This window comes from Moschus berezovskii, chromosome 10 (genome assembly GCF_049115385.1).
Source record: "Moschus berezovskii isolate FMDL1 chromosome 10, NW_MosBer_1.0, whole genome shotgun sequence".
Taxonomy (NCBI): Eukaryota; Metazoa; Chordata; class Mammalia; order Artiodactyla; family Moschidae; genus Moschus; species Moschus berezovskii.
In genome coordinates, this window is record NC_142469.1 from 76,790,734 (window position 1) to 76,928,966 (window position 138,233).

The window sequence follows — 138,233 nt, forward strand, 5'->3', positions numbered from 1 at the left end:
GTACGTCGTGAGAAATGCCAGGCTAGTTGAAGCACAAGCTGGACTCAAGATAGCTGGGAGAAATATCTATAACCTTAGATATGCAGATGACACCACCCTCATGGCAGAAAGTGAAGAAGAACTAAAGAGGCTCTTGATGAAAGTGAAAGATGAGAGTGAAAAAAACTGGCTTAAAACTTAACATTCAGAAAACTAAGAGCTTGGTATCTGGTCCCATCACCTCATGGCAAATAAATGGGGAAACAATGGAAACAATGAGAGATTTTTTTTTTTCTTAGGCTCCAAAATGACTGCAGATGGTGACTGCAGCCATGAAATTAAAAGATGCTTACTCCTTGGAAGAAAAGCTATGACCAACCTAGATAGCATATTAAAAAGCAGAGACATTACTTTACCGACAAAGATCCATCTAGTCAAACCTATGTTTTTTCCGGTAATCATATATGGATGTGAGAGTTGGACCATAAGGAAATCTGAGCACCGAAGAATTGATGCTTTCGAACTGTGGTGTTGGAGAATACTCCTGAGAGTCCTCTGGACTGCAAGGAGATTAAATCAGTCAATCCTAAAGGAAATCAGTCCTGAATATTGATTGGAAAGAGTGATGCTGAAGCTGAAGCTCCAATACTTTGGCCACCTGATTGGAAGAACTGATTCATTAGAAAAGACCCTAATGCTGGGAAAGACTGAAGGCAGAAGGAGAAGGGGATGACAGAGGATGAGATGATTGGATGGCATCACTAACTCAATGGACATGAGTTTGAATAAGCTCCATGAGTTGGTGATAGACAGGGAACCTGGTGTGTTGCAGTCCGTGGGGCCACAAAGAGTTGGACACAACTGAGCTACTGAACTGAAGGCACCCTCCTGCGCGAGGCAAGGTTGGCTGCAGGCCACCACTTCCCAGGTGAAGCGGCAATTGCTTCCTACTTGGTGCTAATGCTTTTGTACCTCGGGAATTAAAAAAAAACAAAACAAAAAAACTTGAGGCCTAGGGGCTGCAGCCTGCAGGAAATGCCCCTCCTGCAACCTGGGTCAACTTGATGTCTGCGAGCTGCTGACTTTCTGGGGCTCCATCAGCTGCCTGGAGCCAAGAGTTGAAACTGCACTTTTCTTGAGGACAGGGACCACGTCTTCTCTACTATGGTAACCTCACTGCCTTGCACAGTGCCAGAACACAGCAGGCTGTCAATGAAGGTTTTTTAAATGAATGAATGCATCATAATTGATTTTTAATTGTTTTAATTAAAACAATTGAATAAAATCTACTATTTTCATTTACGATAATCTAAAAACAATAATATTTGTCAATTACTGAATATCTCGAGCCTTTGGTGAGGATCGGGGTGAAAAAGGGTGGCAAAGAGGAGGATTGGTCCACTGGCCTGGTCGGATCAGTCTGACATATTCGTGGAAACTTGGTCTTCTTCTTCAAGCTGATTTCGGGGTCTCTTGTTTAGCCTCATACAACACTTTTGTGCAGAAGTACTAGAGAATTTCATTTATGGAGTATTTATCCATTGTTCCTTTAGTACTAGGTATTTAATGAACTGTATTGAAGAGTATATTTTGCAGAATGTCCAAGCTAAAAGGGTGAGAGAGCCAGAATTATTAAAATCCAAGTACCCTAGGAATCTGTTTTTTCGTTGTAGGCTAAACAGATTGTTTTATTGTGGATTTTCTTTCATCAGACTCACTTCTAAGACAGCTTTCACTATCTAGCAGATTCCACATTTCTGCTCTATGTTCCAAATCATTGTCTTCCCAGCAAATGCCAGCTATTCTTGATATTGGCCAGGACTTGTACGGTTAAGTAGATAAGATGGTCAGTGGACTTCCCAGGTGGCTATAGTAGTAACAAACCTGCCTGCCAATTCAGGAGACTAAGAGATATGGGTTCCATCTCTGGGTTGGGAAGATCCCCTAGAGGAGGAAATGGCAGCACACTCCAGTAATCTTGCCTGGGAAATCCCATGGACAGAGAAGCCTGGTGGGCTACAGTCCATAGGGTTGCAAAGAGTCAGACACGACTGAAGTGACATAGCATCATCATCAAGATGGTCTGTAAGAATTATTTGTCATAGCCAAATGCCATTAATTTTTATCTTATGCTCACTGATGCTCAGTTCATTAAATAAAAGTTGGCCATCTATTTCTAGACCTTCTTAATGTGTTTTCCCCCAAGGCATTTTTTAAAATTGATGTATAATTAAATGGCAATACACTCCAGTATTTTTGCCTGGAACAAGAAGGTGGGGTCTGGGCTTCAAAGAGAAGTAAGATATTCACAGCAGGATGGAAAGAATTAATGTTTGATGAGCAAATGTTTGCCAGGCCATCTAGAGACAATAGAACATAGATAAGACTTTGATCTAACCGGCTTGGTAAGTTCCTCCTTGTCTACCACCCATAGTTCATATTTCACTATACTATTTATGGTGTGAGCTCCTTCCTCAAACAGGTCTTATGCCTTAAATTCTTTTAGTAAATAAGTGGGGGGAAGTTCAAAGATTCTTCCTGAGTCTTTTCAGCTTTCCAGAGTGACAATCTTGGGGCAGCCTGCCCTGAATCAGTGCTAAACCAACTTTGCTTCCATGGAAAACATGCTGCTCAGTTAGGATATGTTATCCCTTTTTATATATTTCTGAATTCTGTTACTATTTTACTGGGATTGTATTTTTTTCATACGCCACTATCATCACCAACTCCTAATAAGACTTGTCTCTTTTGTTTTTTTTTGGATGATCAGCTTTAACTAGTGAAAAAAACTCCTGGGTGTCATAGGGGTCCAAATGACCTTTAACTTTTTTTGAAGGTTGTGGAATACCTCATTCAGCTGGATCTCATGCTTTACTTGCTAAGATTTGACCTAATAATTCTCCTGTTGTAGGTTTGCTATACAAATATTTGACCTGGAAGATACACAGTTCCCTAACATTTGGTGTGTGTATGCAACACCATATGCCATTGTTGGGGTTCCTCAGTGACTCAGTTGTAAAAAAAATAAATCCACCTGCTATGCAAGAGACAAGAACTCAATCCCTGAGTTGGAAAGATCCCCTGGAGTAGGAAATGGCAACCCACTCCAGATTTCTTGCCTGGGAAATCCCACGGACAGAGGAGGATGATACGCTATAGTCCATGTCGTCGCAGTACAGCTGGACAGTACTTAGTGGCTAAACAAGAGCAATGCCATTTTTACTATGTAAGAACTTCTAACGATTATACAGTGGAAGTGAGAAATAGATTTAAGGGACTAGATCTGATAGAGTGCCTGATGAACTACGGATAGAGGTTAGTGACATTGTACAGGAGACAAGGAGGAAGACCATCCCCATGGAAAAAGAAATGCAAAAAAGCAAAATGGCTGTCTGAAGAGGCCTTACAAACAGCTGTGAAAAGAAGAGAAGCAGAAAGCAAAAGAGAAAAGGAAAGATATACCCATTTGAATGCAAAGTTCCAAAGAATAACACGGAGAGATAAGAAAGCCTTCCTCAGTGATCAGTGCAAAGAAACAGAGGAAAACAATACAATGTGAAAGACTAGAGATTTCTTCAAGAAAATTAGAGATACCAAGGAACATTTCATACAAAGATGGGCTCGATAAAGGACAGAAATGGTATGGACCTAACAGAAGCAGAAGATATTAAGAAGAAGTGGTAAGAATACACAGAAGAACTATACAAAGAAGATCTTCATGACCCAGATAATCACGATGGCGTTGTCACTCACCTAGAGCCAGGCATCCTGGAATGTGAAGTCAAGTGGGCCTTAGAAAGCATCACTATGAACAAAGCTAGTGGAGGTGATGGAATTCCAGTGGAGCTATTTCAAATCCTGAAAGATGATGCTGTGAAAGTGCTGCACTCAATATGCCAGCAAATTTGGAAAACTCAGCAGTGGCCACAGGACTGGAAAAGGTCAGTTTTCATTCCAATCCCAAAGAAAGGCAATGCCAAAGAATGCTCAAACTACCGCACAATTGCACTCATCTCACAAGCTAGTAAAGTCATGCTCAAAATTCTCCAAACCAGGCTTCAGCAATACGTGAACCGTGAACTTCCAGATGTTCAAGCTGGTTTTAGAAAAGGCAGAGGAATCAGAGATCAAATTGCCAACATCCATTGGATCATCAAAAAAGCAAGAGAGTTCCAGAAAAATACCTGCTTTACTGACTACACCAAAGCCTTTCACTGTGTGAGTCACAACAAACTGGAAAATTCTTCAAGAGATGGGAATGCCAGACCACCTGACCTGCCTCCTGAGAAACCTGTACGCAGGTCAGGAAGCAGCAGTTATAAGTGGACATGGAACAGCAGACTGGTTCCAAATAGGGAAAGGTGCCGGGAGCCAGCACGCGAGATCCCACCCATGACAAGGTTATGAGAAGACCTGACAAACAAGGCAGATCAGGACTTCAGGGATTTAAAAAAGCTGCCCCGGCGCTCACCTTAAAGCATCTGTCTTTCTGATGCTTATCTTTCTGACTGCTGTCTTTCTGACTGCTCCTTAATTTCTATGACACAGGCAAAAGGCCTTTGCCGATCTCTTTCCAAATAAAATTAACTTGTTTATGCCTTTGGCACTAATGCACATGACTGCTCACAACACCTTAATCATAAATAGCATAAAGAACCTGATCATACAAAAAGCCCTAATAGGCACAGAGCCCTTCGTGGAGTGAAGAAGCCCTATTAGAGAATATAAAAAAATATTATTCTAGAAGTTGTTACTGAATCCATGTTTTCTAGCTGTGTTTTTGCTCTTGATGTATAAATTATTGTTACTATAGTTAGAATTTAGAATAATAAGAGTTTAGCCCTAGTGTAGAAACAATAAGACAACCGTTAATATTTAACCAGGAATGCTAGGCAGAGGCTGCCTCACCAGAGCCGCAGAGTCTGTGTGTAGTAACTAAAAAGAACTGACCATTGTGTTCAATTTCTAATATGCTGCAACCTGCTGAACCTTTACCCTATGAGATTATAACTTTTCTGTTTTCTGTTTCAGTTCAGTTCAGTCGCTCAGTCAGGAGTCAGGAGTCGTCAGTTTTCCCTTTACAAAACCAGAATGTTTTCCGCATACTTCTTTGTTTATGAGAGTGTTTTCTATGGTAGATATTAATACATTATCTTCTGGCCTTGGGGCCTATTAACATCTCATGACCTTTTCTTACAAGCTAGGTGAATGCAAAGCTATTTTTTGTAAGCTATTCTTATTTTTCCATTTGCCTTGAGCTAACAGTGGAAACAGTGTCAGACTTTATTTTTTGGGGCTCCAAAATCACTGTGGATGCTGATTGCAGCCATGAAATTAAAAGACGCTTACTCCTTGGAAGGAAAGTTATGACCAACCTAGATGGTATATTAAAAAGCAGAGACATTACTTTGCCAACAAAGGTCCATCTAGTCAAGGCTATGGTTTTTCCAGTGGTCATGTATGGATGTGAGAGTTGGATTATAAAGAAAGCTGAGCACTGAAGAATTGATGCTTTTGAACTGAGGTGTTAGAGAAGACTCTTGAGAGTCCCTTGGACTGTAAGGAGATCCAGCCAGTCCATCCTAAAAGAAATCAATCCTGAATATTCATTGGAAGGACTGATGCTGAAGCTGAAACTCCAACACTTTGGCCACCTGATGTGAAGAACTGACTCATTTGAAAAGACCCTGATGCTGGGAAAGATTGAAGGTGGGAGGAGAGGGGGATGACAGAGGATGAGATGGTTGGATGGCATCACTGACCCAATGGACATGAGTTTGAGTAAACTCTGGGAGTTGGTGATGGACAGGGAGGCCTGGCATACTGAAGTCCATGGGGTCACAAAGAGTAGGACATGACTGAGTGACTGAAATGAACTGTACTGAAGAACTTCTAAAAACCTGATATAAAGAATTCAAATTTTCTGCTGGAGACTAACTTCAAGAGTTATCCTGAGTGTATTAGTTTACTGCCATAGCAACAGAAATGGGTGGCTTAAAAAATAAAAAGGTACTTTCTCACAGTTCTGGAGGTTAGAAGTCCGAGATCAAGTTGGTAAAAATTTGAGATCAAAATTTCCTATTTTTCTCAACAAGTCAAAATCCATTAATATCATTATTTATATTTCTAAACATATCAGAAGTATTTACAATTCATAGGTATATCAGTGGGTTGGTTTCTTTGGAGGCCTCTCTCCTTGGCTTGTGAGTGACTGTCTCTTACCTGTGCCTTCACATGGTCCTCCTCCTGTTCATGTCTGTGGTTAACTTCTATTGTGATAAGTACACCAGTCATACTGGGTCAGGGCCCACCATAATGACCTTATTTTAACTTAATTACCTCTTTAAAGACCCCATGTCCAAATAAAATTGTTTTGAAGATGTGTATTTGAGGGGCATGCAATTCAGCTTCAAAACTATTTCCTCTGGGCCACCAAATGCTTGTCCTTGTAGCATGCAAAATACATGCCACCCATCACAATAGCTCACAAATCTTAGCCATTGTAGCATCAATTCTAAGTCCAAAATTTTGTCTAAATATCTAAATCAGGTGTAGGTCAGACTCGAGATGTGAGGCATTCTGAAGCAATATTCCCTTCCAGCTATGAATCTGTGAAATTAAAAAGCCAAAAAATGAAAAGACTCTTGCACCTTGGAAGAAAAGCTATGACAAATCTAGACAGTGTATTAAAAGCAGAGATATCACTTTGCTGACAAAGATCTGTCTAGTCAAAGCTATGGTATATTCAGTAGTCATATAGGGAATGTGAGAGTTGGACTATAAAGAAAGCTGAATGCTGAAGAATTGATGCTTTCAAACTGTAGTGCTAGAGAAAACTCTTGAGAGACCCTTAGATAGCAAGATCAAACCAGTTAATCCTAAAGGAACTCTACCCTGAATATTCATTGGAAGGACTGATGCTGAGATGAAGCTCCAAAACTTTGGTCATCTGATGCAAAGAGCCAACTCAGTGGAAAAGACCCTGATGCTGGAAAAGTTTAAGGCAGGCGGAGAAGAGAGTGACAGAGGTTGAGATGGTTGGATGGCATCCTCAACTCAATGGACATGAGTTTGAGCAAACTCTGTGAGAAGTGAAAGGACAGGGAAGCCTGGCATGCTGCATTCCATGGGGTTGCAAAGAGTTGGGCGTGACTGAGCAGCTAAACAGCAACAACAGTGAACCTGTGAAACCAGGTAATGAGTTATCTGCTTCCAAAGCATAATGGTAGGACAAGCCTAGGATATATATTCCCATGTCCAAAGGGGAAAATTGAAAGAAATCAAGGGGTCACAAGTTCCAAGCAACTCTGAAATGTAGCTGGGCAATTTCCTTTAGATTTTGAGACTTTTGGTGTGATGCTCTGTCCTCCAGGTTGGGGGTGGGAGTCGGCTCAGGAGAGTTTGTAGGCACTTGACTGGAATGACATGGACATCCAAGCATGGGAGGAGATGGTGGTGAGGTTGAGAGGTTGAGAAGAAAAAAGAGGCTTTCTTCTTTTTTTAGCAAAAAGAAAAATTATGTGGAGCCGACCAAAACAGATGGAGCAAAAGGGTGAACATAAAAGTGAACCCATGGTTGTGTGTTAGTGGTCAAACCAACGTGATTAAATTGGTTCAAAGTAGAGGCTTGGCACTGGGAACAGGAAGTGCATCAAAAGTTCAGGAAACAAGCAAAGGCAGAAAAGGAGATTATGGTGACCAGTAGGACTTAGAAAAAGTGTGATCACCTAGGGTGTCTTTGTAAAGAAGGCCAGATCACTGTTAGAGCCAGCCTTCAGACAGATAGTTGAGTCTGCCTGGAGAATGAGTCCAGAGTAGTACGTCTCAGAATTGGAGAGCTCTGAAGGTCCAGATGGGTAGTTTGAGTCACCAGCTATTGAGACCATCATTTTGGGTGTATGAATAAAGGATTGAACCTTGAGGAAGACAGAAAGCTTCCTATCCCCCACCCCCAAAAAACCCCAAAATGCAACAATATAAAACAGAACCATTTGTCTTTTTAGAAATACTGCCTTAGATTTGAAGATTAGGGAGTGTACCTACCTGCCTAAGGAATTCTGTTCTGTTCAGTCGTTCAGTCGTGTCCGACTCTTTGCGACCCCGTGGACTGTAGCCTACCAGGCTTATCCATGGAGTGGGTTACCATTTCCTTCTCCAGGGGATCTTCCCGGCCCAGGGATCGAACCCGGGTCTCCCGCATTGGAGGCAGATGCGTTAACCTCTGAGCCACCAGGGTATAGCAATTCTAATGGAAAGCTGCTGCTGCTGCTGCTGCTAAGTCACTTCAGTCGTGTCCGACTCTGTGCGACCCCCTAGACGGAAGCCCACCAGGCTCCCCCTGGAAACCATATAAGCTGAGGATGGCGATGAAACAGCTTGGAATCTTTGGAGGCTGGGAGTAGATGGGTTTTGCTACGTTGTTTGCTACTGTTGTTGTCCTCTCACCCTAGCTTGCTGATGCTTGTCTTAGTTGAAGTCAGGTGTAGAAACACGGGTCAAAGACCATTCAAGAGGAGGAGCCTTTCTAAAATGAGAGATGTGAATCCATGAATCATTGTCTTTCAGTCTGGCTGTGCATGAATTCGTTACTAACAATGATATCTGTTAAGGTTCTTCCTATTCTGATTGCAAACAATCTTTTATTTGATGCCCGTTCCAGTAAACAAAATCTCTAGGCTGAAATTCGTGATCCTTTTCATCTCCTGGGAGCTTTCTGGAAAAGTCATTACCAATTTTTAAAGTGTTTTCATGAGACCCTGTCAATAATGTAATATACTTCCTTTTGCACCATTGCGGGTGAAAGTTTCTGAAATACTGCTTTTCCCCCATAACCATTTTTTTCAGATGCTCATTGGGTTGAAGGATGTACTGGTGTAGTGGCAGTTGGGCTTCAGTAGACACTATAAACTTGTTTTGTTCTATCTAAATCATCCCCTGGAGAAGGAAATGGTAACCTACTCCAGTATTCTTGCCTTGGAAATCCCTTGGACAGAGGAGCCTGGTGGGCTGCAGGCCATGGGGTCAAAAAAGAACTGGACATGACTTAGTGATTAAAGCAACAACAACAAAAAACCTCTAAACCACTTTTAGATTAGTTTAGTTTAGTCGGGGTCAAAATTCCCTGCTTTTTTGCCATATCTGTTTCCCTTCTATGGGGCAATTTCTTGAGTCCCTAGGAAAGGAATCTTTATTGGATTAGCAGGGCTAGTGGAGAGCAGTGGACATTCTCAAGACTTCACAGGATGAATATTTAAAGCTGCTTTTGGGCTGCAGCATCAGCAAGCTGTTTCTTTTAGTTTCCCCAGTGTCAGGCTTGGAATGCCCTGTTGTTTTGATAATTGCTAAGTGTTTTGGCAACTGTATAACAATTAATAACTGTGCAACCTATTTTTTAATATGGATTGTCCTGAAGAGGTTGAAAACCTTGTTGTTAACACTCCAAAGTTGTTATGTCACTTCAAAAGTATACTGACCTCAATATAAATACTTGTTACATGACCTTGTTACCTTACCAGGGGTTTTCCTGATAGCACAGCAGGTAAAGAATCTGCCTGCAATGCAGGAGACCCCAGTTTGACTCCTTGGTCGGGAAGATTCCCCTGGAGAATGGATAGGCTACCCAATCCAGTATTCTTGGGCTTCCCTGGTGGCTGCTGCTGTTGCTGCTAAGTCACGTCAGTCGTGGCCGACTCTGTGTGACCCCATAGACGGCAACCCACCAGGTTCCCATTTCTGGGATTCTCCAGGCAAGAACACTGGAGTGGGTTGCCATTTCCTTCTCCAATACATGAAAGTGAAAAGTGAAAGTGAAGTCACTCAGTCGTGTCAGACTCTTTGTTACCCCATGGACTGTAGCCTACCAGGCTCCTCCATCCATGGGATTTTCCAGGCAAGAGTACTGGAGTGGGTTGCCATTGTCTTCTCCATGGCTAAGCTGGTAAAAATCTGCCTGCAGTGTGGGAGACCTGGGTTCCATTCCTGAGATGGGACAATCCCCTGAAGAAGGGAATGGCTACCCACTCCAGTATTCTGGACTGTATAGTCCATGGGATTGCAAAGAGTCGGACATGACTGAGTGACTTTCATTTCCCTTCACTTCACCTGACCTTTAGCTAGTTGACAATCTAGAGTGAAGACAATTCATGTGACTTGTTCTGCTGACTTTGTTTCTGGTAAATAAAAGTTTATAATTGCATGCACTGTGGACATTATTGCATTTGCAGCTCTGTAATGACTCTGCTTATCAATTAATAGGACCCATCTGTAAATCTGGTTAGATCAGCCTTATCAATAGGGTTTCTTGTGAATCATTCCTGGGAGCAAGAAGATAATCAATTAACAAAGTACAGTCACAGTTGTTTTCTTGTGATTCTGAGAGCAAAGTTGCAAGAATAATGTCATTACATCCACAAGGTGATACTAAGGGCAGAAAGCAACCATGGGAAGTTTGTTGGCTTACAGAACTGTGCTGAATGGGGTAGAGTTTAGAAGATCTCAAGTGAGTGTGGGATATAAGTAGTTAAAGGAAACCCTGTTCTTATTTCTTTAGTATTCTTTATGAAATAACCCTCATACTTGGTACCAAGTCTAATTTAGTTTTGGAGCATTAAGGCATGTCATCTACAAGCATTTTCATAAAAGCATCAGTTCAGTTCAGTTCAGTCTCTTAGTCTTGTCCAACTCTTTGCAACCTCATGTACCGTAGCACGCCAGGCCTCCCTGTCCATCACTAACTGCCAGAGTTTACTCAAACTCATGTCCACTGGATCCATGATGCCATCTAAGAATCTCATCCTCTATCATCGCCTTCTCCTCCCATCTTCAATCTTTCCCAGCATCAGGGAATTTTTAAATGAGTCAGATTTTCTCATCAGGTGGCCAAAGTATTGGAGTTTCAGCTTCAACATCAGTCCTTCCAATGAATATTCAGGACTGATTTCCTTTAGGATGGACTGGTTGGATCTCCCTGCAGGCCAAGGGACTCTCAAGAGTCTTCTCCAACACCACAGTTCAAAAGCATCAATTCTCTGGTGCTCAGCTTTCTTGATAGTTCAACTCTCACATCCATACATGACAGCTGGAAAAACCATAGCCTTGACTAGACAGACCTTTGTTGGCAAGGTAATGTCTCTGCTTTTTAATACGCTGTCTATAACTTTTCTTCCAAGGAACCAGCGTCTTTTAATTTCATGGCTACAGTCACCATCTGCAGTTATTTTGGAGCCCCCCAAAATAAAGTCTGTCACTGTTTCTTCACTATTTCCCCATCTATCTCCCATAAAGTGATGCAACCAGATGCCATGATCTTAGTTTTCTGAATGTTGTTTTAAGCCAATTTTTTCACTCTCCTCTTTCACTTTCATCAAGAGGCTCTTTAGTTCTTCTTCACTTTCTGACATAATGGTGGTGTCAACTGCATATCTGAGGTTATTGATATTTCTCCTGAAATCTTGATTCCAGCTTGGGCTTCATCCAGCCTGGCATTTCTCATGATGTACTCTGAGTATAAGTCAAATAAGCAAGGTGACAATATACAGCCTTGACATAGTCCTTCCCCATTTGGGATCGCCAAAGAATTGATGCTTTTGGAACTGTGGTGCTGGAGAAGACTCTTGAGAGTCCCTTGGACTGCAAGGAGATCCAACCAGTCCTTTCTAAAGGAGATCATGCCTGGGTGTTCATTGGAAGGACTGATGCTAAAGCTGAAACTCCAATACTTTGGCCACCTCATGCGACGAGTCGACTCACTGGAAAAGAGTCTGAGGCTAGGAGGGATTGGGGGTAGGAGGAGACGGGGATGACAGAGAATGAGATGGCTGGATGGCATCACCGACTTGATGGACATGAGTTTGAGTGAACTCCAGGAGTTGGTGAGGGACAGGGAGGCCTGGCGTGCTGTGATTCATGGGGTCGCAAAGAGTCGGACACGACTGAGCGACTGACCTGAACTGAACTGACCAGTAAACAAAACCTCTAGGTTGAAATTCATGATCCTTTTCATCTCCTGGGAGCTTTCTGGAAAAGTCATTACCAATTTTTAAAGTGTCTTCATGAGACTCTGTCAATAATGTAATATACTTCCTTTTGCACCATTGCAGGTGAAAGTTTCCGAAATACTGCTTTCCGCCCATAACCTTTTTTTTCAGATGCTCATTGGGTTGAAGGATGTACTGGTATAGTGGCAGTTGGGCTTCAGTAGACACTATAAACTTGTTTTGTTCCATCTAAATCATCCCCTGGGGAAGGAAATGGTAACCCACTCCAGTATTCTTGCCTTGGAAATCCCATGGACGGAGGAGCCTGGTGGACTGCAGGCCATGGGGCCACAAAAGAGTTGGACATGACTTAGTGATTAAAACAAAAAAATTAAACAAAAAACCCCCCTCTAAACCACTTTTAGATTAGTTTAGTTTAGTCATGGGGTCAAAATTCCCTGCTTTTGTTGCCATCTCTGTTTCCCTTCTATGGTGGCAATTTCTTGAGTCCCTATGAAAGGAATCTTTTATTGGGTTAGCAGGGCTACTGGAGAGCAGTGGACATTCTCAAGGCTGCACAGGAGGAATATTTAAAGTTGCTGTTGGGCTGCAGCATCAGCAAGCTGTTTCTTTTAATTTCCCCAGTGTCAGGCTTGGAATGCCCTGTTGTTTTGATAATTGCTAAGTGTTTTGGCAATTGTGTAACAATTAATAACTGTGCAGCCTATTTTTTTAAATAGATTGTCCTGAAGAGGTTAAAAACCTCATTGTTTTCTTAGCACTCCAAAGTTATTATGTCACTTCAGAAGTATACTGACCTCAATATAAATACTTGTTACATGACCTTGTTACCTTAGCAGGGATTTCGCTGGTTGCACAGCTGGTAAAGAATCTGCCTGTAATGTGGGAGACCTGGGTTTGATCCCTGGGTTAAGAAGATCCCCTGGAGAAGAGTATGGCTATACATGCAAGTATTCTGGACTGAAGAATTCCATGGACTGTACAGTCCTTGGGGTGGCAAAGAGTCAGACATGACTGACCTTCACTTCACTTCACCTGACCTTTCGTTGACAAGCTAGAGTAAAGACAATTTATGTGACTTGTTCTTCTGACTTTATTTCTGGTAAATAAAAGTTTATAATTACATTCATTGTGGACATTATTGCCTTTGCAACTTTGTAATGACCCTGCTTGTCAATTAAGTAAGACTCATCTGTAGATCTGGTTAGATCAGCCTTACCAATAGGAGTTTCTTGTAAATCATTCCTGGAGCAAGAAGTTAATCAGTTTACAAATTGGAGCCATAGTTGTTTTCTTCTTGTGATGCTGGAAGCAGATTTGTGAGATTAATGTTATTACATCCAACTAAGGCGATATGAAGGGCAGAAAACCACAGTAGTTCATGAGAATTTGTAGGCTTACAGAATTGTGCTGAATGTGGTAGAGTTTAGAAGAGACTCAACTGAGTGTCAGATATAAGCAGTTAAAGGAAAGCCGGTTCCTATTTCTTTAGTATTCTTTCTGAAATAACCCTCACACCTGCTACCAAGTCTAATTTAGTTTTGGAGCATGAAAACAAGTCATCCACAAGCATCAGAGTAAGACAGTAACTGAATATAAATGAAAAAGACTTAAAGAGCATGGTTAAAGACCTGACTACAAAGCAATTATTAAGGAAGTGGGCAATTTCTGTGACATACAATAACTAGTATTAGCACTGACAATATACCAGAACTCTTCAAATTTTAGCAACTTCATATGATTTCTAGAGCCTTTATATTAATAATGTTTACCTATACAACTTAAGAAAATGTATTATTACTCATTTGGCAGTGTTCCCCATGTAATTTTATATACCAGATAAGTTTAATTAGCTTAACGTCTTTCTTTGGGATATACAAGAGCCCTCTGAAGCATCCTGAAGTTAACTGGAGGTCAAAAGGATTTCACGAATTTGATTTTAGAAAGATAGTCAGGAGAACAAAAGGTTTTAAACATCTGGCCAAGTAGGATCGTGTCAGTGTGAAACCACGCTTATTCATACAAACAAAATGACAATAAGATTTCAAAGGCAAGTGAGAAAAGTTACTAGTAAATAGGCTTTGTAAATCTGTTACCAGAAGCAGATGAATATTTCAAGAAAACTTTGTCCTCTCAACAGAGAAGTAAACCAAGTTACAGTTTTACATCATTTCACCTTTAAAATTAAAATTCATTCATTATTTGTGCATTTAAATGTATTTTTAATTGGAGGATAATTACTTTACAACATTATATAAGTTTCTGCCCTATATCAACATGAATCAACCATAGGTAATCATATGTCCCCTTCCTCTTGAACCTCCCTCCTCCCTCCCACCCCATCCCACCTAAATTCAATGTAATCCCTAAACCAAATTTTATGAAAGGACAGTCAGCCAGTTCACTCCAAAGATCCCCCTAGGTCCCTGCCTAGGAAATGTACTGGCAGCCCCTTAAGACTCCAAATCCAAGAAAAACAGCTAGAGTACAATTCAGGAAATTTAAAGCAACGATGTTCAGATATCGGAAGAGCTCACCAAAGCACTTGAAGAATACCAAGAAGAAGGTAGGACTCAAATGGCCCATGCTGGCACCAAACGCTGGTTCAGGGTGGACTCCTGGTGTCCTCTGTGAGTATCTTTGATGTTCTGCCGACTATGCCAAGAAAGTGTTGACAAAAATGCAATTACCTATCAAGTAAAGAAAGTAAAAAGGGGGAATTTTATTTGAGCCAAACTGAGGATTATAAGCCGGACAGCTCTGAGAACTATTCTGCCTATTAGAAACTGAAGACCCAGCCATATACATTTTCAAGACAAAGGATCATACATCAAAATGTGGTGCTAGAGAAGACACTTGAGAGTTCCTTGGACTGCAAGGATATCAAACCAGTCAATCCTAAAGGAAACCAACTCTGAATATTCATTGGAAAGATTGATGCTGAAGAATACTTTGGCCTTCTGATGGGAAGAATCGACTCATTGGAAAAAACCCTGATGCTGGGAAAGTTTGAGGGCAGGAGGAGAAGGGGATGACAGAAGACGATATGGTTCGATGGTATCACTGACTCAATGGACATGATTTTGAACACACTGTGGGAGATGGTGAAGGACAGGAAAGCCTGGCATGCTGCAGTCCATGGGATTGCAATGAGTTGGGTATGACTGAGAGACTGTAAAACATCAGAATGTTCACCAAGGATACACAGTGAACAGGAATTCACAATGACCCCTACAGAGCTGAGAAAGAAGATTTTTCTTTAAGAAGTTACAGTGCTATCATCAGAATAAAGAAAAAAAAAAAAACAATTGACCTTCACATTTCAGCAGGGATCCCCCTCTTTGAGGAGCTCTGTTGATATGTATGCAGATAAACACTGCACATTAGGGAGGGAGGAGGTCCAAAAGAGCAGAGAGAGAATTTTAGGTTTACTTTTTTCTTTTGCTGCCTTAAAACATACATTTTATTTCATCAAAGTATAAAAGTCTTTTTGCCTATGGTAGGCAGAATGTCGATGTCATATCCCCTAGCCCTTGAAGATATGTTAAATTACATAGCAAAGAGAAATGAAATTTGCAGATAGAATTAAGATTGCTAATCTGCAAACCCTCAAATAAGGAGACCATCCTGGATTATCTGGGTAGGACCAGTGTAACCCAAGGGCCCTTCACAGCGGAAGAGGTAAATTGAAGAGAAGAGTCAATAGGAGATATGACTAAGGAAGAATGGTCAGGAAGATGCTAATTTTCTGGACTAGAAAGTGGAGGAAGGGGACCCAAGGAGTGTAGGTGGCTCCTAAAAGCTAAAAAAGGCAATAAAACAGATTGTCCCGTGGAGGCTCCAGGAAAGAATCCAGCCCACCTGACATCTTGACCTTAGCCCACTAAGAACTGGATTGAACTTTAAACCAAGAAGAGGACTGTAAAATAATAAATCTGTATTGTTTTAGGTCACGAAGTTTATGATACTGTGGCCTAAAATTTGCTAGCAAATTATGTGGCCTACTTTGCTACAAAGCCACAGAAAACTTATATTTATCCTAAGTATCAATATTGGCTATCTGACAGAGATTATTTGTGTTATCATATTTATTATATGGGGCTTCCCAGATGGCTCAGTGGTAAAGAATCTGCCTGCCAATGCAGGAGATGCAGATTTAATCCCTGGGTTAATGCAGGTGAAGATCCCCTGGAGAAGGAAATGGCAACCCACTCCAGTATTCTTGCTTGGAAAATTCCATGGACAGAGAAACCCTGTGAGCAGCAATCCATGGGGTCGCAGAGTTGGACACGACTGAGTGACTGAGCATGCACACACTATTTATTATAAAGTAATATTTTAAAAAAATACAGTAGAGGCATTTTTACCGTTCTTTTTAAAAGATATTTTTCTTTACTTTTGATGCTGAAGATTTCAATATGTATTCTATAAACAACTCAACTTTGTGAGGTCTAAAACCTAACTTGTCATCTTTCCAGAGATGTCCTGATAGCCCTCTCTCTGCTCGTGATCCCACTCTTCTTTGGGTGACCTGGGTTTAGAATCAGTCTCCAAGCTCAGCCTGCATATTTCTCAAACCCAACACATATTATTCATTTCCATAGCCTTCCTCTGACTTTATCTCCCTGGTTCTGTGACAGCTATACCGACACGGCCTTTCTGTCTTCATCTCTCTTCACTTTGGTCCATTACGTTCTCTAGAACCAGGAAAATATTCCCTAAGCAAACCTTTCATCCTATTACTCTCTGCCTCCAAATCCAGCCTTGGAATTTCATTTCCAACAGATTCACATTTCAATTTCTCCAATTCAAACCTTTTCATTTCTTCTTTCTTTTGCCACAAAATAATTTTTGACTCCAAGTTTATTATTCTTTTAATCATACCACATAGATTTTGCAGACTGAAGAAATCTGATCCTTATAGCCTATTCTGCCGTGTAAAAACCTCATGTCCTGGATCATTTCATCTGTTTATAAAGATTTTGATTCAAATGGTACTTTAACTCAGACCGAGAGTGTTTATTGCATTGTCCAGAATTTTAAACTTTAGTTTTTTAGTTATTCACTGTGAAATCAATTGATAAGACTAAGAATATAATTGTTCAAGTGATGGGTTTCTATGGTTAAGTATATTAGTGCCAGACTTTGAAACTGCAGAGGACCAGTTAGTGAATATTTTAAGCTTTGTGGTCCAAGATGCACAACCAAATGTACTATGTAGGTATATGCATGAAATCAAAGATGTGTGCATTTGTATAGTAAAAGAGGAAACAAAGTTCACAAATTTTTATTGATAAAATTGAAAATAAAATAGAGCTTTTTTCCCTCTTGGATTGGGGGATGATATTTTATTTAATTGTGATGCAGAATCGTTCTACCTGGTCCCTCGGATGGTAAAGAATCTGCATACCATGCAGGATACCTGGGTTCAATCCCTGGGTCAGGAAGATTCCCTGGAGAAGAGATTGGCTGCCCACTCCAATATTCTTGCCTGGAGAGTTCCATGGACAGAAGAGCCTAGGGGCTACTCTACAAAGAGTTGGACACAACTGAGCGACTATACTTTCACTGTCATCTCCAGTACTCATCTGTGCTGATTCTTCTTGAGATTTTATGTATTTCATCTTGAAAAGCATTTTATCATACATATAGGTATGCAAAATACTATCAGTCCACGAGTATGGATTCTACTTTCTCAGTCATAGTTTGGATATCTAGTAACCCAGTCACTGTATTAATATTTCCGTTTCAAGAACTTGGGTCCTATAGTCATGGTGAGATTTTGCCTTGCCCCTTCCTATATGCTGCTGTCTCTTGGCCCTCGCTTGGCATTGCTGACACCAGTCCCACCTGGACAGCGTGTTCTAGATTCAACTCCAGTTTTAGAACTCCACTCGCCAAGGGCAAGCTAGCATCTGTGCTTCCTAAAGCCATCTGCTTATACGGTTAGCCTTTTCCTGCATTTTTTCATAATAAGCCCTCCTTGAATTTGGCCACCTGCCCATCCAGCCCTGCTATTATTTCATTGGAAGTCTCCCTGTCTTGATGAACTTTTTTCTGTTGTTGGACCTGAGTCTAATATAAACTTCACCTCCACCACACTCAGTGTACCTAGTTTCTCTGAACCTTCCCAGTCCTGCTTGTCCAGCTGCCACCCAAGCTCAGGTGGGAGAACCAGGAAGGGCAGTTGATGTTGGCAGGCCCCTGGGGCTTTCCCAACACATTAACTAGGGGGCTTATGTGATTTTAGAAAATTCCCAGAATTCTGTGCATGCAGGGACCTTGTAAAATTTTTAAATTATTTATTATTGGTGGGGGATGTAATAGTAACTGCCTTCTAGAGCATGAGGATTCTAGCATTAGAATACACAGAGTGAAGTTTCCATAATCCAGAAGGTGGAGATTATTCTAAAATGAAGGGAGAAAGAATAGTGAGACTTCCAGTTCTGTGGACAGAGAAGCCTGGAGGACTACAGTCCATGGGGTGCAGAGTCAGATACGACTAAGCAGGCATGCACGCACGCCTACAAGATTCAAGTAAGTTAGTGCAGGTTCAGAAGACACAGGCAGTCTAGTCCAAAGTCTAAACTGCATGGAAGATATGGATTTGGCTGAGGTCCAGTGCTTAGGAGAACTGTTAGGAAGTTTCCAGGACTTGAGAGACTTGAAAGAGGTTGGAGCTTAGGATTCAGTTAGGGGAAATGTTATAACAGAAAATAGGACTAGAGGTTAGGCAATGCCAGTTCTCTACTGTACACATCTGTACATGCCCCAGGTAGATTATCTGAGGCTTAATTCCCTCAGGCTCTGAAGACCTAAGATATTTCTCCCTTGTAACATCCAACAGTTATTAGCATGGAGATAATCTGAGATCAACTTAGAAAATGAAGAATCCAATGCTGAGTCCTTTACTTTGAAACAGACGTAAGACTTTATCAGAGGTCTCCTGACTTCCTTGTCTGGTCTTTTCTTGTGTTCTCAAGGTTAAAGGGGCTTGGGAAACAAGAGAGGAAGAAGAGAGAATGGCTGTTCTGGCAGTGTGGGAGATTAAACAACTGGTTACCATAGCTTACCCAATCTGACACACAAAGCAAACTGTAACAGAGAGGAAGATAAAGGTGGGAGCACTGAGAACCAGACTTAAAGAGACTAGATAGTCTTAAGTGCAAATGTGCTTAGTCACTCAATCGTGTCCAACTCCTTGCGACACCATGGACTGCAGCCTGCGCGGTTCCTCTGTCCATGGCATTTCCCAGGCAAGAATGCTTACTATGGCTTACTATGCCCTCCCTCAGGGATCTTCCCAACTCAGGGATAGAACTCAGGTCTCCTGCATTGCAGGCAGATTCTTTACCGATTGAGCCACCAGGGAAACCCCAGAAACCCAGAAAGAAAACAAAGGCTTATATTACTAGATGAGTACATGAGTCCTAGGAATAGGACTTATAGTCCTCAGAATATCCTGCTTTTGAGACAAATTGTGATGTCGGTTTAATCTTTCTTTTATATAATCAGTATGTCATAGCACAATAACGACAAAATACCTTGCTGTGGGAATCTGAGGACCTGGCAGAATCTTACTTCCGAGAGATCACTCACCAAGGTGATCTGAGCAGATGACCAAGTCCCTCAGGTCTTTTAGCTTTATCTGATTGCACTCATCTCCCACGCAAGTAAAATCATGCTCAAAATTCTCCAAGCCAGGCTTTAGCAATATGTGAACCGTGAAATTCCAGATGTTCAAGCAGGTTTTAGAAAAGGCAGAGGAACCAGAGATCAAATTGCCAACATCCGCTGGATCATGGAGAAAGCAAGAGAGTTCCAGAAAAACATCTATTTCTGCTTCATTGACTATGCCAAAGCCTTTGACTGTGTGGATCACAATAAACTGTGGAACATTCTGAAAGAGATGGGAATACCAGACCACCTGACCTGCCTCTTGAGAAACCTGTATGCAGGTCAGGAAGCAACAGTTAGAACTGGACATGGAACAACAGACTGGTTCCAAATAGGAAAAGGAGTACGTCAAGGTTGTATATTGTCACCCTGCTTATTTAACTTCTATGCAGAGTACATCATGAGGAACGCTGGGCTGAAAGAAGCACAAACTGGAATCCAGATTGCCAGGAGAAATATCAATAACCTCAGAAATGCAGATGACACCACCCTTATGGCAGAAAGTGAAGAGCAACTAAACAGCCTCTTGATGAAAGTGAAAGAGGAGAGTGAAAAGGTTGGCTTGAAGCTCAACATTCAGAAAACAAAGATCATGGCATCTGGTCCCATCACTTCATGGGAAATAGATGGGGAAACAGTGTAAACAGTGTCAGACTTTTTTTGGGGGGCTCCAAATTCAGTGCGGATGCTGATTGCAGCCATGAAATTAAAAGACGCTTACTCCTTGGAAGGAAAGTTATGACCAACCTAGATAGTATATTAAAAAGCAGAGACATTACTTTGCCAACAAAGGTCCGTCTAGTCAAGGCTATGGTTTTTCCCGTGGTCATGTATGGATGTGAGAGTTGGACTGTGAAGAGGGCTGATCACCAAAGAATTGATGCTTTTGAACTGTGGTGTTGGAGAAGACTCTTGAGAGTCCCTTGGACTGCAAGGAGATCCAACCAGTCCATCCTAAAGGAGATCAGTCCTGGGTGTTCATTGGAAGGACTGATGCTAAAGCTGAAACTCCAATACTTTGGCCACCTCATGTGACGCGTTGACTCACTGGAAAAGAGTCTGATGCTGGGAAGGATTGTGGGCGGGAGGAGAAGGGGACGACCGAGAATGAGATGGCTGGATGGCATCACCAACTCGATGGACATGAGTTTGAGTGAACTCTGGGAGTTGGTGATGGACAGGGAGGCCTGGCGTGCTGTGATTCATGGGGTCGCAAAGAGTCGGACACGACTGAGCGACTAAACTGAACTGTAGTGGCTTCCCACGTGGCATCAGTTGTAAAGAACCTGCCTGCCAATGCAAGAGACATAAAAGAGAAGGGTTCTATATCTGGGTCAGGAAGATCCCCTGGAGAAAGGCATGGCAACCACTCTAGTATTCTTGCCTGGAGAATCACAGGGACAGAGGAGCATGGAGGGCTATGGTCCATAGGGTTGCACAGAATCGGACACAACTGAAGCGACTTAGCATGCACACATGTACAATTGGCAAGTTTGATTAGAATCCAGAGTGAACGTTTTCAGGAGAGAATTCAAAAGTGCATATAGGACTCAAAGCAAAGTGTTTAGACGAATCTTGGCTACATAAAAAAATATCGCTAGGAAGGATATTTAAATATACTGCTTCCTTTGTCAAAACTTCAGAAGGTTTTAATTCTATCAATGTGAAACCTGGGCTTCATGATTTAAAAATTAAAATTTAAAAGCTGCTTTAGGCAATTCTAAGTTTACCCAGTACAGAGAACCATTTGCCAAAGATATTCAAATACGGTTTTGTGCTTTTCTGAATTTCTAAAGAACTGGTGGTTCATTGTGGTCCATGGAAAGAAATCCGTAAGACCCTGAATTAGACTTTTTCAAAGGACAAAAGGAACAGTTGTCTACAGTGTACAGGAAATGAACTTTCATCTCATGACACTATTGTCATTACAGCTTTTTTTCCTGTCTTAACCATCCAATCATTAAAGAGCTGTGCTCTTTCCAAATACTTAAAAGTCAGTCACTGTGATGTAATTCATGCAGTTTCTCTTTGTCAGACTAGAAAAAGGAAATCAGTGTACTGTCTTCTGGTAGAACAGGTTTATTTAGCTAACAGAACAATGCAATCTACACTGAGCTTATCAACAGAAGAAACTGTTAAGAGAAAGACTGCTAAGAAGTATAAAATAATTTGTATTGTAAGTACATTTTAACGTTTTCACCTTTGTAGTTTGTGGCAAAAGGTAGGGGTATGACTCTAGGATTGTATTTGTTTGTGTTGCTATTTAAATATGAAGTTTTAAGTAACTGTGTTCAGTTTTATCCCTGATGACAACTCTAAAGAAAAGTGAAGGATTTAAATCACATTTTGCAAATAGGAAATTTGCATGCTGCTGTTGCTGCTAAGTCACTTCAGTCGTGTCCGACTCTGTGTGACCCCATAGACGGAAGCCCACCAGGCTCCCCCGTCCCTGGGATTCTCCAGGCAAGAACACTGGAGTGGGTTGCCATTTCCTTCTCCAATGTGTGAAAGTGAAAAGTGAAAGTGAAGTCGCTCAGTCGTGTCCGACCTTTAGCGACCCCACGGACTGCAGCCTACCAGGCTGCTCCATCCATGGGATTTTCTAGGCAAGAGTACTGGAGTGGCTTGCCATTGCCTTCTCCGAAGAAATTTGCATAGCAAAATTTGGTCAATCTGAAAAACTTGGATCTGTGGCAAAATATTTAGCAGCACTGATTTTAGCATGATTATAATTATAATTATTTCCCAAGTCACCTTTGTGCACAAGTATGTTAAGACCAAAGGGTGAGGAATTAAAATCAGTGTCTTTAATTCTTCCTTCAATTCTTGATGTTGTGCCATTTAACTTCACTCCTAGGGATGGTCTCTTTTGCCTGTTTTCTCTTTCTTGTTCTTTTGTACTGTAGGATCTTCCCTGTCCTAAAACAAAAACTTTCCTTGATTTTATTACATTCTCTTTTCCTTTTACCATCGAACTTCTGATTGTCTTCATCAGTTTTCTCACCAGTCAACTGTTTTTTATTCTCTAGTTTTTGGGTTTTTGTTGTTTTTTTTACTGCACTGAAGTCGCCTCCTCAAAAGTCAATCCTTCTCCCCTGTCCTTCTCTCTGCGAAGTCTCCATGAGAACAGTACACAGATATTGTGGAGTAATTTCTCATTTTGAATTCTCTCCCCTTGCTTTCATGATGACATTGAAATTCCTGTTTTTATCACTTTTATCCTTATCTGAATTATTTGTTTATTTATCTTTCTTCTCTTTGGGCATTTCACCAAACACTGTGTGAAGATCTTTTCATTAGAGACTCTAACCTTTCATGGATTTAAGAGTGTATTCTCCACCAAGGATTCCGCATAAGCCACTAGTTCTCCCCTTTGACTGAGTTTCAGTCCTAAGTTAGCAAGTGCCTGCTTGCCCTTCCTCCAGCATCTACCTTACAGTCAAAACCATTTGCCTGATTTTCTCACAACTATCCCACTGCAGTTTTCTCCTAGAATCCCAACTTTACTTAATGCTCTCACCATTCTCTCTTTCATGCAAGCATTGTTTGGAGGTGTAAGTGAAACAATGTGTGTAAATATTGAGCTTAATAACTATAACAAAGGGAACTCTCAAGATATTCCATTTATTTTTCTGGGAAATTTGACATTTGTTATTCTGGGAACTTTATGCCATTTATCATACTTATCCTATCTTATAAATAAAGGGAATTATCAATTTCTTGAGAGCAAATCTTGTTCATCATATATTTCCCTTCTTTGTATCCTTTTAATGGTTTATTAGTACACATAAATAGAAGCTCAATATTTTAAAATCATAGTTTCAACCCTACTATTTCTAGATTTTGGTAAAAGTGTATTAAGAAATTTCAAACGTATCTGTGTTTCTAGCATTCTTTATTCAGTTAAACTAAAATCAAATGTTCAATTCAGTTCAGTTCAGTTGCTCAGTCATGTCCGACTCTCCGCGACCCCATGAATCACAGCACGCCAGGCCTCCCTGTCCATCACCACCTCCCGGAGTACACTCAAACTCATGTCCGCAGAGTCGGTGATGCCATCCAGCCATCTCATTCTCTGTCGTCCCCTTCTCCTCCCGCCCCCAACCTTTCCTAGCATCAGAGTCTTTTCCAGTGAGTCAACTCGTCATATGAGGTGGCCAAAGTATTGCAGTTTCAGCTTTAGCATCAGTCCTTCCAATGAACACCCAGGATTGATCTTCTTTAGAATGGACTGGTTGGATCTCCTTGCAGTCCAAGGGACTCTCAAGAGTCTTCTCCAACACCACAGTTCAAAAGCATCAATTCTTTGGCGATCAGCTTTCTTCACAGTCCAACTCTCACATCCATACATGACCACGGGAAAAACCATAGCCTTGACTAGACGGACCTTTGTTGGCAAAGTAATGTCTCTGCTTTTTAATATACCATCTAGGTTGGTCATAACTTTCCTTCCAAGGAGCAAGCGTCTTTTAATTTCATGGCTGCAATCAGCATCTGCAGTGATTTTGGAGCCCCAAAAAATAAAGTCTGACACTGTTTCCACTGTTTTTCCATCTATTTCTCATGAAGTGATGGGACCAGATGCCATGATCTTTGTTTTCTGAATGTTGAGCTTCAAGCCAACCTTTTCACTCTCCTCTTTTACTTTCATCAAGAGGCTTTTTAGTTGCTCTTCACTTTCTGCCATAAGAGTAGTATCATCTGCATATCTGAGGTTATTGATATTTCTCCCGGCAATCTGGATTCCAGTTTGTGCTTCTTTCAGCCCAGCGTTCCTCATGATGTACTCTGCATAGAAGTTAAATAAGCAGGGTGACAATATACAGCCTTGACGCACTCCTCTTCCTACTTGGAACCAGTCTATTGTTCCATGTACAGTTCTGACTGTTGCTTCCTGACCTGCATACAGGTTTCTCAAGAGACAGGTCAGGTGGTCTGGCATTCCCATCTCTTTCAGAATTTTCCACAGTTTATTGTGATCCACACAGTCAAAGGCTTTGGCATAGTCAATGAAGCAGAAATAGATGTTTTTCTGGAACTCTCTTGCTTTCTCCATGATCCAGCGGATGTTGGCAATTTGATCTCTGGTGCCTCTGCCTTTTCTAAAACCTGCTTGAACATCTGGGAGTTCACGGTTCACATATTACTGAAGCCTGGCTTGGAGAATTTTGAGCATGACTTACTATCGTGTGAGATGAGTGCAATTGTATGGTAGTTTGAGCATTCTTTGGCATTGCCTTTCTTTGGGATTGGAATGAAGACTGATCTTTTCCAGTCCTGTGGCCACTGCTGTGTTTTCCAAATTTGCTGGCATATTGAGTGCAGCACTTTCACAGCATCATCTTTCAAGATTTGAAATAGCTCCACTGGAATTCCATTACCTCCACTAGCTTTGTTCGTAGTGATGCTCTCTAAGGCCCGCTTGACTTCACATTCCAAGATGTCTGGCTCTAGGTCAGTGATCACGTTATCGTGACTATCTTGGTCTTGAAGATTTTTTTGTACAGTTCTTCTGTGTATTCTTGCCACCTCTTCTTAATATCTTCTGCTTCTGTTAGGTCCATACCATTTCTGTCCTTTATCGAGCCCATCTTTGCATGAAATGTTCCCTTGGAATCTCTTATTTTCTTGAAGAGATCTCTTGTTTTTCCTATTGTGTTGTTTTCCTCTATTTCTTCGCATTGATCACTGAGGAAGGCTTTCTTATCTCTCCTTGCTATTCTTTGGAACTCTGCATTCAGATGCTTCTATCTTTCCTTTTCTCCTTTGCTTTTCGCTTGTCTTCTTTTCACAGCTATTTGTAAGGCCTCCTCAGACAGCCATTTCGCTTTTTTGCATTTCTTTTCCATGGGGATGGTATTGGTCCCTGTATCCTGTACAATGTCACGAACCTCCGTCCAGAGTTCATCAGGCACTCTATCTATCAGATCTAGTCTCTTAAATCTATTTTTCGGTAATTTTTGGAGTTCAGAGTACTCCCCTCCACAATTTGTAGATAGCATAAGATAGTTTAAGATATATTTGCACCTTAATATCAAGAAACTTATTCAGAGTTACATAGTTAGAGTCATGATTATACAAGATTGAAAATGAACCTTCTTACCCTTGAGGGCTTCCCAGGTGGCTCAGTGGTAAAGAATCCACCTGCCAGTACAGGAGATATAGGAGACTTGGGTTTGATCCCTGGGGCAAGAAGATCCCCTAGAAGAGGAAATGGCAATCCACTCCAGTATTTTTGCCTGGAGAATCTCATTGACAGAGGAGCCTGGCAGGCTACAGTCCATGGGGTCACAAAGAGTCAGACATGACTGATAGTCTTAACGACAGCTACAGCAACAACAAAAGACAACTAGATGTTACTTATTTTTCCAGCAAGTTTGAATGGTAAAAGAACCACAAACAAGGTGTAAACTGAAATATAGCTGACTCTGACTCGTGAGGTTTATCATAGGAAAGTTTTCCAGTGCATTTTTGCTTTGTAACATTTTTAGCCTTAATCTAAAAGCCACAGAGTGGCTTTTGAGAATCACAATAAGGGGGAAAGTGCTAATGGTATTATTTAATAACTGTTTATGTTCACTTTCCTCTTCATCTTCTCTAATGAATGAACATCCGTTGGAGGTCACTGACCTTGGGCTAACTTTGAAACTTCATATGAGAATTGTTTTCATAGTATTTAACACGTTTCCCCATCCTTCAATTCACTTCCATTTTAAAAGTTAGATGGATTAATTTTTAGTCGATTTCCAGAAGGCAAACAAACAAACAAATCTATATAGGGTCTTTATCATCAAAAGCAAATTTTGACACTGTTTTTTTTTTCTTTCATTAAAGTGATTTAAAAGAAAAACTAACAAATTTCATTGGCATTATAAAATACTTTCTAATGTCAGCTTGAGAGTTGCAAGGTAAGTTTTATTTGGTACAAAATGAGAGCTGAAGCCCAGTAGAAATCACCTCAGATAGCTCTGAGAGATAGCTCCAAAGAGGCAGTGGGGAAAGGTCAATATATAAGATTTTGGTGAAGGGAGTTGTTATTCAGTCACTCAGTCAAGTCGAACTCTTTGCTACCCATATACTGCAGCACACCAAGCTTTCCTGTCCTTCCCCATCTCTCTGAGTTTTCTCAAACTCATGTCTGAGTTTGAATTGGTGATACCATCCACCTTCTCATCCTCTGTTGCCCTGTTCTCCTGTCCTCAATCTTTTCCAGCATTAGGGTCTTTTCCAATGAGTCTGCACTTTGCATCAGATGGCCAAGGTATTGGAGCTTCAGCTTCAGCATCAGTCCTTCCAATGTATATTCAGGGCTGATTTCCTTTAGGATTGACTGGTTTGATTTCCTTGCTGTCCAAGGGATTCTTCAAGAGTTTTCTCTAGCATCACTGTTCGAAAGCATCAATTTTTGAGCACTCAGCCTTCTTTATGGTCTAACTCTCACATCCATACATGACTACTGGAAAAAGCATAGCTTTGACTTATGGACCTTTGTCAGAAATGTAATGTCTCTGCTTTTTAATATGCTGTCTAGGTTTGTCATAGCTTTTCTTCCAAGGAGCAAGCATCCTTTAATTTCATGGTTTCAGTCACCATCTGCAGTGACTTTGGAGCCCAAGTAAATAAAGTCTGTCAGTGTTTCCAGTTCCCCACCCCCTATCTATTTGCCATGAAGTGATGGGGCCAGATGTCATGATCCTAGTTTTTTGAATGTTGAGCTTTAAGCCAGCTTTTTCACTCTCCTCATTCACCTTCATGAATGGAATGAGAAGTTCAGTGCTATTAAGCACTCATTCTACAAAAGATTTTCTGTTAGTCATCTCATCATGAAGAGATTTAGTGTTTTTCTAAATATGAAGAGATGCAGGGATTGGAATCCTGAAATCAGTTTCTGAAAATATCTAGCTATCTAAAGACCTGTTCCACCAGATTCCCTGGAGCATGGAGTGCCTCACTCCGCCCTGAACTCCCTCGGGGGGTGTTAGAGATCAACAGCTGCAACAGCACAGGGTTCACCCTCCCACAGAGTCAGATGGCACATGCCCTTGTGCCCTTGTTCAGTCTCTGGCAATGCTCTTGGCAAGTGCCAGTTTATGGAAGTGCAAGTATTAGTTGCTCACTCTTTGTGATTCCTGTGAACTGTAGCCCATCAGGCTCCTTTGTCCATGAAATTCTCCAGGCAAGAATGCTGGAGTGGGCTGCTGTTTCCTTCTCCAGGGGAATCTTCCTAATCCAGGGATCAAACCTGGGTCTCCTGCATTGCAGGCAGATTCTTTATCATCTGAGCCACCAGGGACACAATTTTGTAGTTGACATAAGCAATCTGCACACCTAATTAATTACCTAAGTAAACTGTGTGTTCAAGCTCTGTCATCCAGGATACTTATCATTGGACTTGATGGAGAAAGAGGTTAGTGAAAAGAGTTCTCTTTAATTTATGTCACAGTTTAATTTCAGTCATAGTATGAAGTCCATTACACTGAAGAGCTTTGTCAGCGTGGTGATAATGATTATACACACAATCTTTAGTCAATGACTTCCAGATTACCCTAAAACATTTGTGTGCTATGTAGATCAAAGCAGATAATTTGCTAGTTAATTGTTTGGAGATTATATTTTTATGTGTTAAATATCTTCAGAGGAGAGTGAAAAAGTTGGCTTAAAGTTCAACATTCAGAAAACTAAAATCATGGCACCTGGTCCCATCACTTCATGGCACATAGATGGGGAAACAGTGGAAACCATGGCTGACCTTATTTTTCTGAGCTCCAAAATCACTGCAAATGGTGATCGCAGTCATGAAATTAGAAGACGTTTACTCCTTGGAAGGAAAGTCATGGCCAACCTAGACAGCATATTAAAAAGCAGAGACATTACTTTGTCAACAAAGGTCCGTCTAGTCAAGGTTATGGTTTTCCCAGTGGTCATGTATGGATGTGAGAATTGGATTATAAAGAAAGCTGAGTGCAGAAGAATTGATGCTTTTGAACTGTGGTGTTAGAGAAGACTCTTGAGAGTCCCTTGGACTACAAGGAGATCCAAACAGTCCAACTGGGTGTTCATTGGAAGGACTGATGTTGAAGCTGAAACTCCAGTACTTTGGCCACCTGATGCGAAGAGCTGAGTCATTGGAAAAAACCCTGATGCTGGGAAAGATTGAGGGCAGGAGAAGAAGGGGACAACAGAGGATAAGATGGTTGGATGGCATCACTGACTCAATGGATATGCTGCGGTTCATGGGGTCGCAAAAAGTCGGACATGACTGAGCAACTAAACTGAACTGAACTGAAATATCTTCACTATTTTCTCATGATCAGAAATCCTGTTTCCTGGAAATGAGGTAGTTCATGATTTCAGAGTTTTGGGATACTTTTAAATAAATAAGCGCTTCCTTTTGGCTCAGAAGGTAAAGAATTTGCCCACAATGCAGGAGACCAGGGTTTGATCCCTGAGTTGGGAAGATCCTCTGGAGAAGGGAATGGCAAACTACTCCAGTTTCTTGCTTGTGGAATTCCTTGGAAAGAGGAGCCTGGTAGGCTACAGTCCATGGGATTGCAAAGAGTTGGACAGGACTGAGTGACTAAAATAAATAAATCATTTAAGTACATGATCTCCAAACATGTATCTAGTTAAGAAAGGAAAATGTGCAAAGACAATTGGCCCCCTTGGTCTTGTTTTTACTTTAACTCAATTTGGGGTTAAATCAACTGGAACTAATGTATTTGAATTTAAAATCTGTAATCAATGATATTTTAAAATTATGGTATTATGAAAAGCTAGCACACTTTGTTCCCACAACAATCACCCAGCAAATGAGTGAGTGAAAGTTGCTTATTGGTGTCTGACTCTTTGCTACCCCATGGACTATAGCCTGCCAGGCTCCTCTTTCCATGGAGTTCTCCAGGCAAGAATATTGGAGTGGGTTACCATTCACTTCTCCAGGGGATCTTCCTGACTCAGGGATTGAACCCTGGTCTCCTGCATTGTGGGCAGGTTCTTTACCATCTGGGCTACCACTGCTAGCACACTGTGCTCCCCTAACAATCATTGGGGGTGACGGGGTATCTGGATTTTTGGATATTTTAACGAAATTGTAAAGGTCACATTTTTAAAAATTTTATAACAGGTTCTTCTCATTTTGCTGGTGGCTGTGTCAATTGCATTAGGCCTGGTGGCTGGACTCAGACGACAAGAAGAGCAAGGTACATCCCTCAGCATTTCCTCAGAATATTTTTTTCCTTTTTTTTCTCCTCACCTTCACTGTTAGAACTTGGACTTGCCTCCTCTCTCCTGCATGTAGCTCTCCCCCTGCTAGGCTCCTCTTTTTCCCACACCCCATTTTCCTGTGGTTTGCACTATCCATTGCCACTTCTGGACTTTTCCCTTTGATCTCATCTCCCTTCTTCTTTGAGGTTCATATCATCCCAGTTTTTCCCAACTTACTTTTCATCACCTTTCTAGAGGACTTTGGTAACTGGATCAAAGGTTCCTTCTCTCCCTACTGCTGCTGCTGCTGCTGCTGCTAAGTCACTTCAGTCGTGTCCGACTCTGTGTGACCCCACAGACGGCAGCCCACCAGGCTCCCCCGTCCCTGGGATTCTCCAGGCAAGAACACTGGAGTGGGTTGCCATTTCCTTCTCCAATGTGTGAAAGTGAAAAGTGAAAGTGAAGTCGCTCAGTCATGTCTGACCCTTAGCGACCCCACAGACTGCAGACTACCAGGCTCCTCCATCCATAGGACTTTACCAGATGATAAACTTGGCCTTGGAAGTCTTAATTGCTTCACTCCCAGGACCTCTAGCCACCACATTTGTACTTGACATCACGTTAATATTACCCTATCCTTGAAATCTCACTATTTCTTGGTTAGGCAGTGCCACTTTCCTGAAATAGAGTGCACAGTAAGAGCTTCACAACTATTATTATTATTATTTTTGTCATAAGAAGAAAGAAAAAATAGGAGATTCATGGCTCAAAATATCAAAACACCTCACATGTCTTTTGCCATATCCTATTAGTATGTAAGAGTAAATAAACCATTTACAAGTGACTCTATAAATAAACTTTATGTGCATTTACTATAATCTTGCCATGTATTGTTTAGACACTTTTACTCAAGGAACGTATTGAAAGGTTGTTGCTGACACACAAAAAGATGCCGGGATTCTTGGCCTCCGGAGGAGAAGAATTCAATCTGAGGCCAGAGATGAGACTTGATGGCTCAGAGCTTTGTGTAATAAAGTTTTATTAAAGTATACAGGAGACAGAGAAAGCTTCTGATATAGGCATCAGAAGGGGGCAGAAAGAGAACCCCCTTGCTAGTGTTAGCAATGGAATTATATACTCTCTAAATAGTCATTCAGTTCAGTTCAGTTCACTCAGTCGTGTCAAACTCTTTGAGACCCGTGAATCACAGCACGCCAGGCCTCCCTATCCATCACCAACTCCCAGAGTTCACTCCAACTCATGTCCATCAAGTCAGTGATGCCATCCAGCCATCTCATTCTCTGTCATCCCCTCCTCCTCCTGCCCCTATCCCTCCCAGCCTCAGAGTCTTTTCCAGTGAGTCAGCTCTTCACATGAGGTGGCCAAAGTATTGGAGTTTCAGCTTTAGCATCAGTCCTTCCAATGAACACCCAGGACTGATCTCCTTTAGAATGGACTGGTTGGATCTCCTTGCAGTACAAGGGACTCTCAAGAGTCTTTTCCAACACCACAGTTCAAAAGCATCAATTCTCTGGTGATCACCTTTCTTCACAGTCCAACTCTCACATCCATACATGACCACGGGAAAAACCATAGCCTTGACTAGACGGACTTTGGTTGGCAAAGTAATGTCTCTGCTTTTTAATATGCTATCTAGGTTGGTCATAACTTTTCTTCCAAGGAGTAAACGTCTTTTAATTTCATGGCTGCAATCACCATCTGCAGTGATTTTGGAGCCCCCCCCGCAAAAAAGTCTGACACTGTTTCCACTGTTTCCCCATCTATTGGCCATGAAGTGATGAGACCAGATGCCATGACCTTAGTTTTCTGAATGTTGAGCTTTAAGCCAACCTTTTCACTCTCCTCTTTCACTTTCATCAAGAGGCTTTTTAGTTCCTCTTCACTTTCTGCCATAAGGGTGGTGTCATCTGCATATCTGAGGTTATTGATATTTCTCCCAGCAATCTGGATTCCAGCTTGTGCTTCTTCCAGCCCAGCGTTCCTCATGATGTACTCTGCATAGAAGTTAAATAAGCAGGGTGACAATATACAGCCTCGACGTACTCCTTTTCCTATTTAGAACAATCTGTTGTTCCATGTCCAGTTCTAACTGTTGCTTCCTGACCTGCATACAGGTTTCTCAAGAGGCAGGTCAGGTGGTCTGGTATTCCCATCTCTTTCAGAATGTTTCACAGTTTATTGTGATCCACACAGTCAAAGGCTTTGGCATAGTCAATGAAACAGAAATAGATATTTTTCTGGAACTCTCTTGCTTTCTCCATGATCCAGCGGATGTTGGCAATTTGATCTCTGGTTCCTCTGCCTTTTCTAAAACCAGCTTGAGCAACTGGATGGTCACAGTTCATGTATTACTGAAGCGTGGCTTGGACAATTTTGAGCATTACTTTACTAGCGTGTGAGATGAGTGCAATTGTGCCGTAGTTTGAGCATTCTTTGGCATTGCCTTTCTTTGGGATTGGAATGAAAACTGACCTTTTCCAGTCCTGTGGCCACTACTGAGTTTTCCAATTTGCTGGCATATTGAGTGCAGCACTTTCACAGCAACATCTTTCAGGATTTGAAATAGCTCAACTGGAATTCCATCACCTCCACTAACTTTGTTCATACTGGTGTTTTCTAACGCCCACTTGAAATCACATTCCAAGATGTCTGGCTCTAGGTGAATAATCACACCATCATGATTATCTTGGTCATGAAGATCTTTTTTGTATAGTTCTTCTGTGTATCTTGCCACCTCTTCTTATTATCTTCCACTCTGTCAGGTCCCTACCATTTCTGTCCTTTATCGAGCCCATCTTTGCATGAAATGTTCCCTTTGTATCTCTAATTTTCTTGAAGAGATCTCTAGTCTTTCCTATTTTGTTGTTTTCCTCTATTTCTTTGCATTGATCACTGAGGAAGGCTTTCTTATCTCTCCTTGCTATTCTTTGGAACTCTGCATTCAGATGTTTATATATTTCCTTTTCTCCTTTGTTTTTCACTTCTCTTCTTTTCTCAGCTATTTGTAAGGCCTCCTCAGACAGCCATTTTGTTTTTTTGCATTTCTTTTCCATGGAGATGGTCTTGGTCCCTGTCTCCTGTACAATGTCACGAACCTCCGTCCAGAGTTCATCAGGCACTCTATCTATCAGATCTAGTCCATTAAATCTGTTTCTCACTTCCACTGTATAATCATAAGGGTTTGATTTAGGTCTTATCTGAATGGTCTAGTGGTTTTCGCTACTTTCTCAATTTAAGTCTGAATTTGGCAATAAGGAATTCATGATCTGAGCCACAGGCAGCTCCCGGTATTGTTTTTGCTAACTGTATAGAGCTTCTACATCTTTGGCTGCAAAGAATATAATCAATCTGATTTCGGTGTTGACCATCTTGTGATGTCCACGTGTAGAGTCTTCTCTTGAGTTGTTGGAAGAGGGTGTTTGTTATGACCAGTGCGTTCTCTTGGCAAAACTCTATCAGCCTTTGCCCTGCTTCATTCCATACTCCAAGGCCAAATTTGCCTGTTACTCCAGGTGTTTCTTGACTTCCTACTTTTGCATTCTAGTCACCTATGATGAAAAGGATATCTTTTTTGGGTGTTAGTTCTAAAAGGTCTTTTAGGTCTTCATAGAGCCATTCGACTTTGGCTTCTTCAGCATTACTGGTTGGGGCATAGGCTTGGATTACTGTAATATTGAATGGTTTGCCTTGGAAACAAACAGAGATCATTCTGTCATTTTTGACAGAATGTGGTCCACCAGAGAAGGGAATGGCAAACCACTTCAGTATTCTTGCCTTGAGAACCCCATGAACAGTATGAAAAGCCAAAATGATAGGATACTGAATGAGGAACTCCCCAGGTCGGTAGGTGTCCAATATGCTACTGGAGATCTGTGGATAAATAACTCCAGAAAGAATGAAGGGATGGAGCCAAAGCAAAAACAATACCCTGTTATGGATATGACTCGTGATAGAAGCAAGGTCCAATGCTGTAAAGAGCAATATTGCATAGGAACCTGGAATGTTAGGTCCGTGAATCAAGGCAAATTGGAAGTGGTCAAACAGGAGAATGCAAGAGTGAACGTCGACATTCTAGGAATCAGTGAACTAAAATGGACTTGAATGGGAGAATTTAACTCAGACGACCATTATATCTACTACTGTGGGCAGGAATCCCTTACAAGAAATGGAGTAGCCATCATGGTCAACAAAAGAGTCCAAAATGCAGTACTTGGATGCAGTCTCAAAAACCACAGAATGACCTCTGTTCGTTTCCAAGGCAAACCATTCAATTATTTATTACAGTGAATGGAAAGAATGTCTGGAGGTACTAAAGACCTCACTAGACCTACTCCCATAATTTACATTTTAAGATTATACGATTAGCCAGAAGATTTTTTTCCAGGGACTTTCCTCAAGCAGGATACATTATTGATATGTAATCCTAAGGAATGTAGAGGGAAAAGAAGTTTATCCTTTTTTCCTCCTTGAGAACTCCAGACCCCTCTCTCCTTGGGGACCCCTAGACTTCTTATCAACCTGCCTAGGAAATGACTCTTTCAGTATGAGGTCAAATGTTAGATAATTTATTCTCCTTTTTAATTTGGTTTATCAGCTTCTAATTTGACTCCAGTGGAGAAAGTCTGATTGCTTCTTCATTGGGAGAAACTTGGTGATGTTAGCTGGCAATTTTCCAATATGTTTTCAGTTATTTTACAGACACGCAGTTCCCCTAGTGTCACATGGGAATACAGTGGAACTGAGAGATGGGCATTGACTGGAAAATGCCTATCTTTTCTTGTTATTTTGCAGCTATGTTTCTGAGCTGCAGTACCAGTCCTAGATCTAGCAAATGTTGGCAGGCCATTTTGGTGGTATTATTCTGATGTTAGTGCATACAGGTGGGCATAAATTCTTGGTTATTTCCTCCCACAAATCACATAACTTAATTGCAAAAGGCAATAGTAATCTCTGAACAAAATCTCCAATTAATCCAGCTCTTCCCGTCCCTTCCTTATGTTAGTACAGCTACTGACTGGCTCCCCAGAGTCACTGCTCCTCATTCTCTTCCTTTCATCTCGGTCTCTCAGGGCTTATATGCCATCCTTCCCCTCACCCTCTTGCCCAGGGGATTGGCATTTAACACTGATCCCTCTTTGCCAGCATCCTTAACATAGTCACCCCCTCATCCTTCCACCACAACTCTTGTTTTGTAATCCCCAACTCTTGATCATTTTCACCATTCTCTGCTCTAATTGACCTACTTTTCATAGGCAGTATTTTTTTTCAAGTGCAAGTTTTTAAACTAGTTTTTCTAGTTTGAATGACAATTTTATCTTTTTTTGTGTGCACATCCTTTTTTTGCTTGCTTTCAACACATAAGCACTGACTCTGTACTCAGTGCTATTCTAATTACTGGGGATATAGTGATACAAGCGGAGAAGGCAAAGGCAAGCCACTCCAGTACTCTTGCCTAGAAAATCCCATGGACGGAGGAGCCTGGTAGACTGCAGTCCGTGGGGTTGCTAAGGGTCGGACACCACTGAGCGACTTCACTTTCACTTTTCACTTTCACACATTGGAGAAGGAAATGGCAACCCACTCCAGTGTTCTTGCCTGGAGAATCCCAGGGACAGGGGAGCCTGGTGGGCTTCTGTCTATGGGGTCACACAGAGTCGGACACTACTGAAGTGACTTAGCAGCAGTGATACAAGAAACAGACAAAAATCCTTCAAAAAGTTTACATTCTAGCATGGAATACAGACAAGAAAAAAAATATGCTATATATATATATATATTATGGTAGAGAAAGTGCTAAGGGATAAATAAAACTGAAAAGGGGAACATGAAATATAGAGTCAGGGCAGGTAAGAACTATATAATAACTTTTGAGTAAAGAGCTATAGGAAGTGGGGAAGAAACAAGGATATTTTGGCAAAGAACGTTTTAGGCAAGAGAAAATAGCAAGTACTATTTTTGCCTGGCATGTTCTATTAAAGAATAACAGGAGATCAGTGAGCTAGAACTAAGAGGACCAGAGGGAGGGTTGTTATAGATGAGATCAACCAAAGAAGAGTCAGATCATAGAAGGGTTGGCAGGTCAAAATATGGGTTTCAGCTTTCATTGAGTGTGATAGGGATTGATTGGAGGTTTTGAGTAAAGGAATGACATGCTGTTGTTTGCTTTTCTATGTGATCATTCAGGCTGCTGAATAAATGCCTGAGTGATACTAAAAGTAGAGAGACAAGTTAGAAAATTATTGCAATTATATAGAAGAGCCATATGTCTTGGACCAGGGTGGTAGCATTCTAACTGGGAGGAAGTATTTGGATTTGGAGATCTTTTGATGTAGTAGACAGACTCTATCAACAGGTTGAATATGGAGTAAGAAACAGAGTAGTCAAGAATGACCTCAGGATTTCAGCATGAACTCCTGATATGGAATTTCCATAACTGAGATTGGATAAGACTGTAGAAGGAGTTGGTTTGGGAGGAATAATCAGGAACTCAGCTTTGGATATGTGAAATTTGAAGTATCTACCAGATGTCCAAGTAGAAAAGTCAAAATGTAGTTGGATATATAAGGCTGGCATTCAGGGAAGTTCTGACTGCACATACAACACGGTGAATACCAGCATCATATGTGGGATTTAAAGCAACGTGACCAGGGTAAGCCAGCCTTCAAGGATTGGAAGATGAAGGAAGAAGACTAGGAAAGAGTGGACAGAAATATGGGAGGGAAGCCAGGTGATTGCTGTGTCCTGAAAGTCAAGTGCAGAAAATGTTTCAAAGGAGCAGAATGAATGTAAAAATGTAAAGACATTTTATGCGAATGGTATATAAACCTTTCCCCTTACTTTCTCACTAAACTTCGTTGCTATCAAATTGCTATGTGTGCACCTATTCTTATGCACCTATCTACTTATTGTGTGTATCCAAAGTGTCACTTGACCTATGCCCTCTCCCACTGTTACTTTTCTAATATCATTCTGACTTAAGATTCTTTATATATTTCTCCTGCTCTTTCTTTGGGAGCTTTCCATATCTCTCTAACCCTGTTGATCCCTTAGTATATGAGTTTTGCTGTGAAAATTTGGTGAGCAACTTTGATGCAATAATGTTTGCTCTTCAATTCTGAGAAATTTTATTATGATTTCTTTAACAATGTCATTTTTATTTTCTTTGTTTTCACTTTTCAGTACTACCTCCCTGTTTCAGGGTCAACTAAGTAATAGCCTCAATTACATGTGCAAAGCCCCTTTACCATGTAAGGCAATATATTCATAGTCTCGAGGATTAGGGGAGGGAAACTTCCTGAGAACCATAATTCTGCCTACCACACCCCGCCACTGAATTTTTCATTACTGCTGTCATGTTTTTTTATTTCCAAGAGCATCTTGAACATGATTTGCCTTCTTAAAATTAATTTACTTTCTTATTTCATAAATGTGATATCTTTTCTGAGCATCTCAATCAATTGCATGTGTGTGCGTGTTTAACTCTTCTACTCCTTGCATTATTTCCTCTTCAAAAGTTTTCCCTTTTTCTCTTGTTTGTCCTGATCCTTCATGTTAGATGCTATCCTGCTGTACTCAAAAGTCTGGTGACCATCTGTTCCATTGAAGAGTAAGACTTGTTCATCCTTTTTTCTCATTATGGCTGTCCTCCATATCTGCGGCCTCTGTGATGAAAGCAACTCCTCCCACTTTCTTCCAAATTATGAGCCTTTTATTCTGAAGTGGGAGGTGGGGTCCAGACTTTCAACCAATTTCACTACATTTAGCCTCTGTTTGTCCCTTCTACCCTCTCTTAATGGCCCCTGGTGTCTTTGAGTCTGGGACCTCTCTGGAATTCTGGGGGAAAATCAATTATTATGTATTACTCATTATTTATCACTTTGCACTCATGAGTCAGGTAATGCAATAAAACTTATCTATTTTTCTGTCCTAATCTGTGCTGGGTACTTCTTGTGCTTCCACCATCAAACTTGGAGACATTGGATAACTGCTGAGCACAGGTTGCCTTATCCTTTCACCTTACAGGCAGCTGCAGAAAAAAATGCTTTGATGCTTCACATAGAGGACTAGAGGGCTGCCGCTGTGATGTGGGATGTAAAGGCCGAGGCGACTGCTGCTGGGACTTTGAAGACACCTGTGTGCAATCAAGTACGAACTCTGAGAGCAAGTTTATTAGCATGTTGGTTGTGTGATCATTAATGCATGTGCAAATGCCCACCAGACACTTTTGTGTTAATAGTTTGCTTGGACTGACATAACGAAGTCCCACATACTGAGTGGCTTAAGCCACAGAAATTCTGGAAACTGGAAGTCCAGGTTCTAGGTGTTGGCTGCTGCTGCTAAGTCACTTCAGTCGTGTCCAACTCTGTGCGACCCCATAGACGGAAGCCCACCAGGCTCCCCCATCCCTGGGATTCTCCAGGCAAGAACACTGGAGTGGGTGGCTATTTCCTTCTCCAATGTGTGCAAGTGAAAAGTGAAAGTGAAGTCGCTCAGTTGTGCCGAACCTTAGCGACCCCACAGACTGCAGCCTACCAGGCTCCTCCATCCATGGGATTTTCTAGGCAAGAGTACTGGAGTGGCTTGCCATTGCCTTCTCCGCTAGGTGTTCGCAGGGTTGGTTCATTCCAAGATTGTGAGGGAGAATCCATTCCTTGACTCTTTTCTAGGTTTTGGTAGGTTGCTGGCCATCCTTGGTGTTCCTTGGCTTGTGGTAGCAAAACTCAAAAATCGGCCCTTATCTCCAGATAACCTTCTCCCCGTGTCTTCACAGTCTTCCCTCTGCATGTGTTCATGTCCAAATTTCCTCCTGTTACAAGAAGAATACCAGTCACACTGGGTTGGGACCCACACTAATGACCTCATTTTAATTTGTCTGCAAAGAACCTTTCCTAAATAAGGTCATATTCATAGTAACGGGGGAAGAGAGTGAAGACTTCCGCATTTTTGGGAAGGGACACAATTCAGCCCATAACACCTTGTATTCAGGATCTAGTGTTAGCCTCTCCTCTGTTTCAGTATTCTAAAGATAGAATTCACACTTTCTTTAGTTGAAGTTGATGAATAACAGTCTTCAGCAGATAAAATATTGCCAAATTATACACCTTTCAAAGGAGTTTTCCTATGGCTTGTCATCTTATTTAATTTTATTTTTAGTGGTTCTTGGAGAGCATAAGACTCCTATAGAAAGCTGGTGATTCTCATGCCACTGCTCCATAGAACACAACTTGAGAAACATTGTTCTTTTTTTTAAATTTATTCATTTTAATTGGGAGAAACATTGTTCTTGAGGTGGAAGAGACAGCTTAATTTGCAATATCTAATTTTCTATGAAGTCAAGGAAAGTGGTGGCCGTGTGTCTGGTGGTTTAATGATAATGAAGATTAGAACAGTAGAGCTCCTTACATTATTCTGAAAAGGGCTCAAGGTAGAGGATAACCCAGTATGGGTACACTCTATATTCCCTTTAATTCATTATTAAAAATCTTTTCTTTCTAAGTACATAATATATAAAGAAGAATGAAGAACTCTGTATGACTGAAGCATACAGCTGTCACCTAGCCAATGCATTTGTCTGATCATAGGGCTGACATTAATGCCAATCACCATTTCCTGGCAGGTGGCCCTTGAGAAAGCAATCTCCTCTAGATTTACTGAAACTGATCTCACATTAAGTGCCTATCTTGGAAAAATACCAGAGGCACGTTGGGGAGCTGATCTACCATTCTTTCACTGTCAGCTGGAATGTACCCTGGCTGCCTGTGTTCTTTCAGACCTGACCATGTTCCTGTTACTTCTGTTGTCACTGCCTCTTCCTTGATGTCAGTCCTTAGATCAGGCTGGGCAGGCTACTCTTGGGTGGCAATGGTCACTTAAGGCTGGTAGTTCTTCTATCTTTGGGTGGCAATAGGACAGGTGTTCAGTTTCTCCAAACTCAGAGGTATACCTGATAGGTAGACCAGAACTACAGCTTATAAAGCTACATTCCTCTCTGCCACCCATGCCAAAAGAGGAAAAGTGGTGGATTGCCCCTTATTTGTGTTATGTTTTTTCATTTGTGGGTGCAGATAAACTAAGAATTTGACTGTATGATAATATAAGAAGAAATGCATGAAGTTTATATTTTTGGTATTGGATGCTTAAAAGAAGTTGTATGCTCAAAACTGAATTGTGTAATTCTTCAGCTCAAATATGGACATGCAATAAATTTCGCTGTGGAGAGACCAGATTGGAATCCAGCCTTTGTTCTTGTTCAGATGACTGTTTACAGAAGAAAGACTGCTGTGCTGACTATAAGAGTGTTTGCCAAGGTAAGTAGGTGTTGCCCCTTTGCCTCTATGAGTTCAGTAACCCTAGAGCTAGCCTAGGCTGCAAATATTAAAACAAGTCAAAGAATTTTTAGCCACTCTGTGTGGAAGAAAAGACTCAGTGTGTTTACTGTGAGAAGAAATGTGTCTTGTGTATGATAGAGAAAGGGAGTTCATAGCATAGATAATATAGAAGAAAAAACTTAACGTTCCATGCTGTCTATAGGGCAAGATCTTTTTCAGTCCAATGACTATGGTGGACATTCTTGTGGTTTGAGACAAAGGATGGCAGATCCTAAAGTTAAAACATCGCAAACGAGATTCTCTGACCTAAAAAGCAATTGGTTAAACCAATAGGATTGTTGAAACAACTATGTCCTGAGTGGTTGGTTTAATGGCTGATTTAGAACTGGCAAGAGGTCATGCAGAGCCAAGATGAGAATCCAGGTTTATCAAATGCCTGATTTCACTTGCTTTGCTACTTTAGGGGTGCAGATTTTTTAAAAAAATCACCAATCTCTCTGAATATCTGATGAGACTTAAGAAAAATGCACACAAACATATAGCAACAAAATTGCTTCAAGTTTTGCTGAAGCAATTGCTGTTAACCCTTTTCTCATAATCAACATGTGGAATATCTTTAGACAAAAAAGAGATTAAATTGAATTTTGATTTTTTTAAAACAGGAAGAAAATGTTATAGTAGAAACATTATTATCCCTTAGTAGAAAATAGGTTTTGCACTAATGGACAAATCAGTTATTATGCAAAATACAATTGAAAATCAGCTAAGAAGGGCAATCAGAAAGGAAAGTAAAAGCTCCAAACGGTAAGTCTGTTTTTAAATAATAATTGGTACTTAACAGTGAATATTATGTCATGAAAAATCCATCTAAATTCACAAAACAAGTGTAGTTTCCAGTTTGCTGTTTCTCTGACAAGTTCACTGACCATACTGCCTCTGACCTTTGTAGTCTCCTGCCTTCTACCCTAATTTTATAACTCTTAACTTTTTATCTCAGTGGTGATTCTCTGGTCATGTGATAAATTTTCTCACTGAATTCATTGCACAGTATTTCTTGAATTTAGCAAAAACAAAGCGATTGTTACAGGCAGTGTTGAAATTTACCATTACCACTAATTAATTACTTTGATTGTGTTCCCTGAATCATTTCAGTTTATTTTTTAAACAAAGGTAAGTGTTTTCTCACTCTAAGAATTCAACACTTTACAGATGTAAATGATTCTTGCCAAAATTGTGTCTCCAGGCAGGAGTTGGAGGGAATTTGAATGATTTTTGTGCAAGAAACCAGCTAGTTACTTTTATATTTTAAGTTTAGAATTTTGAAAAAAAAAAAAGATTAATTTCTAACGTATAGATGGAAGAGAACAGTATGTTTTTACCATAGGTCCATCACCTTTCTTCAGCAATGATCAACTAATGACCAATCTTATCTCATGCTGACACAGTGAAAATTTCAAAAAGATAAAAAATATGACTCTAATAAATACAAAGCAAATATATCAAAGAGTCATTAACTCATTAAGGAGATAGCTGGTTCAGAGGATCAGAGACTAAGTATACATAGAACTGAAAGAGTGTTGAAACAAAATTACTAAAGATAATTTTTGGTGGGACACAGGTGATTTGCTTTGTTACAGGACAATTTGCCTGCTATCAGACAAGAATTAGTTACACTGTTATTAGTTTTCTGCTGATCAAATGAATCTTTGTGTGTGTACTCAGTCACTCAGTCCTGTCTGACTCTGCGACCCCACAAACTTTAGCTCACCAGGCTCCACTAGGCTCCACTGTCCATAGGATTTTCTCGGCAAGCACACTGGAGTCGGTTGCCATTTCCTCCTCCAAAATGCTATCCTTACTACTGCTGCTGCTGCTGCTGCTGCTGCTAAGTCGCTTCAGTCGTGTCCAACACTGTGCGACCCCATAGACGGCAGCCCACCAGGCTCCCCTGTCCCTGGGATTCTCCAGGCAAGAACACTGGAGTGGGTTGCTATTTCCTTCTCCAATGCATGAAAGTGGAAAGTGAAAGTGAAGTCTCTCAGTTGTGTCTGACTCTTAGTGACCCCATGGAGTGTAGCCTACCAGGCTCCTCCGTCCATGGGATTTTCCAGGCAAGAGTATTGGAGTGGGTTGCCATTGCCTTCTAAGGTGTAAAACAAATAGTAAAAGATAAGCTAGATAAAGGTATATTCTTTTAGGCAATTAGACAATCCAGAGAGGGGCTTTTAAGATTATAATAATTACCAGCATTACATTAAAATGAAGTCTAATTATCAGTTATCCTTTTGCTCATTTTCAAGTTTTGGAGTTTGTTCTTAATAAAATACCCCCAACCTATCTTTGAAAAATTTAGATTACATCAAAGGAAATCCTAATGTTAATATCATTCATCTATAAATATTTTTAGCATGTATCTAAAAAAGATGAACATTTAACAAAGTTAGAATACCATCAATATATCTAAAAATGTCTTCAGTAATTATAATATTTATTATCAACAAATATTTACTCTGTGTTCAGATTTTTCTGCTTCATGATATTAAAAAATATTTGTTTCAAGTAGGATCCAAAGAGATTTCAGATATTTCAATTGGCTGATATATTTCAAGTCCTTTAAAAGTAGGTTCTCCCTTCACTTCCTCTCCTGCAATTTACATGTTGGATAAATGGAGTCATTTATTCTGTAGAATTTTCCAGTCTGGGATTTGTAGATTGGATCTTCTGTGATTTAAGCATTTTGTCTTCTCCTATATTTCCTGCAAACTGGTAGTTAGAACTTAGTCCTTAGAACTAGAGGACTAGCATTCAACACGTTCTGTGTGAATTTCGTCACTGGAGTAGCATGAATTAAGTCATTTGGAAAGATCATTTCCATTGAATGTTAGAGGACTGTTCAGATTCAAGTGTCTACCTATCTGTCATGTATCCTTCACACATATCTATCTGTTGGGGTTATCTTGGTCATGTTAGGCATGTATAATGATTGCATAGATCCATTGTGTGTGTGCTGAGTTGCTAAGTTGTGTCCAACTCTTTGTGACCCCATGGACTATAGTCCATTAGGAGTTGCAAATGATGGCATTCATATTAGATCATTTCTACTTCATTAATGAGCTGAAATGTTCTATAAACAGAAACATCCATGGAGTGAGAATTTTTTTAAGTTATGATCTTAAAAATTTGTTCAATTTTTCCCATTTAATATCATATCAATTATTCTCCTTGGTTATTTCCGCTTTATTCATGCTTTATTTTCATTTTTCTTTAGACTATATACCTATGTCAATTAAAGGGCCCCTGGTAGCTCAGTTGGTGAAGAATCTGCCTGCAGTGCAGGAGACCCAGGTTTAATCCCTGGGTCAGGAAGATCCCCTGGAGAAGGGAGTGGCAACTCATTCCCGTATTCTTTCCTGGGAAACCCCATGGACAGAAGAACCTGATGGACTACAGTCCATGGGGTTGCAAAGAGCCAGACACGACTGAGTGATTAACACTTTCATTTATTAAATTCATTTTTTCCTAGTGGTTGGGAAAGCATTGTCTTTGAGGGAAAAAACATTATTTGAAAAAAAAAAAAGAAAGAAGAAATTGTCCCTTTCCAACTAAAAGAATTCCCTTTGTTTTCTTGGTAAAGATGGGCTTCTTGATATTGTTAGTATAGATTCCTGATCTGTGCAAATTGCTACAGGCACTGACCCTGCCGACATGTGAACTAGCATTCAACACGTTCTGTATGAATTTCGTCACTGGAGTTGTATGAATTTCGTCACTGGAGTAGCATGAATTAAGTCATTTGGAAAGATCATTTCCATTGAATGTTAGTTTCTCTTTTCTTATCTAAAGATGTTGATCTTATGCTTTTCAGGAGAAACCTCATGGGTGAAGGAAGAGTGCAGCACAGCCCAGCAGCCTCAGTGCCCAGAAGGGTGAGACAGAGTTGGCCATGTTTATCCTCCTTTAATAGATGGCGAATGGAAATGTAGTTAAGGCAAGATGGAATTTCCTCCACCATGTTTACACTTGAAAACAAAACAGTTAACAAAAGATTAGATTCCTTGTAGCTTCCAACTCACAACACACTTTGGTTTGCTTTATTGTTTACAAAGCAACTTTTATTAAGTTATTATCTTACAACAATGACTTAAAAAATGGTTGAAGTATTTGTAGTAACATCCCAAGGTCCTATAAAAATCAGGACTAGAATTTAGATCTAAATGATGTTAGCCCAAACTCTTTTTCCTTTGTCATCCTGGCCCCTCAGATTTATTCTCACTGAGGGAAAGGGAAGAGAATTGTCCATGGAAGGCCTCACTGTGAAAGGAGGACATTGGAGAATGGATGAGGAAAACTCTGTCAGGTGGGCATGGGTGACGAACGCGTGAGGCGTCACACCTCACCCCACCTTCCCATGAACCCCTTCACATGCTTATGATGGCTGCTCCCGGACTTGGTCCAGCCCTGGAAGTATGCCCCATGTCCCCTCACAGTCAAGGTGGATTTCCCCTTTGCCTCTGGTTGTCCTTTCTGCCCTTCATCTGCTTCACTCTTCCGGCCCAAGCAGTGGGAACAAGAGAGTGAGACAAAAGAAAGAGAAAACACTATCAGGCTATAGAAAGAATTGATGGAGACATTTTTAGATAACATTACTTCATTTAAAAAATGTGTGTAGATAATGTATCTATTTGTATATCTTGTTGCTGCTGCTGCTGCTGCTAAGTCACTTCAGTCGTGTCCGACTCTGTGCGACCCCATAGACGGAAGCCCACCAGGCTCCCCCATCCCTGGGATTCTCCAGGCAAGAACACTGGAGTGGGTTGCCATTTCCTTCTCCAATGTGTGAAAGTGAAAAGTGAAAGTGAAGTCGCTCAGTCGTGTCTGACCCTTAGCGACCCCACGGACTGCAGCCTACTAGGCTCCTCCATCCATGGGGTTTTCTAGGCAAGAGTACTGGAGTGGCTTGCCATTGCCTTCTCCGGTATATCTTGTTACTTTGGTTTATACCAGATCCAGCTACCCTCTTCAGAATTTTCTAGGTAAAAGAGTAAAGAATTTAAAATTTAAAAAAAAGACTTGAGTTTGGGTCCTGATTGCCTGTAGGACTTTGCCCTAGTAACTTCCCTAAACTTCATCTACAAAATTAGAATAATAATAATAATAGCAATAATAATAGTGCCAAGTTCAGAAGATTTCATGTGAGAAGAGAATCAACACCTTGATCGCATAGATGTATGACCCTGTTTTTAAGCTGCAAGATTATTTTGATGCCATATTTACTAATATAAATTTTAAAATCAGAATTGTGCTAATGACTTTGAGAGCTGGACTATAAAGAAAGCTGAGCGCCAAAGAATTGATGCTTTTGAACTGTGGTGCTGGAGAAGACTCTTGAGAGTCCCTTGGACTGCAAGGAGATCCAACCAGTACATCCTAAAGGCAATCAGTCCTGAATATTCATTGGAAGGACTGATGCTGAAGATGAAACTCCAATACTTTGGCCACCTGATGAGAAGAACTGACTCATTGGAAAAGACTCTGATGCTGGGAAAGGTGGAAGGCAGGAGGAGAAGGGATGACAGAGGATGAGATGGTTGGATGGCATCACCGACTCAATGGACATGGGTTTGACTAAACTCCAGGAGTTGGTGATGGACAGGGAGGCCTGGAATGCTGCAGTCCATGGGGTCACAAAGAGTCAGACACAACTGAGTGACTGAACTGAACCAAACTGAACACAAATTGCAATATGGCACTTAAATTCCTGGATGACTGCTTTCTACACACTGTAGACAGTCCAAAATTTCCATTCTTATTTTTTGAGATGTAGTTTTTGTGCATTGAAGTATTCACACTTTAGTATAATTTTTAGAAATTCAGAAACCTATGTAACCCACAGATATAGAATATTTCCAATATATAGAATATTACCATGCCCCCAGAAAGATGTCTCTGTTCTGATTTTTATCACCATCAGTTCAGTTCAGTCACTCAGTCATGTCTGACTCTTTACAACCCCATGGACTGCAGCACACCAGGCTTCCCTGTCCATCACCAACTCCTGGAGCCTGCTCAAATTCATGTCCATCGAGTCAGTGATGCCATCCAACCATCTCACACTCTGTCATCCCCTTCTCCTTCTGCCTTCAGTCTTTCCCAGCATCAGGGGCTTTTCCAATGAGTCAGCTCTTCACATCAGGTGACCAAAGTATTGGAGCTTCAGCTTCAGCATCAGTCCTTCCAATGAATATTCATGACTGATTTCCTTTACGATTGACTGGTTTGATCTCCTTACAATCCAAGGGACTCTCAAGAGTCTTCTCCAGCACCACAGTTTTTGCTGATTGAATAAAGCTTCTCCATCTTTGGCTGCAAAGAATATAATCAATCTGATTTCTGTATTGACCATCTGGTGATGTCCTTGTGTAGAGTTGTCCCTGTGTTGTTGGAAGAGGGTGTTTTCTATAATCAGTGCATTCTCTTGGCAAAACTCTGTTAGCCTTTGCCCTGCTTCATTTTGTACTCCAAGGTCAAACTTGCTGGCTACTCCAGGTATATCTTGACTTCTACTGTTGCATTCCAGTCCTCTGAAATGAAAAGTATGTCTTTTTTGGGTGCTAGTTCTAGAAAGTCTTGTTAGTTTTCATAGAACCATTCAACTTCAGCTTCTTCAGCTTTACTGGTAGGGGCATAGACTTGGATTACTGTGATATTGAACGGTTTGCCTTGGAAACTAACACAGATCATTGTGTCATTTTTGAGATTGCATCCAAGTACTACATTTTGGACTCTTTTGTTGACTATGAGGGCTACTCCATTTCTTCTAAAGGATTCCTGCCCACAATAGTAGATACAATGGTCATCTGAGTTAAATTTGGCCATTCCAGTCCATTTTAGTTCACTGATTCCTAAAATGTCAATATTCCCTCTTGCCATTTCCTGTTTGACCACTTTCAATTTACCTTGATTCATAGACTAAGTTCCTATGCAATATCGTTATTCACAGCATCGGAAATCCACAACTGGGTGTTGTTTTCACTTTGGCTCTGTCTCTTCATTCTTCTTGGAGTTATTTCTCCACTGTTCTCAGTAGCATATTGGGAACCTACCAACCTGGGAGTTCATCTTTCAGTGTCAAAACTTTTCATATTGTTCATCACCATAGATTCATGTTGTAGAATTTTATGTAAATGCACTCTTAAGTGCATATATCCTCTTAAGTCTGTCTTTTGTTTTTTTTGTTTTCTTTCTGTTTGTTTTCTTTTATTGTTTGCTTAACCCAATGTTTCTGAGACTCATAAATGTTATGGCATGCATCGTTTATCTCACATGGGCTTTTGCACAGTGTGTTTTCTCTGAGTGAAACATTGGTCCCTTTCTCTTTTCATATCATTTCTGTTTGTTCTTTAGGGGTCAGTTCATGTGTAATACCCCCTGGAGAGCCTGCTCTCACATTACCAAGACTGAATCTATGTACTTGAATAACATCCTGTACCTAAATCTAGTCCTTAATCACTTCTGTTTACTTCTTAATTTCATCCCCTAGATAAGGGCTGTGGGGCTTCCCTGGTGGCTCAGATGATAAGGAATCTGCCTGCAATGCAGGAGACTGGATTTGATCCTTGGGTCGAGAAGATCCCCTGGAGAAGGGAATGGCAACCCATGCCAGTATTCTTGCCTGGAGAATCCCATAGACAGAGGAGCCTGGTGGGCTACAGTCCATGGGGTCTCAAAGAGTCAGACACAACTGAGTGACTAAGCACACACACGCATTTAAAGGCTATAATTCATCAATGCCTTTATTCTCAGGATCTAGCACAGGTGACAAGTTCCCTCATGACTCAGATGGGAAAGCGTCTGCTTGCAATGCAGGAGCCCCGGGTTCAATCCTTGGTTTGGGAAGATCCCCTGGAGAAGGAAACGACAACCCACTCCAGTACTCTTGCCTGGAAAATCCCATGGACGGGGGAGCCTGGAGGGCTGCAGTCCATGGGGTTGCAAAGAGTTGAACAGGACTGAGTGATTTAACTTTCACTTTCACTTTGTCAGCACAAGTGAGGTGAAAGTCGCTCAATCGGGTCTGACTCTTTGTGACCCCATGGACTATACAGTCCTTGAATTCTCCAGTCTAGAACACTGGAGTGGGTAACCTTTCCCTTCTCCAAGGGATCTTCTCACCCTAGGGATTGAACTCAGGTCTCCCACATGGCAGATGGATACTTTACCAGCTGAGCTATCGAGAAAGCCCATCTAATGCAAAGCCCACCTCAGATATTTGTTAAATGGGTTCAGTTCAGTTCAGTTCAGTCGCTCAGTCGTGTCCGACTGTTTGCGACCCCATGAACCACAGCACGCCAGGCCTCCCTGTCCATCCAACTCCCGGAGTTCACTCAAACTCATGTCCATTGAGTCGGTGATGCCATCCAGCCATCTCATTCTCTGTCGGCCCCGTCTCCTCTTACCCCCAAACCCTCCTAGCATCAGACTCTTTTCCAGTGAGTCAACTCGTCGCATGAGGTGGCCAAAGTATTGCAGTTTCAGCTTTTGCATAAGTCCTTCCAATGAACACCCAGGATTGATCTCCTTTAGAATGGACTGGTTGGATCTCCTTGCAGTCCAAGGGACTCTCAAGAGTCTTCTCCAACACCACAGTTCAAAAGCATCAATTCTTTGGCGATCAGCTTTCTTCGCAGTCCAACTCTCACATCCATACATGACCACGGGAAAAACCATGGCCTTGACTAGACGGACCTTGTAATGTCTCTGCTTTTTAATATGCTATCTAGGCTGGTCATAACTTTCCTTCCAAGGGGTAAGCGTCTTTTAATTTCATGGCTGCAATCAGCATCCGCAGTGAGTTTGGAGCCCAAAAAAATGGGTTACTCTTCAGTAAATGCATATTCTGGGAAACCAAATGGACATCGTCCAGACTCTCCTCACAATTTCCTTTATAATGTGCAAATAGATGGCTATGCTAATTTTTTTTTTTTTTAGCTCTACTCAAACATATTGAGAGAAACTGAAATTATTTTTGTTTTTAGCTAATAACAGCATTCAAAATTTTCTTTATGATAATACTGGGCATTTGTCAGAATTTGTTACTGTCAGAATTTGTTACTGTCAGAATCTGGTGAGTTGTTTAGAATGGAACTTTTTTTTTCCTCCCTGCTGTCAGAATTTTTAAAGACCTATTCTAACCAAATTTCTTGGAAACACATATTCTTATTCAAAATTGTAGATAAACTGCTTGAGCACAGAGTTGAAAATTTTTTGCCATTCTTATTTGCATGCACTATGTTTATTTTTTTTGGACTGTGAAGAAAGCTGATCGCCAAAGAATCAATGCTTTTGAACTGTGGTGTTGGAGAAGACTCTTGAGAGTCCCTTATACTGCAAGGAGATCTAACCAGTCCATTCTAAAGGAGATCAATCCTGGGTGTTCATTGGAAAGACTGATGCTAAAGCTGAAACTGCAATACTTTGGCCACCTCATTCGACGAGTTGACTCACTGGAAAAGACTCTGATGCTGGGAAAGGTTGGGGGCGGGAGGAAAAGGGGACGACAGAGAATGAGATGGCTGGATGGCATCACCGACTCTGTGGACATGAGTTTGAGTGAGCTCCGGGAGTTGGTGATGGACAGGGAGGCCTGGTGTGCTGTGATTCATGGGGTCGCGGAGAGTCAGACACGACTGAGCGACTGAACTGAACTGACTGATCTGATGTTTAGAATTCAAAACAAATTTACTGTGTTCTTAGCTGTTATTCATAATAACCCTAAATGGAAAGTATCTAAATGCCCATCAACAGGATGAATCATTTGTGGTTTATTCATTCACTGGACTTCTAGACAGCCATGAGAATGAATGATCTACAACCATATGCAAAATTATGGATGCCCCTCAAGCATAATGTTAAGTAAAAGCAGCTAGACACAGTGGAATACACAGTGTATTATTCTGTTGCATATAAATCTAAATATAAAAATAGACACAGCTAATCTATGCTGTTAGAAGTCAAGACATTGATCATCTTAGTGAGGTGTAGTTTGCAGAAGTTTTTGACTAGATGAGAGCATGAGGGAAAGATTCTAAGTAATATTCTGTTTTGTGATCTGGGTGATGGCTACACAGTGGCGTTCAGTATGGAAAAGGATTATGAAGCCATACAGCTTTAATTGTGTGTATATTAAATACAAATACAATTTTAGAAGTGAAAAAAATATTAGATGGATAAAAGGATGGTCACTGACTATAACCCAAAGTTACCTTTCATTATTGTAACTTCAGTTCAGTTCAGTTCAGTTCAGTCGCTCAGTCGTTGCGCCCCATGAATCACAGCACACCAGGCCTCCCTGTCCATCACCAACTCCCGGAGTTCACTCAAACTCATGTCCATTGAATTGGTGATGCCATCCAGCCATCTCATTCTCTGTCCTCCCCTCCTCCTCCTGCCCCCAATCCCTCCCAGCATCAGAGTCTTTTCCAGTGAGTCAACTCGTCATATGAGGTGGCCAAAGTATTGGAGTTTCAGCTTTAGCATCAGTCCTTCCAATGAACACCCAGGATTGATCTCCTTTAGAATGGACTGGTTGGATCTCCTTGCAGTCCAAGGGACTCTCAAGAGTTTTCTCCAACACTACAGTTCAAAAGCATCAATTCTTCGGTGATCAGCTTTCTTCATGGTCCAACTCTCACATCCATATATACTCATCTAAAATGAAATTGTAATGCTTTGGAAGTTAATACTAATACCCTGAAAGTTCAAAAATGTAGAACTTTAGAATAATAAAACATAAGTTTCAGAGCTCATAAATTCCATATCACAATAAAAATAGTTGTATCCAAAAGGTAGAATAATTGTAACATATAATTTTGAGTGTGAGCATTGAACTCAGGAATCATTGCTTTTGGATCTTTAGCCAAAGCCAGAATTGTGAAAGGTCTACAATATAGAATCCCATTTCTATTGATGTTTTGTTAGTGAAGAGAATAGATTTCAAGTCTTTCTGAGGCTGAAGCCCCTGATTTTTCTCCACAGCTCACTGACTGTTCATTGTAAATGCTCAGGGCTAGACAAATTTCTTACATGGTATACTTGGGTGTCACAGAGAGCCAGTGACAAGGAGCAAATCGAAATAAAGTTAGCCAAAACTGTTTAAACTCTAGAACTCAAAATAAGGTAGATTCCCAAGTTGAAAGACCCAGATAATTTACGTAACACCTTTTTAAAAAATATTGTACATTTTCATATGGACTAGCAATGTACTAGAAACACTGATTGTAAAGGGAAATAATATTTTTTTTTGAAAAGGAAAACTTAGAACTATTTCTGACGTACTTTCTTAGCATTCTCAAATTTAGGGAATTGTAAGTAGTACAGAAAAGAGTCTTTTTGAAAAAATCAAAATACTGGTCTAAATTTTTGTCTTCCATTTTCAGGTTTGACCTGCCACCAGTTATTTTGTTTTCCATGGATGGATTTAGAGCTGAATATTTACAGACATGGAGTACTCTAATACCTAACATCAATAAGCTGAGTAAGCCTCCCCCAATCAGATGTGTATGAATGACAGATTAACTAGTTAAATAGTGTAGCTTTCTTTTTGACCTTTAATGTTAGTGATTTGTCTCAGCCCAGGTCCTCTCAAGAGTTATGATGACTTTGCTATTGATATCTATTTTGTACTTGTTGGCTCCTCCTCCTTTTTTTGCAGCATGCTCATCTTTTTGTTTAGTTTGATTTGTTTTGTAATTGAATATTACTTCTGCTCTATGAAATTCTGTTCCTAGATAATGTCTCAAAAATGGTGCTTGTCATATCTAGGTTCTGGGTTTTAGCAAGGTGTAAATGACCAGTAAGAATAGTAACCTGAGGAGCCCAGACAGATCAGCATATACCAAGGCTCCCTTAGGTGAATGGGCTCAGTGGTAAAGAATCTGCCTGCCAGTGCAAGAGATGCGAGCTTGAACCCTGGTTTGGGAAGATCTCCTGGAGAAGGCAATGGCATTCCACTCCAGTATTCTTGCTTGGGAAATCCTATGGGCAGAGGAACCTGGTAGACTACAGTCATGGGGTCACAAAGAGTTGGACACAGCTTAGCAACTAAACAACATCCATAGGTGAAAAGTGCATTATCTCTGTCCAGCTCTGGAATCAAGATGCCTGGAACCTGGCTCCACCTCTTACTAGCAAGTTTACTTCCCCTGTTGGTGCCCCAGTCTCCACATCTGTAAAATGTTAACTTCCCACCTAATGGAAATACCACTGTTCTTGCCTGGAGAATCCCAGGGACGGGGGAGCCTGGTGCGTCTGTGGGGTCGCACAGAGTCGGACACAACTGAAGCGACTTAGCAGCAGCATATACATAGTGTACCTTGGATGATTTTAAGTTATTACTATAATTGTCATTTTTATTGTCATCTTTATCATGATGTACTTCTATTTTAGGGCACAATTTTATCAAGTTAATAATAGGAATGGAGTAATAACCTATATATGGGAAAAAACCTGAAATAAAATAGATACACATGCAACTGAATCACTTTGCTGTACACTTGAAACTAACACAACATTGTAAATAAACTATACTCCATTAGAAAATAAAAATTAAAAAAAAACAAACAGAGGAATAGAGTAGCCAAGGACATAAAGCTAAGAAATATCAGAGGGTTGGCTCCAGGGTCCTGCAATTCCTCTTACTTCCTCCTTTCGTTAGGCCCTTTTTTACCTTCATGGTCCTCAAATTTTATGACAGTTTTATTTTCCTCCAAATTATTTTTTAAAAAATCTGTTTGACTCTAAGCTGATCACCTTTTCTGGACCTTAGATTCATCATTTGTAAAATGAGAGGATTCAGTTCAGTTGCTCTGTCATGTCCAACTCTTTTCGACCCCATGGACTGCAGCACGCCACGCCTCCCTGTCCATCACCAACTCCTGGACCAGTATGAAAATGAGAGGATTAGACCTAATTATTTCTACTGCTAATTCCAGCACTAACATTCCTTGACTGTAGAAAGATAAACTACTTCCCCCTGCAACACAAAGGGCTTTGTCTCTTCAGCCTCCCCCTCGCTCTTTGAGGTAGATCTTAAGCTAACGGATTAAGAGGTTGAGTGTCTGACAGAACTGGCTCCAAATTCAGGATTTGTCACTTGCAGCTGAGTCACTGTGTCCTGGAAAGTAATTAACAACACTCAGTTACTATTTCCTTATCTGCATCTCCTTTAGGAGTCTAAATATCAAAACCTGGGTCCCAAAGGGAATTTAATTAACCAGGCTGAACCGAACCCTTTTAGAAGTGGAATTATTTGATTTGTTCATCCCACAGAAAGTTGGAAAGGACACCAGTGAAATATTGGGCCATTAAGAGTCTTCCCTTTTGAAGATTTAAACTATTTTTTAATAGTTTAATATTTATGTGTGAAGACATCACCAAGGCAAGATGGGCTCTTCATTTCTAGGAGGCCCAATTAAGAATAGATGTGGTAAAAGAGTTAGGATTAGGACCTCCAGAGAATGGTAGGCTTGAGATGAGGTATGTGACAGAAGGCATCACTTTAAGGAAGTCTAGGACTTCATCTCCAGTGTCCCATCAAACTGCCTGGAGACTGAGCATGGTCTAATAATCAGTGACTACCAAAGGGTCATGGACTCTAGTAAGAACATTTTCTTGTCTCAATGTGGATGAGAACAGAGAAAAGAAGGTCCGGGATCAGCAAACTGTCAAGTGAGATAGAAGTAATTTGTCTTGAACTGGAAGTCAGATTTCTTGTAAAGTTAGATGTGAAACTGGGGTTATGAGAAGACTAGTAGTAACCATCCTTGTATCCCAGGGATAAATCTCACTTGACTTTGGTGTATGATCCTTATAATGTGCGGTTGAATTTGTCTTACTATTTTGTTGAATTATTTTTGTCTAAATTCATGAAGATATTGTCCTGTAATTTTCTTTTTCTTTAGTATCCTTATCTGGCTTTGGGACCAGGGTAATGTTAATCTCATAAAATGAATCTCGGTATATTCTCTCCTCTTCGTTTTTTTGTTTTTTGGCAAAATTTGAGAACTGGCATTAATCCTTCTTTAAAGGGCTTCCCTGATAGCTCATCTGGTAAAGAATCTGCCTGCAATGCAGGAGACCCCTGTTCGATACCTGTGTCAGGAACATTCCCCCAAAGAAAGGATAGGCTACCCACTCTTGTATTCTTGGGCTTCCCTGGTGGCTCAGTTGGTAAATCCACCTGCAGTGTGGGAGACCTGAGTTTGATCCCTGGGTTGGGAAGATCCCCTGGAAAGGCTACCCTCTCCAGTATTTTGGCCTGGAGAATTCCATGGATTGTATAGCCCCGGGGGTGGCAAAGAGTTGGACACGACTGAGCAAATTTCACTTTCACTTTTCATTTTCCTTCTTTAAATGTTGGCATTAATCCATCTTTAAAGGGCTTTCCTGATAGCTTAGTTGGTAAAGAATCTGCCTGAAATTCAGGAGGCCCCAGTTGGATTCCTGGGTCAGGAAGATCTCCTGGAGAAAGGATAGGCTTCTTTAAATATTAGGTAAAATTAACCTGTGAAGCCATCTTGGGCTTTTCTGTTAGGAAGTTTTCCATTACTTGTTATTGGTTGGTTCAGATTTTCTATTTCTTCATAATTCAGACTAGGGAAGCATTTGAAGTGTTAGTCACTCAGTTATATCCAACTCTTTGTGACCCCATCAGCTGTGTAGCCCACCAGGCTCCTCTGTCCATGGACTTTTCCAGGCAAGCATACTGGGCTTCCCTGGTGGCTCAGCAGTTAAAGCGTCTGCCTCCAATGCGGGAGACCCGGGTTCGATTCCTGGGTCGGGAAGATCCCCTGGAGAAGGAAACGGTAACCCACTCCAGTATTCTTGCCTGGGGAATCCCATGGACGGAGAAGCATGGTAGGCTACAGTCCACGGGGTCGCATAGAGTCGGACACGACTGAGCGACGGAACAGAACGGACGGATACTGGAATGGGTTACCGTTTCCTTCTCCAGGGGATCTTCCCAACCCAGGGATTGAACCCAGCGCTCCCACATTGTGGGAAGACTTCACATTTGTTCATAATAGTCTCTATAATCCTTTTTATTTCTGTGGTATTGGTTTCTGATTTTACTGATTTGAGTCTTCTCTCTCTCTCTCTCTTTTTTTAATGTAACTAAAGTTTTGTCAATTTTATCTTTTCAAAAAACCTACTTTGATTTTGTCAATTTTTTTAAAATTGTTTTTCTCTTCTCTGTTTCACTTATTTCTGCTATAATCTTTATTGTTTTTTTCTTTTTCTCTGACTTTGGAGTTTGCTTGTTCTTTTTCTAGTTCCTTAAGGTATAAAATTAGGTGGTTTGTTTGACATTTCTTTTTTTTAATGTGGCTGTTTACTGCTATGAACTCCTTTTCTTGAAGTGCTTTTGCTGCATCTGTACATTCTTCAGCTATTTTATCTACTTATCCATCCAGTCTTCTATCCCTTCTTATAGTTTATAGTTACTATGGGTATATATTTATTCCACATATATTTTCAATTTTTTGGTTGTACTTTCTTTTTTAAAAAGATGTTTTTTGAAGAACAAAATATGCAAATAATAAACTTTAAAAAATGATATTGCAAGTTACAACAGATTCTTTCCTGATCTTCCTAGTTTTTCTCTACGGGAGCAACTATTCTTATTAATTTATTGTGCGTCCTTCCAAAATTATTCTGTTCAGTCAAAATTTAGATGATTAAGATCAGGAAGAAATGATGGTAGATCTTGCATATGATGATCTGTTCTCTAATAGCTCTTGTTCAAAGGCAGGTAATCAAAAATGGTAGCATGAATCTGTAGATAGTCCACAGATATGTCCTGTTTAAGACTAGGAAGGTGTCATGTTTTTACATCACTGGTTAGTAACTTAGTTTGTTTTTTATTTTATGCTCTGTGTCTTTTGACACATTTAAGAATTTGAACACATTATGCATGCTTCAGGGAAGTAAAAACAGAAAGCTTATTTCTCTCTCTATTGTATGATTATCTTCTCCACTTAAGTTCTTCTAATTATGTCAGTAGATTAGATCTCATTTTATTTTTCTTATCATATGATTTCATAACGATATTAAATATATCTTTGCCTATTTGAGGACAAGGTTTATTTGTTGGTGGTATTGACTAAAAAAGAAAAAAGGTTATTTTAATTTTTGATTATACATTATGACCTAGAGCAAGCTTCAGGTTTAAGTACATCAGAACCACTTGGGGCACTTGCTAGAAATGTAGTTGTTTTTTTTTTTTTTTTTTGAGCTCCTTTCCCTCCACCTTTCAACCCTCACCATCCCCACCAGAGTCCTATTTAGTAGACTTGATATTGGATCCAAGAAGATTCTGAAGGAGGAAATTCCTGGATCATATTGGAAATACTGGTTTCCTGGCTGGGAAGGAGACCAACTCCAAGCCTATTTGAGAAAAATTTCATTTGCAGATGTAAAGTTTGTTGCTTTCTGGACAACAATCATTTGCACCTTTTGTTTTAACCTAAATAGAATCTCTAGTGGTGACGTTCTCTTTTAGAATTAGAGGTAGTAGGATTTTGGTATAGAAAATATCTCATACTTCACTCTTGCAGAGGAAATAGCAATGTGGCTGAGTGGTTCTGACCTTTTTGAGCAGGGTTATTGCACAGATGAAAACAACAAAATGACTGAAAGCAAAATTAATGCCATGTTTTGTGGAAAACAGCACAGGAAACTTTGCTGATCAAATGGAAACTGTACTGAAAATAATATGGTGGAAAGTCAATTTTGTAAACATTACTACGGGGCATGGGCTTGTGCATTCAAACAAGTCAAATTCTTTTTCAGTTATCTAGATAGTTGTGTTGGCTTTTGTTATATTGGGAAGCAAATATTATATAGAAAGTTTTACTTTAATGAGCCAGGTCAGAAAGAGAGGAAAAGCAAAAGCAAATACAGCTGGCACTGTGCTAAAAGTTTAGGGTTTTAAGCTCAGGTGTCAGCAATCTGTGCCTGTGGGCCAAACCAGGCCCACTCTGCCTATTTCCATATGGTCTGCTAATGCTGAGAATTGTTTTCATTCTTAAATGGTTGGGGAAAAAAGAATACCTTGTGCCATGCAAAAGAAATTACATGAAATTTCTTTGTCTTGATGTCTACAGATAAAGTTTTGTTAGAGCCATGCCATTTGCTCAAAGCCTATTTATTTATCATCTGGCTCTTCACAGAAAAAGTTTCCTGATCCTTGACTTAGCACACTCCTCTCCTGAAAACTGTCATTCCTTGAAACAGAGGAATTTTAAGCATCAGAATTTTAACCTCTTTCTATCTGCAATTCACCCCCTAGTTAGTTTTCTATTTCTCTGGGAAACGTTCATGTTCATATTTTTAGTTATTCAAACAACTTCTGAGGAGGAAACAGTGTTTTAATTTCTCATTATCCTTTGTTGCAGAAACATGTGGAGTTCATTCACAATACCTGAGACCTGCCTATCCAACCAAAACCTTCCCAAATCATTATACCATTGTCACGGTAAGTGCTTTGCCCAGTGGCAAGACTGACAGACCCCCGATGGTCAACTGACCACACCAGACATGCTGAGGCAAGAGCTGGCCAAGCCACAGTTTCAGGATCATGTGTGGTAGCGATCATAGCTGAATTCAGGCTGGGAAGGGATGTCTGAGTATGAGGTCAATCCAGGGTCTTGAGATGTTATCTATGAATGAGTGTCCCAGTGTTCAGCTCATTTATCTCTGTGACAGGCCAGGATAGCCTCTGAGACATGGGAAATACCCTCTACTTTGATCTTTTGATTAACTCCCATTTATCTGAAGGTCTCTGGGAATGGTAGGCTATGTATGAAGACAACCGCTTTGATGTGGTGAATCTCTTTCTTATCTAGTTTTAAAAATTATATTTAATTTGGTGAAGTTTCCTGTTTCATAGTTGAATTCAAACTGGCTATATCTCTTTAAATAAAGCAAATAAAACAATGAATTCTCCTCAGTATACGAGAAGATGTACATGAAGTGATCAAAATGAACTAAAAGGAAGATTAAGTTTTTTAATATTTATAGATTCAGGGCACATCTTAAGGAGTCCTCTGCCTCAACCTTTCTTGCCAAAGAATATTATATTTTTACTACTTTGCATTTAGTCTTTTATTACTGTGTGTTAGTTGCTCAATCGTGTCTGACTCTTTGCAACCCCATGGACTGTCAACCCCCTAGCTCCTCTGTCCATGGGATTTCCCAAGCAAGAACACTGGAGTGGGTTGCTATTCCCTTCTCCAGAGGAGTTTCTTGACCCAGGGATCAAACCCAGGTCTCACGACTGAGCAACTGAGTACACGCACCCATGTGCATACACACACATATATAAGTCTACATACATAATATGTAATACATATATATGTATGTGCTCATACGTATATATGTATGTTGTTGTTGTTCAGTCGCTAAGTCATGTCCAACTCTTTTGCAACACCATGGACTGCAGCCTGCCAGGCTCCTCTGTCCATGGAATTTTCCAGGCAAGAATACTAGAGTGGGTTGCCATTTCCTACTCCAGGGGATCTTCCTCACTCAGGATTGAACCCACATCTCTTATATCTTTTGCACTGGCAGGTTGATTTTTTTTTTTACCACTAGCACCACCATATGTCTGTATAAATAAGAGATTATGCATAAGTGCTATTAATATTCGATATATGTACATGTATCCATATTCATATATATAGTAATGTTCTGAAATAATGACCCTAAAAGTCTATCTGAATGTAGTTATGATTGCCTACGGTATCATAGACATTCAGTGAAAATGTGTGGAATGATTGAATGAGTCTTTGTGACCGCACTGAATGAATGACCGGATTGATGGAAGAATGACAGGGAGAAGCACAGAGACTTGACAGGTTTCCTTCTAGAGTGCTGACAACACATTTTAACCCATTGGCCAATGTCTGATACTTAATAGCTTCTTTGTAATAAATATCTTGCTCTTATTGCCAATAAAGTGAAGTGAAGTGAAGTCGCTCAGTCGTGTCCGACTCTTTGCGACCCCATGGACTGTAGCCCACCAGGCTCCTCCATCCATGGGATTCTCCAGGAAAGAATATTGGAGTGGGTTGCCATTTCCTTCTCCACCAGTGTCTAATCATTACTGTAATGTAGAATCTATAATTAGCAGTTAGGAGAAGGCAATGGCAAGCCACTCCAGTACTATTGCCTAGAAAATCCCATGGATGGAGGAGCCTGGTTGGCTGTAGTCCGTGGGGTCGCTAAGGGTCGGACACGACTGAGCGACTTCACTTTCACTTTCTTTCACTTTCAATAACATAAGAGTTACATTAAAACCATCAACACAAATCATCTTCCTAACATCATTCATTTACAGCTATGGACTATGGTGGAAGTGGTATATATATAATAATAATATATGTTATTTGGTATTTGGGTTCAGATCTAGGGGTTTTATATTGAAAGGTATGTGACTTCTTTTCAAATAAGAATTATAGGTCTTATGCTATTTCAATTTAAATGCATGTTTTGTTAAATGTATTATTTTATCTTAAATCTTTTTTTCTGAAATTATCATTTTAGGGGTTATATCCAGAATCACATGGTATCATTGACAATAATATGTATGATGTGAACCTCAACAAGAATTTTTCACTTTCTTCAAAGGAGAAAGATAATCCAGCTTGGTGGCAGGGGCAACCAGTATGTGTCATTCTCCATTTCCCCACATGACAATGGGTCACTCTTCTCTCTCCAATCTGAGTTTTATGTTGTCTTTTCAATTTCTCAGAGCTAGGGGTGGGAAGGTGTTTCAGCACTATTTATAATTATGATCTGAATCTTTTCAATGTATATAATTGTTCACCTAAGTTGCCTTGAGACTTGGATGTTGAATTATAAATATATCAACCTGGAAGTTATTCAGAAAGATTATCTGTTAACTTTTTAACTCATTCTATTTTATAAATCTTTAAAAGGGAGAGAAGACCTGTACAATTTTACCAATTTGAAAAATGATCTTTCTTATTGCCTTCCTAAGTTTTTTTGATTTTTGAAGTGGATACCTAGATAATAACTTTTTAAAACTGCTGCAAGGACAAATTCAAAATAATTTAACACCTTTTAATAATTAAATACATTTTGCAATGGTTTAATATTGTTCAGTTTCTCATAAATAGCACCATTTCTACTCAAACTGATTATTTTCTTGACCTCCACTTATTTGAAACTTTCTCTTCTTATAGATCTGGCTGACAGCAATGTATCAAGGTTTAAAAGCTGGTACTTACTTTTGGCCAGGATCAGATGTGGCTGTAAATGGCACCTTTCCTTCCATATATAAGATTTACAACGGGTAGGAAAACACCTGCAAATGTAATCCAATCGAGGCAGGAATGATTTGAATTTTTTGTTTGTTTGTTTGGTCTTAATCACAATGGTTATTTTATTTTTCCAGTTATTTGGGCCAAAAATCTTGACGTCAATGTTGAGTCCTCCCTCTTACATCCCTATCCAGTTTGTCAGTAAATACTTGTGCCTCTGATTCAAGATATATGCAGTCTGAGAATTTTTGATTACTTCCACACTAACACTGGTTTGCGCTATCATCCTCTTTTGCCTGTATTACCTCAGTTTCCTTTTGACATATCTCCCTCTTTCTATGTCTGTTTCCTGTAATCTATTCTCAATTCATCACCACAATAATTATTTTGAAAAAACAAGTCTGATTACGACACTGTTTTGCACCCCTCACTATCAAGGCTCTCAGTTTCGTATAGAATAAAGCCAGCAAACCCTGGTTGATATGAGCTCTGCTATGCCCCTGCCTCTTAGACTTCTTTCCTACTATTTTCCTGGATTCTGTCACCTTTCTCAAGCCATACTGACCTTTTTGGTGACCCCAGTATACCAGGACACCAAGCTTGCTTCCACTGCAGGGCCTCTGTGAAGGCTGTTCCTCTGCCCGATATAATCTGACTCCATTTGTCTGCATAGCCCGCTCCCTCAACTCCTTGCTCACAAATTATCTTAGCCTGATCACACTAAGATTTCAAATTCAAGTCCTCCCACTTGAGTTTCTTGAGTGCCCCTTATTCTGGTTCTCATCTTCCTTTTTTTCCCCATAGCATTTATCACCTTTTAATACACTATGTAATTTATTTATGGGCATCACTGACTCAATGGACATGAGTTTGAGCAAACTTAGGGAGATGGTGAGGGACAGGGAAGCCTGGTGTGCTGCAGTTCATGGGGTCACAGAGAGTCTGACACAACTTAGCGACTGAATGGCGACAGAGGGCCTATTTATTGTGTCTTCCTCGACTAGAATGTGACCTCTAGGAAGGAAGGCATCTTTGGTTTTCTCACTGACAGGCTGACAATAGATAGTACACATAACCGCACAAATGAATGAAGTGAACAAAAATAAGCAAATTGAATGGATGAATAGTAACTGATGTAAAACAATTTTATTTTAATTGGAGTAACAGTGAAGGAGAGATGAATGAGAAGGAAAGAAAGCACTACACAATTTATATCAAGGCACAAGTATCTCTGTATAGGTTTTGAAAACAGGAATCTCTTTTAGTAATACTGAATCCCTTTCAGTGTTCTTATAGTATATGAACACAAAAGAAACATCTGAAAATATCAATCTGCCTTCTTGAGTAGGAATATAATGAAGTTCTCCTTGATTTGATGAATTTTTTAAAGTTGTTTTTACTTTTCATTTCAGAAGTGTCACATATGAAGAGAGGATCTTTACATTGTTAAAGTGGCTGGACCTACCCAAAGCTGAAAGGTAATACTTAGTGTCAGGGAAGTGCTGGCTCAGTAGGATATCAGTGGGAATAAAGTGAAAGTATTTCTTTACCTCAAATGACTATTTTTGGGGAAAAAAAAACCAAAACAAAACTTGTCATTTCCTTTTTATGGGCATTTTTCAAGAATTATTCCTAAAACTAGGCATTTAAAGAAAGAACTTGTGTGGCAGAACAAAGGGTCAGTAAAAGTCATAAACCAGGAAACACAAAGGGCTGAAGCACATCAAGAGAGGCCTTGACAGCAAGAACAAGACAGATTTTTCAGAAGTGAGTCAGACCAGTGCTTACATCCTGGAAGGTGTTGTTTAATTCCTGTTGGACCACTGTTCCTGCCAAGGCCAAGTGGGACCACTGGGCCTGGGTGAAGAGGAGGTGAAAGTGAACGTCGCTCAGTCGTGCCCAACTCTCTGTGACCCCATGGACTGTACAGTCCATGGGATTCTCCAGGCCAGGATCCTGGACTGGGCAGCCTTTGCCTTCTCCAGGAAGACAAGGAAGGACCAGAGGAAAAGAGAAGGAAGCTGCCACAAAGTTCCAGACCCACAGCTCTGCCAGATCCGACCTGTGCCTTTATTCCAAGTGATAACATCTCTCTCTTGTTTCGATTTTACCCCTAGACCCGATTTTTACACCATATACGTGGAACAACCTGATTCTGCAGGACACAGTTATGGACCAGTCAGTGCCGCAGTAAGTTTTTCTGTTTTAAACAAAGGTAAAGAGTTGACTCACTGGAAAAGAGTCTGATGCTAGGAGGGATTGGGGGTGGGAGGAGACGGGGATGACAGAGAATGAGATGGCTGGGTGGCATCACCAACACAATGGACGTGAGTTTGAGTGAACTCCGGGAGTTGATGATGGACAGGGAGGCCTGGCGTGCTGTGATTCATGGGGTCGCAAAGAGTCGGACACGACTGAGCGACTGAACTGAACTGAACTGAACTGAAAATCATCTGACCTTCACCCGCAAGATGGAATGCTATTCTTTAATTTCCACTCAATACAAGTGTATGTGATATATATATATGAAGACATAAAAATATTTAAAAATATAAAAAATTATCTTCTTTATTAGCCATAAAATAGTTAAAAGTCTGAAAAGAATATGTCTTATTAACCACATCTTGATTAATTTGATAACACTTATTGAATACTTAGATGCAGTGTTGTTACTTCATGTAACAAGAACATCAAGGCTAGATCCTGTGTGTCAATATGTTAATGTACCCCATTTCAAGCCATGTCACCTGAAAGTCCATTGTGGACTATCCAGCTGTCTATCAAAGCACAGTTCCAATAAGAATTCATTATAGTTAAACGATATGTTACTGATCAGGCAGAGTTATTCCCTGTCTAAACCCCCATTATAATTGAAGTAGACTCTTCAATACTTGTCTCTTCATTATCTAAACCATTTTGTATTTACTACAGAAATATAGTTCTTAAGTATGATTCTTTAAAAAAGCTGATTCTCTTCTAAAACCCACTCAAGCCTACATTGTCTTAGACACAATGTGTAGGTGAAAAGGTCCCGTGAGTATGGTGTCTTCCTACCCCATGGAGAATCACATCATGGTTGTCCTCATTTGGAATGCAAGTGTGTTTTATTCTGCTAGTGTGACTTAGCTGCTTGTCAGAAATAACCTTCTTTTTCCTTCTTATTAAATCAAAATGATTTCTAATATAATCTGCACTCAAGTCTGACCACTTTGAACCCATTGTTTTTTTTAGTTGCTCACTGTGTCTGACTCTTTTGAAACCCCATGGACTGTAGCTTGCCAGGCTCCTCTGTCCATGGGATTTCCCAGGCAAGAAGAATAGAGTGGGTTGCCATTTCCTACTCCAGGGGTTCTTCCTGACCCAAGATCTGAATCCACATTTCTTGTGTCTCCTACCTTGCCTGACAGATTCTTTACTATTGAGCCACCAGGAAAGCCCCTGGAACCCATTAGTCCTCTTTATATTTCTATGCCACCCTTGACTCACAGAATTCAAAACTTAATCAGGTTATTCTAAGAGTGAATGGCTTTAGTTCAGTTCAGTCCCTCAGTCATGTCCGACTCTTTGTGACCCCATGGACTGCAGCACGCCAGGCTTCCCTGTCCATCATAAACTCCAGGAGTTTAGTCAAGATCATTCTGTTGTTTTTGAGACTGCATCCAAGTACTGCATTTCAGACTCTTTTGTTGACTATGAGGGCTACTCTATTTCTTCTAAGGGATTCTTGCCCACAGTGTTAGATATAATGGTCATCTGAGTTAAATTTGCCCATTCTAGTCCATTTTAGTTCACTGATTCCTAAAATGTTGATGTTACTCTTGCCATCTCCTGTTTGACCACTTCCAATTTGCCTTGATTCATGGGCCTAACAGTCCAGATTTCTATGGAATATTGTTCTTTACAGCATCAGACTTCCATCACCAGTCACATCCACAACTGGGCGTTGTTTTTGGTTTGGCTCTCTCTCTTCATTCTTTCTGGAGTTATTTCTCCACTGATCTCCAGTAGCATATTGGGCACTTACCAACCTGGGGAGTTCATCTTTCAGTGTCCTATCTTTTTGCCTTTTTATATTGTTCATGGGGTTCACAAGACAAGAATTCTGAAGTGGCTTGCCATTCCCTTGTCCAGTGGACCATGTTTTGTCAGAACTCTCCACCATGACCTATCCATCTTGGGTGGCCCTACACGGCATGACTCATAGTTTCACTGAGTTAGACAAGGCTGTGGTCCATGTGATCAGATTGGTTAGTTTTATGTGATTGTGGTTTTCAGTCTCTCTGCCCTCTGATGGAGCAGGAAGGAGGCTTTGAAGGGGAAATTTGCTCTTGTTCTGATGGGTGGGGCTGTGCTCTGTAAATCTTTAATCAAATTTTCTGTTGATGGGTGGGGCTATGTTTTCTCCCTCTTATTTCAGTTCAGTTCAGTTCAGTTCAGTCACTCAGTCGTGTCCGACTCTTTACAACTCCATGAATCACAGCACGCCAGGCCTCCCTGTTCATCACCAACTCCCGGAGTTCACTCAAACTCACCCCCATCGAGTTGGTGATGCCATCCAGCCATCTCATTCTCTGTCGTCCCCATCTCCTCCCACCCCCAATCCCTCCCAGCATCAGAGTCTTTTCCAGTGAGTCAACTCGTCGCATGAGGTGGCCAAAGTATTGCAGTTTCAGCTTTAACATCAGTCCTTCCAATGAACACCCAGGACTGATCTCCCTTAGAATGGACTGGTTGGATCTCCTTACAGTCCAAGGGGCTCTCAAGAGTCTTCTCCAGCACCACAGTTCAAAAGCATCAATTCTTCGGTGATCAGCTTTCTTCACAATCCAACTCTCACATCCATACATGACCACTGGAGAAACCATAGCCTTGACTAGACGGACCTTGGTTGGCAAAGTAATGTCTCTGCTTTTTAATATGCTGTCTAGGTTGGTCATACCTTTCCTTCCAAGGAGTAAGCGTCTTTTAATTTCATGGCTGCAATCAGCATCCACGGTGATTTTGGAGCCCCCAAAAATAAAGTCTGACACTGTTTCCACTGTTTCCCTATCTATTTCCCATGAAGTGATGGGACCAGATGCCATGATCTTCATTTTCTGAATGCTGAGCTTCAAGCCAACCTTTTCACTCTCCTCTTTCACTTTCATCAAGAGGCTTTTGAGTTCCTCTTCACTTTCTGCTATAAGGGTGGTGTCATCTGCATATCTGAGGTTATTGATATTTCTCCCAGCAATCTGGATTCCAGCTTGTGCTTCTTCCAGCCCAGCGTTCCTCATGATGTACTCTGCATAGAAGTTAAATAAGCAGGGTGACAATATACAGCCTCGACGTACTCCTCTTCCTATTTGGAACAGTCTGTTGTTCCATGTCCAGTTCTAACTGTTGCTTCCTGACCTGCATACAGGTTTCTCAAGAGGCAGGTCAGGTGGTCTGGTATTCCCATCTCTTTCAGAATGTTCCACAGTTTATTGTGATCCACACAGTCAAAGGCTTTGGCATAGTCAATGAAGCAGAAATAGATGTTTTTCTGGAACTCTCTTGCTTTTTCCATGATCCAGCAGATGTTGGCAATTTGATCTCTGGTTCCTCTGCCTTTTCTAAAACCAGCTTGAACATCTGGGAGTTCACAGTTCACATATTGCTGAAGGCTGACTTGGAGAAGTTTGAGCATGACTTTACTAGCGTGTGAGATGAGTGCAATTGTGCGGTAGTTTGAGCATTCTTTGTCATTGCCTTTCTTTGGGATTGGAATGAAGACTGACCTTTTCCAAACTATGGTGGAGGTAATGAAGATAATGGTGACCTCCTTCAAAAGGTCCCATGCAGGCACTGCTATACTCAGTGCCCCACCCCTGCATCAAGCCACTGCCGACCCACGCCTCCACCAGAGACTCCTGGACACTCACAGGCAAGTCTGGGTCAGTCTCTTGTGGGTTTGCTGCTCCTTTCTCCTGGGTCCTGGTGCACACAAGTTTCTGTTTGTGCTCTCCAAGAGGCTTAGTAACTAAAACATATTCACCATTTCTTCTTTTCCATTTTAATTGTTATTCATGTTTGATTTGATTTGAGAGAGGATACTCTAATCTGAGGCTTCCAAGGTGGTTCAGTGGTAAAGAACACACCTGACAATACAAGAGACACGGGTTCTATTCCTGGGTAAGGAAGATTCCCTGGAGTAGGAAATGGCAACCCACTCCAGTATTCTTGCCTGGAAAATTCCATGGACTGAGGAGCCTGGTGGGCTACAGTCCATGGGGTCACAAAGTGTCGGATACAACTTAGCGACTAAACAACAGTTCTAATCTGCATTTGTCTGATCCCTACGGCTGACATTAGGCACCATATCTTTTTCTTCTATACAGTGCTCTAGTTCAGTATGCAAATAAATTTTGAGTATAATTTGGACAAGTGCTTTAAAGGAACAGATCAGGATTTCCTGAGAGATCTTGACGGGTTAACGTAGTCTGGGTTAAGGCTGGTTAGAAAGTTCTCTGAATAACAAAAAGGAAAAAATGTTTACAAATGGCCTGATTAAGGGAGGAGTTGAGCACATTAGAAGAACACATAAAATGAGCAACGGATGAACAGACAAATGGATTGCTGGCTAGACACATAGACAATATGATGATGGTAAAAATAATAATAGCAGCTACCTCCTACTGTGTACTGCTCTATGCCAGGTGCTATGTGGATTGTCGAAGGAGAATCATCTCCCACTAATGTCTGGAGCACTATGAACTAGAGGAGAGGGCTAAGGGAAAACCTATAACAGGAGGCAGGCACCAAATCTTGCAAGTTCTTCTAGGCCATAAAATGTGCAATGGAAAATATTGAGGCATTTTAATCAGGGAAGGACCTGATCAGATCTATGTGAATTTAAATACCACTTTTACTGTGTAAGAGGAATGGGTTAGAGAAAGCAAGGGAAAGTAGGGGGAGATGAGTTAGACTTTGCAACATTTCAGGAAAGAGATGGTAGTGACTTGGACTATAATAGTGACAACCATTGTGGATAGAAGAAGATGTGTTTGAGATTAAGAGATAGACTTAATATGACTTTGCGTGAGACAGGTGATGGGGTAGGAGAGTTTCAGATTTCTAGCATAAGCAGGCAGGTTCATTCCAGTAAGGCCACTGAAGGGGATCTTCTTAGGGGAGATTATTTTGTAATTGGGATGCCTGTGATGTCTAAATGGAGATGTCCAGAAGGCAACTGATTGTGGATTTAGAGCTCAAAGGAGATGAAGATCAGACTGCTTGGCAGCATATAGACAGTCATAGAAGTGGAGATGTCCTAAAGAAAGAAAGAGTGAAGCATGAGAACAGAAGGATTAAGACTAAGCCTCATGTAAAATTTAAGAAGAGGCAAAACGGATGAAGAAACATTAACTTGTTCTAGATCTTTAAGTTAAACCTCAAGTTCCCTGGTCTCTATAACTGGAAATTCCAATAGCACCATCCATTAATATTTACTGAGAGAATTTCATGAGATAGTGCACTAATAGTAATTGGCTTGTAAAATTTTTTCTCAAAAAAAAAAAGGCTGTTTCCCAATCCATTGCTATTATACATTCTATTTACTGAAAAAAAATAATGAAGTCATGTTAGTTAAAACTTTATTCATTTAAATCTTAAGTCAATTCAATGTACTATATTGATAAAGTGTAGAAAAATCTAAGATCATGAAAGAATACAAACAAAATAAAAATAAACTCCAATTCGCTATTCAGAGACAACCACTGTTAATAGTACCTTGATATATTTTATCTTGGTTTTCTGTTCGTGTGCTTTTACTATGAAATGCTAAACATGTTTTAAAACAAAATTGCATTATGCAATATGTGTGAGTGTATATACAGTTTGATTTTAACATTTTCTATGTAACGTTGTATTGTGATTGTTTTCCTATGGTATTTTCTTTTAAATATATATTTTAGTGATTATCGAGTATGCCCACTGAAGGATGTGGCATAATTTTTTTCTTGTATTTAAATTGTAAATAAACAATGTGATGACTGGCCTTGCATGTAAATCTCCATTTGCACTCTGTTTACTTCAGATAAACACCCAGAAACAGTATTATTAGGTTACAACTTACACCCCCCTTTCTAACTCTCTGGCTACACATTGTCACACAGTCTTCTAGAACATGTGTAACCATTTGGGCTCCTATGGAAGTGTCTACGGACTCTTCTACCCAGCACTGGACACTATCAGGAAAGTACTTGCAGTTGAATAATGTTTGTTGATGTTGAAAACTTTTTCTCAGATATTTATTGACCAGTCTTATGTCTTATGGAAAATGATTTAATTTTTTTTTGTCTGTAGGAATATAAGGAATTGGTCTTTTGTACATGTAGCATGGGTGCTGGGCTCTGATATCCTATTCAAAACCCAACAATTTTGGAGAGGGAAATATATTTAATTTTTACTCTATTAGATAATAATTTAATTAATTAAGCCTTAACTCATGAAGACAATCTTAACTCCAATTTTTTGTCCTTAGGTAATTCAAGCCTTACAGTTGGTAGATAACACTTTTGGATTGTTAATGGAAGGCCTAAAGCAGAGAAACTTAGTCAATTGTGTCAATATAATCCTTTTGGCTGACCATGGTATGCTTTTTTTTAATCATATTTTATCATTGATTCTATATTGTCACTTCAGGGAGCACACAAATATAATCAAGAATTTTAGAGTCTGTATGTCTAGACCTAGAAGCTCTTGAATGCGCTAAGAATGGTAGGCTGTGATGACTAGAGGACTAAAATTTATACTTTCAGTTTAATTATTCTAACAATCATTCTGAAAAATTTATCCATATATTTCATTTTCTGTAAAAATGGAGTTAGAACTCTACAGGGATACAGTTGGGCTGTTATTCAATCCCCAAAAGTGCCCTTTTTTCCAGTAAATGATTCTTTCATATCGATTGGCTTCAATTGACTGTGTTGGCTAGCTTTACGATGTTCTGCGTATTTTTCATGAATCATGTGAACAGACTTCTCTAAAGTCCTAGCAGTCCGCATTTCTCTACTTGAGGTTAGTTCTCCGTTTCAGTTAACTTGAATGTTTAAGGAAGTGAGATGCTGTCACGAACTCTACAACCCCATTTTTAAAGTACTCATTCATTCAAAAAATATTTTTAAAGTGCTAACTCAGTGCCGAGTAGTTTCCTCGATATGGTGTGTGATGACGTACATAAAGGAGAGGTGGACCTTTTCTAGATGGGGTGGCCCAGAGGACCACGAAAATGAAAAGGAGCACGTCTGTAGAACTTCTGTTTATATCTTAGGACATCAAGATGATGTGAAACATAGTAATTAGATTTTCTAATTGTTCTAAAGTTAAGAGGACTATTTTAATACACATCTTGTTAAAAGAAATTATAAAACATAAAAATAATGAAGTAAATAAAAATAATACAAAGAAAAGTTTGGACTGAGTATGAAAAATCTTCAAATAAAAAAAAGAGTTAACTACCAAATCTTTTTAGAAGCATATGCTGCTCATATAAATTTAAATAAGACCCTTATGAAAAATAAATATTCTTAAAACTCTGTTCTCCTACTTATTTTATTGTTTTATAAAAATGCATGCCATCTTTTGGATTTGAAAGTATTTCATCTTGCCTTATGTACAAATCAAATTTTATAAATTAGCTCTCTATAGAGAACTTTCTTTTTCAAAATTAACTGATCTACATTGAACAGATGATCTGTTTATAATTCCTATCTATTCTTTCTTATAAACCTGATTCTTCTCTTCTACTACCAAGAGTTTCAAAGCCTGCCATTTAGAATGAAGTAATTGGGTAAACTGTAAATTTTCTCAAAAACTTGGTTTGATATACGTAATATAAAATATCTGCTGTTTGACCTGACCAGAGACAACCAATTGTTACCATATTATACATTCAGTGGGCATTTTTTTTTTTATTCAGGAATGGATCAGACCTATTGTGACAAACTGGAATATATGACTGATTATTTTTCCAGTATAAACTTCTACATGTATGAAGGACCTGCCCCTCGCATCAGGACTCGTAACATACCTTATGATTATTTTACCTGTGAGTATAAAGATGCCCAAATAGAAAAATAACAGTAAAACTAAAAACGAATAATATAGGCCCCTAATTCTGAGAATTCAGGTATTACCAGGCCCCCTCTTCTGACTTCTTAGGAAGACCACACAGAAGTAAATAAGAAACTCCCATGTTTAAGTACAGTCTGTTAATAAAGTCTATGGTAATATCTAATATTGTTAGGTTAAAATATGTTCCACTCCATTCTTAAATACTAAAATTATTCTTTACTTAAAATACTTTTTGTTTAATTGTACCATATCATAGTTATTAATAAACTATGTCAATTCCCCTGAATTATTTAAATTTTATAGTTGTTAAGTTTCAATTGTAATATGAGTTATTTGTTTTTCTTTTCAAACAGTTAATTCTGAAGAAATTGTTAGGAACCTCAGTGTAAGTATACTGCCTCCTAATACATATATTTAGATTAATGTAATGTCTTTAATCTGGGTTTCAAGAAAGTTGTATTTTATATTTTCCAGTCCAAACAATTTATAATTTATTTCTTAAACCTCAGTCAACCTTATTTTATATTCCTGTCAGTTGCTTTTATTTTAGCTGTCTTTATTTTGAAATTGACACCACTATAGGAAATTTGTTTTGGTACCAGTTTCACTGACTTCTAAATTGAGTGGGCTGATGTTTCATTCAAAGGATCTAGGCTAGTGAGTTTTAGGCAACATCTTTCACATTTTTTGTATGATTTAATATCAGGAAATAGCAAATCATGGATTTTATAGATCTTTTTGTACAGTTAAGAGCAATAATTTCTTTAAGTAAAACTGAAACTGCTTTTAATTGGCTCTTGCATCTCAGGTTGTAAAAACAGGGCAAATTCTAGATAGCTCAAAGCAATTGGGATTTTTCAAGGTGAAGTTCACCACTTCTGCAGAGTGTGTAGTGGTTTTAATAATTCTGTGTTTGTCGAGACCAGCCCGACAAGCAGGGTTTCCGAAAGCGCAGTACGGTGAGAGAATGAGAAACGAGACACAAGAATTCAGAGATCAACACCGCTCCAAGGTGTAGGTGCCGAAACTGAATCCAAGCCAGCTTTATTATACTTTCAGCCGTGAATGGAAGAATAAGCGGGGAGTTAAACTATAACTCCTGTGGCCTTCAGGGCCAAAGAACAAAATGATTATTAACCATTGAGTAATTAGGAAACAGTAAGCAATAACTGGAATGTTAGGTCCATGAATCAAGGCAAATTGGAAGAGGTCAAACAGGAGATGGCAAGAGTGAACATCGACATTCTAGGAATCAGTGAACTAAAATGGACTGGAATGGGTGAATTTAACTCAGATGACCATTATATCTACTACTGTGGGCAGGAATCCCTTAGAAGAAATGGAGTAGCCATCATGGTCAACAAAAGAGTCCAAAATGCAGTGCTTGGATGCAATCTCAAAAACAAAAGAATGATTTCTGTTCATTTCCAAGGCAAACCATTCAATATTACAGTAATCCAAACCTATGCCCCAACCAGTAATGCTGAAGAAGCCAAAGTTGAATGGTTCTAAGAAGACCTACAAGACCTTTTAGAACTGACACCCAAAAAAGATGTTCTTTTCATTATAGGGGACTGGAATGCAAAAGTAGGAAGTCAAGAAACACCTGGAGTAACAGGCAAATTTGGCCTGGGGCACAGAATGAACCAGGGCAAAGGCTAATAGAGTTTTGCCAAGAGAACGCACTGGTCATAGCAAACACCCTTTTCCAACCACACAAGAGAAGACTCTACACATGGACATCACCAGATGGTCAACACCAAAATCAGATTGATTATATTCTTTGCAACCAAAGATGGAGAAGCTCTATACAGTTAGCAAAAACAAGACCAGGAGCTGACTGTGGCTCAGATCATGAACTCCTTATTGCCAAATTCAGACTTAAATTGAAGAAAGTAGGGAAAACCACTAGACCATTCAGATATGACCTAAATCAAATCCCTTATGCTTATACAGTGGAAGTGAGAAATAGATTTAAGGGACTAGATCTGATAGTTAGAGTGCCTGATGAACTATGGACGGAGGTTCATGACACTGTACAGGAGACAGGGACCAAGACCATCCCCATGGAAAAGAAATGCGAAAAAGCAAAATGGCTGTCTGAGGAGGCCTTACAAATAGCTGTGAAAAGAAGAGAAGCGAAAAGCAAAGGAGAAAAGGAAAGATATAAGCATCTGAATGCAGAGTTCCAAAGAATGGCAAGGAGAGATAAGAAAACCTTCCTCAGCGATCAATGCAAAGAAATAGAGGAAAACAACAGAATAGGAAAAACAAGAGGTCTCTTCAAGAAAATTAGAGATTCCAAGGGAGTATTTCATGCAAAGATGGCCTTGATAAAGGACAGAAATGCTATGGACCTAACAGAAGCAGAAGATATTAAGAAGAGGTAGCAAGAATACACAGAAGAACTGTACAAAAAAGATCTTCATGACTAAGATAATCACGATGGTGTGATCACTGACCTAGAGCCAGACATCTTGGAATGTGAAGTCAAGCGGGCCTTAGAGAGCATCACTACGAACAAAGCTAGTGGAGGTGATGGAATTCCAGTTGAGCTATTTCAAATCCTGACAGATGATGCTGTGAAAGTGCTGCACTCAATATGCCAGCAAATTTGGAAAACTCAGCAGTGGCCACAGAACTGGAAAAGGTCAGTCTTCATTCCAATCCCAAAGAAAGGCAATGCCAAAGAATGCTCAAACTACTGCACAATTGCACTCATCTGACAGGCTAGCAAAGTCATGCTCAAAATTCTCCAAGCCAGGCTTCAGCAATACGTGAACTGTAAACTTCCAGATGTTCAAGCATGTTTTAGGAAAGGCAGAGGCACCAGAGATCAAATTGCCAACATCCGCTGGATCATGGAGAAAGCAAGAGAGTTCCAGAAAAATATCTATTTCTGCTTCATTGACTATGCCAAAGCCTTTGACTGTGTGGATCACAATAAACTGTGAAACATTCTGAAAGAGATGGGAATCCCAGACCACCTGACGTGCCTCTTGAGAAACCTGTATGCAAGTCAGGAAGCAACAGTTAGAACTGGACATGGAACAACACACTGGTTCCAAATAGGGAAAGGAGTATGTCAAGGCTGTATATTGTCACCCTGCTTATTTAACTTATATGCAGAGTATATCATGAGGAATGCTGGGCTGGAGGAAGCACAAGCTGGAATCAAGATTGCCGGGAGAAATATCAATAACCTCAGATATGCAGATAACACCACCCTTATGGCAGAAAGTGAAGAGGAACTAAAAAGCCTCTTGATGAAAGTGAAAGAGAAGAGTGAAAAAGTTGGCTTAAAGCTCAACATTCAGAAAACCAATATCATGGCATCTGGCCCCATCACTTCATGGGAAATAGATGGGGAAACAGTGTCAGACTTTATATTGGGGGGCTCCAAAATCACTGCAGATGTTGATTGCAGCCATGAAATTAAAAGACGCTTACTTCTTGGAAGGAAAGTTATGACCAACCTAGACAGCATATTATAAAGCAGAGACATTACTTCGCCACAAAGGTCCGTCTAGTCAAGGTTATGGTTTTTCCAGTGGTCATGTATGGATGTGAGAGTTGGACTGTGAAGAAACCGATTGCCGAAGAATTGATGTTTTTGAACTGTGGTGTTGGAGAAGACTCTTGAGAGTCCCTTGGACTGCAAGGAGATCCAACCAGTCCATTCTAAGGGAAATTGATCCTGGGTGTTCATTGGAATGACTGATGCTAAAGCTGAAACTGCAATACTTTGGCCACCTCATGCGACGAGTTGACTCACCGGAAAAGACTCTGATGCTGGAGGGATTGGGGGTGGGAGGAGAAGGGGACGACAGAGAATGAGATGGCTGGATGGCATCACCGACTCGATGGACATGAGTTTGAGTGAACTCCGGGAGTTGGTGATGGACAGGGAGGCCTGGCGTGCTGTGATTCATGGGGTTCGCAAAGATTCAGACTCAACTGAGCAACTGAACTGAACTGAACTGAACTGAATCTTTAACAAAACAATAACTAAGACTAATATTCTTAGCTATAGATTTTCCACCAGATATGTAAAACGTGTTACTCTGAGACGCCAGTTGAGAAACAGTCTGGGGTCGGTTTTCCGACCCCAGGATCATATCTTGTTTTCAAGATTATCAACTGTTCTCTCTGGACTTGTTCCAAGAGTCTCATGCCTTATAGCATCCAGTTTGTCAATAATTATAAATTTCTTTTGTGGCCCTTGCAGGGGCCTGCTTTTCTTTTATTCTTCCTGTCTCCTACATGTGTTTAAAGTATATTTGTAAATATATATCTATTTATATGGATTCATAAGTTTACCACTGCTTGGGGTGGGGCTAGATTTATTTACATATAGCTAATATGCAATTATAGTAAAAACAGAATAAAATGTGAGTGATTAAAGATAAAGAAACACTAGGGAAAGAATAGTTACTATAACCTGGAACACACTGCAAGTTTGAAGTAGGAATGACTGCTTAAGCAGGAATTCCTTCATGTTAATCACTCCTTTTTTCTCTTACACCTAATATCCTGATCTTGAATAAGCATGAGGGGTCATCTTACCCCCTGCTAGTAAGGGTTTACATGTAGTGTGCTCATGCTGATGGAGGGGCGGTGTAGTGAATTTTTAATATACAGACTCTAAATCCACACATTGTTTTCCCTTTAGACGTTCTGTTGGTGATATGAGGAAGGGCAAATGCCTAATAATCCCAGAGGTGCAAAGGGATTTGACAACACAGGCTTTGGAAATCCATTACATTCGTGCATAGTTTGCCCATTTTATAGGTGTCATGAAGAAATAATTTACCTCTTTTTCAGTGTCGAAAACCTGATCAGCATTTCAAACCCTATTTGAGTCCCGATTTGCCAAAACGCCTACATTTTGCCAAACACATCAGAATTGACAAAGTCAATCTTTTGGTGGATCGACAGTGGCAGGCTGTGAGGTTTGTGTGTCTTGTTTTTCTCATGATACTTTTAACAACCATCTTTCATAATAAATTTCCTTGACCTTCTCCTGTTACTGGGATCACACGAGTCTTCCTGAGCATGACAGTTTCTTATCTTTTATATGCTATTTAGCACTTCTGTATACGAAATGACTAGGTTGCCAGCCTTAGCATCCTAATCTTCACAAGGCAGATAAGGATGAGTAAGAAGGCTGGCTGTTTATCAGCTGTTCCAGAGATTATTGGTACCAGCACATTCTCAGTCTCCACTCTGGTCTCCGTTAGGTGGCAGACAGGATAAAAAAATGATATTAGTTGTCTCAAGGCTGGTAATGAGTAACTGATTAGATGGCTGTCTAAGACCTTTGTCATCGTTGTGGTTTCTCTGAAAGAGCATGCTTACGTCTGTAAGGCCAAGCTAACCAATTAGTTATAACTTTTATTCTTCTAGTTACAATTGTGATTCACATTGATCATTGAGCATCTGCGAAATATGTCTGTTTTCAGAAAATATAAACCATAATTCCATCCCCAAATAACCAGTTAATGAATTGATTCAGCAAAACTTTATTTGTGCTTTCTCTGTGTGTACCAAACTTTATTCTAGGCTTTTGGGCTACAGAAATAATTCCTGCCCTCCTTGTCAAGTGGAGAAGTCTGATAATAAGCCAGTACACAAATAAATACACCCTATCTGGTAGTTTACATCCTCCTTTACATTCCCTCTCTCACATTCCCTATTTTTTGTATTTTATTACAGTAATTTTTCCATATGTGTAAGTGGATATAAGTGGAATCATATTATGTTTTCTGGCCTATCTTATTTGTATTTTACATAATACAGAGGGAAATAAAGGCACAGTAGCTGAAAGATATATTTAATAAAGAAAGAGGAGATGAAGGAAGAGAAGAAGTTGGGCTCTAATATAAATGTATAGAGAATGAGGAATTGAAGCTGTACTAGGGTCTATTCTCTGAGGTAACAGGAAAGCCAAGCAGAGCACCGCTCGGCCAGAGAGAGTGCAGTTTAACATAGAGCCACTAGATGGCACTAGCCTTTCTTCTTGAAGTTTGAGCCCCTTTGGCTCAGTGGGCTGTTCTGTGGCTTAGGACAGCATTCTCTAAAAAAAAGATTAAAATATGTGAACATGATTAAGCTTTACTTCTGTTAGATTATAAGTTTTTAGTAGTGTGGGTTTGTAATGTATAAATGTGAGTTCTCCAAACATTTACTGTTAAGGATATGAGATCAAATGGTATAAGGATATGAATTAGAAGACCAATGGTACAGCATGAGGAAGTGCCCGTGGGTTTGACAGCATGGCTCTGGAAGGAGAGTCCGGCCACAGTAATAACTCTGGGTTTCAGTCTTTATTACTCAGTCACAAACTGTGAGCTTTGTATATTTATTAGCAAGCAGTGAGATGTAAACAGAGCAGCAGCACCAGAGTTCAAGTTGTGAGAACTTGGACATATTAATATTTCAAGGCTTCATTTTCTCATCTGCAACACATCATGAACCTGGTTTTACTATTCTTTTGCTATGTGGACACAAAGTAAACTAAATTACATCAGAGGAATTGTTGACCACAGCCCTAACCAGAGCAACAGGGAAGTCTCACCTGATTAGATCTTGGGGTTATTCTATCTCCAGCTCTTAACACATGAAGCACAAGCTACCTGTTTTCTAAGTTAAAATATGTCATCTTTAGTTATAATGTTCAATATTTGATAAGTAGTTTAGATTCCACTTTTGAAAATTATAGTAAATTTCATCATTTAATGTAATCTATTTTCCTCCTTCTCCTTCTTGTTTTGCCCTTTTAAAAAATGTGTTGCTCCTGCTGCTAAGTCACTTCAGTCGTGTCCGACTCTATGCAACTCCATAGACGGCAGCCCACCAGGCTCCCCCGTCCCTCGGATTCTCCAGGCAAGAACACTGGAGTAGGTTGCCATTTCCTTCTCCAATGCATGAAAGTGAAAAGTGAAAGTGAAGTATCTCAGTTGTGTCTGACTCTTCACAACCCCGCAATGGCATCCCACTCCAGTACTCTTGCCTGGAAAAAATGTGTTAGATTTTACTAATTTGGGGGAACCCAGTTATTTGAAACTAGTTGAAGTAATGTTAAAGTTCCCTTTTAGATAAAATGAATAATAGCTTTTTATTTTATGAATGGAAAGTGACAAATCATCAGTAAGTCCAGGCACCTTTCTCGCAGTGGAGATAGACACAGTCCCCCCTAAGGATAGTCACCCAGGGAGAGAGGATGGCAACAATTATAATCAGGTGTAGCAACTGTTGCAATAGGATCAAGGACAAGGCACAAGGAAACAAAAAGAGTGATTTCACACTGGGGGTGCGAATGCCAGAGAATGTCAGAGAACACTTCCTGGAGGGCGTGACTTCTGCTCTGGGTTTTGAAGACTCAGGATAGGTTAGGCTAAATGCTGTGACATAAGCAGGTCTGCCCAGGGAGTTGTCAATCTAAGCATTGTACAGAGACACTCAGCACAGAAGATGAGTGAGAGGGGAAATCTAACCCTTGCTCAGCTCAACAAGCCTTGACAGGCTGTGTTTACAGGAGGAGAAGGACCCTGTTTCCTTGCTGGAAAGTACTCATCTGCTTGCCAAGCCTTGAGCACTGGCAGCTTGTGACTTCTCAGAGGCTTTTCACTGATTGCTCAGCTCAGAGCAGTGGAGTACTTTGGTTTTTTTAAGCCAGTAGGAGCTCTGGGGCAAAGGAAGGTAGAAAGATAGTGTCAGATTTCCAGGCAGAAGTATCAGACTCCATCAGTTGAAAGTAGATCCATATTGCTAGAGCACCTAGTGAGTAAAGCTGACCTCTGCACAAAGGGCCTTATCTGTCATGACTAAAGAATGTGACTTTGTGAAGAAAGTTGGAGACCACTCGGAGATAAAAGGTGGCTCAAGGTGAAAAGATTGGGATTTGCATTTCAGAGAGCTCACTCCAGCTGCCCTATGGAGGAGGATGGTCAAGTGAATAGCAGGGAGGCCAGTTAGAAAAGTGAAAGTGTTAGTAGCTCAGTCGTGTCTGACTCTGCAACCCCATGGACTGTAGCCCACCAGGCTCCTCTGTCCATGGAATTCTCCAGGCAAGAAAACTGGAGTGAGTAGCCATTCCCTTCTCCAGGGGATCTTCCTGATCCAGAGACCCTACCAAAGTCTCTCGCATTGCAGGCAAATGCTTTACTACCTGAGTCACCACAGGTCATAACCCATTCTTTAGCGTGATGACAGCCCCAAAGGAAGCTGTGGAGCCACGGGGGATGGTAAAACTAGTCAGTTAGCACACTACTGGGCAAGTATGTATGGTGAACTTATGACTTAGATTTTTCAGGATGTTACTGGCTCATTTTATTCTGTCTCACATTTGTACTCATTAAAACACGTGTTTCCATTTCCAGCAGGGATATATAGTGTTAAATACATTGTGTGTGTGTGTGTGTGTTATATGGAAGATTCTGAAGTTCAGAGTCAGGATAACCAGTTCAGGTCAGATCCATCATAGCACAGAACAGTGAGAGTAGAAAAGAAAAGTGAGGGAAAAGTGACAGATTCGGCAGAGGAAGATAGGACTTGGCAACTAATTGGGTATCAGGAGAGCTCTTGCTCATCATCCATCTTTGTCGTTATCCAGCTGTGGCAGAGCAATGGGGCCTTGATTTTGACTTTATTAATTAGACACAGAGAAGATAAAAGAGAATTTGCTCCAAGAGATTTTAGATAGCACTTGGAAGTTGAGCTAAATTTTGAAAGATAAAATCATCTCATCTTTTCCAAGGACCAGCTTCCGTTTTTCCATATGTAATTTCCAGAACCAAATTAGTGTTTGGAACACTTCAACATGAGTAATTAGGAGAACCAGTTTCTAAAGTTTTCATTTGGAAAACCGTAGAAAATAGAGTTTTTCAAACAATATTTTTGTCTTTTGCTTCCAAATGCAGTTTTGTAATACTAACGTTTTCTAATGGAGTTGGATTAGGAGTTGGAAATATAAAAACAAACAAACAAAAACTAGATTTATTTTTCTGAAAACAGAAAAATAAAGGATCAATTTTAGAAAATTTTATCAGTGACTTGGTTCAAAAGATCTTTACTTTCTTTCATTAATGAATACTCTAACTTGCCTCACAGAATTGAAAACTCAATTCACCTCAATCAAATAGTTCCAATAATCTTAGGAAAACCAGGTATCTATTCAATAAGGATAAAAATATTTTTTAAAACAAGTTTTACCTTCTACCAACAATTTTACTGGAATTTAGATGACATGAGCTGGCACCTTACAGTAATTAACTTAAACCCCATTTTAAATAGGACTTCTCTTGCTTTCTCCATTCTGGGTAGCATTCAGTTTCTCCTTTCTTCCCTCATTTGGATAGAGTTGAGTGTGACCTGGTCACTGTTGAGATTTATTTTTTATTTTGTGATTTATTTTTATTTTTTATTTAAGATGAGTGAGAATCAGTTATGAATTTTTTAAAAGTTGAGTTTTTTTTAAGACACTAATTTAAAGCCCATTCTTAAAGCTACAATGTAAATAACCAAAACACTGTGTATGTGAGTGAGTGTGTGTGTGTGTTTTTGCCCATGGGGTAGGGGGAAGCAAATGAGAGAAGTCTTTTAAGGCCCAAATTTGGATATAGTCGACATCTTCCCTTGGGGGCCTACTTTGAGGGCTTCGCAGGTGGCGCTAGTGGTAAAGAACCCACCTGCCAGTTCAGGAGACATCATGAGACCAGGGTTCAATCCCTGGGTCAGGAAGATCCCCCGGAGGAGGGCACAGCAACCCACTCCAGTATTCTTGCCTGGAGAAGTTCATGGAGAGAGGAGCCTGGCCGGCTACAGTCCATAGGGTCACAGAGTCAGACACAGTTAAAGCAACTCAGTACGCACACCTAATTCGAACCAGTATAAAACTGTTGTTGTTCAGCTGTTAAGTCGTGTCTTTTTGCAACCCCATGGACTGCAGTTCACCAGGCCTCCCTGTCCCTCGCTATCTCCCAGAGTTTACCCAAGTTCATGTCTGTTAAATCGGTGATGCCATCCATCTCATCCTTTATTGCTTTAAATAATTTAGGTTCATTTATCACTATTTTATTTTCAAGTATAAAAACTGCATATAAAATTGCTAATATTGCTCAATTCAAAGATTAAAATGTGAAAATGTAGGCAAAATACAAATGAATTGACTTTTAAAAGTCTTTCGAGTAACAGAACAACCACCTATGGAAGAAAATCCCAAAAGTTAAAAATAAACTCTGAATTCAAAGAATATACTGGCTTTTCCTGCTCAAATGTTATAATTAACTTACCCTGTGTTTTCTCTATCCATATTTTCATATTATTTCCCTAGACACACCGGCCATAAAATTGGAATTGATATTTTTCCCCAGTTCCAAAGATATATTTTTAAAGTACTGAAATGCTTAAATAAATATACTAATGAAATTAATCTTAATCACACAGACATGGCTGTGTAAACATTCAAGTAAACCTGAAGACAAATTTTTTAAAAATATGTGACTTTGCTTATCTTTCTCTTAATGTTTAAGAGTAAAACATTTTTGAATTCTATTTATAGATGCTGGAATTCTCCTTTCTTCTTTCCTACCATTCTCTTTGCTCCTCTGTGGCTGTGAATTTGAGCATGAAAATAAATATATTTATGCCTTTGTTGACAGAAAATTTTACTTATATAAAAGCAGAAACCTCACCAAAACCTAGAAAGCTCAGTTTGCAATAAGGTCTCATATCAAACAGACTGATCTATTTGTAATAATATTATTTTTTATAGGAGTAGAGCATATTCAAACTGTGGAGGAGGCAACCATGGTTATGACAATGAGTTTAAGAGCATGGAGGTAACAACTTATTGCCTTTTTTAAAACAAATATTTATTGAGAACCTGCTTTGTGGCAGACAATATTCAGGACTCTTGAATACATTTGTGAACAACACAGATAAAGACCTCTGCCCTCATGAAGTTTTCATTCCAACAGGTGGATATAGACAATTGGCATAACAAAGCAATATGCTTTGCTGATTATCTTGGGAAAATATATATGTGTATATTTGTATTCCTGTCACCTGAAAATAATTGCTTACCCATGTTTGATTCTGTTCTTCTAGTTATTTATATTCTAAAACAATTAGATCTCTTCAACATAATATAATTAAGTTACCTTTAATTAGAGCAGAAAATGGCAACCCACTCCCATATTCTTGCCTGGAGAATCCCATGGACAGAGGAGCCAGGCAGGCTACAATCCATGGGGTCGCAAGGAGTTGGACATGACTGAATGACTAACACACAAAATCAGCTAACCATAAATAAAAATATTTAGGTCTCTTTATCCTAAAAGTAAATGAGAGATGCATTTGAGAAATCAGTGAGCAAATATAAGTTGTACAAAAATTCATTGCTTAGAAATTTCAGCATTTTTGGTCATGTAGTAGTAATATATATGAATGATGATGTGAAAGGAGTATAAAAAGAATAAATGATTTGTGTGATGAATTTCTAATTTCTATTGTCCAGATATTGTAGAACTGTGCTGGCATTGATTATCCACTATTACTTTTATTCTCCTGGTCTGTTGACATAGGAGATTCTATGGAAGTAGGTGGATTTAGAAGTCAACACAGGATAGATTATACTTGATTGCACTTAGTACAATATCATAGGTAGAAATGATGCAAAAATCATTTTCAGATCTGGAAAGCAGCAAATATTTATAACGATAAATGAAATATTGAAAACTTGTGATCACTCCATTGTATACCTGTAACTTATATAATATTATACAGCAACTATACTTCAATAATAATAAAACATACAGCAAAAAAAAAAATTATGGAAAGCATTCCTTACAGAGGAATACGATATGAACAGAAGAGCTGTTAAACCATGTCTCTTATCTGTTTTTGAGTTTACATGGCATTTAATAATAGGACTTTTAACGCCTAGGCTATCTTTTTGGCACATGGACCCAGTTTTAAACAGAAGACCGAAGTTGAACCATTTGACAATATTGAAGTCTATAACCTATTATGTGGTAAGTATATCTATATAAATTCAACAATCCAATGTGATTTGAGTTTCAAAAATATGAATTTTGGAGTTGGCTGGATGGCATCACCAACTCTGTGGACATGAGTTTGAGTGAACTCCGGGAGTTGGTGATGGACAGGGAGGCCTGGCGTGCTGTGATTCATGGGGTCGCGGAGAGTCGGACACGACTGAGCGACTGAACTGAACTGAACTGAACTGATATGCTGATATCATTTCTAGGTGATATTCTAGAAGTAGATGCTCAGACTTAAGAAGACAGAAAGTAGAAAAAGACAAGGGAGAAATATTTATTATTCAGAATTATTCAGCTCTAAGTGTGAGGTTTTTTAAGTAATGATAAACACTAGACCTTGGGAGTGGAGAAGGAAATGGCAACCCGCTCCTGTATTCTTGCCTGAGAATCCCATGGACAGAGGAGTCTGGCGGGCTACAGTCCATGAGGTCACAAGAGTCAGACACGAGTGAGTGACTAAACAACAACAACAACAGACCCTGGGAGACCAACTTTTCTGTTAGTTACTATATGAAAATTTAATAGAACTTAGATAAATAAAATTACACTTCCAACTTCTCAAAACAGGAATAACACACCTAAAAACAGAAATATTTTCTTGTGATTACAGACAGAAAGCTTCTGGAATAAAAGGAGGTAAAAAAAAAAAAAAAGTCCTGTTTGGATCAGCACTTATTACAATCAGTGTTAAAAACCTTAAAGAATTAGAGTTTTTGGGAATCTAACCCACCTTCCTGCTGTATGCTTACCTCAGACCACACATCACTTAGCAAGGCAATGAGTAAGCTGCAATTTCACCTTTCACTTTAGGAATTTGTGAACATAAATTTGTTCCCAATTGTCACTCTTAATCTTGCTACTGGCTTGTGGTAATTGAATGTGACTTAGATACCAAAGACTATCCATTTAAAAAGAATGTGTTGTAGCCTTAACAACTTAAATTCTTGGTTCCCAAGGCTGAGTTTGTGGTCAGAGCTGCCAGCCCTTTTCAGGGAAGGTTTAAAAGGAAAAAGAGAGGATGGGGGTTCTAGGAGATCTCTTTGGGGGCCTCAGCAGGAGCCACGTACAAGGGTATGTTGGTGCAAGATTTGTATGTTCTGTTTTTATAGGAAAAATTATAAAATTCTCTAAATTTTAAGCAGAGTTCACCAGTTTATTACTTTAACGTAACTGTACTTAGAGAATTTTCCTATAACTAAGTAAATATACTAAAAGTAATATTATAAATTATTTAACTTTAAACTTGTTATTACTGAAAGGGTGGCTCAGAAGGTAAAGAATCCGCCTGCAATGACAATTCGATCTGGGTTTGATCCCTGGGTCAGGAAGATCCCGTGGAGAAGGAAATGGCAACTCGCTCCAGTATTCTTGCCTGGAGAATCTCATGGACAGAGGAGCCTGATGGGCTGCAGTCCACGGGGTCACAAAAAGTCGGACACGACTGAGCGACTAAGCACACAAACTTGTTCTTACTAAAAGTATAGCTTTTTATGCTGTTACTGCTGCTAAGTCACTTCAGTCGTGTCTGACTCTGTGCGACACCATAGATGGCAGCCCACCAGGCTCCCCTGTCCCTGGGATTCTCCAGGTAAGAATGCTGGAGTGGGGGGCCATTGCCTTCTCCGAGCTTTTTATGCTAGAAAACCATGATATGCTTAAGGCATAAAGTGACCATTTAAGCAAAGACACTTTTCTCTGGAGGAACAGGAACAGTTCATGAATATTCCTGTGGCTTATTTATAGCAACTGTTCCTATTTTCTAGAAAGACTAGGTAGGTAAATTGGGAAGGAAATGGAAACCTGGTAAACCAAATGGCGTATACAGCAGAATTTATTAAAGAAATAAACAGCAGGTGTTTGCTTTCTATCATCTTCTGCATAGATGTTGCTGCCTTCTAACTTAAAACTCCTTTGAATTTATATTTTAAACAGATCTGCTACACATTCAACCAGCACCAAACAATGGTACCCATGGTAGTTTAAACCATCTTCTAAAGGTGCCTTTTTATGAACCATCCCATGCAGAGGAATTGTCAAAGTTTTCTGTTTGTGGCTTTACTGCTCCATTGCCCACAGATACTCTAGCATGTTCATGCTCCAGACTACAAAATGTAAGTAATAACTTTATGGATCCATAAGAGTGTAAAGGGTAAGCTCATCTATAACCAGGGTAGATAACAGCCAGGTTTCTAATTTAGCTCAGATATTTTCTAAATGAGTATGTAGTTTCTCTGAACCTTACCTGGAAATAAGAAATACATTGCAAAATTAAGTTTTTGGGTATGTTTTTTAAACTGGAAAGCACTATTTGTCAATTGTTACTCCATGGTGGGCTAACTGTCCTTGGTCATTCAAAAAAGTTTAATCCTGGGGCTCCCTTTGATTTCCCTCATAAACTACCTCTCCTACAGCTTAAGAATCATATGGTCAAACTTGGTTATTTCAGAACAATAATACTTAGAGGGGCCAAGGACTGAGATTTAGCATCAGATACACCCACTAGGGTAGGTGGTGTGGAGTCTGCTCAGCAGGGAGTCTAGCATTTTCAGTGGGAGGTATTTGATCAATGCTTGGAGACTGGTTGACAGTCAGCACTGGGAAGGTCTTTTTAGTGGTCAAGTGCCAAAGCTAGTTCAGGAGTAGGATTTCAGATTCCTGGAGACTCTCAACAAGGTGAGATTCCAGTGCTAAGAGGGGTCTCCCTAAGGCTAGCAATCAGAATGGGAACTCAAAATACAAGGAGAAAGCCCTACACCTCTATAGGAATTGGAGCACATGGGTGGGGCTGGGATTTCAGAATGGAATTGGAGTGCAGTTATCAGGAGTCTATCAAGCTCAAACTAATGTCAAGGTACACTTGATGCCAAGTTCCAAGGGTGGGTGTAAAGCTAAGTAATCAGTTGCTGCCTCAGGTAAGAATTGTTTCATATAATCAGGGGACAGGGAAGACTTTCCATTCTCTAATCCTCAAAATAACATTATATCACAGAAATAAAGGCATCAATAAATTACCAACCAAAAATGATTTAAAGGGACAAAAATCTAAGCTTCCTGCAAAAAATCTAATATACATTGAAGATCAGAGTAAGGGTGTGGGTTTCCCACTGCTCCAGATAACCTCAGTAGAACCACTATTTAAAGTAATGATAATAAATGTTATGAAGCAGGTGTTTTATTCCCCTCTTTAGAGATAAAGAGGACTCTGAAAAGTTAGGCGAATTGTCCAATGTCACAGAAGCTCGGTCTATCTGACTGGAAAACACAAGTTCTCTGTAAGGAGGGTCCCTTCCTGCTCAAAGTGTGGTCCCAGGGTCAACATCTGCATCACTTGCAAGCTGACTGGAGATCCAGAATCTCAGGCCTTACTGAGCTCAGGCATAGACCGAACCAAAATTTGCACTGAAGCAAGATGTCAAGGGAGTTGCATACACGTATATTGAAACTTGAGAAGCCCCGGGATGCTGTCATCCCAGCTTAGAAGTTGATTCCAATCATAGTCAAAATGATCAGCCTCATCAATTGTTCTTTGCAACCTCCCACACAAAAAATGTGTTCCTGCGAGTACTAATATCTCCCTATTTCTAAGTTAGTGAAAGAACTGGAATTTAAACTCAAGTTAGTTTGACCTTTTTGTTCAGTAGTAAAATATTTATGCGATTACTACAGAAATAATCTTGATACCTTGTAAAACATACGTTGTTACTTTGATTCACTTCTTCCCCATCTCCCACATTATCTTGCAGAATGCTGACCTCGAACGCGTGAATCAAATGCTAAATCTCACCCAAGATGAAAGTAAGTCAAGAGAAACTATATTAAGTCTTTGATGTTTAGCCCAACAAAACACCATATTGTCTTTTGGGGCTTCTCTGAAATAAGCCTACAGTCTCTTTTGACCATGCAGATTTTATTGTCAATACACAGGAGGAAAAAATACCACAGATCTAATTACAACATCACAAGTATTCAGTAGTTACAGCGGTTCCGAGGCTGGTACAGACTCCTTGAAATGGCTGTGCATCACCTATATATAGTCCTCTATTCACTTTTATAGATGTGAAAAGACAAACTGCCTGGGTTTAAGTCCTGTGTCTATTGCTTGCCAGCTGTGTAACCTGGGCCAAGTTACTTAACCTCTCTGTATATCAGATTTCTGTATCTGTATCTCAGATTTCTTATCTATAAAAAAAATAGTACTCATCTCATGTAACTACAAAGATTAAAAGAGCGGATGGGTAGAAAGAATTTAGAAGTGTCTGAAGTAATATAATTATTACCTGTTATCCCTTTTTTTACTTTAAAAAATGTTTAATTGTGGTTTAATTGATATGTAACATTATATTAGTTTCAGGTATACAATATAGTGATTTGATATTTGTGTTTATTGTGAAATGACCATCACAATAAGTCTATTTAACATCTGTCCCCATACACAGTTTTTTTTTTTTTTTCTTTAATGAGGATTTTAAAGGTTTGCTCTCAGTCAGTTTCAAATGTGAAATCCTGTATGATTAACTATTGTCAACCTGTTATCTTTTAAGTATTCTTGTACCAAACTCTCTAGGCCTGTTTTGTCATTTGTAAAATGGAAATACCTATTTTTAGACCTGTTATGAAGATTGAATGAGTTAACATATGTCTGTACTTAGGATAGTGCTTTTCACACAGTAAAAGTTCAGTAAATATGTTGGCTATTTTGATGATCTTATAATCTACTGTTATTCCATGGCATAAATACTTTGCAGGATTTTTAGCCATCAGTGCTTGATGAAATCTAGATTATAATGGCAAACAAAAAAGAATAAATACATTAGGACATACTTTTAATAAAATTCCAATTTCTTTCCTAGGACAATGAGTAAAGTAATTAATCTTTGTTATAAGTATGTGCTTTTAATTTTAAGGTTTTTATCTCTTCAAATATGTCTTGTGAACTGTTAGCTATTTAGCTAAGTAATTTATCTAAGCCTCAGTTGCATAATTTGTAGAATGGAATGATAACACCTACCTCATAGGGTTGTTGTTAGACTCAAAGAGGTTAAATATGTAAAAGAGTTACCAGAGTACCTGGAAACTAGTAATCCATCAGAGATGGGTGGTTTCTATGCATAGACCCCATGGACTGTAGACTGCCAGGCTCCTCTGTCCATAGAATTCTCCAGGCAACAATTATTTACTGCAATGGGTTGCCATTCCCTTCTCCTGAGTATCTTCCTGACCCAGATATTGAACCTGGGTTTCCTGCATTGCAGGCAGATTCTTTACCATCTGAGCCAAGAGCTCAGAAACAGGCTGTGCAATAGAAACATTTGCTAATTTCACATTTTTATTTTATGTTATTTTTATTTTAGTAACAGCAACAGAGAAACTAAATTTGCCATTTGGGAGGCCCAGGCTTATACAGAAGAACAAGGAGCCCTGTCTCCTATATCACAGGGAATATGTCAGTGGATTTGACAAAATTCTCAGGATGCCTCTTTGGAGCTCATATACGGTCCCTAAACCAGTAAGTTCCTGTGTCCATTGATCCGCAGAGGCTGGAAAGAAATTGTAGCTTGTTTGGTTTTTCTTTCAGAGTGATACTATTTTTTTAATTTATTTTTTAAATTGGACTATAATTGCTTTACAATGTTGTGTTAGTTTCTGCTGTACAACAATGTGAGTCAACCATATGTGTACATACATTATATACATCCCGTCCTTCTTGAACCTCCCTCTCAGCCCCCATATCCCACCCTTCTCGTTCATCAAAGAGCACTGAGCTGAGCTTCTCTGTATTCCTGCCCTGCAAATAGGTTCATCAGTTTCATTTTTCTAGATTCCACATATGTGTTAAGATATGATATTCGTTTTTCTCTTTCTAACTTACTTTACTGTGTTTGACAGACTCTAGTTTCATCCACATCACTACAGATGACCCAATTTGTAGTTCTTTGACATTTAGAATACCGAATTTTGATTTTCAGTGGAGATACCAAAAGGAGCCCACTGGGCCTGTGGCTTGTAAGACAGTGTCCCAGGTTTTACTTACAAGTACTTGAAGGTGCTACATGAGGGCAAAAGAGGGATACTTGGTGTTTTGCTTGAAGAAAGTAGAGTGTTTACAGGCCAGCTGGCCAACTGGTATGGCAGGCAGAAAAAAGATTTCAAGGAGAAGCAACAGGAAGTACAGAGGCACTTGTTTCATTTGGTATTTCCCAAGTATTGGTGGGTGCACCTGAGAGGTGATGGTAATTAATTTATAAAAGGTTTTGTTATTTATTTGATTACTTTAAAATACTATATACTATCTGTTGTGTACCATGGTACAATAAACATAATGTGAATAAGAAGTAATTTTCTCCTTAAGGGTTTAGCACTCTAAGAAGTCAGGCTAGACTTACATGTACATAAGGAAACGGTAACCCACTCCAGTATTCTTGCCTGGAGAATCCCATGGACGGAGAAGCCTGGTAGGCTACAGTCCACGGGGTCGCAAAGAGTCGGTCACGACTGAGCGACAGAACGGAACGGAATAGGTGTCAGGTCTCTCCAGATTGAAGTTGAGAATCCAACTGTTTAAATCCTCTTTTCTTTTTTTATTATTTGGCAAACTCCTTTTTAATTAATGTCACTGAGACAATTGGCTTCCATAAGAAAAAAAAAGTCTCAGCTCCTTACTTGACACCATATACAAAATTAAATTACTGGTGAAATTATAGACCTAGATGTGAACAGCAAACCCATATTTTCTCTTGTGTATATCTCTATGGCATTAGGATAAGGAAGGATTTCTTAATACATAGAACAACAGAAACTAAAATAATTCAAAGGAAGTTGATTAATTGACATTCAGTTCAGTTCAGTTCAGTCGCTCAGTCGTGTCCGACTCTTGGCGTCCCCATGAATCACAGCACGCCAGGCCTCCTTCTCCATCACCAACTCCCGGAGTTCACTCAAACTCATGTCCATCGAGTCGGTGATGCCATCCAGCCATCTCATTCTCTGTCGTCCCCTTCTCCTCCTGCCCCCAATCCCTCCCAGCATCAGAGTCTTTTCCAGTGAGTCAACTCTTCTCATAAGGTGGCCAAAGTATTGGAGTTTCAGCTTTAGCATCAGTTCTTCCAATGAACACCCAGGATTGGTCTCCTTTAGAATGGACTGGTTGGATCTCCTTGCAGTCCAAGGGACTCTCAAGAGTTTTCTCCAACACCACAGTTCAAAAGCATCAATTCTTCGGTGATCAGCTTTCTTCACAGTTCAACTCACGTGTGGCAAAAAGCTAAGTTATGGGTGGATTTGCATTACATATAAGAAACAAATGATGAGTATACAGGAGAAGGAAATGGCAACCCACTCCAGTATTCTTGCCTAGGAAATCCCATGGACAGAGGAGCCTGGCAGGCTACAGTCCATGGGATCGTAAACAGTTGGACCTGACTTAGTGACTAAACCACCACCATAAGAAATAAGTGATGAGTATATGGAATAGTAATTAGGATATAGAACAGGCAGTAAATTTCTGCCAATAAACAAGAGAATTACAAGCATCTTACTTAATAAATGGGCAAAAGATATGGACCAAGCAATTGAACCTCATTAACAATTAGGGAAAAATAAATAAAAGCAAAAATCAGTCTGCCAAAAATCAACCCAAGCACTCACTCATGGCAGGAATGGTTTTATTTAAGGCATTCCCCAGGACCATACAGCTGTCTAGTAAATGTTTACTGAGTGAATGCATTGGATAAATTAATCCCAACCATTATTTTTAAAGAGCTAAAGAGAAAGCAGGACTCCTAACCAGACTCCCAACCAGAAAGGTAAATAATCAGGAGCTATTTTTGTAGAGAAAATTGGTATTTTAGATACAAAGATTCTGATGACAAACCCCTACTCATTACTGTTCTTGCTAAGGATACAGATATTCCATCTCTTTTTATAGAAAGGAAGTGATCAGTGGTATCCAGTTTATTTACTCTTCTTGTTCCAATTCAAGATTTTTGGAGAAAAATAAGCATATTTTCCCACAACTAATTAAGGCTTTATGTGTTCTCAAAGCCAACTCTCCTGCTGACAATGGTTTAATTGTGACCAGTGGCAGACAAGCACTCATGTTGTTTTCCAACGTGGGCAAATATTTCACAAAGTTACCTGAGTTCATATATATGGTTAATGGAGACATCAATTTCTTAATAGGCACAGTTATTTGTGATTTTCATACACTGAATATACTGTGAAGCACACTATGAAACAAATATGAAGCTATTCATCCCTTAAAATAATTTCTGTTTTGTTTTTAATTTTGAGAGGGGCAGTATGTTCATGGCCTCGAAAAATCTAGGTACCAGGGATTATGTGGTGTTAAGCGGAATGTTTATGTTTTTAATACTTTCCCCTGCTGTCTTGCATTCCTGAATTTACATGAGCTTTAGCGGAAACTAGAGGCAGAGAGATTTTAAGTGGGCTCAGACTGGGAGTTTAGTACAATTCTTTTTTTGTTATTGTTTTAAAACAAGCGTCTTTGTTACCCAAAGTTCCTGTCCTTTCACTGGTCCCACAGAACTGCTTGTGTATTTCTCCCTCCATGTGACAGGATGGAATTCTAGCAATTTTCTGCTTTCTAATTCAGAAATTACTCCGTTAGTATGTTGTGGTTCAAGAAAATTACATACAAGGATGTTTTGAGATTCACATAAAAAATGTTGTAAATCAGCTCTGTGTTTGAAAAATCAGACTTTAAATAAGCACTTTTTGGAGTGTGGACCCAATTGGCTTGTGTCTTTAAGTTTTATGCAGCTTTTGTTTCTCTGTGGCTTTGGTGGGTTTTCTCATTGTTGTTGTTATTATCTCAAGAGTTTTGGGGAAGTAGTTGTGATTTGAAATCAAGGTCCTAGAGCAATTGCTTCAGAACTGTTAAGGTTGATCAGACTGCATAAGGATTTTGCTTCTGTGCTTCCTCAGCAGGAAGATGTAAAGTGTTTGCTTTTGTTGTTGTTGTTGTTGCTAGGTAGAAAATTTAAAACAGCAAGAATTACAATTATTATTTAGCATATACAATTCAGAAATTGAATATGAAGTCAAAGGGCTTTTTCAGAGAAGAAAATCTAGCACACTTTGAAAGATAGCTCCCTCTGCCTATATACAGGGAGAGGGATATATATACACACATATATGTACACATGTGTATACATATGTGTATATTTCCAATGATGGTCTTTTTACAAAGTCTTTTTTGTTACTAAAGCTTGTTCAGTTCAGTTCAGTTCAGTCGCTCAGTCGTGTCCGACTCTTTGCGACCCCATGAATCACAGCACGCCAGGCCTCCCTGTCCATCACCAACTCCCGGAGTTCACTCAAACTCATGTCCATCGAGTCGGTGATGCCATCCAGCCATCTCATTCTCTGTCGTCCCCTTCTCCTCCTGCCCCCAATCCCTTCCAGCATCAGAGTCTTTTCCAGTGAGTCAACTCTTCTCATAAGGTGGCCAAAGTATTGGAGTTTCAGCTTTAGCATCAGTCCTTCCAATGAACGCCCAGGATTGATCTCCTTTAGAATGGACTGGTTGGATCTCCTTGCAGTCCAAGGGACTCTCAAGAGTCTTCTCCAGCACCACAGTTAGCACTGATATTATAAATTATGACCCAAATATGTTTTGTGAGTCTTTAAAAACTAGGGATATTATTGTGTATTGCAAAAGATTTTTTTTTGAACTGTAATAAATATTTTTCCCTATAGAAAAAAAAGAACATGACCAGAAAAATAATTTTAAAACATGTATAATTGTTATTCTTGCCATAAAGCAAGATAGCAGTTATTCCATCTTCCTATAAACATGTTTTAGCTTTGACATTCAGCCTACAGATAAGGAGAGTTTATAATTTCAATAAAAATAATTGTATCCCTTTTTAAGTTCTGCTTTGTCTTCATGCCCAACTAGAAATGAAAGTATCTCACTTTCCTGTCTGGGTTCATCATCTACTTCCCTTGAAGAATTTTGAGAGCGAGAGTTCAGATTTCATCCGAGTGTCTGAGTTCTATTTATTGTTTTCCTGACTTTCTATCCTCTGACTTAAAAAAACTCTAAGGAACTCAGAAAAGATGGCAGGATGAAACATCAACTCACAATATTCTGGGTGTCTATATGGCTTACTGGGTTAGCTGTAAGTCTCCCTGGTTCTCTCACTTTGCAACATTTTTTTTTTTTTTTGGCTGCACCTAGTGGCATGCAGAACTTCCCTGACCAGAAATTGAACCTCTGCCCCCTGCAATGGAAGCATGAAGTCTTAACCATTGAACCACCAGGGAAGTCCCTGCAACATCTTTATGTGCCCCTTTCTACCAAGTAAAGAAACCTGGTCATTCAGAATTGTTCATTGTATGTTTTTGAAAGAATGTGAACAAATGCTTTTAGCATTCTAATATCCATCACCAGAAGGACAATGAAATAAATGGTGAGAGTGGATATACTGTATCTAATACAAATACCTTCATATTTCTTAACCTACTCCTTGTTTTGGTGGCTATATATCACTGAGGAGCTTCCTAAGAAAGGAAGAAGGGAAGATATATATTTGAGACTTCATCTCAAATGTACATCTCAAAATGTTTTTATTCTAAATATATGCATAATTATGAAATAGCTTTAGAATTTTAGAAATGTTTTCTTCAAAATTAATATGATATTAGGCTTCCAATGTTTTTATATGCGTCTCCCTTTTTTCTATCTCTTGTTTTTAATTCACTTTTTGAGAAATAGCTGCAATTTTATTTTCTAGAGCTTATTGAAAATTTTATTTTTGCTGTCTTATCTTTAAATCCCAAGAACTCTTTCTGTTATCTCCTTCCTGTTAAAATGCTTTCTGCTCTTTCTCTGTGATACCACATATACACTCATCTATCTAAGAAGAGAGTTTTCTTCTACTCTCTGCATTGTCTGTTTTTCTTCTTGGTTTCTCTTCCCAACCGCAGTGAATATCTCTGATGGTCCTTGGCTATCAGCTCATGCTTTAAGGGTGAGACACTAAGCTACAGGCCTGGGGCTTGCCAGCTGATAGGCTTCATTATAGATTAATTAGGAGAACCAGACATCTTGTTGGAGACTCTCAATTGTATCTTTTTTCTTTTCAGGCTGGTTTGTTTTCCAAAGAAAGGACACTTCTAATCTGAATCAACATACACAGGGGCGATGAGGCTGGAGGGAATCTTACCATTCAGTACATAGATTTTTAAATATAATTCCATTGCTGTGTACATGTCCTTTAGACTGGTTGTCCTTCTGGTTCAACCTCTCCACTGAGCAAACATTCTGTCTGGCCTCTTTTACAGACTTTCAACCTATCCTCCTCTTTCTAACTTTACACACATCCCCTGTCGTTAGGAGACTCCCAAGTTCTGCGCTCCTGGTGTTCTACAGAAAGAATTGGCTTCTTTGGGCTTTCCCCAACCACAGGCTCTTGATTGTCAATGTTCACTGGTTCACCAAGTCAAGGTTACAGTAGTAAACAAATACGTTTCTTTAACTTCCTGTTTCTGAAAAATTTTTAGCATCTCTTATGTGTCTTCATCATTACTGTTCTTTTATTAGGATTTCAGAAGGAAGCAAAGATAAATGTTTGTGTACAATCAAGTTGAGACATTTACTCAACTTCTGTACAGTTGTTTTTTCAAGTGGAGTACTGCAGTTTGTTAGGGGTACTTTGTCCACTTGTCCTTCCCCTCATCATCTCCTATCTGTTCTAAATCTCATCTTGGGGCTAGCACACAGTGTAACTTGCCTTTTCCTTTGTTAACTGATCTGGTGCATTTTATTTATTTTCCCCCAACTTTATTGAGATATAATTGACATATAACATTGTGTAAGTTTATAATGTGTACAGTGTGATGATTTGATATATGCCTGTGTTATAAAATAATCACCGCATATGTTTTAGAGGTAGTCGTGATTTAGTCACTGAGTTGTGTCCAACTCTTGCAGCCCCCTTGTTAGACACCATAGCTAACTTTTGTTTTTAACACAATATAGTGAACAGATAAAGAACATTCTAATTTAATCTTCTCTTTTATAAATTGCAAAAGAATTGTTTAAGAAATAAGTACGCAGCGGGCAATAGAGAGCTTATGAATCAAGATCTCTGAAAAAATTAAATGAATAGCAAAATGTTTATATACTCATAATTATATGCTAATCAAAGTATGATTATATAATACTATATCACCTTAAGTACTTAGGTGGTACATTTATAGGATACCTGCTAGTAAATAAATTAATGTGTTATTCTTTAAATAAAGTTGCAAAGAAAATTTTTAAAAATTCTTATATTTCATAATCAATAAAGCATAGCTACAAACTTATTAAAGTTCCCAATTAAGTAAATTCATACAACTATAGCTTCTTTAAGTTAATCTTAGGTTAACTAGAAGTTCTTGTTCAACTGAAGAGTACTATTTTTAATTATATCTATATTTTAAAAATAAATTGTTTATATTTATTTAAAATTTTTAATTGCAAGCACAATCTAAATTACCACCTAAAAGTTAGGTCCCAAAAAGGATTTGGATTTTTAGCTGTAGCTCTCATTACTTCTCTGTACTCAATTCAGGTTTTATTCTGCAAATAATCCTTTCCAAAGTGTATTTGATTTGCCCTCCCTGTGTCCCTAGCCAGAAGGGAACCACAGAAGAAAACATTGCTGAAGACATCCATTTCCATTGCTTGCGTAGACCTGATTCACTAAGAAAATAGGAAAAGGTTAAATGAAAAACATTCTAGGGAAGTTACAAACCATATAAGGGGATGGGTGAGCCACACGTGGGCGTCATCTTTTTTTTTCTTCTCTCTTTCAACAGGGAGACACATCGCCTCTTCCTCCCACTGTCCCAGACTGTCTGCGGGCTGATGTCAGGGTGGCTCCTTCTGAGAGCCAGAATTGTTCCTTCTCTTTAGCAGACAAGAATATCACCCACGGCTTCCTCTATCCTCCTGGTTTGTATAACTCTTTTTTAGAGCAGCAGCTAAGCCCTCATCAGCTGGATGTGGGCATGTGCCTTAAACATATGCTCCCCACCAAAACTACCTGCTTGGGCTAAACTAGCTGCCCAGGAGGCTTCCAGTGGTTGTGGGCCAGCCTGGAGCAGTGCAACAGCTATAATAAAAACTAATAAATTTTGCACTGGGAACCACACATCAGCTCTGATCTGGCCCAGATGTTCAGAGAGTTCGGCAGGTTTAAGTTTAATTTTAAAACTGGAGTCTCTTTGGAGAAGGACACATGCGTCTAAAAAAACAATTTTTTTTCCCTGATGACTGGCCAAGCTAAGGCTTGCTTGGAGAATGCAGCTGTGCGTATGAAGACAAATTAGCCTGGAATTTGGGTCTTTTGCTCATGCTGTATACCCAACAGCTTTAAACTGTGGATTAAGCAGCTGAATGAACTTGAAATATTTTTTCAGAAAGCTTTTCTCCTGGGAACATGCAAACGCCGGTGTGATTTTTCTAAAACTCAAATCTCTGTTCAGCAAGGGTTGTCATTTCCTTAATTTACTCAAGAGATTTTCAACAATTTTAACTTCTGGGAAAGGGTTTTCTCCAGATATTTGGCTTCAGTTTTCTGGAAGCCATAACCAAAGAGGTCACTTTAGAGATTTATAATTCAGGGATTCTGAGGCTTACAGTGGGGGAGAAAAGGCTCAATGAAAGCAAATATTACGTTGATGTAAAATTCCTAACAGAATTAGGATAATAAACTGATGTATCTTACTACAATCTCTAGAGACAATTAGAGCTCCATCAAATGTATGTAAACCCTAGGACAAATCTTAAATAGTTGCAACATTTGATCAACAAAAATCTTTAAATTGAACCATAAAATAGTGTCCATTAAGCCTTAAGATACTGGTTGATTTATAAATGTTTTCCTTGATAAGGAAATGAAATTAAAAGCTAAACAGCTTGTCTCAAAAAATATTAAGGCTAGAATGAAACTCCCTTCTAATTTTCCATTACAAATTCTGTTAGCACTTCCATTCTGGGCAAATTCTTATTTTTCTCTGAAAAGAAGATAATGTCTATTGACTTTCCAACTTTCAGAGTTTAATTTAAAAAGTAGAAAAGTCATAGAGGATCTGAGGACTGTGAACAGCATGTGAAATCTTAAAGAAAAAAGCCAAAAAATCTTGCTTCTCTTTGCCTTTTGGTGCCCATACATTGGCCTTTCAATAGAGTATTAGTTAAGTTAGCCAAGTGCAGTTTAAATATAAATAGTGTTATAAGAAACACTCATAGGCTTGCAGGAATTTAAATCCTTTCAATATTTCAGTGAGAGATGTTATGAGACAAATGAAGCACAGAGGGACATGGCATATTGCCCAGTGGGTCAGCTGGTGGGCAGCAGAGCTGGGATTCCAACCCCAGGAGTCTGGGTCCAGGGTACACACACCCAGCACACACTCTGCTAGACGTCATGTCCATGAGTCTTCAAAGTCAATCATTTGTGGTGCTGTCAGCAGTCTTTATTGAGTTAAAACTCTTTCTTAAGAAAATTTTATTTTGGAATAACTATTTATCACAGCATTATTATCTTATGTATATTCAGTATCGATGCTTTCCTATCAGTATTATATTTGCTTTAGAAACTGCTGTAATAAATTATCCACAGACTCAATGACTTAAATAACAGAGCTTTATTCTCTCAAGTTCTAGAGGTCAGAAGTCTGAAATCAGGGTGTCAACAGGGCCACACTCTCTTTACAGAAGAGAATCTAGGGGAGGATCCTTCTTTAGGTCTTCCAGTGTCTGGGAGCTCCAGGTGTTGCTTGGCTTGGAGCTGAATCAATCAGTCTCTGCCTCCATCTTCACATGGCCTTCTCCTCCAAATATCTCCTCTTTTCAACCCACCTTCTCTTTATAAGGATACCAGTCACTAAAGGGCTTCTCTGGTGGCTCAGATGGTAAAGAATCTGCCTACAAGGCAGCAGACCAGGGTTTAATCCTTGGTCGGGAAGATCCCCTGAAGAAGGAAATGCAACACACTCCAGTACTCTTGCCTGGGGAATTCCATGGATAGAGGAGCCTGGTGGGTTACAATCCATGGGTCCCAAAGAGTTGGGCACAACTGAGCAACTAAAAATTCACTTTCTTTGTAAATTCAGTATAATCTCATCTTGAAGCCTTAGTTTAATTACACCTGTGAAGACTCTATTTTCCTACCTATCACCTTCTGAGGTGATGGGATGATAGTTCAGTTCAGTTCAGTCGCTCAGTCGTATCTGACTCTTTGCGACCCCATGAATCACAACATGCCAGGCTTCTCTGTCCATCACCAACTCCCGGAGTTCACTCAAACTCATGTCCATCGAGTCTGTGATGCCATCCAGCCATCTTATTCTCTGTCATCCCCTTCTCCTCCCACCCCCAATCCCTCCCAGCATCAGAGTCTTTTCCAGTGAGTCAACTCGTCGCATGAGGTGGCCAAAGTATTGCACTTTCAGCTTTAGCATCAGTCCTTCCAATGAACACCCAGAACTGATCTGCTTTAGAATGGACTGGTTGAATCTCCTTGCAGTCCAAGGGACTCTCAAGAGTCTTCTCCAGCACCACAGTTCAAAAGCATCAATTCTTTGGCAATCAGCTTTCTTCACAGTCCAACTCTCACATCCATACATGACCACGGGAAAAACCATAGCCTTGACTAGACGGACCTTTGTTGGCAAAGTAATGTCTCTGCTTTTTAATATTCTATCTAGGTTGGTCATAACTTTCCTTCCAAGGAGTAAGCGTCTTTTAATTTTCTGGCTACAATCAGCATCTGCAGTGATTTTGGAGCCCAAAAAATAAAGTCTGACACTGTTTCCACTGTTTTTCCATCTATTTCCCATGAAGTGATGGGACCAGATGCCATGATCTTTGTTTTCTGAATGTTGAGCTTCAAGCCAACCTTTTCACTCTCCTCTTTCACTTTCATCAAGAGGCTTTTGAGTTCCTCTTCACTTTCTGCCATAAGGGTGGTGTCATCTGCATATCTGAGGTTGTTGATATTTCTCCCGGCAATCTTGATTCCAACTTGTGCTTCTTCCAGCCCAGCGTTCCTCATGATGTACTCTGCATATAAGTTAAATAAGCAGGGTGCCAATATACAACCTTGACGTACTCCTTTTCCTATTTGGAACCAGTCTGTTGTTCCATGTCCAGTTCTAACTGTTGCTTCCTGACCCGCATACAGGTTTCTCAAGAGGCAGGTCAGGTGGTCTGGTATTCCCATCTCTTTCAGAATGTTCCACAGTTTATTGTGATCCACACAGTCAAAGGCTTTGACATAGTCAATGAAGCAGAAATAGATGTTTTTCTGGAACTCTCTTGCTTTCTCCATGATCCAGCGGAAGTTGGCAATTTGATCTCTGGTGCCTCTGCCTTTTCTAAAGCCTGCTTGAACATCTGAGGACATGGACACATCTTCTTGAGGGTCACCAACCATCCGCAAGGTATCAGATGCAGAAGACTGCCTGCATTATGAATGACGTCTAGCAGAGAGTACTTTGTGACTGTGTTTTGTGTGTTAATAAATTTACATTAATATGTAATAGTAATAGGCCATTATAGAGAATGTCATATTTTCTTTTGTAGATAGAGTTAATAAGATTTATTTGTTTTGCAGCAAACAATAGAACTTCCAATAGTCAATATGATGCTTTAATTACAAGTAATTTGGTCCCTATGTATGAAGCATTCAAAAGTAAGTATATACTTAGATTATTAATTTTGGTGACTCTTTGAACTTCTGAACTAGACACATCCTTAACTGAAATTTGTTTCCGTTATTAGTCATTTTGTTCTTATGTTTTAAATACAGAAACAGGAAGGATATCTAACATAAATTCTTTTCACCTTCAACTTTGGGTGACTTGTTGCTAGCAATTTGATAATATTTTAATCCTAATTTTACTATAAAGAGCTAACCACAAAATAAAACTTTTAAAAATTGTACACATTTGTATTTCTGTATATACAATTGTATATAATAATGCAAATGTATTATTTCTATACAAAATAAAATTTTACTGACACTCACCATAAGTAAATGAAATGTGTTTGTCCCGAGTCATAATTAAAAAGGCCATATGTATGTTCTGACTATTGTTTAATACTGTCCCCAAAGCAGTTCAGCCCTAGGAAGCCATTTGGAGGCATATTTAACTATAATTTCAAGACTGCAACTACATCAACAACAAAAAACTACCATGGATGTGGCTGTTTATTTTTGTTGCTTAGACTATTTTGCAGAATTCCTCAATGACCACTGACAAGTATTGAAGTAGAATTAGATGCTATTTAAATGTACCTGTTTATAATAGAAAATATTTCCATGTTCAATAAAGGCAGATATTTTAAGCACTTTATTCCTTTATTTTCAGCCATGTGGGATTACTTCCATAGTGTTCTCCTTGTAAAATATGCCATGGAAAGAAATGGAGTCAATGTGGTTAGTGGACCAATATTTGATTATAATTATGATGGCCATTTTGATGCTCCAGATGAAATTGCACAGTAAGTAATTTGAAACCAAATGAACATTTTGATTTAGCAATACGGTATCATAAGGGGAAACCTAAATATTTTAAATTAGAGCTCAGTATTCTACTACATATTTATGTAGAGATATAATTGTTGACCATTTTCAACTAGTCTATCAAAATACTTCACAAAATTTTTATATGGCAAAGATTTAAACTAACAGGCAAAGAAAAAAATGTCCAGGAAAGGTTTAGCAAATTTTTTATTTGGAAAATTTCTAAACTAATGAGAAAGGAAAACAGTTTTGTCAAGGCTAAGGCGGTAGGGAATGCTCACTGTTCTATCAGAAAGTAGAGAACCAGTTCAGCAATAAATAAAAAAATCAAGAAGTGACTATTTAAAATATTGCCCAATATTTCAAATAGTGGATGATTCATGAAAGTATCTCCCAGGAAAGATTATAGGTGTCCTGTAGAAAACTAGTCCTGTTTATCTTTATAAACTTTATATTTACAACTCTCTTTGTAAACTAAGCTGCATATTTTTGTACTAAGCCTGGTCATATAGATTGATAGGAATTACTCCTGAATCCAGGACACAGGAACAGAGAGTTGAAGTGTCATCCATGATTTTTCTATTATCAAAATAGACTGTACTGAACTATTGTAATGTCTAAGCCTAGACTATGTAGAGGAATGATCTCTACTTATACCTTCTGATAAGATAACATTTATGACCAACTAAGCTTGTCACCTTTTAAATTTTGTTTGCCTTGTCCTTCGGTCAGTGTTTATTGATCCTGTCTTTCACCATGTAATAGTTCTAGCAAATGCTTTGATAGCAGTTTATTCCATCCTAGGTACGCTTCTAAGCATTTACAGATACTTCATTTAATCTGAGAAAGATCCTCATGTTAGATTCCATTAGCTCCCATTTAGTACTCTTGCCTAGAAAATCCCATGGATGGAGGAGCCTGGTAGGCTGCAGTCCGTGGGGTCGCTAAAGGTCAGACACGACTGAGCGACTTCATTTTCACTTTCACACATTGGAGAAGGAAATGGCAACCCACTCCAGTGTTCTTGCCTGGAGAATCCCAGGGACGGGGGAGCCTGGTGGGCTTCCATCTATGGGGTCACAGAGAGTCGGACACGACTGAAGTGACTTAGCAGCAGCAGCAGAAAAAGAAACTGAAGCACAGAGAGGTTAATAAACTTGTGTAAATTCCACAGCTAAGTAGTAAAGCCAGAACCCAGGCAGTCTAGCTCTGATTCTAAATCACAGTAACATAGTACTACTTATACCAGTTCATTTTCCTTTTAGTGGACTCACACTAATAGCTTACCTTTATTTTGCACTTGAAACTTTTAAAGGCACTTTTATATTTGTTATCTGAGACTAAAGGACCATCAAATCAGTTGCATGAATTTATCCCTGGGGGTGGGAGGAGAAGGGGACAACCGAGAATGAGATGGCTGGATGGCATCACCGACTCTGTGGACATGAGTTTGAGTGAACTCCGGGAGTTGGTGATGGATAGGGAGGCCTGCGTGATTCATGGGGTCGCGGAGAGTCAGACACGGCTGAGCGACTGAACTGAACTGAACTGAACTGAACTGATGGTCGCTAAGAGTCAGACATGACTGAGCGACTTCACTTTCACTTTTCACTTTCATACATTGGAGAAGGAAATGGCAACCCACTCCAGTGTTCTTGCCTGGAGAATCCCAGGGACAGGGGAGCCTGGTGGGCTGCCGTCTCTGGGGTCGCACAGAGTCGGACACGACTGAAGTGACTTAGCAGCAGCAGCAGCAGCATGCTGTGAAAATGGTACCACAGGATCACCTCCATGTTAAAGTTGAGGAAACTTAGAAAGTCATAGAATATTAGAGGATTAGTTCACATCCAATGTAGACTCTTGAGAGTCCCTTGGACTGCAAGGAGATCCAACCAGTCCATTCTAGAGGAGATCAATCCTGGGTGTTCATTGGAAGGACTGATGCTAAAGCTGAAACTCCAATACTTTGGCCACCTCATGCGACGAGTTGACTCACTGGAAAAGACTCTGATGCTGGGAGGGATTGGGGGTGGGAGGAGATGGGGACGACAGAGAATGAGATGGCTGGATGGCATCACCAACTCAATGGACATGAGTTTGAGTGGACTCCGGGAGTTGGTGATGGACAGAGAGGCCTGGCGTGCTGTGATTCATGGGGTCGCAAAGAGTCGGACACAACTGAGCGACTGAACTGAACTGAATGTCCAGTAAAAGTGTGCAGCTAGTCTTGGAATCCCAGATCCTTCATTCCCAGCCCTTGCTCTATTAGAAAATGTCACTAGGAAGTATAAAGTCAACAAAACTAGGAAGCAGAATATCATGCTCTGCTTTTCTTTGTATTCTAATATTTTCCATGATAGAATGACCAAGCTTGGACTTCTGTAAATCTTGATTCTGACTCAATAAGTCTTAAAAATGTATGACAAGATTTTATATTTTCTATTTATTTACTTTCTTTAGCTATAATTTTACCTTGATGTTTCTTTAAAATATATATATATATATATATATGTATGGACATTTATAATCTTTAGAAGCAAAAGTATAATAAGATCAAATGTTTTCAATTATGTTTTTAGGCATGCAGTCAACACCAGTGTTCCCATCCCAACGCACTACTTCGTGGTGTTGACTAGTTGTAAAAATCAGAGCCAAACCCCTGATGCCTGCCCTGGGTGGTTGGACGTCTTACCCTTTGTCATCCCTCACCGACCAACCAACATGGAAAGTTGTCCTGTGAGTATGCCCCCAGAGAGGCCCTGGCCCCAGAGAAAATGATTCATCAGAGCTCATCTGGGCTTTCATAAAAGTGGTTCTGACTACAGTACATATTTTAGGTGTTTCCTAGGTTAGAGTTGTACTAAATGTGATCTCATTTTTGAACTTTCCCTTAGACTACTGATCTCTATGTAATTAATGTTAATTTAAACATGAATATTTAAATATTAATTTAAACATACATATGCATGAACATGTGTTTATATATGCATGTCATATATATTTTGTTTAGATATATTTTAGTCACATTCACTAATAAGGGAAGGGTTGTAGCTTATTAATCTTTTATTCTGAATGCATACCTTAAGGTTCTTTCTCAAAGTTGGCACATAATTAATGTTTCTTAAGTGAATACGTAAATATAAAAATCCCATCAAGTTGAAACGTGAAGTCTGAAAATATATATATATACATTATATATATATATATATTTGCAAAATAAGTTGGTTCAAATGACATTCCTTGTTTAACATCATGTATTAGGTCACTTCAAAATCTTGTGGATCAAGTCAACTTACATGTAAATATTTACTTTGACTTCATATATGTTCTTCATAGAAAAAATATGCATCCTGATAATTGGTCTTTACTGAAGTCATTCAACAAATATATTGAATACCTTGTAACTGCACAGTATCATGACAGATACGTTTTAGAATGCACCAGGAAGGAATACATTGTCTCTGCCAGCAAGGAGTTCATATATAACTTTGATATGTAAATGATATATGTAAATGAAATGCAGATACATTAATGGGTTAGTTGATCATATAAGAATTATTTTAAAAATTAGAAAGTAAGAGACATTACAAAGTTGGGATTCATTGCCAAATATTGTCATAAGGATTTACTGTTTCAAATTCAAAACACATCTGGCTGGAATAATCAATAATGGTTACGTAAACTGAGGTGGAAGTAAGGCCCTAAAAGATGGGCATCATTTGAACACAGTGAAAAGATTAGAAAGACTTTTCCGTGGAGATAATGAAGGGAGGGACTTGGTAATTGCCTGGATGCAAGAGCCAAAGGAAAATGGAGAGTCAAAGCTGAATCAGAGATTTTAAATGTAGACAATTAGGAAAAAGAAAGGGAAGTTAGGAATGAGAACTATTTTGGCAGGTAGGTAGGATAATTAAAAAGTAGGCACGTCTGATTTGTAGAAATGGGCGTTCACATGGAAAATCCCATGGGCTATTAGGGATGGATAAAAGCTTAAATTCTAGGCCAGGTTGAGATTCCTCTCTATTCTTTCAGGTATTGAACATGTAACTGCTTTCACCATGCTATGTACTCTGGGAAATACACAAATAAATCAGATATGAATTATACCAAAAAAAAAAAAAGGCTCATAATCTAGCACTGACAAGCCTAGTCAAATAGAGAAAAGAAAAATAAGTGGCACAAAGAGGGACAGGTAAAACTGTTGTGGGATTTCAAAGGAGAAATACTTTCTGGTAAGGAAAGCAACATTCTAGCTGAGTCTTGAAGATAGGGTTTGAACTTCAGTGTTTGATGTTTGCCTTCACTGACTAGAAATGGAGGGCAAAGGTCAGAGACTAAGCAATGGATCACTCACAGTCCTAGAACCATGAAGAGTTTCCAAACAAGAAGCTGTTTGTATAGCAGGAGATGTTGTATAGTTGAAACTCTTTCTATTTGTCTTGTCAGAAGTTTAGTTAGTTGAGACAAGGGGAAGCTGTTATTATGCACTTCCTCTTCCAGTGGCAGACTTTGGTGACTGATACTCTTGGTGTGACACTCTTTTCCACTCAATCAGGAATAAAGAGTTCTTTATCATAGTGGTTCTAGGTAGCCACTCATAATGGGTGTGCAAAGAAGAAGCTATTTGCTATCCCTGGTTTAGGCCCTTATTACCTTCTATTCAGTTCAGTTCAGTTCAGTTCAGTCGCTCAGTCGTGTCCTACTCTCCGTGACCCCATGAATCACAGCACGCCAGGCCTCCCTATCCACCACCAACTCCCGGAGTTCACTCAAACTCATGTCCACAGAGTCGGTGATGCCATCCAGCCATCTCAACCTTCTATTAGGACTTTTGAAAATGAATTTTCAGTCATTTCACTGTCTCCTGTCCTTTTCACCTTTACCTCTGTATACCACGACCAAGTTCCTCATCTTAAAATTTAGCTTTTCATTACGAGTATTTTCTTATCCACAAACTTTGATTATCTATCTACCCTGAATAAAAGTACTGTACAAAAACAACAAAAATCTCCCAGCCTGTACTTAAGGCTTTTCACAATTTACCCTCAGTTGACTTTGCAGACCCAAGTTTCACGTCAACTGAAGTTCTTGAAATTACTTGACCAGCTCTTAGTTTTCCCTACCTCCATGTCCTTGCTCATGAGCTTCTCTCTTCTAGAATGTCTTTCTTTTCTATCTGCTAAAAATTCCACCTACACTTCAAGGTAAAGCACAAATGGTACAAAGCTTTTCCTGTGCATACACAGTGGAGACACTCTCAAAATTAATAAGGCATCATTTCTATTGACTAAGACATGAAGACCAATAAGCTGGACATATTCCAAGATTTTAAAGAATTGATAGAATAGTAATCAGGGCATGACATCAGATAGAACAATGAGACATATGATTATAAGAGAGATTGTGACATTGATTCATGTGACTGTCAATTTGATGTGAAGGAGGGAAGAGACAGGATGATAAAGTCAGGTAACTGAAAATTTAGGTGTGACTGGCCAAGAAATACAGAAAATGATCAATTGTTTTGTGAAGGATAAATTTGTTGTTTGTGGTCCTTCAATTGAGAAACTAGTTGAATGCCTAAGATGCTACAGTAGAGACTAGAATGCAAATGAATGGGTTTTAGAGTTGAATATCTGAGTTTATGTACTGATTTGGCCTCTTTGGGGAAACAACTGAGTGTCACTTTCCTCAAATGTATGAAAGAGTTCACCCCCTAATGCTGTTGTTATGAAAATTAAATGTTTCATATAGACTCCTAAGAATTCTCAATAAACAGTAAGTGAATGGTGGTCATTATAAAGAAATCACATTTCATGAAGGAGTTACATTCTAAAGTGAATATAAAGTGAAATCTTGTATACAGATAAAATCACCTAGAATCAAATCACCAAGAAAGTACAGTACCTCCACAAGTTATACCTTGAAAAGAAAGTTAAAGTGTTAGTCACTCAGTTATGTCTGACTCTTTATAACCCCATAGACTGTTGCCCACCAGGCTCATCTGTCCATGGAATTCTCCAGGCGAGAATACTGGAGTGGGTTGCCATTCTCTTCTCTAGAGGATCTTCCTGACCCAGGGATAGAACCTGGGTCTCCTGAATTGCAGACAGATTCTTTACTGTTTGAGTGATGTAGAATCCGCCAACACTTCCGCTAGTATTAGAACAAGTAATTGTGCTTTAATTGTGAAATTGTGAAATAGTTAGCTTGCTTTAAGGGTCATACTGTATGAAAATTCTGCATTTTTATATATTCAAATCACTGAGTCTATGGAGGTACTCACACTGCAAGAGGTGTGAGGCAACTGACACCAGTTGTAGAAATGGTAGATTCACAATTCCACCTCACACTTGATGTAGAGAACTTGATTCTTATTTTCTTTCTTCCTTTGTTTTTCCATCATTTCTTCCCTCTTCCTCCTTTTTCTTTTTCCCCTTAACTTTGTATTATTAAATTCCTGTCAGATAAATGAGAATGTTGTTGTAAGTCCACATGACTATCTGTATTTTAACTTAGTATGTGTTGGAAATGTAATTGTGTGTGTGCTTAGTCACTCACTTGTGTCCAAGTCTTTGTGATCCAGTGGACTGTAGCCTGCCAGGCTTCTCTGTCCATGGAATTCTCCAGGCCAAATACTGGAATGGGTTGCCATTCCCTTCTCTCAGGGATCTTCCCGACCCAGAGATCGAACCAAGGACTCCTGCATTGTAGGCAGATTCTTTACCATCTGAGCTACCAGGGAAGCCTGGAAATGTAATTGGGGCTATACAATTGTATTGTAAATAGAATTGGGGATAAGACAATACAGGTATGGAACTTAGAGGAGATCAGAATTATAGAGATAGATTTTGTATTAAATCACAGGAGTGAAATGAAATTGCCAAACAGAAGAAAGCAGAGAGAAGAAATCCAAAGATCAGATGTCTGTTCTTCCAGAAGGGCAAAAAACTAAAGTAAGCTGAGAAAACAGAAGGTGTCATTGAATAAGGGAGCAGAGCTATGGAAGATAAAGAAGGAACTTTCAGAACAGCTAAGCGAAAGGGCCTCAAAAATTCCACTATGGGCATCCTCATCTAGATGGTTTCATTAGTGTGATGCCAGCAATGACCAGACTATAAGTGAATAAGGAAGTAGTTAGGAGAGAAAACACTGAAACTGATATCACCTCAAAAACTTACAAATTGGGTTTTATTTGGGGTGTATACAGTATTTCTATTTATGTAACAGGTGTAATACATATAAATTAATAAATGGATTATATAAATGATCAAAAGCCTATATTTAAATATGGTTCATAGAAACTCAATATACACAAGGCTTCTATTCTTTCGGGATGCATTCATACAGCTAGAGCAGTTGTCTATAGCTGAATTCTGTTCAGATTGGTTGGTGCTGGTGAACTATCTGATATGAAATAGCTTGAGTATTACCCCTACCTAGGTATAATTATGTTGTTCTTTAAGATCATTTCTTTGCAGGTTTACAAAAGATTGTCAGGTGTTCACTAAACATTCAGTTAGATGGATACCAAATAAGCCAGGAGAAAATAGAATAATAAAAGCCAAATGGGAGAAAACTTTATGGAAAAAGGGACCAAAACCATTCAATGTTGCTAAAATGTGAAAAAGTGAAATCTTTGCCACCCCATGGACTGTAGTCCATGGAATTCTCCAGGCCAGAATACTGGAGTGGGTAGCCTTTCCCTTCTCCATGGGATCTTCCTGATCCAGAAATCAAACCAGGGTCTCCTGCATTGCAGGCAGATTCTTTACCAGTTGAACTATGCGGGAAGCCCTAAAGAGTAAAGGCAGGAAGAAAAGACTGAATTTGATTCCCATTAGAAATATGAGTTAAAATTAGCACATCACATATTTATTTAAAAAACAATAACTCACCTCATGAATCTTTCCTGGAAAAATACTTTAGAGGTTTGAAACAGTGATTTCCTCTTATGCTTCCTCTGGCTCAAATAGTAGTTGCCTATTTTAAACTTGCATATTTAAAAAACAAGTGAACAAACATGCTAAAGTCAATTGAAAGTTATTCATGCAGACTCATCTAATTAACAAACTTGTAAACTTTCTTACTTTAGAAATTTAGCAACTTCATATGACTGTCAGAAAAGTCAAAAATAAAGAATAAGGAATTTCATAGCAATCCATGGCTCCAAATTGTTGAACTAACCCATATATATACATACATATGCATAGAGTATCTATGGTAAAATTTTCTTACTATGCTATTTATATTTTTCCAGTATACTATTTTTTATATTTAGTTAAAAATCTACTGAAAGTCAAATGGCCAAGAAGTATCTGAAAGACACTCTAATACTCAGAGTAATAAACTTTAAACATGGATAAAGCGCTATTTCACAACATAGTTTGGCAAGGATGTGGGGAAATGGGGATTATCCTCTACTGTCAGTGGAAGTGTAAATTGTTATATACACTTTGAGGAGTGTTAGGTTTACTATTTGGTAAAGTTAAAGTTGCATATACTCTATGACCCAGCTATTTCATTTATATATCCTAGAAACTCATGTTCTTAAACATATAAGATGTGCCAATTTATTCATGACACTATTATTTATAATGACAAAAATACTATCAATATGTCAATGAAAATATAAACTGAGCTGCCACAAACCATAGCTAAAAGCAGATGATTTAACTAGATTTAGATATTTCACTATGAATAGATTACAAACATAAAATTGAATGGAGAAGTATAGAATCTCATTTATATCATTTATATAAGTTTGAAAACATAAGTCAATGCTATATATTTTACACTGATGTTCAGTAAAAGTTAAAAAAAACAGACTGGATTCACACTGACTCATGACAATGATTAGCTCTGAGTAAGACCTGACTTCATCTTTAATGTTTTGTTTCTTTAAAAAAGTTATATCTGAAGTAAATATAAAAATGGCTCTACTTTATGGCAGTCTGTATTTGCTATTGTATAGCTTGTACTTTCATTTTTCTTTTTATGTTAACATACAACAAAATTTAGCTCTATCACATTAAGATTTAAGGCAATAAAAACCATAAGAACAAATATCGAATCAATGATTTGGACATTTTAAGCTAATATAATGTTGTATGTTAATATACCTCAGAAAAAAACAAGCCAATAAAAAAACCACAGGAAAAAAGGACAACTTCTAAGTAATAAAAGAATTTTCTGTTAATGAAAAACCATGCTTCAGGGGAAATAATCTTTTGCTTTTCTGTTTCAGGAAAATAAATCAGAATCTGTTTGGGTTGAAGAAAGATTCAATGCACATACTGCCCGCGTGCGTGATGTGGAACTTCTTACTGGACTTGACTTTTATCAGGAAAAAGTACAGCCTGTCTCTGAAATTTTGCAACTGAAGACGTATTTGCCCACATTTGAAACTGTTATTTAATTTAATATATAAAACAACTTTAGCAAATTGTGAATGATTTTTTCCTGTTGAAGACCATAAAATAAAATTTTCTATTTTCCTTAACTCCACTAAAAGCTGTATTGTGTAATTTTAATTATTCCTTTCTCTTTCTCATTTCTATAAAATATAATGTTTTAAAGTTACACAGTTTGCCCAGACTGTGCTACATTATTACTTCTTTATTATCTCATTTATAATCCTTGACTATCTTTTTCTTCCCAACATTATCTAAATAGAAAGCAGAGTACGAGAAGTAGGTCTCACTTTTGGACCGAATCAATTCTACATCAGTTTTGTTATAAAACTTTTTACACTTAGCAATCAGGCAATATGTATTAAAAAAATACACATTGCCTTCATTCAATAATTTCATTTGTAAAAGTGGTGCCAACAAATATACTTTGCACAAATGCATGAAAGTATCATCTTTTCTGAAGACCAAGTGGTAGTGGTGGTGAAGTTGTTAAGTCATGTCCGACTCTTGTGACCTCATGGACAGTAGCCTGCTCGGCTCCTATGTCCATGAGATTTCCCAAGCAAAAATACTGGAGTGGCTTGCCATTTCCTTCTCCACACAAAGACCAGAAAATAACCTAAAAGTTATTTTAGATTAATTAAAAGTTATTTTAGATTTAGTTATTTTAATTTGAGCAAATCATATGTAAGCATGCTAAGTCTCTTCAATTGTGTCTGACTGTTTGCAACACTATAGACTAGCCCATCAGGCTTCTCTGTCCATGGGATTCTCCAGGCAAGAATACTGGAGTGGGTTGCCATTTGCTACTCCAGGGGATCTTCCCAACACAGGGATTGAACTCGAATCTCATGTTTCCTGCATTGACAGGCGAGTTTTGTTTTGTTTTTTTACCATTAGCACCACGTGGGAAGCCCAGGTGAGCAAATTATGGAGTTTATTTAAACAAACAATGGAATGTGATTCCACTGCTATAAACAAAGAAGTTGGTCTATATATTGACTACAGTATGGCTAATATTAAATGAAGAGCAAAGAGTGGTAGAATACTCAATCTTAGCCAAAAGTCTGAGAAGCGATAAAGAGTGGTAGAATAGCATGTATAGTATGCTATCATTTTTAAGGGAGTAGCAAAACTCTTCAAGTGAAAGTGTTAGTCTCTCGGTTGTGTCTGACTCTTTGCGATCCCATGAACTATAGCCCTCCAGGCTCCTCTGTCTTGGGGATTCTTCAGGCAAGAATACTGGAGTAGGTTGCCATTTCCTTCTTCAGGGGATCTCCCCAACCCAGGGGTTGAACTTGTGTCTCCTGCATTGCAGGCATAATTCTTTACCGTCTAAGCCAATCTCTTTAAAAGCTGGATAATAAAAGTTTTTAGGCCATACAGTATGATGCAACTACTCAACTCTGTTAATACATCAAGGAAGTGGTCATAGATGATACATAAAAGGAATTGGAGTTAACTGTGTTTCACTAAAACTTTATTCACAAGAATAGATGGGGGCTAGAGTTGGTCCATGGATTGCAGTTTGTCAACCCTTGATATGTTTTAAGCCAGGGTGGCACAAATTAATACTGAGAGATGGAGATAAAATTTTTATCTTGTGCCCTTTGACATTGCCAAAAATTAAAACAAACAAACAAGCTTACTTTATATATATGTATCTCTTTAATTTTTCAAAATGTGATTTTGAAAATTTTATTTATTTTTTATTGAAGGATAGTTACCTTACAGAATTTTGCTGTTAAAAGTGATTATTAAGCAAAGAGATCCCAGTACTCATTTGGTGGGTAATAGTACTGGTCAGATTTTAGGATTTGCAGACTGGCAATGTTCCAGACTCATTTCTGATATATATACACCAGTTCATCCAAGGGACACAGGCTTTGTTGGTGACAAAAAATCTTGTGACCTGAGCTTCAAAAAGTCAGACTATTACTATTATGACTTCAACTGAATTAATTACCGCTAAGTTAAATGTTAGCTTAGGGTCATTGGATTTTTATTAACTCCACATAAAGAGTTGGATTTAAAATGTACAATACAGAGAGGCTGAAAGACAAGACAAAAAGATGGAAATTATTTCCAGCTAAGTGTCAGTCAAAAATGTTGATGTCCTGGTTATACACAGAATTCCTCCAATCGGTGGTCCCCTGCCCCACCGTGGCCTATAAACCAGATAAGATCACCTGGAATTTAGACCCCACTTTGTGGCAAGACAAGTGAAGGATGGTTTAGTGCTGAACTACATTTAAACTCTGGATGCGCTCATTACTTCTGAATTTCTCTTAAAGTAACTAAATTGTTTTCGGTATCAGATTAAATGGGTGCTCAACACAGAAATAAAAATTTTACAAAGAGAAACATTAAAATCACATATTTTTGCACAAAGATTGTATAATGTATTTTTTTTGGTATTAACTCATTAAAAAGATATATGTATATGTAAAATCATTCTGAAGGAAAGACAATGAGTTAACAATTTATGGAATTACAGGAGATTTACAATTGCTAATTTATAACTTTCAGTATGTAGTCTAGTTCTTATAATGAATTTGTAAAAAATACAGTTAGTTGTATTAAAAGAAATATTTATTTAGAAAGAATTTGAAAGACACAGAAAGGTTGTAAGAATAGCATAAAGAACTCTATATAACCTCCACCCATCTTTACTAATTGTTAATATCCTCATTGTGTATATTTATGGATAGCTTTAATTTTTCCCCTGAACTTTCTGAGAGTACATTGGAGTCATCATGCCCATTTATGCAGCAGAAGTTCAGGGTGTATCTCCTAAGATCAAAGACTTTCGTGCAACTACAGTCAGGAAGTTTAATGATGATACAATATCACTTTTTAATTTCCAGATCAAATCTAGTTTTTTTCTCATCTTCAGTTATGTCCTTTAATATATTTTATTTTCTCTGACCACCTCCCCCCCAAAAACAGAATCATGCATTGCATTAAGTTTTCTTTCCTTTTTGGTACAACATTTCCTTAGCCCCTACCAAGTAATGTTAACACTTCGAAGAGTCGATTTATTTTGTAGGCTGTTCCTCAGTTTGGGTTTGTCCATATTTCCTCATAATGTTTTGTATTTTTGGCAAATGCTGCATCAGTGGTGGGCTTCCCTGGTAGCTCAACTGGTAAAGAATCTGCCTGCAATGTGGGAGACCTGGGTCTGGGTTCGATCCCTGGATTGGGACAGTCCCTTGGAAAAGGGAACGACTAAAGGAGATCGATCCTGGGTGTTCATTGGAAGGACTGATGCTAAAGCTGAAACTCCAATACTTTGGCCACCTCATGTGACGAGTTGACTCACTGGAAAAGACTCTGATGCTGGGAAGGATTGGGGGCGGGAGGAGACGGGGACGACAGAGAATGAGATGGCTGGATGGCATCACCGACTCAATGGACATGAGTCTGAGTGAACTCTGGGAGTTGGTGATGGACAGGGAGGCCTGGCGTGCTGTGATTCATGGGGTCGCAAAGAGTCGGTCACGACTGAGCGACTGAACTGAACTGAACCCACTCTAGTATTCTGGCCTGGAGAATTCCATGGACTGTATGGGGTCACAAAGACTTGGACACGACTGAGAGACTTTCACTTTTTTTAAATCAGTGATAGCGTGTCCTCAGTGCTTCATTTCTGGGAGCACAAGATGTTCAACTTTGCCATTACTACTGAGGCCAAATTTGGTCCTGTGGTTACATTGGTGTTCACTAGGTTTTTATTCTGCAAAGAGAGTGTTTACACCTTGTAAATTGGGAGTTATTTGTGGTGAGATAGTTGAGAACCAAAAGTATTCTGTTTCTTGTTAATTTTTTACCTGTCTTTAGTATCAAATAATAATTCTTCCTTGATTCAGTTTTTACTATGACAGTTCCAGAGGGTGATTTTTAAAACTGCCATTATTCCCCCTACATTTATTGGCTTTTACTGTAAGGAAAAGAGTTCCCTTCTTATTTTTTATTTTATTTTTTTTATCTGTAGAGACTCATGGATTCTTTCTTACTCCAACTGATTAAAATACACTGAATCATTGTTTATTTTGGTACTCAAATCGCCCTCAGATTTGACCTGTGTAAGCGCCTATAAGTAGGCTCTTGTGTCCTTTTGACACGTCATTATTTTTTAAGAACTTCCTTACTTTTCGGTAAAAATAAATGTTTTAGGCTCATCTTGTATGAGCTGTGCTAACTCTGAAATCAGCTGTTTCTCCAAGGATCACTGTATCTAGGCTCCTTTAGTCAACAAAAGTACAATCGTTAGCTACATCTCTGTCTGGGTCTCTCTGCTTATGTTTATAATTACACATATAAAGTGCAATGAGTTCAATGACCATTCAGTACTATATGGTCCTTTCTAACTCCTCATAATAGTATCTTTCTTCTCCAATTGCAAGAAACTTGTTTCCCAACATTATCAATATTTTTATTCATTGCTCAATCTTACAATACAAGGAATGACGGAATTACTAACCAATAACATTGAGAGAAAAAAAATTTACTAAGTAGAATTCAAGAAACATTTTCGGTTCTTTGTGTCTCTAGACTTAGAATTTATTTGGGACACAGATTCTGTGTCCCAAAATGACTAGGATTAATTTTTCTCCCTTCAGTATAGTTACATTATTCTTTCATGGATCATGCCTTTGGTGTTGTATCTGAACACCATACCCAAGGTCATCTAGGTTTTCTGCTATGCTCTGTGCTAGGAGTTTATAATTTTGTATTTTACATTTATGTCTATGATTTATTTGGAGCTGATTTTGTGAAAGATGTAAGGTCTTTGTCTAGATTAATTTTTTTTTCTTTGCACTTGGATGTCCACTTGTTCTAGCACCATTTGTTGAAAAGACTAAAAGACCAGCTTTGCTCCATTGTATTGCCTTCACTCCTTTGTCAAAGATCAGTTGACTACCACAGTTAATTAAGTCAATCCCCTATGTGAGAGCCTTTAATTGTTTCCAATATTTTGTAGTTACAAGTATACAGTGAATAACTTAATCCACTTGTGTATATGTTATGTCTTATATGTTAGTGTCTGACTAACAGTCAGTCAGTGTCTGATTCTTTGCGACCCTCTGGACTGTAGGGCTTCGCTGGTGGCTCAGAGGTTAAAGAGTCTGCCTCCAATGCGGGAGACCTGGGTTCGATCCCTGGGTCGGAAAGATCCCCTGGAGAAGGAAACGGTAACCCACTCCAGTATTCTTGCCTGGAGAATCCCATGGATGGAGAAGCCTGGTAGGCTACAGTCCACGGGGTCGCATAGAGTCGGACACGACTGAGCAACGGAACAGAATGGACTGTAGTTTGCTAGGCTCCTCTGTCCATGGGATTCTCCAGGCAAGGATACTGGAGTGGGTTGCCATTCCATTCTCCAGGGGATCTTCCCAACCCAGGGATTGAATCTGGGTCTCCTGCATGACAGGCAGGTTCTTAACCACCTGAGCCACCAGGGGAGCCATTAGGGAATCCACACGTAATTTTGTTCCAAGTGTATCTTCTGTAAAAATTTCTGAAGTTGGTAAGCATATATATGGCAGCTCTTTTTTTTTAAATATAAGTACTGTATTGGCACAACTTTAATTCCTAAATTGGTACATCAAAATCTGACCTTAAAAATGTAGTTTTCCTCCATCAGAAAAGCAAAGATTTATTTTTTCTAAATCATAAAAAGCACATACTCATAACACTATCCAAACTACATGCACATATATATACTATTTAACTACATATATAACTATTTTATATATAAAATATATTTACATATAAACTATAAGTTAAATATATTAAAATCACACATAGTCACATCAACCAATGATTATAACAAACTCTATTAATTCATGACACCTGGGCATAGCTTTCCTTTGAATGTAGTATTTGAACATGGCATTTGGGGAAATGTCAATCCACATTACTTTGGCTCAGAGTCAGACGTTTTGGGAATTTCAAAGCTTTCAGGTAAATACTTACGTTTTAAGGATTTAAAAATTTTCTACAGAAAGTTTAACTTATTGGAGTAAGTCAGGAAATGGCTACTTCATATTTCAATAAATGCCTTGACATTTTACAAATTGATACCCACAATATGTAGCTGAGAATTAATGGAGCCTTAGGTGGGTATAGTCAGGATCTATGTTAGTATTCATGACCAATAATCATCCCAAGTCTTCCAGAGTTATTTTTTGACTTGCACAATAGAATTATATCATCTCCCAGGTGATGCAATTGTCTTTCCTTTTTATTCCTTTTTATTCTGACATGGAAATGTGAACAACTAAATTTTTGACAAGCCCTTTGTATATAATTGATACCTTAATACTACAGAATTGCTTGCTTTTAAATAGAGGAACCTCATATTACTGCTATTTTAAATTATATGTATTTTGGTAGACAAGCATATAAGAGGGACCTTTATGTGAATTCCAATGTTACTGAATCAAGGATTGCAATTAATTCTTGTTTGCAAAAGAGAACATTCTAACTCAAGTAGGGTCAGCTAAGGTCTTGGGAGCAGACTTGGAAAGAAGGGAAATTTTAAAGTTTGGCCTATTTTCCAGATTTAGTTAAGATTCTGGAAATTTATTTTCTCAATGCCTTTCTCTCTTCCTCCTTTTTCCTTTCTTTCTTTCTCCCTTCCTCTCTCTCTCTTTCTTTCCTTCTTTTTAATCTCTCAGGGTATTTAGTGATACAGTTTGAATTAAGGGAGCTCAGGGTCTATTCTTCCATAAAGCATCAGAAACAAGTGAGTTTTCTGGGCAAGTAGAAACAGAGGGGTGGAGACAAACAGGATGAGGTGGTGCACCTATGTATGTGCCAAGAATTCATCTTTAGCCATTAATTTAGCTGGAGTTTAGTATAAGAATATCCAGTGTTTGATCATTTAGAATAAATACATGAAGTTTCTAGCAGCCTATATTTACACTTACACATTTGACTGATCTTGATTTTATAAATCCCATCTGGTTTTGGCACTTGAGGTTATTTCCCAACTACATATGGGTTCCTTTAAAATCTTCTTGCCCTAGGGAAATCTCTTTCCTTCCTCCACCTCCATCCCCACCCCTGCATCACCATGTCTCTACCACCACTGCTTGTCATCTGTTTACTTTGAGAGGGCTGGGCCTGGGAATGGAGACAGGACATAAACTGAAACAGTTTTCAAAAACACAAACAAGGCTGTTAGAAGAAACGACTTCCTTTTTACACAGGACTCTTGGCAGACCACAATCACTCCCTCAATCAGTGGACTCACGCTCGCACAAACTTCCAGACAGGAACAAACCTCAGCCTTCCAATGACAGAAGATTCGTGTAATTCTGAATTGTCCCAAATCCACATTATAAACCTAGCTGAATAACAACTTGTGAATTACCACACCAGATTTAGGCTGGTTCTGTTATTCTAAGATATTATGTTTCTTAGTGTGTAAATTAAAGATGTGTAGGTGTAAAAGAACTCTAAGAGGCCAGCTAGTCCATCTCATATAGCTCACTCCACTAAAGAGTGTGTGTGCTTTGTTAGTCATGTCTGACTTTTTGTGACCCCATGGACTGTAGCCCACCAGGTTCCTCTGTCCATGGGGTTCTCCAGGCAAGAATACTGGAGTGGGTAGCCATTCCCTTCTCCAGGGACTGAATCTGAGTTTCCTGTATTGCAGGCAGATTCCTTACTGTCTGAACCACCAGGGACCCAATAAAAAATAATGTTCTATATCTCTAAGGGATAAACAAAGACTTTAAACAATTTTTCCTATTTCTAAAATTAAGATATTTTGCCTAGTGATTTGCAGTGTCTTCTCTATTTAATGTGTTACTGCAAAGTTTGTTTATAATAGTCTTCCAAGGAATAATCTCTTCTCTGTTGTGTTATGAGGTGGTATCAAGTTGATAACAGACCATGCATTCCTAAATTTATAGACATCAAGGTTTAAATTTTGGTTTCCCAGCTGTGTGACCTGGAGCAGCTTTCTTAAACCTACAACTTTCTTAAACTAAGAAAAGCTTTCTTAGTTTTCTCTTCTGTAAAAGGAGAGTTTTTAGTACCTACCTCATAGAGTCATTGTAGGGGTTTAATATGTTACCAGATCTAGAATACATGCAACAAAGGCTCTACCATGGTAGCATCAGTTCAGTTCAATTCAGTCGCTCAGTCGTGTACGACTCTCTGCGACCCCATGAATCACAGCACGCCAGGCCTCCCTGTCCATCACCAACTCCCGGAGTTCACTCAAACTCATGTCCATAGAGTCAGTGATGCCACCCAGCCATCTCATGCTCTGTCGTCCCCTTCTCCTCCCACCCCCAACCTTTCCCAGCATCAGAGTCTTTTCTAGTGAGTCAACTCGTCGCATGAGGTGGTCAAAGTATTGCAGTTTCAGCTTTAGCATCAGTCCTTCCAATGAACACCCAGGACTGATCGCCTTTAGAATGGACTGGTTGGATCTCCTTGCAGTACAAGGGACTCTCAAGAGTCTTCTCCAACACCACAGTTCAAAAGCATCAATTCTTCGGCGATCAGCCTTCTTCATAGTCCAACTCTCACATCCATACATGACCATGGGAAAAACCATAGCCTTGACTAGACGGACCTTGGTTGGCAAAGTAATGTCTCTGCTTTTTAATATACTATCAAGGTTGGTCGCAACTTTCCTTCCAAGGAGTAAGCATCTTTTAATTTCATGGATGCAATCAGCATCCGCAGTGATTTTGGAGCCCAAAAAAACAAAGTCTGACACTGTCTCCACTGTTTTTCCACCTATTTCCCATGAAGTGATGGGACCAGATGCCATGATCTTTGTTTTCTGAATGTTGAGCATCACCCTCTCTCAATTGTACAGAAAACACTCTTTTTGAATGAACCAGACATTTACTTCTGCTTCACTTAGGTTTAGGCACAATTTCAGTGACTCAAATTTGTGAACTGGTGTCCAGGTTGACCTTTGCCCTGTGATTTGGAGGGCTGACTCCTATATTTCCTGCCAGAATGAGTTAGTCACATTCATAGCATCTCCATCATGGTTTGTGGTTTCCCTGATCTTTAAATTTGATCTGCCTCTATTACAGTCCTTATTCACTGGTTAGGTCCAAGAATATTTTTATAAGTTATGGCCACATTAGCAATTTAAGGGCAAAAGAAAAGGAAGATGGCATGGTTAGTCCTGTTACTCTGGGATACAGAAAAAAACGGAAATATTGTCCACAGTGACTCCAGTCAACTGACTTTGGCAATAGATTCATATATTACCTCCTGATCTGTCTGGATCTCATCTCAGAAAATGGGCTTATTCTGATGATTTCATCATCAATTATCTCTCAGTGTCTTATAGCATGTAAGCAGAGTTTTCCACAAATTAAGAACAAAAATTTAGAATCAAATTTTTATTCAATGACTTTGATACTAAATGTCTTCCTCTCTTGTTGTCCCTTGATTCTGGAAACGACTACTTTTTCCTAGTGATTCAACAACATGTCTTGCCTATCTCATCTTGCCTATTAGGTCTTCTCATCAAACCTATTTATTCAACTAATGTTTATTGAGCTCCTGCTAGGTTCCAGACATTGTTCTATGGCTTTAGATAATCAGTGAACGAAATCGACAAATTCCTACTCTTGAGAAGCTTATAGAGAGGAAGACAAACAATAAAAACTAGATACAACAAATAAGAAAATTAAATTATATGTTAGATAAATGCTACAGATAAAAAGAAAAAAATAAAGCAGAATAAAAAAGGACCAGGACAATGTGTTGTGAACATGTGGAAGATAATTTGCTAAAAGTAATAAATAGGGTGGTTAGGGTAAGTCTCCTTGTGAAAGTGAGATCTGATAGAGACTTGGGGAGATGAAGTATTAGGCAGGCAGATAGATGGGGGAAGCTGTGAAGTCACGTGCCTGATGTGTTCAAGGAGCAGTAAAGCAACTATACTCCAATAATTTTTTTTTTCAGTTAACAATGGGAAGCCAGCATGACTATTAAGAAAAGTTTCCTGTCCCCTCAGGCCTCTCAAATTGTTTTCTGAGATACACAAAAGAATAAAAAACTAGATAAAGGAGATTTTTTTAAAGTTGCAGCCAATTCAAAAAAGTGATCAAAATTTTTTTCTTGTGGTTCTTTTTGATAATCTGAGTCATTGTGCCTCAGAACAAAACCTTCTTGTAAGCAGAGACAATAATGAATGGGGTCTATCAAGTTCCAGTTAGCAGTAACAAGTCTGTGAACCGAAACCTCAAGTATAACCCGCGTTTTACCACCTATTCATATTACAGTATTGTGCTGTGCTATACTGAGTTGCTCAGTGGTGTCTGAATCACTGCGACCCCATGGACAGTAGCCCGCCAGGCTCCTTTGTCCATAAAATTCTTCCAGGCAAGAATACTGGAGTGGGTTGCCATTTCCTCTTCCAGGGGATCTTCCCAACCCAGGATTAAACCCAAGTATCTTATGTCTCTTACATTGGCAGGCAGTTCTTTACCACTAGCGCCACCTGGGAAGCCCACCTGGGTATTCAGTTCAGTTCAGTTCAGTTCAGTCGCTCAGTCGTGTCCGACTCTCCGCGACCCCATGAATCACAGCACTCCAGGCCTCCCTGTCCATCACCAACTCCCGGAGTACACTCAAACTCATGTCCACAGAGTCGGTGATGCCATCCAGCCATCTCATTCTCCGTCGTCCCCTTCTCCTCCCGCCCTCAACCTTTCCCAGCATCAGAGTCTTTTCCAGTGAGTCAACTCGTCGCATGAGGTGGCCAAAGTATTGCAGTTTCAGCTTTAGCATCAGTCCCTCCAATGAACATCCAGGATTGATCTCCTCTAGAATGGACTGGTTGGATCTCCTTGCAGTATAAGGGACTCTCAAGAGTCTTCTCCAACACCACAGTTCAAAAGCATCGATTCTTCGGCGGTCAGGGTATTAGGATAAGCCAAAGGAAATTGCCACTCTTTTAACACAAAAATTGCTAAACATTGACAATTTTATATGGTTTAACCCACATCCCTTTTTGGTAACACTAAAGTAACATGAAGTGTTTCATTTTTGGCTAAAAAGCAAAATGAATAAATATTAATAACAAAAAAAGCCATGAAGTATATTGATTTTCAGAGATATAATTTGATATTGTCATGTAGTTATCATTTGTCATGGAGTTTTAGTTGTTTAATTTAGGAAACATTTTAAAATTCATAAGTGTATGTTCCAAACACTTTCACATATCTTCTCATGTAATTTTAAACAGTTATGATTACTCTCAGTTGATATATAACAAGCCTGATGGGAGCAGAAGCTGAATTATTTCCTCAAGACCACAGTTACTAGAATGCTGAACCAGACTGGACTCAGTATTTTTGATTCTAAGCACAGTGCTCATTCCGTTTACCATAATTACAGTCTTTTGCTATCAATTAATCAAGAAATTGAAGGATATAAAAATTTAAAGACCCACATCTTACCTTTAAGGAGTTGATAATCCAGCCAGGACAATGTTTTCTAAAGTGACTTCTGTGGAATCCTAATCTGCAAGTGTGACAGTTAGTTTTATGCATTAGCTTTCCTGGGTCTATTCTGGGTATTTCTGTGAAGGTGTTTTTGACCCATTTAAATCTATGGACTTTGAGAAAAGCAGACTACACTTCAAAATGTGGTGGGCCTCATTCAATCAGTTGATGGACTGAATAGTACAAAAGTCTGATGTCCTCAAGCAGGAGGGAATTTAGAAGACTGCCATAAGACTTCATCCACAATATCAGCTCTTCAGACTTGACCTGTATATTGGCTCTTCCACAGGTATTGGCTCATTCTGCAGATTTTAGACTAGCCAGCCTCTATAATGATGTGACCCAATTCCTTAAAATCAATAAATCTTATTATATATGTTACATATATATTATAGATATTTTTTATATCTCATTAGTTCTATATCTCTATAGAAAACTAATAGACCTGGGAAGCTCCATTACAACATGGTCTATATGTTTAGAAAGCACTAAACGCTGCTATGTCCATTGGAAATATATACAGTTCACATTAGTACACCAAAGCTCCAAGGATTTGGTTTATTTAAAACAGAAACTTTAACTGTAATTAAAATAAAAAGTACCAGCAGCCTATGCACAAAGTTCTAGTGTTCTAAAGAACACGCTTTGGTAAATGTGGAACAACAAAGACAATTTGTATTAACTGGTACTACATGGAAAGACCTGCCAAGTGCTTTAGGAAAAGAACATGGAAGAAAAAATGCAGCACAGTCATTAAAGGTGGACTCTTGTATCATATTGTAAGAACTCTGTGTGCTTCATTTTTATTGATAACATGGGATAATTTAATGCCTGTTTTAAGAATTAAATGACATAACACATCAAATACGCTTAGAAAAGTGATTCTTTTATAGGTTGATATTTGCTCTGAAAATTATAGCAAGCCTATGAATCCCAATGTGAAAGAATTTAGTCTTAAAAATGAGACTGTATGAAAAAATGCATTTTAATGACCATGAAAAACAATGGCGAATTTTAAAATATGATTCTTTTAACTACTATAGATGGCAGTACTAAACACACTATTAAGATTCAGTTACATTGTCAACTAGAGTGTTGGTGAAAGACTGGCTAAAGGATCTTTCTTCTGTTTTGATGGATCTTAACTTCAAAACTTCTGTTGGCATCGTCTTTAAAGCAATTTTAGTGTATATATTTATCACAATGATTTACTTATATGCTTGTTAGCAATTTAAGAAAATGAATCTTACTCATCTTTGTACCAGTAACAACCAATGTGTTTGATTGGTAAGGGCTCAATCAATGCTATGTTAGACTTCTCTGGCCCTTTTAAGCTTGTGCTAGAAAAATGCTAAGAGCTTTGGCTACACTAAACTATGTTTAGACTTTAGAAGGAAGGGTGTAATAATATGATTTGTCCTGCCGTATATTTGAATCGGAGATAGAACAAATTCTGCTCACTTTTAATCTTTCTTCTTTTCTCTAGCTGTAAACTGTCTATAGTTTACAAGACACATGGACAGTAGACTAAAAATATTTAACTCACAACTAACTATGTTATATTCAGGTGTGCAGACGAGTCATCATATGCTGGCTGATAGGAAAAAAAAAAAAATTAACCCAAAGTCTAATCCTGTTTAAAGCCTGTATGCTTAGTAGTGTCCAGCTCTTTGCAGTCCCATGGACTGTAACCTGCCAGGCTCCTCTGTCCATGAAAGTTTCCAGATAAGAATACTGGAGTGGGTTGCCCTTTCCTACTCCAGGGAATCTCCCTACCCAGAGATCGAACCTATGTCCCTTGTGTCTCCTGCACTGGCAGGCAGATTCTTCACCACTAGGCCCACCTGGGAAACCCAGTGTTCAGATACTCTAGGATGAAAATATTTAGCTCTCATATAGCATCTTCCCTCTTTTTCTCTCTTGGTTGATGTCCAGGTTTAAAAGGAGAAGTGGAGTTTGTGACCTAGTGGGAAGAGATTCCTGACCTCCTACTTCTGTAAGAGTGTGCCAGCTGACATCTTCTGGCCTTGGCAGTGAATTCCTTTCTGCCTTCCGTGAAACTGACCTATTGGTCTCCAAACTTGAAATATACCAGTGGTGAACTCAAGGTCCATTCATTTGGCTTAGCCATCTCAGCCTCTGAGGCTCTCACCACATCCTCCTTCTATCTGGCTGGCCCTGAAATCGTCTTCTACCCCATTGTGGGATTTCCTCTCCCACATGGTTGGCCCTGAGCTCAGGATTCAGGCCACAGGGAAATTGAGTAGCTCAGAAAAGCTAACTTCAGGGGTTCCATCTGCCTACCACTCTGCTCAGTGTCTATACTGAGCCCGACATTGGCTCAGGATAGCTTCCTCCCCAAGTTCAAAATGTAAGGCCATGCCCCTTTGCCCCATGTTATTTCCTCATGAACCTAATATGTTTTGGGCTGCCAGAGATATAAAAACTGATACATCTGCATCTTCTACTCTTTCTTTTTCTCCTCCTTTCTGCATTCCACTGAGACCAAGAGGAGCATCTTTTCTCCTTCTGGAACTTCCCCAGTGAAAACTCTATGTTTTGGCAGTCAAACCAATCCCTGAACATGTTAGGGGGAGATCAAGGAATTTAGATAATTGTTTCCTCAAATAATAACCTGTGGTAAAAGTCTAGTTGTCTTTGTGCAAAGTCCCATATTTGAATATGAAAACACCAGTCTTTCTTTTGGTATTTGGTAAAAGAATGCAAAACATTAATTTCTCCACCTCATCTGTATCCACATTTGGGCAAATCAGAATGATGGCTTGTGCTCAGAATAAGCAAAAGAGAAAAATCACATTAATGCTTGCTAAAAAAAATTGGGGGGAATTAAAGATATTTCTTGCTAAATGAGTTTTATGGGGGAGGTAGCTATTACTTTAAAATGATGCACACAGCACTTAGGGACATAAAAGACACTGGACATGAGACAAGTAAACGTTAAATATTTCTTGAATATAATGTAGCTTTCTAGGAAGACTTTAAAATCCTTTCTCACTTTTTTCACACACACAAAAAATTATTTTGAAATAATTATAGACTCACAAGAAGTTAAAAAAACAGTACAGGAGACCAGTATATTCTTTACCCAGCTTCCCCCAGTGGTAACATCTTATACGACTAGGGTGAAATATCAAACCCAGGAAATGCTGTTGTATGATACTGTTAACTAGCCCACTGATCTTATTCAGGTTTCACCAGTTCTCACATGCACTCATAAAACATTACTTATTTATATTTACATAATCCCATTCTTCTATTTAATGCTGAGAGAAGATACAGATGAAGCAAGTGAGGTTCAGAGAATTTAAAGTGCTGCCCTCAGTCCAGTGTGATGTCCTCTCTGAAGAGCATATGGTAGCCACCAGGATGAAACCGACTAGTTTTAAGGGCCCTGCCTGGAAATGCTTTCCTTCTGGAATCTGAACTAGTCCAATCAGAGATTTGCTAAATTCACCTGAAATCTTTGTGCCCCTTTTGAATTGTATGTATTAATTTTTTTATTTTTTTCTAGGATCTCAAGAAATGATAGATGATTGCGATGTGGGTAAAGTTTGGAGGATAAGATGCTGATGATAACAGGGATGGGGGGAGGACAAGCAAAGGGGGAGTTGGGGGCTATCCAGGGCTAAGATGCTCTTCTCCTTCATAGATACAACAGGAAAGTTGTATTCATTAGGTATGTCTGGAGTAACCATGGACTGTGGCCACTACAGACAGGGTGGGTAACGCAGATTTGAGACTCAGCAGCAAATGATAAAGTCAGCTATTAAAATCTAAAATTGTAATTGCTTTTACTTGAAAATAAGAATAACTTACATAATATGTGAGCATAAAACTTTAAACCACCCAAAACAGCAAGGATGAGTGGAAGAATTACAAGCTTATGTTTCAAAAAGCAATTAGGGAAAAACAGCACAGCGTACCATAAGGCTGGAAACCAGTGGTCTGGAGGTTTTAGTATTGCCAACGAGTAGAAAAAGTTTCCATAGAATTTCATTAACCAAGTAGAGTCAGAGTGACTCAAGATGTGTCTGGAGTTTAGACTTCTTTGATGGAAATTTCGTAGGCTGTGTTTTCCTCTTCCCCACTCTGACTTTACAAGCTAGAGCCCACATACTTGGAAACAGTAACTGGGTGATTACTAAATGGTTGCTGAGTGATGGTGTAAATAGTTGGAAAAAGTTTGAATTTGGATTTATGACAGCTATCAAGGTAAGTTGGCCTAACTTCATGTTATATATAGTTTATATGCTAATAGGACACGTGAATGTCGAAGGAAAGTCAAAGTTGGCTGTGTGTTTCCAATGAAAAATACACCTTGATTAGCCAAGTGTATTATACAAGTATAGATGAAAAACTTTTTTAGGTTTCTAAAAAAGTTTCCTTACAAAACACTTCACATTGGGAGACTCCATGTCTTCTCAGAAACCACTGAAATGTACTTTCTGAGAGGGTACACAGAAGGCATCCAAGTAGAGGGAACTTAAGTCAAGGGGCCCAGGTTGGCTAGCTCTTCCTCGTCAGAAGCCAAAGCTTGGGACAGGAGAGGCTGAGAGCGGAATTGACTTTCATATTGTATATTTATTCATATGTGTTTATGAATATATGAAGATTTTGTATATTTATCCATCTGGTAGAAATATTCTCTTAGCTACAAAATTTCACTACCTTCACCACCACTACACATACATACCTGTTTATTGGGTGAATATTTTGATAAACTGCCTGAAATGGAACATAAAACACTCACAAACTGGGCTTAACTGATGCTAAGTAGTTATTGATCTGTTTGTTATTGCAGGGGGAAGGGCTATTGATGGTGGAAGGTATTGCTTGGAACAACCCAAAAGCTGAATTTAAGACAGTAGAGTGGATTTTTTTGATAGACAACCGAAGGGAGTGCTGGGGGCAAACAGTGAAGATGAAATTTTGCCAAGTTTTTCTGGATGATATGTGATATAATTTCCTTTCTTCATTTCCCCTAGAAATCTTCAGTAAAATTATCATTACTTATGATTGAAATTTAGTGTTGAATTTTTGGGGGAATGTGGTAAAGAGTTGAGTTTAGCTTCAAAGTAGGCCCAGGGTGAGAACAGAAGCCACCACAGAATTCAAGGCATATCTGGGTTACTTAGACTTTCAGGCAGTGATTCATCTCTTAATTGAAAATGTTGTAGTGATTATTAGGTTATCTGCTATTAATACTTTTCCTCCAACTTAGAATGTTGAAGCAAAGAAGGACTACTTTCTTAGGTGAGAAAGTATTTTCTTTCATGTATACTTTATGAATCTATCTGCATGTCACTAATAAAAATTTAAACACTTGTTAAATTTCAGGTGGAGAAATAGGAGCTATTTTACAAATGGGTAGTTTGGACCATCCAGTTAACAGGGAAACTTCAGGTATAAAGAGAGATGAATTATAAACACTTTCACTGAATTTAAAATATTATCTTAAAAACTAAAAATGACTAATTTTACTTGTTATAAATCTATACTTACTGTAAACAAAGAAATACAGACAAGCAAAGGAAATAATGCATGATACACAGTGCTGCTGCTGCTAAGTCGCTTCAGTTGTGTCCGACTGTGCGACCCCAGAGACGGCAGCCCACCAGGCTACCCCATCCCTGGGATTCTCCAGGCAAGAACACTGGAGTGAGTTGCCATTTCCTTCTCCAATGCATGAAAGTGAAAAGTGAAATTGAAGTCGCTCAGTAGTGTCCAACTCTGTGCAACCCCATAGACGGCAGCCCACCAGGCTCCTCTGCCCCTGGGATTCTCTAGGCAAGAATACTGGAGTGGGTTTCCTTTTCCTTCTCCCAGCTATACTCCAATATAAAATAAATACTGTAAAAGAGATAATACATGGAAGTTTACCAAGCAGAGCAAACGGCTGCTAATATCTCATTGCATATCCTTCTAAAACTGCTTGTATTAGGCTGTATTCTGTGTATTGATTATTATTTGTCTCCTATTGTATGTGAGCTGAGTGCTCTACATAAAATGTTTTATTACTTCTCTTCCTATACTATGAAATAAATGTGATTTTACACAAGTGGAAACATTTGACTCTTCTAAGGGATAGAAAGCAACCCCTTTGGAAGTTTTCCAAAGAGCAGTCTAATTATTTATGGCCTATGGCACATTAAATAGGTAAGCTTACTTGTCACTTGAGTTGTAGTGCTCACCATAACCCTTGCTGTCCAGAAACTGGCCTAAGTTGAAGAATTCCACTAGGAGACTTCAGGAATACAAAGAAATTCAGACAAAACCAAACCTCCTAATTCACTGAGAATTCAGGAGTATTCAACGTACAAAGAGTTCCCTCTTTGTTAATTGGGACTGTAATATATGATAATGTCCTCATACTTGATTCATTTTCAAATATGAAAGTGTTAGAATTTCCAAAGGAGGAGCTTAGCCATCCCAAACACTCAAGTCAGTGTGTTTGAACCTTGTATATATTTTGAGATATTTGTTAAAACAGTATTGCCATAATTAATGCAATAGTTATGGCTGAGAGTTATGGTCGAGAAATGAATATAGAGACAACATGATGATGGGAAGATAGCTCATGCTACAAAAAGTATATAACACTTTTTAGCTTTAGCAAGCAATGCATTCTTTTACCATTTAAATTTCATAACAGACAGTCTGTACATTGGGGAAACATGAAAATTTTTTTCCAAATGAAATTGTTAAAGCAAACTCTATGAAATATGAGTCACCTGCCAGACTTCCAAGAAACTAACACTCCTGGGTTTCTGTACACAGGGTGATTCACTCTTCCAGGATGTTCAAGCAGATGTCCTAGAAGGTGGGCGGCAAAGAAGAGAAGCTAAGAGCAAGAATAAGAATTAAAGCGTAGAGTGTGTCTTATTTGACACATATGCATTTCTCCTCTGAACGCATATTCTTGGCATTTTCACCCATTTTTTGAATCTTTTGCTTTTTTTCATTTCTGCTCTGTGATCTGTGGTTATTCACTTTGAGGTGGAGGTTCTTAGAAAGTAACGGGATCACTGAGGGGCTGAATCTTTTAATGTAGTTAATTTTTTCAAGTGCCTGGATGTTTGCCTTTAAGAAGCAATATTCATGGGGTTGCGGAGAGTCGGACACGACGGAGCGACTGAAATGAACTGAACTGAAACACCTCATGCGACGAGTTGACTCACTGGAAAAGACTCTGATGCTGGGAGGGATTGGGGGCAGGAGGAGAAGGGGACGACAGAGAATGAGATGGCTGGATGGCATCACCAACTCTATAGACATGAGTTTGAGTGAACTCCGGGAGTTGGTGATGGACAGGGAGGCCTGGCGTGCTGTGATTCATGGGGTCGCGGAGAGTCGGACACGACTGAGCGACTGAACTGAACTGAACTGAACTGAACCATACCTGAAGGGCTTCCCTGGTGGCTCAGACAGTTAATAATCTGCCTGCAATGCAGGAGACCTGAATATGATCCCTGGGTCAGGAAGATCCCCTGGAGAAGAAGGGAATGGCTACCCACTCCAGAATTATAGCCTGGAGAATTCCATGGACAGAGAATCCTGGCAGGCTACAGTCCATGGTGTGGCAAAGAGAATCGGACATGACTTAGCAACTAACCATTCTTGAAGCATTTCTTTATAAAATGTACATGGGACATGGAATGCTACGGATAGGGAAGCCTGGCATGCTGCAGTCCACGGGGTTGCAAAGAGGCAGACACGACTGAGTGACTGAACAAAAACAAAATTGTATATAAAGATCTGGAACTCAAGAAGAGAACTCTGGGTTCTTGATTTGTGAGTCATAAGCCCAGTTTTATCAGTTTTATCTGTGGAAATGATCACACATTAGAACGATAAAGGGGTCAGAATGTTTAAGAGGAAGGGAAGCAGAGAGGAAGACATGCAATAGGATGTGGAAAATCAAAGGAAAGGGAACTTTAGAGAGAAAAGATGTGGCTTCTCCTTTTAGGCAATAAGAAGGACAAGCTAACCAGACAACAGCATTGCTAAGTAACACTTCAGTTCAGTTCGGTTCAGTCGCTCAGTCGTGTCCGACTCCTTGCGACCCCATGAATCACACAACGCCAGGCCTCCCTGTCCATCACTAAATCCCAGAGTTCACTCAAATTCATGTCCACCGAGTCGGTGATGCCATCTAGCCATCTCATTCTCTGTCGTCCCCTTCTCCTCCCACCCCTAATCCCTCCCAGCATCTTTTCCAGTGAGTCAACTCGCCGCATGAGGTGGCCAAAGTATTGGAGTTTCAGCTTTAGCATTAGTCCTTCCAATGAACACCCAGGATTGATCGCCTTTAGAATGGACTGGTTAGATGTGTTGAATAAGTTACAATAAACATGCTTTGTTTTAGTCTGGTTTTTTCTGGCCATGCCGTGAAGCTTGCAGGTTCTTAGTTCCTTGACCAGTGATTGAACCATGGTCCTCAGCAGTGAAAGCGTGAAATCCTAGCCACTGGATTGCCAGGAAATTCCCTAAACATGCTTTAAATATGTAGCCAAACTTGCAAAAATTAAAAGATGTATCCCTAGGGCCCAAACCTAAGAGACTACTCAACACCTGAGTGGTGAGGGTATGAGCTGGTGCTGCAGCAGCCCTGGGGAAGTTTACCCATCTTGGGGTGAGGGGTTTAGCTTTCCTGAAGGAGCAGGAGATAAGATCCTGTAATAAAAATTTTTTTAATGACAAAGATATTCATAAAAATGCAAGTATAAATAAATAGTAACGTGTATAATGCAACAGTATACTACTAAAACACAGTTACAGTGAGCTATGACTGATCAGCATAGAAAAATCTCAAAAGCAATGTCGAAAGAACAAAGAAAGCTTCAGAATAATACTCCATTTAAAGGAATGATTTCATTTAAAGGAAATTTGAAGATTACAAAAGATTACATAGCATTGATAAGTAATAAAAGCAGTAATCCACATTGACTGTAGTCCGTGTTAGTGGTTGCTTCTAGTGAGGGAGAGAGGAAGGGTCAAGGAGAGATATGTGAGAGCTTCCATGGTAGTTTTAGTGTTGTATTTCTTTAATAAGGTGAAAAAAATAAGGTAAAGTTGTTAAGATTTGTCAAAGCTAGGTGGTTAGGATATGAGGCCTGGCGTATGCTTGAAATGTCTTAATATAATGTGTTAGTGAATAAGAGAAAAAATGGAGATATCATCTGTAAGCTGGAGAAGCCAGAGGGAATGAAAAAGATCTCAGAGTGTAGGTGTGTGTGTGTGCATGCACTTGTGCGCCTGTGTATGTGTGTGTTTCTGCTGAGAGACTGAGCATGTTTTGGTAGGTCGTGTAGAAGGCATCAAGGGGGTTCACTTACATAGGGGAACATACGTATGAATGAATGAAAGGTGGCCTTAGCTTTCGCTGTCAACTACAGAGAGAGAAGAAGCCAGAAGATTTGTGATGCGGTGAAATTTAAGAAACAGATCTGAGTAGCAGAGACCAAATAGATTGATAGATAGATACATAGGGAAGCAGGTTTTGAGTTTCAAAGGTGAGTTCACCAGACGGTTGAATTCAAAATACATTAAATATTATGGTATGTGCCTGTGTTTGTGTGTGTCTAAATGTTTATCTCTGTAACAATCTGTAACTTTTAACGTAGCAGCACACTCCCTTACATCTTCCTTAGATTCAATGTCTGCTGCCAGGGTCTGGGGGCACATGGCTAGGATAGAGGAGGAAAGTAGAAGCCATGCACCATGCCCTGCCTCTGCTGTTTATCTAGCTGAGTACCCACAAAAAGCCACTTAGCCTTTCTAAGCCTCAGCACCTTCCTAAGCGGTTGTCTTGGGACTGTGAAGTGTGAAAGTGTTAGTCGCTTAGTCACATCTGACTCTTTGCAACTTCATGGACTGTAGCCCACCAGGCTCCTCTGTCCATGGGATTCTCCAGGCAAGAATACTGGAGTATTTCCTCCTCCAGGGGTTCTTCCCAACTCAGGGATCAAACCCTTGTCTCCTGAATCTCTTGCACTGGCAGGTGGATTCTTTACCACTGAGCCACCTGGGAAGTCTATTCAACTATATGGAGGACAGTAAAATAAGAGAAACTTTAATTTTTATATGAAATGATCTATTGCTAAGTTAAAAGCAAGTTACAAAACCATGTGCAGAATTTGACTCATTTTTCTTAAAAAGTTAACTTATATATGTCTATATTGAATAGAAAAGGCTTGGAAGAATCAGCACAAAATTATTAATGTTAATTATCTCTGGATAGTGGTATTTTGAGTGAATTTACTTACTTTCTTTGTGTTGACCTATATATCTAAATTTTCTTCCATGATCATGAATAGAATGCATAAGGGCAAAAAAGGATAAAAAATACTTCAAAGAAGCATTTTATCACTTTGATTAGCTTATATCATCAAATTATTTGGGAAAAATGTTTCCATGCATTCCATGAGGGCTATAAGGGAAGAAAAGCTTTATTCTATCATCCTAGGATTTGTGGACTGAAACTGATAAAAGACAGAGTCACAGTAGAAAAGCAGAAAAATTTTATTTAATATTTTCATGTGTTCATTAGTGTCTTCAAAAGGAAAATAACAGGGACTTCCCTGCCAGTCCAGCAGTTAAGACTCTGCACTTCTACAGCAGGGGATGCAGGTTCAATCCTGGATCAGGGAAGTAAAATGTTTCATGCTTTGGGGTGTGGCCCAAAAAATAAATAAATAATGATAAATTGTGGGAATGCAATAAGACAAAGGGATTTGGGGGAGGGCATCAAATTGTGAGGCTGCTAGAAAATACGAAAATATGAAAGTGAAAGTGTTATTCATACAGTTGTGCCTGACTCTTTGTGACCCTATGGACTGTAGCCCACTAGGCTCTTCTGCCCATGGGATTCTCCAGGCAATAATACTGGAGTAAAGTAAAGTTCCTTATCCAGGGGATCTTCCCAACCCAGGGGTCATATCCGGGTCTCCTGCACTGCAGACAGATTCTTTGCTATCTGAACCACCCAGGAAGCCTGTGATAGAAAATATATGGGGGAACTAACGGAAGCTAAAGATTAATTCAGTAGGTTTGGTTGTATACCAGTCTCTGATGATGAGCGTGTTCTCTTCCTGGTACAGGGTGGGCACCTCCATCATGGGAAATTTTTTGCTTTGCTTTTAGACAGAAAGAGAAGATCAGAGGGCCTCATCTGTACCTGCTGCTTCTCAAGTATTTTCAACTCAAAATCATCAGTATGTCAAAGAGGCATACCTTGAGGTGGAATACTCTGAACCTCTTCAGGGCTGTCACTGGCCTTAGGAAGGCCATGTTTTCCCCCTGATGTGACTGTTGAGGGCCACATTCCTGTGGGTTATGTGAAGGCTGATGGGGAAAACACAAGAGCCAAGAAGTGGTACAATGGACACGTATTTCTCCCCACCTCCCCCTCATTCCTCCCCACAGTATTCTCAATGGGAAAGATGATCTCTATTGCACAAGGTCAAAAGTGCTTTACCATCCAAGGTCTCAGGGGGGAAAAAGGAGAGAACAATCTTTATCTCAACCTGTAATCAATGGTGAGTTCTCCAAGCCACAATGCCTCCCTTTTGCTAAGCTAATTATCTTGGTTGAAAGAGTATCTTTGAGCTACTCCCAATGGACAGGTCTCACTTATGAGGAGCGGATTTGGAAACTTGGCTAACAACTCCCAGGGGGGCTGCAAACAGGTCTCCTAAGGCTGTTCACAGGCTTTTCCTGGCAGATTCCCAAAGCCTGGAAACCTAAAAAAGTAAAAATAAAAATGAACAGAAGAAGACTTGATTCTTTTTCTCGGGGCTTAGGCGGCCAGCCTGGAACTCTTCTCCCAAGCCAAGGTTGGGGGTGAACCCACCGGAATAACTGATCATACATGTGATGTTCTCTGGTCCTCTTGCCAAGGGGTTCTTTTTGATTCTAATGGCCAGAGATTCCAGGCTCCACTAACTCACTGCCTGGCTGGGATTTTCCTTTTCATTAGAACACTGCTGATTAGATTCAGGCATCCAAAGACCCAACGTACGTGGAAGAAACTAGGCAGAGAGAAGCATTTTACGGTAACAGTCAAGGACTAGGGCTCTGAGCCTGTTACCACTGACCAGCCAGTTGTTTAAGCAGAGTTTCAAAGCCTCATTCTCTGTGAAATGGGAGTAAAAACAGAACTTATTTCAAGAGGTCACTGTGCTGTATGTACTTAGTCACTCAGTTGTGTCTGACTCTTTGTGACCCCATGCACTGTCGAACCCGCCAGGCTCCTCTGTCCACAGGGTTTCTCCAGGCAAGAATACTGGAGTGAGTTGCCATGCTGTTCTCCAGGGGATCTCCCCAACCCAGGGATCGAACCCAGGTCTTCCGCATTGCAGGCAAATTCTTTACCATCTGAACCACCAGGGAAGCCCAAGAATACTGGAGTGGGTAGCCTATCCCTTCTTTGGGGGATCTTCCTGATCCAGGAATCCTACCAGGGTCTCCTGCAATGCAGACAGATTAATCTTTACCATCTGAGCCACCAGGGATGACCAAGAGGGTTAAATTCAATTGTGTCCTTAAATGCCTGGCATATAATTAGGATTTAATAAAACTCAGCATTAGCAAAGAACAGCTGTGATTCTGGTTTGCGAGGTGAGAGAAGGTCAGATTGGAGTGAGTTTTTGACCAGAATCCTTCCCACTGGGGAACGTGACCATCCCACCTCCTCCAGTGGAGCCTTCTAAGCAGTTATTTCTTCAGGTAAAAGTACTTCTTTCTATTCCCAAAGCCCAAACCATCCTCTTTCAAATAGCACTACTGTTGCCTGGAGGCGATGTTTTGGATGTCTGTTTTCTCGAGTAGTTCTTAAAATGTTTGCTTATAAATCTATGTTCTTTAACCACAGAACTTCAGAGGTGCAGAAATCTGCTGGGAACATTACCAGGGAAAAAGAATAGTTCTTCTAGTGCTGTCAGTTTCCTGGTAAAGGGAATACGAGAGAGCTCAGGAATACTTGAGATATCAGGAAAAAGTGAACTATTAAATACTAAAAATAAAGCAAAACCATTGAATCTACTTAAACTGATCGCTACAGCTGGCAGCAGTTCATTGCAAGTCAGTTTCAAAATGTGATAGCTTTCAAAGAACCTTTTCATATATTTTCTGAGCTTTCCCTGAAAGGATTCCTTTCTCTGTGAACATTGCTATTTAGGAGGGTTTCTATAAACAAAAATGAATTTGAAGGTAAGCAAGGTTTTTAAAGGAATAGAAGCCTGATTCAGAAATAAATGTTTATTGAACTGGAGAAATTCAGCCAACTTTCCCATCCAGGCATACTGATTTTTCTCATTTTCAAAGCAGATTCCATGTTTTAAAGTCCTATTTAGGAAATTCGCCAACAGTTACTTGGGCACAGGCTCATGGCTACCTGTCCATAGTTTTCTGTGAGATTGGGCTGCTACCGTTATGTTTTAGGCTGCACACAAAAACCTCTGTCCTTTCAGTTTCCAAAGTCACTTCTGATGACCGGAGTGATTTCTCTACCTTTGTTGCTTTTGTTTAATAGCTCAGTCATATCTGATTCTTCGCTATCCCATGGACTGTAGCCCACCAAGCTCCTCTGTCCATGGGATTTCCCAGGCGAAAATACTGGAGTGGGTTGCCATTTCCTACTCCAGGGGATCTTCCCCACCTGGGGATCACACCTAGGTCTCCTGCATTGGCAAGCAGATTCTTTACCACTGAGCCACCAGGGAAGCTCCTCTCGGTTAAGCATTTGCCCTTCAGGCTAAAATGCTTTTTGTTTGTTTTTTGTTGTTCCCTGTTTAGAATCTTCACTGACTTTAGCTGCTTGGAACTTTTACAGACAATGAGAATCTGTTACTACAAAAGCAGTAACTCAAAGCCCTGGCAGATGAGACTGGATGTACAGAAATGATGACTTTCAGTATCCCAACATGCTTGGGAAGAGATGCTAGTTGCATGTGTGCCTCAGGGATCAGGCACTTTAATGCTAAATATGAAGATTAAGTGAATAAGGCCCCAGGGAAGTGCCTGACTCAGAGATGGGCCACAAATGTTCCGCTTTTCCCCTCCAATTCCATTCACCTTGCAGCACCCTCTCTAAGATAGAAGCAGCTGTTATGTGGGCCTGAACACTCTTTCCTCTCAGGACAAACACCTGAAATTTTCTTTTCAATTGCTCCTATAGGTATGAGTCGCTGTACCCTGGTAGCTCAGCTGGTAAAGAATTCACCTGCAAAACAGGAGACCCTGGTTGGATTCCTGGGTCAGGAAGTTCCCCTGGAGAAGGGATAGGTTATGCACTCCAGTATTTTGGGGCTTTCCTGGTGGCTCAGACAGTAAAGAATCTGCCTGAAATGCAGGAAACCTGGGTTAGATCCCTGGTTCGAGAAGATCCCCTGTAGGAGGGCATGGCAATCCACTCCAGTATTCTTGCCTGGAGAATCCCCATGGACAAAGGAGCCTGGAGGGCTATAGTCCACGGGGTCTCAGAGTTGAACGTGACTGAGTGACTAAGCACAGTACACACACCCCGCCCCACTATCTTTGTACTTTCCTCAGATTTACAATTTCCTTCCATTTCAGTTGTGGTGGCTGAAAATGAACTCAGTACCCAGCTGAGGTGACCTCCACAGGAGGTGGCCTTTCTATCCTCTCTGAGGATGATTCCTCTCACAAGGCAGATCAAAGCCAGTTTCCTGGTTCACTCAGTGTGCTCCTGAATGCATCATGTCACAGAGGCTCCCTCCACACTCTACCCTCAGTCCACTGTTAGTCTCCTATGAAAGACTTTGTCAAATGCTTTTCGGAGATCCAGCTGGGCTCTGATTATGGCATTGCCTTTATTCAGCAGCTTCCAAAAAGAATACAGTGTTGTTTTTTATGAGGGTGGGGATTTTTCGTTTTTTCATTCAGAAGACATTTATTGAGTGCCCAGACCATGGTAAACACTCAGTAAGTGACTTTAGAATGAAGGAATGAACGAATTTGTACTTCGTGAATTATTTTGGCTTCTGTTACTCCTTCAGGCTGATTTTTAACATGTATGTTTTCAAGTCAAATTTATGCAATGTATTCCCAGGTGGCACAGCGGTAAAGAATTTGCCTGCCAGCGCAGGAGACACAGGTTCAATTCCTGGATTGGGAAGATCCCTTGGAGAAGAAAATGGCAACCCACTCCAGTATTCTTGCTTGGAGAATCCCATGGACAGAGGAGCCTGGCAGGCTATAGACCAAGGGGTCACAAATTCAGACACAACAGAGCAACTGAGCATACACACAACTAAAGCAGCTCTATTGTCCTCTTCTGTCTCTCAGAAAATATATTTCAACTTGCTTGAAGTGGCTCAGAAATCTTAAAAGCAGTTTCCCCTGAGAAACTTTACTTTGGGGATAAACTGGCTCAGGGCACCATTCCTTTTTATTTCACAGTCTCACATGTTTTAAGCATCTATGTATTCTCACTGTTCTACAGCTTGGTCTGAGGTTCATTCTTTCCAAAAAAAAGCCAAAAAACTAAATCAAACAAACTTTTGTTTCTGCTTTCCTCTCTATAATTCATGAATATTTCACTATGTGCCATGAGAAATGGGCATGTATTCTCTACTTTTTTAACTTTGAATACTATTCATGAGACTATTATATTGTCCTTAGGTGTCTATGGCTTAAGAAACACTATGTGTCTTTCTGGGATGGAAAAAACTTTCCTCTACCCTTCTAGTTTCTTCTGGCTGTTCTAAGAATTAAATTGATATGAGACAGATTAACAGGAGAAAATAAAACAAAAGTTCAGTAACATGCATATTGGGAGAGACAAAAATAAACAAATAAAACCCACCAAATTTGTTTGCCAGAATGGTAAAGCCCTGTAATAAATGTGTGTGTGTTAGTTGCTCAGTTGTGTCTAACTCTTTGTGATCCCATGGACTGTAGCTCATCAGGCTCCTCTGTCCATGGAATTCTCCAGGTAAGAATACTGGAATGGGTTGCTTCCTTCTCCAAGGGACCTTCCCGACCCAGGGATTGAACCCAGGTCTTCTGCATTATAGGTAGATTCTTTACCATCTGAGCCACCAGGAAAGCCTTCAGCTAAGGACAAAAGAGGATACTAGGATAGTGTTTTGGGGCCTTAAATGGGAAGAAGGAAATTCTCATGGAGATAGAGAAGTAAATGTTTGGTAAACAAATGTTTTCTGGGCCTGCAGAGACAGTGAGCCACAGAGAGAGATTTAACAAACAGGCTTTGCTACATCTTCCCTGTCTGCCACACCCGGTTCAGACTACAGTATGTATGGTGACAGCCCCTTCCTGGAATAGGTCCTCTAGCTACATTAGGCAGTTAGGGGAAAGTCAGAGTTTTTTCCTAAGTCTTTTGCGCCTTGATTGTTTTCAGCTAGAAATCATTTGCAGTCCAAAGAGACATTTCATATACCTTCCACTAACTAACTGAACTGCTGAAATTTTCATAAAGAAACCCAGAAGAATTTACATTATTGATGAGCTTTGTGTTTTGAGTGGTACCTACAGTGCCAAAATGAGCAAGTATTCTTAAATATTCAAAATATCTTTATGACTTGTAGAACATTGTTTGAAAAACAAATATAGCATTAAGTCTTTCATTTATTTTATTTCAAATAAGAATATTGTAATCAGTCATTCAGTCAGTCAGTCAGTTCAGTCACTCAGTCATGTCCGACTCTTTGCTACCTCATGGACTGTATCACGCCAGGCCTCCCTGTCCATCACCAACTCCCAGAGTTTACCCAAACTCATGTCCATCGAGTCAGTGATGCCATCCAACCATCTCATCCTCTGGCATCCCCTTCTCCTCCTGGCTTCAATCTTTCCCAGCATCAGGGTCTTTTCAAATGAGTCAGTTCTTTGCATCACGTGGCCAAAGTATTGGAGTTTCAGCTTCAACATCAGTCCTTCCAATGAATGAATATTCAGGACTGATTTCCTTTAGGATGGACTGGTTGGATCTCCTTGGAATGCAAGGGACTCTCAAGAGTCTTCTCCAACACCACAGTTCAAAAGCATCAATTCTTGTGTGCTCAGCTT

The 138,233-nt window shown here is 39.4% G+C and overlaps 1 protein-coding gene across 1 annotated transcript; it reads left to right on the forward strand.

Moving 5' to 3' along the window:
- Nucleotides 1-21,700: 21,700 nt before the first annotated feature.
- ENPP3 (ectonucleotide pyrophosphatase/phosphodiesterase 3) lies at nt 21,701-109,744 on the forward strand. The gene is made up of 25 exons (XM_055433134.2): nt 21,701-21,828; nt 29,776-29,851; nt 37,899-38,021; nt 40,058-40,183; nt 44,070-44,130; nt 51,640-51,737; nt 57,658-57,737; nt 59,807-59,926; nt 60,469-60,578; nt 61,959-62,024; nt 62,664-62,736; nt 69,053-69,161; nt 70,490-70,618; nt 70,998-71,029; nt 75,469-75,596; nt 81,419-81,485; nt 82,592-82,679; nt 84,642-84,820; nt 86,453-86,504; nt 88,061-88,215; nt 95,538-95,673; nt 99,341-99,418; nt 100,098-100,230; nt 102,832-102,988; nt 109,500-109,744. The coding sequence occupies exons 1-25, from the start codon at nt 21,751-21,753 to the stop codon at nt 109,668-109,670; spliced, it is 2,625 nt and encodes an 874-aa protein (XP_055289109.2). The 5' UTR covers nt 21,701-21,750; the 3' UTR covers nt 109,671-109,744.
- The last annotated feature ends 28,489 nt before the right edge of the window (nt 109,745-138,233 follow it).

Excerpts from the sequence above, each read along its gene's own strand:
- ENPP3 (XM_055433134.2), top strand. The coding sequence starts at position 21,751 with ATGCAATCTACACTGAGCTTATCAACAGAAGAAACTGTTAAGAGAAAG. Across the intron at positions 38,022-40,057 it reads AGACACCTGTGTGCAATCAA|CTCAAATATGGACATGCAAT; the intron begins GTACGAACTCTG and ends GTAATTCTTCAG. Across the intron at positions 88,216-95,537 it reads CATATACGGTCCCTAAACCA|GGAGACACATCGCCTCTTCC; the intron begins GTAAGTTCCTGT and ends CTCTTTCAACAG.